Source organism: Melospiza georgiana, chromosome 10, assembly GCF_028018845.1.
Source record: "Melospiza georgiana isolate bMelGeo1 chromosome 10, bMelGeo1.pri, whole genome shotgun sequence".
Lineage (NCBI taxonomy): Eukaryota > Metazoa > Chordata > Aves > Passeriformes > Passerellidae > Melospiza > Melospiza georgiana.
In genome coordinates, this window is record NC_080439.1 from 19,835,206 (window position 1) to 19,976,006 (window position 140,801).

At 51.6% G+C, this 140,801-nt stretch overlaps 1 protein-coding gene across 1 annotated transcript; it reads left to right on the forward strand.

Moving 5' to 3' along the window:
- The first annotated feature begins 30,998 nt into the window (after nt 1-30,998).
- Nucleotides 30,999-111,426, forward strand: EPHB1 (EPH receptor B1). The gene is made up of 17 exons (XM_058030882.1): nt 30,999-31,124; nt 56,106-56,170; nt 59,575-60,256; nt 79,322-79,477; nt 83,436-83,771; nt 86,420-86,601; nt 88,240-88,402; nt 91,055-91,163; nt 91,371-91,435; nt 95,247-95,369; nt 96,449-96,696; nt 97,005-97,220; nt 99,308-99,457; nt 99,977-100,170; nt 100,634-100,789; nt 101,417-102,758; nt 111,088-111,426. The coding sequence occupies exons 1-16, from the start codon at nt 31,067-31,069 to the stop codon at nt 101,523-101,525; spliced, it is 3,012 nt and encodes a 1,003-aa protein (XP_057886865.1). The 5' UTR covers nt 30,999-31,066; the 3' UTR covers nt 101,526-102,758; nt 111,088-111,426.
- Nucleotides 111,427-140,801: the final 29,375 nt, after the last annotated feature.

Below are 140,801 nucleotides of genomic sequence, written 5' to 3' on the forward strand. Positions count from 1 at the left end.
CCCGCGCGGCCCCGGCCCTGCCAGCTGCACCATCGGGCGCTGCCAAAGCCGACCCTAATGAAGAGGTTACAAGTCACCTTTGAAAGGAAATCGCAGGAGGGATCCGTTTCCTAAAGCAGAGGAAGGAGCTGCGTTTCGGGCGGGAGGGGGGTCTGGTTTCAGAGCGTGCCCCCGGCTCCCTCCCCTCTCTCTGCCCTTTTCAGCTGTAAGCACTTGTCTACACTCAAATCCCCCAGCACCACTGTTCGCTGGGGGGGATTCGCTTCCCGGCGCTGGCACAAATCCTTAAAAGGCTTTCTCTTTGGATCCTGTCCCCCGGCAGAACTCAGAGGATGCTTAGGAGCGTAAATAATAACAATAATTGCTGCAGGAGGAGGGCAGCCGTGGGGAGAAGGGGCTGGAAAGGAGACACGAACCTTTGAAGTGGGGAGGATCGGTTTCTGCAGGACTGCCTGTTGTGGAAAGGGACAGTAGGGAAGGGAATTGCAGGCTTCAATCCTGACTGTCCCAAAGGATCCAAAAACCCCACCTCTGTGCCCCATCGGCCTGCGAGCCCGGCTGGCCAGGGTAGCTGGGCACGGCTGATCACAAAGCAAAGCCCTGCAAATCCCTGGCTTTCTAGTAACTGTCCCGGCCCACCAGGCGGGGGACATGAAGGGTTACAGCGCGGGAGAGCCGGGCTCAGCTGGTCCCTGCAGCCCGCAGAAGGGGCTGGCAGGGACACGAGTTCTAATTTTACCCCTGGCCCCTGTCCCGGCCGTGCTGGCAGCCCCTGCCTTGGCCGGGGGTCCCGGGGGAGCGGCAGCACCTGTGGGCTGCAGGGCTCTCCGGCAGCCTGGGGAGAGGTTGTGGGAGGCACCCGCGGGCAGAGAGGGGAGTTCAGGAGCTTGGCATGGGCAGGGGGGCTTTTTGTGGGTGTTGCTGGTGCTTTCCAGGCAGGAGTGTGAGAGCAGTGGGCTCTCCTGCCTGCAGGTGGGGAAATTTGTTGTCCTGGATCCGCGGGCAGGAGCTGGTACTACTACCTGGTGTTAGGTTACTGTGTTTGGAGACGCGGGTTTTCCCGTGGATCTCTATATAAAACCTGTCCCCTCCCAATCTCCTGCCCCTTTTCTGTTCCTGAGCCCCTTCCAGAGCACAGACAGCTGATATGCCCCTGTGCTCGCCTGCAAATCCAGCCCTAAGCAGCTCCTCAGCATGTCCAGAAATAGCTTGTGGCCGCAGGGAACCTGCATCCATCCAGCTCTGCTGGTGCCCCATGGTACAGTGCTGAGCCCCCTGTGCCCCCCGGATGGTGCCACAGCTTTCTTCCCAAGACAGGGGCACCAGGGATGGGATGTGCCTGCAACCCCAGCAATGTGGCCAGGGTCCTGTGCCAGGATGGATGACAATGTTGTTGGGGCCCAGGATTTGCTCTTTATCTCATGCATTAGAGGAATTTTTGATTCAGGGGTGCCCTAAATTTTGTTTCAGGGTCAGCTCTGGCTGTGAGGAGCTGGCTGGAGGTGGTTAAACCTGGTGAGAAGGAGGAGGATGAGGAGGAAGGAGGGCCAGATGCACGCTGAGCCATGCTGGACTCTGCCAAGCAGATTTCCAAGCCATCTGGGGCTTGCCCATCTCCATTTCAGGTCCCTGAGATTTATGGCTGGAGTGACTTTCTAATCACAGTTTCACCATCTGCCTGTTGGCCTTTAGCACCCCCCTGTCACCTGTCACTGAGCCCCACAGCTCCTGCCTGGGCTGGAGCACCCTTTCCTCCCTGGCCACTCACCTGGGGTGTGCCTGGTGGCCCTTCTCCCTCACATGCCAGCTGGGATAGTCTGCTCTCCTGAGCTATTCATTGGCACAGCTGAATCCTAAGCCTGGTGTCATCCAGGTCCTGCACCAAAATCTGCTCCAACCCTCTTCACTCTGCTCCTGCCTCCCATCTGCAGGGATTTCCCTGCGTGTCCTGGCCTCGCTGCTCTTTCAGCTCTGCTCTTGTCCTTGTTCCTCTCCAGCCTGGTGATGTGATGGCTCACATCTGGGGATGTTGGCAAGAGCCAGCTCCAGTTCCCGGGCCATGCTGGGACCTGAGCTGACCTTGCTGTGGACTCTCTGGTGGTACCAGCTGAGGAGCTCAGATGTTCCTTCCCTGGCAGCTCTGAGCTGGAGCCTCCACAGCTGAACATGTGGTGGTGGTTGCTGCTTTGGGGGCTGCTGGCTCTGCCCTTCCTGCCAGGCTGTACAAACCACTCCAGCCTCATTTTTTCCTTTCTCCTGTTTTATCCTCTCTTTTTTCCTGGAGAGGAGAAAGGGAAGGTTTCTGATGGTGATTTCTGAAGGTTTCTGATGGCATGTACCATGAGGAAGGCAGAGGCTGTGCCTGAGGTGGGTGCTGCTGCCTCCCATGCAGCAGTGAGCCCTCCTGCTCCATAAGTTTTCCAAGGAAAACAGTAACCTCCTCATTGGCCCACGATAAAAACCTGACCAGCAACATCTGCCCATGGACCAGGATATTTTTCAAGCTAAAAATATCTACATTTTGAGGAGGGAAATGAGAAAACATTTTGTGCCACGTTGATTTTCAAACAAAGGCAGCTTATTGGATTTGCTGCAGGATTTCAAACGCTCACCGAGGTCCCAGGGAGAAGAATTAATGGCCAGAAAGCAAAAGCTGCTATCAGAGTGCCATGATTACAGTATTTACCTCATGGCTGGTGTTTCTCTGGGGGGGATCTGGAGGAGAGAGGGAATGCATGAATGTAGAGCAAGAATTAGGTTATTTGAATCCCATTGGGTGGAAAGGGAAATTGCAGGCTGTGTTCCTGGGAAAGGGTTGTGACTCTTGTGCAGGTGTTTTGATTTCACAAAGGCCTGTAAAGGCTCTAGCAGAAGGTGTGTTGGGAAGATATTCCACCTCTGCTTGTCAAAGGGAGGCTGCTGGGAATCTTGGTCCTGCCAGGGCCATGGGTGAGGCTCTCTAAATGTTTTTCCAAGTGTTGTAGATGCCTGCATTGGAGTAAGTGCTGGGGCTGCCCTTCTCCTTGGTAGGTGACCTGCTCTGGCTGTCCACCTTGGGGCACCTGTTACACCCTGGTGTTTCAGGGCCTTCTCCACTGTCTGGAGAGAAAGCCTGGGCCTGTAACCCCATTGGAGGCAACACCAAAGTCATCTAAAGGTGAACTCCCCTTCATGTGATTTGGAACTAACATATCCTGATGAGCCCTTTGATTGATGGCTGATACCCATTATTTGAAACTTTTGCCTTTCATTTGGCATTCCTTGTGTCACAGCAAAGTGTCCCTGCTTTTGCCAGCTGTGCTGTCCATGAAGCAGCTCCAGAGCCACCTCTGAGCCTTCCTGCAGGAGTTGTTCCCTGTTGCTGCTCCTCCTCCTCTGAGCCCTGCAAGCTCTGCTGTGTCCCATTTGAGATGGGAGACCAAGGCCAGCCATGCTCCACGTGCAGGTGTGTCTGTGGTTCCTGTCCTGGTCTCTGCCCAAGCCATCCCAGCCTCAGGCTGGCTTTGTTCACCACCCAGGAGCTGGCTGCTTTCACTGCACTTTCCACCCAGACTCCCAAGATCCCTCTCCTCCTCAGAATGGCTCATTCTGAGCTCATTATCGTGTGTGTGTTTGCAGATATATTTGAAGTCTGGGGTTTGTTGGTTTTTTTTTTTAACCAGCCATTACTTTGCATTTGCAGACATTGAATCTCAGCTCCTGTTTCCTTTCCCAACTGCAAATGCACTCTGGAGGGCTGGGCACATCCATGGTGGATAACACATTACAGCTGCACTCTGGTGAGTTGTAATCTGCTCTCCTGGCCTCCCTGTCCTTTCTCCCTCCCTGCCCTTACTCTCCTGCTGGTGTTTTCCAAGCCAGGCTGCTCAGATGCCTCATTCTGCAGTTCTGCTGTGTCAGCAGCTGTGCTTTATGATTTAAGACGGCAGCAGAACTTTCCACTGAGCTGCAAGCCCGTGTATTCAGTTTCCTGGTATCCACACAAGCTAGCTGATGGCAGGGGCAGCCCTGCCAGGGAGGTCAAGGACGTGTTTAGATGTCAGGCAGACAATGAGGGCTGGAGTGGATGCTGTGAGCCCTGGGAGGCTCAGCAGGGGTGATGCTTTGGAGGGGAATTCTGCCTCCTGTGGGGAAATACCTGCCCGCAGGTGGGCGAGCCTCTGGCAGACGGTCTGCATTCTGAGAGGGATTGCTGGGGATAAAAGGCAAGCCTGGCTGCTCCCTGGCTCACAGCACTCCTTCCATGAGGAGCCTGGGGACACCCAGGCTGCAGAGAGCTGTGGGAACAGCTGTGTGAGCAGCGGGCTGTGCTCGGGGTGTGTCGCAGCTCAGTGCTCCAAGGTAGAGCTGCAGATATTTCTGCTGGTAATTTCCACTCTCCCTTCCTTCAGTGACAAAAGACATTGCTGTGACCACTGCTGCTTTGTTCCTCCAAGAACAAGCTGTGGAGGCAGCTGGGGATTCAGCAGGTGTTTTGCTACGGCTTCTTAAAAACCAAAAAATGCCACAAGGATGTCCTGGGGCAGAGACTGCAGGAGGGGCCGGTGCCCCCGGGTGGCACTGGCAGAGGGGAGCTGCTCCTGCCCTGGCTGCTTTGGGCACCAGAGGCTGCCAGGCTCTCCAGAGCTCTCCTGCCCTGCCTGTCCGAGCATGGATCATTGACCTAAGCTGCTGCTTGGCCTGGGTTTGCTGCTGGCATTTCTGCACGAGGAGAGTGGTACTGTCATTAGACATTAATCTTTGTGTAATCTTCAAAAAATTAATCCTTTGAAGGCAATGGGGGCCTGTGGGACCTTGCAGAGGGTTTGGGGTTCTTTTGTTAAGGTGTCCTGATAATTTGCATTATTCATTAGCAGTGCCCTTGGGGATGTTCTTTATTGTTAAACACTCCCCACAAAGTTGCCCCCTGACACCAAATGCATCAAGATGGGCAGAGGAAAACACACAGGAGAAGAAATGAGCAGGGAGAGGAAAATACACTCTGTTTCCTTTTACCAGCATTAAAGGTGAAGGAGGTTTCTCCCCCAGAGCAGATTCCTCCTCCAAAATTCTGGCTCTTATACTGTGCAAGACTGGGGGAGATTGTATAGCTGTTCTTTCAAAGAATCCCCCAGAATACCCAAGCAGGGTTATTTTTTCCCTAGAAGGCTATTTCTGGTTTATTCAGGAGGGAGTTTTGCCCCTTCAAATTAAACAAGCAGCACAGCATATCCTGGGAGATGCAGAAAGTACTTTTCCTGCATTTTATCAACTTCTCTCTGCTGCAGGGATGAGCAGAGCCCTTCTTGGTGACCCAGTGGACAGAGGAGTTATCTCAACTGTCCAGCCAGCCTGGCGTTCTGTAATACAATGGCAAAGGTAAATGGAAGGCAAGATTGGAAGAAATACCTGGAGCTCAGTGTGAGTCATGGTGTTTGAAGGGAAGTGGACACAGTAGGAATCAACTGTTCTGGAGTGACAGGGAGCCTGCTGAGCCTGCAAACCTCCCCTCCTGAGACACCCTGTGAGTGGGGCTGCTGTTCCTTGGGAGGACAGGCTTCCTGTTGGGTTTACCTGGGCTGAAGCTGAAGGATCTGAGTGGTCATTTGGGGCAAGGTCATGGAACAGCCCTCACTGGGGTTATTAACAACCCAAGGTGCCAGGATGCTGTGGAGGGAGCTGGATGCTCTCATGGTCATCTTGGACACCTGAGCTGTTGGATGAGCTGAGGACACAATGCTGGCAACAGAAACAAGTTCACCACTGCCTTGGAGAAGTGTAGAGGTAACTGGCTCTTGTTTTTGAGAAGCTCTATCCAGATTTGCTGCACTGTCAGGAGTAGGAGTTGAACAGTTGGAATTTACTGCAAGGCTTCTGTTGGAAGAAGTGCCCCTGGTGTTTCTTTGGGCAGCCCTCTGAGCTATGGCTACCAAAACACCATCTCAGGTGCTCTTGAGTGGAGACTCTGGTGCTTGTCTGGGTGGGATGAGGGGTGACAATGCCAAAAGGAGACACATATTTAACTCACGGTGAATCAGGCTGGGTTTTGCTGCCTTTAGGCATCCTTGGACCTGGAACCCTGCTGATTCTGTGTGTCCTCAGGACTGGAGTGACATGAAGGAGTCTGTTGTGTCCCTCAAAACATGTGAAGCTGGCTGGCAGGAAGAAGGTGTCCCCAGGGGAAGCTGGACTATTTCTTCTGCACAGAAACTCATTTCTTTTGGCTAAGGCCCTGCAGGTATGGATGAAATCCTCATTTTCTGCATCTCCTGCCTTCCTTGAGGGCCACACCTTCTCTCAGGTTGGCAGTTGCTGCCATTCCCACCCCAAATCCCAACACCACAGTGGTGTCCTGTATTCCTGCTGCCCTGCCATGGGGATGCTGGGGTGTTTGATATGAGCTGGAGTATGAAACACCCACCAGGTTGTGGGAGAAGCCCAAAACACCAAATCATTTTGTACCAGCCAAACCTTCCAAAAATTCTTTTACCAGGTACCTTCCAAAAAAACCTGCCAAAAATACCTTTGCCAGGAATTTTGCCACCAGCTGGGCAGAGTCATTTGGCTCCTTCCACAGGTCAGAGGCCCGGGGTGTGTGATGTGCTGCTCCTCCAGCAGCCTGGGAGTGCATCAAGAGGAATCAGAGCCCCTCTCAGTTCCCTCTGCCCTTCCAAAAGTGCAGGGAAGATGAACCTGGCAGCTTGCTGTTCCAACATGGACATTGCACCCAGCTGGGATCAGCATCCCAGAGTTGCCATGGAGATGCCTGATGGGCATCTCTAACTTTTCAGGAACCTGGCAGGATGCCAGGGCATCCTAAGCAACATCAACAATGCTGAAATGCATTCCTTCTGCTCCAGGAGGCCCAAAGGCAGTCAGGGAAGGCTTCTCCCCTTGAATGAGCTCACCTGTGGAGCTGGGCTGCCTGTCTTCTCCAGCCACTGCTCCCATCTCCATGTGAACTGTTGGAAGACGAGAAAATATTATCGGACTCTTTTCTGGACCAGCTGCCCAGAAACCCCATTATGCTTTTTGCTCTGCATGCACAGTCCCAGGAAGCTGAGTGCTGAAGGGCACAGCAGGTCTGTGCTGTGATGTGCACTGTGCTCTGTGTGGAGAAAGGGAAAGTTGTTTTCGTAAAGAAATGGGAGGGAAAGAGGAGGAAAGCACAGTCAGCAGCACAGCACAATGGCCCGAGTACCAGAGCCACGCCCAAAGGGTTAAAGCAGCCCAGGAAGCCTAAGGGGATCCCTCAGGATGCCTCCTGAGCATCTCCAGTAATGAGTTTTACTCCTGTACTTTCATTATCATCATCCCATTGTTCCCCTCAGCTCCGCAGCACATTATTCCTGTCATTGAGGCGGCTGCAAGGACAGTGCTGTTCCCTCAGCATTCCTCTTGGAAACATGATGGGCTCAGCCTCAGGGCAGGAGTGTGCCTTGGCTGTCACTCCAGGAGTGATGCTCTGCTTTGCCTCCCTCTCCCTGGCCCCTTCAGATTGCCCACAGAAGTCCCAGGTTTGCCACAGTGCCCAGCACAGCCTGGCATTTGGTTCTTTTCTGTCTTTGAAGAAATATTTTATAACTTCATGGAACTGGTTGCCCAGAGAGGCTGTGGCTGTCCCACCCCTGGAAGTGTCCAAAGCCGGGTTGGACAGTGGTCTGGTGGAAGGTGTCCCTGCTCATGGCACCACAAGCCATGCCCTGATTCTGTGAACATTCATTAGTTCCCTGGAAGCTGGGGGGCTGGGCTGGTGCCAGTGGCAATCTGGTATTGCATCCACCATACAGCACCACTTGGAGTTTATTCTTCCTGATTGGTAGAATTGGAGAAAGCTCTTTTTGTTTTTCCCAAGATCCCCCAAAAGTGGAAAAGCAGAAGAGGTAAGGCCATGTCCTCCATGAACCCTAAGGTGTTGTACTTAAGGTCACATTTTTAAGTGCCAGTGTCACCTGGTGTGTCACTCCAGTGCTGGTCTCACCACTGACTTACTGAGGTCGCTGGCTTTGTTGTCATCCTCACTGGCACAGCCTGGGCAGAGCCTGCAAGGAAAGCATGGCTGTCACTTCTCAGGGCTTGAGAGACCGAGCTGCAGACCTGCAAGTGAGTGGTGCTCCCTCAAACCCGTGTTTTGCTTCCTCCACTGGATAACACAAGGGGGGCAAGGGAACATCCCTTGGTGACATGAACATGGCAGCTGCTTCTTCCTCCTCGCTGCCCATGGTCAGGGTCGTGTTTGGAGCTGGTGCCTTTGGGCTGAGGGCATGTCTTGCCTTCCTGATCTGTGTCCCTTTCTGCTCTAGGCTTATTCAAGCTCAGAAGACCCAACCCCAAAGAGCCAAGGAAGTGAGGAGCAGTCTTCATTCAGTGAGGGAATACCCTGGAGAGGCAAAGCATCTTTATCGCTCTAAAGTACTCCTTAAACGAGCAGCCATACAAAAGGTAAGAGAAGATCTCCTGGAAGTTAGGTGTGGAGGTTGTGCTCAGTGTGTTTGGACACCCAGCAGAGCCTGGAGTTGTGTGGATGCTGGTGCCAGCCCAGCTCCTCTCCAAAGAACCCTGCAGCCCTTCCCTTCGGTGATCAAATACCAGAGCATTCCCAGTGCTGGGGGCAAACCCAGGCTCCAGCTCTTCGCTCTTTCCATCGGTGCCGCTGGGTCAGATGACAGCCCCACCCAGCGCCACCCTCGGAGCATTGTTGTTGTTATTTATTTGTGTCGTGGCAGTGCCTGGGAACATCCCCCGGGGCAGGGAGCCTTTCCCGCTAGTGCAGGTCAGGACATGCAGAGCCAAAGCGGTAAATGCTGAGTGTCACTGCAGTGACACCCCTGTCCCCAGCCGTGCCAGCATGGAGACAGCACACAGCCAGCACCCTGCCTGCCTTCTGGTTGGTTTGGTGACCCAAAATGGCAGAATCACAGAATCCTTTAGGTTGGAAAAGACCTTCAGGATCATCCAGTCCAACCTCTGCCTGATCCCCACCTTGCCAACCAGACCAGAGCACTGAGTGCCACCTTCAGTCATCCCTCAAACACCTCCAGGGATGGTGACTCCACCACCATCCCACAGACAGTGGAACTGGCAGTTCCTTGGGACCGTGTTGTGGAGCAACATGGAGCTCTGGTGGCACCATGGTCCTGCTGTCCCTGACTGCAGGGGCCTCTCGGCAAAGCAGGGCTGTAGACACAGGTTTGGTAAAAGCAGCAGGTCTCCAATTTAGCAGGAATTGGCTCCCTCGGTTTTGCTTCTTGACCTCAGCTGTCCTAATTATCTGGCTCCCCTTACAGTGTTTTTCAACTGTACAGAGATGAGCCAAGGACACATGAACGAAACACGATCCAGGAAGATTCCCCGAGTGCCAGGAAGTTGGAGCGCGGCTGCCTCTGCTCTTTATGGCCGTGCTCTGCGCGGGGCTCCTGGAGCAGAGTTTGGAGCTGTTTGGCTCTCACGTGCTCAGGGCCATGTTGGTGCTGCAGTGACTCCCTGGGGCACCCCGATGCACCCCTGAGCCCCCTCTCTGCCCTGCCATGAGGGCTCTCATGCCATTGCCCAGAGTGAGCCCTGCTCTTGGCCAGAACCCTCCCAGGTGGCTGGTGAGGGTGCAAAGCCCCTGATGGGGAGGGCAGGGGAGCACCAAGTGATGCACGCAGCCAATACCTGCACATGGCTTCTCTCCCTGCAGCCCGGCTGCAGCATCTGACTCCAGCCCCCTGTCCCCGTCTGTGGGGTGGTGGCCAGGCACAGGACCTGCTTCCTGCCATTGCCACCCCTTCCCTGCTCTCCCTGCAGCCCAGGACACAGGTCCTGCTGTGCCCCTTCTGCTCCTTGTGCCCTTGTCCGAGGAGCAAACGGGGCAGCAGATCCTTCCTGGGAGCTCTGGGCAGCAGGAGGAACCCGCACACCAACAGCCACTGCAGGTGGGCCATTACTGGGTGATCGTGGCTTTTGAGGATTTGCCTGAATTGCTGTGGTCCCTCTGTCATCCCGCTTTACTTAAGGGCGTTTCGCTCGCCAAATTCTGCCCGCGGCTACCCCAGTCTGCCGCTCACACCGGAGCGGGATCGGGATGCTCCGCAGCAGATGGTGGTGCTGGGAGGGGCGCTGTGATTTTGGCGGCCGTTCCGTGCCGACCCCTGCCACGCCAGCAACTGCTCCGGCTTTGCCCCGGTGTCCTGTGTCCTGCCCGGCCCGCGGGAGGCCCAGGTGGCCTCGGTGAGCACCATGTGAGGCGGTGAGGAGCCGGGGGCTGGCGGCGGCCGCGGGCCAAGCGCCTCTGACCATCTGCTCCGTGCCGTGCCGTGCCGTGCCGTGCCAGGCTGGCGGCTGAGCGGGGAGCGGCAGCGCCGAAACCGGAGCCGCAGGGCTCGCAGGGGAGCTGACTGCGGCTTTTCGGCTCTGCCTCGTGTAGATTTATCTGTACGTGCAAACAGAGCCGCCCGCTGAGCTGAGCCCATGCCCCTTGTCCCCGTGCCCGCGGCTCCATCGGCCCCAGGCTGCAGGCAGGGCAGCGAGGAGGGGAGTGGGGGCTGCTGAACGTGGGCAGCGGATTTGGGGGCGCTCTGTGCCTCCTTGCAGCCCAGAAAGGCGGGGTTGGGGGTCTCTGCCTGCTCGTGGCAGCAGGTGATGCCAAAGGCCAGGAGCAATGAGGTGCCTTGGGATGATGGTATGGATGGGGGAGAGCAGGAGCGAGTGCCTCGGTCAGAAACGGGACTTTTATCTCAGGTACACACCTTGGCAACGCAGAGGAAAAGCAGGAGAGGGCTTTTTTCAGCACTATAGAGCAGCTGACAAACACCTGACTCTACATTTTTCATTTGAGCCAACCAAACGAATGCAGCCCAAAGCATGGCTTTCTCTGAGCTGGAGTTTGGTTTTTCAGGGGAGTGTGTTATCAAAGACAGAAATGTGTTAAGAGGATTGAATGAGGACTGCTGGGGTATTGTGTGCCCACGGACATGGCACAGCATGGGGCTGTGCTTTAGGACCTCAGAATTGGGGAATTTTCTAATATTGTCTTTGAATTTCAGTCCTTGGCTTTCCTTGTAACCCATAAAATGCATAAGGCCACTCCTAACTCCTTTTGAGCCAACCTGGACAAACCTCAGGACTCCTTAATGCTAGTTTAGCTCAGAGCAAACCTCAAAGGGAGACTCATTTAATGTGAGCCTAAAAATGTGTCAAGAATTGCCTTAAATGCAAGAATTATCAAAATTAGGTATCATGAAAAAGAACTGCTTGAAAATAAACCAGCACTTATGAGAACTGAATTTAGGAGACAAGGAATGTAAATGTTGGAAGAAACGGGTGGTGGAGGCTCCCTGTAACGTTCCCTAAATCTAAAAAGGTCTTTTATTTCCATCCCAAAAGCGCAGCAAGAGTCAAAGAAAAAGAAACCTGAATCTAGTTGACTTAAAGGTCATGAGACTTAGCGTTGGGATATTTGAGGTCTCGTGATTTTTTAAATGTTAATACTGCAATGCCTGCGGTGGGAGATTCACTGCCACAGTCACCAGCTCTGACCCAGGGATCTGAGCAGCTTCTGCCCTGCTTTAGTGGGGGTTTGATGGTGGAGTTACCAGGTTACCTGTAGGAAAGGTCTTTTATACCATGCCCATGAGATAATATCAAACAGAGGATTTTTTCCCTAATTCCTATAACTTTCCTGCTGTTTTCTGACCAGCCCCAAAATGTTTAGTTATTTAGAACTTTGGCAGCTGAAGTCACCATTGCACCATTTATTTTTTTTTGTCCTCAGGGATCTCAGCACACCTAATAAGGTCACCTGAGCCCCTGCCCAAGTCTTGGAGAGTGAGGACTGAGGTCAGAGGGTGCAGAGCTGAGGTTAGAGACACATTTCTCTGCAGCATATGACTTTCTGAGGCTGCCTCTCCTTTCCCTAGCCCTGAATTTTACCCACACATCATCTGGAAGCTGTTGGCTGAAATATTTCATGCTCAGTTTATATGTAACGCTCAGCAAGTGTATAGGGCAGCTCTTAAAAGGTCAAACTTAACCAAATCTATAACGCATGTGTATAAAATAGATAATACATTTGGAACCCCTGTAAAACATGGGAAGATTTTTTAGGGTAACCCATATTAATACTAAATTGGGGGAAGTCTGGACCTCACCACCCTCATTGGGAAGAATTCTTTCCCAATACCCCATCTAACCCTGCTCTCTGGCAGTAGGAAGCCATTCCCTGTGTCCTGTCACTCCATCCCTTGTCCAAAGTCCCTCTCCAACTTTTCTGGAGCCCCTTTTAGGCACTGGAAGGGCCTCTAAGGTGTCCCTGGAGCTTTCTCTTCTCCAGGTGAGCACCCCCAGCTCTCCCAGCCTGGCTCCAAAGCACAGAGGCTCCAGCTTCCACTGGACCCTCTCCATGTCCTTTTCATGTTGTGGACACCACAGCTGGACACAGCACTGCAGGTGGGGTCTCACCTGGGCAGAACAGAGTGGCGGAATTGCCCTCCTCAACCTTATCCTCAAGCTCTCCCCCATCTCTCCCTTTCCTGGGAATGGCTCCAGTATGCACCAGTCAGTCACCAACCCCCACCAGCAGAGTGTCCCCTCAGCAGCTCTTCCCCTGGGCTGGATCCCTGCCTGTGGATGGGGGTTTTCCCTCCTGGTGTTCCTCAGTCTACACAAGATAAGGAGCTGAAATACAATTATGGCATGAGCAGAAGGGCTGTGATTCACAGCACCAGTGACATCCCCGGGCCAGTGACACCCTTGGGCTGGATGGTCCCTGATTGACTTCCTTCTGGGAAAAGACATCCCCAGTAACTCAGCTTCTGAGAAACAAGCAGTGATGATTCAGTATTGCTGTACATACCTTAAGTGAGGTGAATTCTTGTTCTGCACTTAAATACAGCAGGGCAGGTGCTCAGCTGCTGGAGCCACGTCTGCTCAGAGCAGGTGAATCCCCGTAGAGCAGCAGAGCTCTGGTATTTGCCCCGTGCTTTACAAACCCACCACCTCCTCCATGCCAGGAAGCCTCTCTGGTGATTGCCCACACTCTGCTCAGTGCCTGCCAGGCCCTTCCCAACACAAACACCTCATTAATTCCCATGCTTTTAAGGAAATGAAGCCATACAGAAATGTGCCACCGGTAACAAATTACGTGGTACTGATGCCACCGATTAATGCTGCAGGAAATAATGCTCTATTTCAGATGCTGAATGGTTTTATTTTCCTCCTAAATTAATTTGCCACTGTACAATAAATCATAGAATGAATCACAGAAGGGTTTGGATTTGAAGGGACCTTAAAGATCATCCAGTTCCAACCCCGCTTCCACAGGCAGGGACAAAAATGCTGTCCTGCCTGGAAGATGCTAAAATAACATGCAGACATTGTCTGAAGGGCTAGAAAGGAACTTCATTTTGCCCCCTCTAGTTTTCACTATCTGAGAGCAAATAAGTGGGCAAGTCTGCAGTATCAGGGATGTCCCAGTGCTTCCAGCCTCCAGCACACCTCCCATCCCAGTGCTCCCATCTCACCTATGGATACTGCAATATTTCTAAAATACAGTGGCTGCCAAGACACCTTCAGTCCCTGCTGGGTTTGTCATTACCTCCTTGCCCAGGTGATGCAGAAGCTGTGGAAGTTTCCCATGCTGGTGAGGATGCAAGCAAGATCTTCTGGTACTCTGTCAAAGTTGTTGCAGCTTTGCTTTCTGTGGAGTAGCTAGGATGAGTTATGGGAAAGGGAGGAACTGAGATGAAATTCGTAGTCCTGACAGGGCTGATCTTTGCACCTGCCAGCCCAAGTGAGTGTCATTATCATTTATAGAAGCCCATAAAGGAGAAGGTCCCTCTACCGTGCCAGGTGTGGTGGTTTTGATGGAATGTCCATGTGTGAATGCACCAAGAAATGCTCAAATGTGCAGGTGCCATGGAGCACAGAGGGACAACGGGGAAATGAGCTGGGGCAGGAAGTGAAAGCAAAAGGCAGAGCAGGATTGGGAAGCAGAGTGCTGGGTGGTGGCACCTGGGAAGGAGGAGGTGTTTACTGGCATGGGCTGTGGCTGCCTGGAAAGATCTCTTGGGTTATCACCGAGGTGCTCTGTGGACTCCAGGAACAGTGATTAGATTAAACACCAAATTATTCTCACTTAAATTAGACCTCGGAGTTGGGAGGCAACATTGGTTTAGCAGGGCTGGCATGCAGGGTGCAGCCCACCTCTGTCTGCAAGGATTAGCTCAGAAATAGCCAAGCTATCATTGTTGGTATTTTTCTTTCTTTATGTATTATTTAGAACCTTTCTAAGCATATGATTAATCAGAACCAGCATCCTGAGACATTTACCTCTCTTGCTAGGTTGCAGTGTGGCTCTGATTGGTGCTGGGTGCTGGGCAGTGTGTGAGGAGCTGAGGAGGTGCTGGCATTGTCTTTGTAAGGCCATCAAAAGTGGTCTCAGGCCATCAGCCAGGGAAGCATCTCAATGCCAGGGACAACGAGGCCAAGAACAGAGACTTCCAGCTAATCAGCAGGAAGGGAGAGCTGGCAGGGTACAGCTACTATTTAGCAGGAGCTGCTGCATCCACAGCTCCAGGTGGTGCAGGCAGTGCTGCAGGGGAGGACAGGTCACATTCCAGGACACTGGGCACATGTGTTGTTAGTCCAAAGGCACAAGAACTCAATTGGGAAAATGTGAAATTAAGACTGTTACTGACCTAAACCGAGCTCTGAGAGCAAAAGCAGCCACTTGTATGATGTGCTTTAAAACTGGTGTCATGCTGCAGCTCTGTAAGTCCTTAAGTAGCACTTTCTCCTCTCCCCAGTGTTAGTGTTCTGTCCTGCCAAGACATAGAATTAGTTAAAAAGAGGTTTTCTTTAAACCCCACAGACTGTTAGCTGGAGAGGACGCCTGTCAGCCAGGGGTGTTCTCAGTGTCTCTTGGCAGCTCTGCTGTCTGGAAGGAGCAATGCAGGGATGTTGGGTTGCTCCACCTGGTTACCCAAACACCACTGTGGGTAATGGGAAATCACTTTGACAGTGTGGAAAATCTGGGCATTATTGAGAAGTTAAACCTGTCTCCAGCTGGATTAATTCACTGCTAGTAGCTGGAGAAATTAATAAAGTGAAGATCTGTATCAATCTCGGTGACTTTCTGTAAAGCTGTAAAGTATGAACATTATCCATGGCAAACTGCTAGAATAGCAGCCCAGGCTCAGACCAGTGAGAGGTTTTGTTTGCTGGGTTTCTGCATCTCTGGAGCCTGCTGGGAAGGGGCTGGGAGGATGTCCTTGCTTCCAGCCCCTTTGCCAAAGCTGGCAGGATGTTCAGCTGGATCCCCCATAGCCAGCCAGGGTGTCCCTGCTCTTGTGCCAGTAAAGTGGAATGACATCATGGGTGTGCCTTGCTCCTGTCATTCCTTATATCTTGTCCTGAGCGTGAAGCTGGACATTTAAATCCCCAACATCCCAAATACCAGCTTCAGGATGAGGCTTTCAGAAAACAAAGCCCGATGAGTTGAGCTCTGATTTCAGGACTGCAGTGAACACAATGGAAATCTATTAGACACCCTGCAAGGGAATAATTTCCCAGCTTGCACTGGAAAGAGTTGAAGAGATGAAGTCTGAATTTGGGCTAGAGGTATAGAAAATGCACAGGTTAAGCTGGCAAGAGATGAGTATCTGAAAGTTAAACTGGCCTTGGCACTAGTGTTGAGTGGGGTTATCTGTGCCAGCCATAAATCGAACCGGGATGGTTCAATTGCTGCTTGGCAGTAAATAAAGCTCTAACTGAGATGTCTGCTCTGTAACATAGAGGGGATCTCCCGGGCTATGGAGGATGATAGATGGCCAGAGAATTCCATTTGGAGGCTCTTTGGGATCGATAAGCAGTTAAGGGAGCACGGGAGGGTGACATTGCCTGTCTTTCTGCATGGGCACCACAGACAGGCCGGGCTGGAAAACACGCGGAGGGCAGGGCTGGGGCTCAGAGCCATGGGCTTTATGGTGGCTCCAGGTGGGATTCTGGACACCTGATGTTTGAGTACAGACAGGTAAGAGCAGCCTTACACTGGAGTAAAAGGTTCCCTGTGCCAGGGTGGTGGGCTGAGCCACCAGGTTTGTTAATACTGAGGGCTCCCAGGGCCAGCCCAGCTGGCAGGGAACCAGCCCTGGGGCTGCCTTGTTCAGGCTGGAGCAAATCCACTGCCACAGTGGAGGGAGCTCAGAGGCTCAGAGCTGGTTTCAGCTGAAGGCTCTGAAGAGGTGCTTTGGTGGGGGAGCAGCTCCATCCAGCTCTGTTGGAAGAATCCCTTCCACTCACTCACTGCTGGTGGAATGGCGTGTGTTCTTGGAGTTTTCCTGTGCTGTTTCCCCCATTCCTAGGGCAGTCCGAATGTGCCATTGACCATGGGAAATATAAATGGCAATGACTAGTTCATCCCTAATAATTTTATTTGGAATGCTGTTGTGCAGAAGGGAGGTGAATTTGCACTTAACTTCCAGCACCTGCCCTCCTGCCTTTTAAAATGGAAATATTGCAGCTGCCTTCAAGACCCAGTATTCCTCACTTGGCCTGTGTTTAATTATTAATTCTCCTGTGCTGGGGGACTGCTACAGGAGCTGGCCTAGGCTGCTGCCCCTCCAGCCCAAATCTGACTGGGATTCAGAACAGACCAGGAAAACCCAAATCCTTCCTGCAGTGGTTCTATTTAGTGACCCACAGGGGTTTCACCCAGCGTTGTTTTCCCTTGGGCACATGCACCTTCCTCACTCCAGGAATGAAAAATGCTGGAATCTGTGGGTGATACCAAACTCCCACTGACCCCAGCAGGAGTCAGAAACCCTTCCATCCTCTGAACTGTCCTTTTGGAAACAGGAAAGTTCTCCCTGATGGTTTTGGATCAGATGCACCCAGTGCCATGGTTTGCCAGCAAATGCTTGGGAGGGTTGGGGATAGGTCATGGTGTGCAAAATGATATATTACATTTTCCCTCATGAGCACATGAGAAAATGGCCTGGCTCACAATAATTTTGGAAGGACATGAGGATGTGAGGCTCTTCAGAGCTGATTTGCTCGGCTTTGTTTAATTTGTTGTCCTTGAGCCAATTTGCTTAAGTGGTACTGAGTGTACCCCCATGCAAAGTCCAGACTCATAAAGATGGAGCTGCATGAGGTGTCCAGTGCATCAAGGCACTGTCATCTTCTGCCTTGATTTTTCCAGCAGAGAGCTGTGTGATCCAATCACAGAAATGCTAATTATAATGATTTTTTGGGAGGGAAGTTGGGGTAAACCCCTGCTAAAAACTTGTAGATCCATGTTATTCGAGCTGGACAAGCCTAATTGGAGAATTTGAAATAGGAGTCCAGACTTGGCTGGGTAAAAACATGCCTAATTTCCTCAGGGAGGCAGGCTGCAAAAACTTCCTTGCAAAAAGAAGGTACCTGTTTTGCTCTTTACCATTGGAAATGTTTTCCCCCTTGTGGTATCTACTAAAATGAAACTTTAACTGTTTGAAGTGATCCTGCCCTTACCTCTGTGGCCTTATTTAGATGTGTCTGTTGCCTTGCATCCCGTCCTTGCTCCCTCCCTGTGCCAGCCCTGTCACACTGGCATGGAGTGTCAGGATGTTGCACATGTACAGGTGGTGCTTCCAAAGGCATCTGTGGGGACAGACACTTGGATCCAGGCTGTCAACATGGACAGCACTGTGTGTCCCATGGGAGCATCAGGCTGCCTTCCCTGGAATAGAACCCTTTCACAGCATCATCCTCCAGCACTCTCCTGCCAAAATCCCTTCTTTGCCCTCATTCCTTCTCTGCTCTGGCCTCAGGATTATGGTTTTTTCCCCCAGAAATAACAAATCCCTGAGCTTGGAAGCATTGTATGGACACATGTGAGCTGGAGGAGGGATAGCTTTGGCCATACCATTAGATGAGCTGTGTGCACTGAAGAGCCTGGGCAGGGGCATTGCTGAGCCTTGCAGCCATGCAGGAACCACTGTCCAAATTCAAGATGTTCTCTGTATTTATTTTTCTGTCTGGCTCCATTTGCTGACAGCAAACGACCCGTGGCTTTGGGCAGCCAGGGTCTGTGCTACATATTTGTGTTCATCCGTGCCTCCCTGCCAAGTGCTGAAGTCAGACAAGTGGCCCCGGCTGGTGCCAGCTCTGGTTGCTCACACTGGGATTAGCACGTAAACTGCTTCACTCCCCCTGTGGAGGCTGAGCAGGGCCTTCTCTCTTACCCTCCTGCTGCAGTGAAAGATGTCTGTGACTTTGCTTTTGACTTTCTGCAAGAGGCTGTTGTAAGAAAAGGCTTCTTGCTGGTTGTTACAGGTGTGTCTGCACCCTGGGTGAACGTGGGAGAGCGTGAATGCCTCGTGGTACTCCCTGTCTCAGCTTGGTCTTGTGCTCGACCCTTAAGCTGGACACCAAGAGGGATTAGGGGAAATGTCAGACATGGGGATCTCCAGGAAATCAACGAGTAATCTCCAAGTGCTGGGAGACCAAAGAAAGCAAATCCTCCCTGAGATGGTGAACACAACTGGACTGCTCACTTACAAGTGTAGCACTTGTAGTTGGTTTCTCTTTGCTTGCAGCCTTTGCCCAGGACTCCACAAGTAAAATTAAAATCAGCTGAAAAAATACAGCTGGACAGGGGGAACTGGGCAGATGATGAAGGAAGACAGTAAAACCAATACAGAGATTCTGGGCCACCTCATCAAATAGCAGGAGCTGGCGTAGGGGTATTGATTTCAGCAGAGCTGTGCCAGTTAATGCAAGTTAGGGCTTTGACCTAACTCACAGTAATAAAGATATCCAAATGCTGGAAAACTTCCAGGGAAACTGTCTCCTTGGAACACATTGGTTATTGATGTATATACATATTGATACACACACATTAACACTGCGTGGGGCTCTAAAATCCCACATTTAAGTCAAGTTACATCTCAATTTCACCATGCCAGGTGGTTACCTGCACAACCTGCCAGGGAGAGGTGTTGTCCTTGGCAGGACCGAACGTCATTGCTGTTCTCTGGTGCTCAGGGAAACTTGATCTTTGCTCTTCCCGTCACTCGGAGCGTGACTGGGAGGTGCCTGGGGGGTGAGATGTGGGATTTCTGCGAACCCGCTGGGGAGCAGGCGTGAGGGGGTAGCCAGGGTGGGAGCGTGGCCATGGGGGGAATGTGCAGACTCAGTCCTTCCTTGGAAAAGCTGGGGCAGTGCTGCTGCCAGGGGGGCTCCTTTTGGGGTCCCTGGGCTGTAACCCTGCCCACCTGCTGCTCAGCAGTGCTGGATCTCATTGCAGGGACAGGGCTGGGCAGGGCCTGCCTGTGGCTGGCTGGGGGATCCCAGTGTGGGGATACTGGTTGTGTTGGTCCTGCATGGGGTGCCTGTGCGTGCTGTGCCCTTCACCCATGCCCCAGCTGCCTCCTCAGGGCATCCCAGGAGGTGCTCTCGTGCATTTAGGACCTGGGAGCCACCTGAATATTCCAGGACTGTCCTCTAAAGCCTACTCAGGTTTGGCTGCCAGAAAAATAAAGTCAGGTCTAAAGCTCTGGGTTTCCCATGCTTCTGACAGGTCCTTGTGGGTGCTGAGCAGCATGCTTGGAAGCCACTCGAGTGAGAATGGCTTGCTTCCACGCACTGTTACACCTGTTTTGAACAGGCTTCTTGTGACTTTTTACACAAAGCCCCCTCACCTTGGAGCAGAGTGTCTGCTTACGTCTAATTTCTCTCAATGGGACTTCAGCATGTGCTCAAGTACTTTGCTGATTTGGTGCCCCAGTCATTAGCTATACAGTTGATTACTCAAGTGGATTTTAGGTGGGGAAATGGGAATGCTAACATCCAGTGGGAAGAGTTGTGCCAGCACTCAGGTTTAAATTGAAACCAGCCTCAAGGTTGCCCCATCAGGAGTGTTGGTCAGCACTGAGTTCCAGTGTTGTTCTCATGTTTCCCTCTGTTGCCCAGGTGTCCTCTAGCCCAAGGGAGCACCTGGCCAGTGGTCCTGGTCCTGGCAGCATCCTCTCCCTGCTCCACTGAACATTTAATGGTGTTTGGCAGCTCTGAAATCACAGTTTGAGCGGCTTCCCCCACACCAGCGAGGAGAATGCTGCAGAGCTGATTGCGTGCACTGGAGGAGCTGATTAACTTCTGGTGTCGGAGATCATCAGAAATGCAAACAACCTGCACTGTAAATATACATTTAGGGCAGATCAGCAGTGTGTGCATGCTCTCAGGCCCTCACCAATTACCCAAATTGGTACGTTCTGCTCGTGGCACCGGTGGATTCGGATGTAATGTATCATAGAAAAATCAGCGGCTCACAGCTAAGGTTGTCTGTTGTGCTGTGCCTCTCAACTTTTGGTTATTTTCTTAGAAAAAAAAGGTAAATAGATTATTTAATATGTACATTTATGAAGTTTGTAAAATTGCAGGTACAGGTAGGGGTGGAGTGTGTCAGCCTCGAGGTGCTGCCTGGCCTTGAGATAGTGGCGTTATCCCCATTCCCAGGCTCTGGCATGTGTTGTCCTGGCTCACTGATGCTGAGGGGGAGAAAAAGATTTTTTCTTTCTTTGATGGATGATTTGCAACTAACTGCAGGGGCTTGGATTCTGGCAAAATGACAACATTCAGTGCAAATGGGGAAAAAGTGCATTTTTGTCCCAGCACCCCCAGTTCAGTCTGGCCTGTGTGCTGCAGCCTCCAGCCACATGGTCTGGAGCAGCAAAACTGAAGCAAACCCTGTGTTTTATCCCTCTGAAGAGGCTTGGCCACACTTTGCAAGATTTTTCCCAATTATTTTGAGAGAAATGAAGAGAATGAGCTCAATGTAACACTGAATAGCCTCAAAAGGGGTCACTATTCTGCTGCAAACATACACATGTAAACTTGTATGGTTGTACTAACCTTCAAAAAACCAAACTCGGATGAAAATCAGCTAATCTGAAATGAAGGCTTGATTTTGTTGTTGCCAAAGAGGCTGAAAAGTGTTGCTCTGCTCAGGTTTATCTCTTCTCCCTCTCCCAGGTCTTGCTCTGGTGTGGCACTGTTTCCACACCCTGCCAGCAGGAGCATCTCACCTGCAATCTGGAGATAACCTTTGTGCCTCCAGCTGTGTCTGCCCATCCAGCCCAGGGGATTTCTTCCCCGTTCCTTCCTTTAGCATTCAGGATCACTGCTGTCTGTGCTGGCATGACCCAAGCATGCCTGGGCGTGTGGAGACTCCCACAGATTAAACACTGTGTTTTGAGCCCGTGTTAAACACACTTCAGTATAAGTCTCCATTTTCTGGGGATGCGCTTGTCTGATAGACAAAGGTGTGCAGCTCATCCCACAGAGCTCTGTTGTAGCTCTGTGGGTTTTGTAGGGAGCTTGTGAGGCTCAGGGGGGCTTTGACACTGTGTTTGCTCCTCCTGGGAGGGCTCCCACCTCCACACTGGGTGCAGAGCCCTTCCCAGCACCGTGGCTCAGCTCTGCGGGCAGCAAGAGGTGAGCAAAACACCCCAGAGCAAGGAGGTGGGAGATGAAAAGAAACTTTGATGAAAGAAATTAAAGGGAAGGGAAGGGGGTGTAGCATGATGTCACCAGGATATGCTTGAAGCTCCTGGGGGGAATGTGGGAGCAATACTGTGGGAAAGTTGCTGGTTTGAAGGAGATGCTGATGGATGGGGACAGTGAAGGTGCTGGTGACAGTCCTGTGGCTGCCTAGCCACAGTGTGCAGCAGTTGGAGTTGGGAGCATGTTATGATACATCAACCCAACCCAGTCAGAGATTCACAGGATGGTTTGGATTGGGAAGGACCTTGAAAATCATCTCAGACCTCCTTGCCATGGGCAGAGACACCTTCCACTACATCAGGTTGCTCCAAGCACTGTCCAACCTAGCCTTCAACACTTCCAGGGATAGCACAGCCATAGCCTTCCCTCCTCTTGACTTTGAAGGATCTTCCTCAGCTTAGAAAGCCCAGGAGCTCCTCCTGATGCAGCAGAAGGAGAGCTTTCCCCTGGTGTCTGGGAGCTGTCCCCTGGTGAGGAAGAGCTGGAGATGGGACAATGAGGAGAGGTGTTCCCCACTGCCTGTAGGTGTTCCCCAGCAGGGCTCTCCAGCTGCAGAGGAGCCCTGCTAGGAGGAAATGAGTCTCAGCTGCCACGTGGCTGTGGGATAAAGAGGGGCCCAGGTGTGCTGGTTCTCAGTAGCTGAAGTGATGCTTCTCATCCCCTCTGGCAAAGTAGGGGCCTTTTGTTCCTTCCCCCAGAGCAGTGGCTGGAGTTGGTTCCACTGTCCTGAGCCTGAGTGATGTGGCTGAGCTGTCAGTGAGCTCTTGGGATGTCATAGCCTACCTCTGATGGGAGATGTCCTCTGCCAGGTGAGCGTTTGTCCTCTTTGACCAGCACAATTCCAGACTTGTTACCTGTCCTCTGTTTCCATCCATTTTGGGGAGTGATCTTATATTGGCACACAATGGACCCATCCACTTGTCTGTGCTTGTGCTGTGAGCCTGGAGCTCTGAGAACACACCTAGAAATGTCATCTAAAAATAATGAGATTAATGATCCTCACTGAAAATCAGACTTTAGCTTTCCTAGAGAGCAGCATGGAAACAGCAATGGGAACCTTTTTCCAGTGGGTAGGAATTCTTGTTTCTAGCTAACCAAGAGTGAGCTGTAACCCAGCCAGAGGACAGCTTGCCACAGCCTTGTTTGTGGGGCAAATCTACCTTTTTGGTCAATATTCAGCTTCTGGCACACAGCAAAGCAGTGTGGGGGGATACTGGCCCATGATATCATGGTGATGCTCAAGGAAGCATGTCCCTGGGAGGAGGTGTCTACCTTGTCCTGACAGACCTGCTGCCTTTCCCTGCCTGGCTGGAAAAAGCAGGGTTTCTGCTGCTTTCCTCTTTTGGTTTTTACTTTTTTGGACCAGGTGAAGGTAAGGACTCCCTCTTCTGCTCTGCACAAGGGGGTCTGGATGTGCTTCCTTCCATACCTCCAGTTCACTTTTCTTAGTTCTTGTTGGTGTCTCACATTGTCTAGAAAACTTTGTTATTTACCATGAACATGGAGATTTATGCAGGACAATGTCAGATTCTGTGTAATAAATTCACCAAGAGTTTTTTTTTACATCACCAGCAACTTGTAACCCCTGTAAAATCAGTAATGATTTAGCTGTAGAGGGTTTGCTGTAGCGTCCTTCAGACATGAAATGAGCAAATGACATTGGAGGCTGGCAAAGTGAAATGGGGATTCATTCCTATTCCCAGAACGGGCCTCACTTGTGGACAAATTGGCACGAGACCTGAGGATATTAAATGGGCAAAGCAGGCTTTGGAAATTAATCATTTCCTATTAATGAGGAAGGTCCTGCACTCCTGCATGTCTGCAGGGAAGGAGAGCAGTGAAGGGAGGATGTGTGCCAGCCCCTGCAAATGTTTGGGGTCATCTATGGTGTGTGGAGAGCATCTTGTGTCCAAGCCACCGCGTCTTTCCCGAGTTCCATTGCTTTCCTGGGCCGGGTTTTGTTTCTCTCCAGCGGCAGCCAGTGCGGAGCCCCAGTGCTGCCGGCTGCTGACCTCCAGAGGTTGGTGGGGGAAAACCTCAGCCGCCTGTGTGGCCCGAGGGGACACGGGGTGCTGGTCCCCAGCCCTGGTTGATGAGTAAGTGGAGGGAGGAGATGGCTGGTCTGGCTGAAGCCTTGAGCAGCTCTCCTTGCTCGGTTTCTCCCCAGATTTGTGCCAGCCAGGAGCCCATTCCCCAGTCTGAGGGATTCATGCAGATCCATGGCCAAATGTGGCCGCTGTTGCTCAGGCTTGGGGATCTCAGGGTGTGCTGAGACTGTGGGAGTGGGGACAGACTGTCCCAGTAACCTGTGCTTGGGTGTGGAGCTGGAGACTCACCTCCAGTGCCACTCTGAGATGGCCCTGCTGAGCTGCTCCTTCCTCTGTCCACGCCCTGAGCCAGGGATGTGCAAAGGGACTGGGATGAGCTGTGGCATTCACGGGAGAAATGCCTGCAGAGAAGCATATGTGTTCAGGCTTCATTAGGACAATTTCCTCTGTAATTGAAGAGCTGCCTTGCTGCTGTATTGCCCATTCCTGGTGAGGGCTGTCACTGTCCCCAGCTGGCTGCAGCCACCCCAAGTGCAAAGCTGGCAGAGAGATGGAGAGCACAGGATGCTGCTCAGGTGGGGATTGTCCTTGTGATCACAATGAAACAATCTGGTCACAAATTATGGTCTTACACAAACTGTTATAACACATGACAGTTCATTTTCAGAATTACCTCTGAATAAGTTTCAAGTTTTGGCTGAAAGATCTCTTTTAGCTTTCTTTTTTAATCCAAATCTGTATTTTCCTGTTGGTTTTCTGTAAACCGGTATTTCTAAAAGGAAATAATTTGATGTCCTTATTGTCTTTATAAAAATAGAAACACAGGTAACAATTAAAAGCTTTTTTTGCAGACCCTGATCAAAAGTCTTTGCAGGCTTTGATCAAAAAGGTCTGATTTTGGTAAAAAAAAAAAAGCTGTTGCTGTGTTTCTTCTTCCCCCACCTGTATCGCCCCCTCTGTTCTCCTCCTGCTTCCACTTAGACAAAAAAAAAAAAAAACAAAACACATTTCCACAGGCTCAGTCAGCATCAAAGAGTCACTTACTTAAAGGGAGGAAGAATATTGTGATGTTTCCCTGCCTGTTTTGGATTCTGTGAAGGAATTTCATCCCCTCCCAGTTGCCACATCTCTGGCATCCCTCCCAGATCCGAACTCTCTGGAGGACGGAGGCAGAATTATCTCTGAGCTTTGCAGCTGCCAGATGTTAACCGATGAAACAGCAGCCTGGCTGCTTCCCTCTTCACTCTGGGTAAACCTCTGCCTGCCTGCCCTGTTTGAAATGCAAAACTCCCTCAAATCCCCTCTTGAAGGGTTCTCGATGTCTCCTGCCAATCAAGCCTGGCGAGGACTCCCTTTATTCCTCTTGCAGCAGCCTGCTTTAAGAATTGCACTTGTGTGTGGCTCTGGGAGTGCCTGGACACCCTGAGCTGTGCTGTGCAGGGCTGGGAGCTGAGGCTGGGGCACTTATCCTGTCCCTGGAAGTTATCTGTCCTCCTTCCTCCCCTCCCTGGATGGAGATTCATGGAACAGAGCTAGCGATGTGCAGGTTACTAGCAGGCTTATCACAGAATCGCTGAGGCTGGAAAACACCTCCAGGATCAGAGTCCAAACTGTGATGTCACCCAGCCCAGAGCTCTGAGAGCCACATCCAGGAGTTCCCTGGACACCTCCAGGCATGGGAACTCCACCACCTCCCTGCATAGCCCTTTCTGATGCCTGACCACCCTTACAGGGAAGAAATTCCTCCTGATGTCCAGCTTGAGCCTTCTCTGATACAGCTTGAGGCTGTTTCCTCTTGTCCTGTCCCTTGTTCCCTGGGAGCAGAGCCTGGCTCCACCCTGCTGAGTTGTAGAGTCTGAGAAGGTGCCCCCTGAGCCTCCTTTTCTCCAAGCTGAGCCTCCTCAGCTGCTCCTCATATGACTGTGAGCCCCTGCCTGAGCAGGAGGGTGTGCATGATGGGAGCCAGGACATGGCATCTCGTGCTCTTGGCAGCTGATCCCTTGGGAGTGGCTGTGGGCAGGGCTGCCTGGATATTGCCAACTGCCCTGTGCTACCTGTGATCCCTGTCCAGAGGGGCCCAGGGGCACTGCTGGGACAGTTCACATTGTCCCTGGGCTATCAAAGCAGTGGCTTGGTAAAGAGCTGGCTGGGAGGCAGGTTTCTCTTGCAAGCAGTGAAATGATCAGGGCAGAACTCCTGTGTGAGGTTTGGGGGGTGCAGTAGGTCCTTCTGGCCTTCACCTCCTGTGTCTGTGAGACTGATGATCAGTACAGGAGGGAGGCTGCAATGCCTGCTGAGACATTCACTGCCTTGTGTGTGTGACTAGTGGGTTTTGAGCCTTGAATATTCTTGGTTTTGCTCCTTTTACCTGGGAAAAACTGCTGTTAGTGCCCTGATGCCAGCAGTACCAGGCACCTGTGTGCTCTGTGCAAGGGTGCAGGACACATGCTCTTGCCCTTGAGTGCAATCAGCCATGTAATTACCCTGTGAGTGATAGGATAGGGGGGAAAAATCATATTATCCTTATGATAGTGTTCATGGGACCATTGATCAAGGTGACAATTGCAAATTCATCACGATAAAGCAGGAAAAAATGGCAAGTTTCCTGTGCATGAGGTGAGCACCTGATCCAAGGCAGCTTTTTGCACTCTAATGTGTGATTTCAGTAGGAAAACATCTGAATGGGACCCTGAAGCAGCAGATATGGAGTGGGCTGGACCATTCTCCCTCTTCCCTCCTTCTTTGGATGGACTTGCACCTTAAAACTTCCCACCCTTTGTGTGCTTCCAGATGTGGGAACACAGCTCAGACTGCAACAAACCAAACGCTGAGATAAAGTGAAACTCTTGTGGCAGGTTCCCCTCCCTGCTATTTTTTTTTTTTTAAGCTTCCAAAGATAAATTGCATTTCGCTTCAAGATAATGAAATTTCCTTGGAGAAGCGACATATTTTTCTGTAGCTTTTGCATTTGGAACATGAGGAGAGTTTTTATTTTAAATCTCCATTGAAAGTGTTTGTCTGTCTATATTTTGCTGTCTTCCTTGTGAATGTTCTGACTTCACAGAGCTAGCAGGGACCCGGAGATGGAGTGTTTCTGTCACTTATTATAGCTTGCCTTGGCATAAAATTTAATCTTTGGATTTTTTTTTCCCCTCCTAAAGAAATGGAAGTTGAAGCTAGATTAGAAACAGATAAAAAGATGTCATCCATCCTCAGACAAAGGAGTTTTTGTTTTTCTCTTTTGCATTTGCCTTTGTTAATCCTCTGCCTTCAAAGGGAACAAAGAGATCCTTCCACCTGGAGATCCTAGGGAGAAAGGGAAAACGAGGAGCAAGTGGCATGGCTGATCTGTGCTTGTGCTGTCCCACAGCTGGCAGGTCTGCTGGGACTTGCAACTGCCCAGAAAAACCCAGATAAGAGGAAAAGTCAGGTAGCAGAAATTGCAGCACCTATGAATCAAAGTGGATTATTTTGCTCCTAAAGGAACTTGTTGATCTTTATCTGTCCTTGCTGTCCATTGCTAGAGGAGCAGGTGCCTTCCCCTGCCTTGTTCCCCATCTCAGTGGCAGCGTGGAGGGGAGGATGTGCTGTGTCCATCCTGTTACATGGTGCCTGGTGTGACACTGCGCTGCCTGAACACTGCTCCCACCAGTGATTAATATGTTCTCAGGCACTGAGAGGCTCGAGGCACTTGGCACTTGACTGTCTCCTATTTTGGAACTTAATAAACAGAATATTCCACCAGCAGAACCTGCAATTTATCTTTCTGTACTGTGCTAGGAGTTACTCTGTGGCCTGGCTCAGGCTGCATCTCTTGCCCAGGGAATTAATAGACTCTTCCATAGCCCAGCTCCCTCTGTTCTCACTCTGGTTTCCAAATTAACCTTCATCTCACCTACTTTTTCTTCACGTCTCACTTCAATTTAGTCCTCAAATTGTTCACATGACAAAAGAGTTGTCCTTCCTACAGCTTCTTCTGCTCTGATAAGACGCCTGAATTTTCTGTGAATGCCTGAAGAGGACAATAACTTCTCTCCCTCCCTCTCTCCCTTCAGCTTCCCGATGGTATTCAAGCCCAGAAGTCTCCCTGAGGTTATTTCCCCTGGGAGAACAGTAAGCAGTTTGGGTTGCACTGTGCCAAGTGGCTGAGCTGTGCCTTGAATACACTGAACGTTTAATGCTGCTAATTAATGTTATTACATCATATTACATTTATTTAGACTCACAGGAAGGGGTTCAGCTGTGCAGGAGGTGCTGCAGGGGCTGGATGCTGCTTGCCAGCATTGCCCTTGTTACCTGTCTCACCTAGCTCTTGTTATGTGGTGCACAACAGACAAGTCTGGAATGCTGGAATATTGAAGGGACCTGCCTCTCTTATCAGGGAGAGGATTTACCAGGCTTTGACTCTTGAGAGGATGCTGTAGGTGCAGGCTTTTCCTCTACAATTAATGCACAGGCAAGCTGCTGGGAGCAGCCTGTGCTGCCTTGGCAGGATTAGGGATGCAGGAGCAGCGCTCCTGCGCTGTGTGAAAAGATTCCTGCCCTCCCTGCAGGCCTGGCCTTGGCTTGGAAAATAAACCGGGAGTGTCATGGCTGCTTTAGCTCTGTGCTTGTCCTGGCTGGGGAGGCTCCTGTGTGCTCTGCCAGCTCTGCTGCTCTGGGAGGCTGATGCAGGGGAGGTTTGTTTGACCTTTATCCTGCTCTGAGCTGCTCCTACATGAGTGTGTGGCTCACAGGGTTCTCCTGCCACCAAGGGCACCGTCCCAGTGAGCTCTCGGTCTGAGCTGGGTGGTGGCTCTGGTGCAGGGCAGGAGCCTTGGTCACCCCCCACCTACTGTCACTGGAGATGTCAGGCTCCCAGAGTGTGGGCTTGCTGCTTCCCAGCCCTAAGAATTTGGGGTGACCCCTCTAGAGCCTCCCTTGTGGCATGGTTGCTGCTACCAGAGCACAAGGATGGCCTGGTGGGATTCATGTTTGTGCTTCAGCTGCTCCTGTCACAGCCGTTGTGGTGGGGATGAACAGAGACTGGCACAGGCTGTGACCCCTCTGCTCTCAAAAGTGGTTACAAGGGTTTTTTGTGAAGGAAATCTGTGCTGTGCCATATGATAAATCTTGATGCTTCCTTTCACTGGGATCCCAGATCTTCATCCTCCACAAAGGCTTTGGCATCTCCTGAAGCAGCATCTGAGAACAAAGGCAAAGCTGTTAATTAAGACAGAGCTAATTCTGGCAGCCGACTGCCGCCATCTCCATGTGCTGCTGCGGGCTGTGAGCGCTGAGGGCCGGGCCGTGCCCCCGGGCACAGCACCACCCAGAGCCCTCCCTCTGCCGGCTGCTCGTGCTCCCAGCAGGTCTGGCCCCGTGTCCTTCCCTCACAGGGGCCTGCTGGGCACAGCTGGAGCTTGCTGGTAGCCCAGAGGCTGGTTTTGCCTTCTATGGGGTGTTTGTCTCCCACACAGAGCTGGCTCAGAGAGCAAAATAGAGCAAAATGTGCCCAAAACCCCATCAGGGTTTAATGCCCTTGATGTGCCCTCCAAGGGGACGCTGGTGGGCATTGTCTCTGGGGCAGGCGGTGGCAATCCCACTGGGTGTGCAAGGAAGCCCTGTGACAGGATGCTGCCACCTTCTCACTCCCACCCCCAGATGGTACACGGCTTTTTTGGAGATGTGTCCTCCAGGAGAAGCAAAGCCTCGCTGTTGGGAGACTCGGAGCAGGGCTGACAGAACAGAAAACGTTTTGAACAAACACAGCTGGCTTTCACCCAGCGCAGCCAACTCTTTGGCCAGCTGAAAAGAAATCAGAAGAATATTGATGTATTATTCTTTTTTTTTACCCTACAGAAATTGTCAGGCTTTTTTTGGTCAAATGTCAGTTTCTGAATGCAAGGTTTTCAGTTGACAACTATTATTTGGGAGGAAACCCCCCCCCCCCCCCCCAAATGAGGCACTTCTCTGGATAATTCACCGGCTCAGCTCTTCGTCTCTTGTATTTTCAAATGATTAACATTTTTTTGCTTTGCACATCATGAATATTCTATACTTGAGCTGTTACTGAGTTGTGCTAGATCAGATAAATAACATGGTGTTGCTTTTATGGCAGACTGGATAAAGATGCAAATAATACTGACATTTACTTCACAGTTTTCTTTCTGTGATCCTCTGAGTGAGTAAACTGGATTGCTGAGATATTCATGGGAAGGAAATGAAGAAGGGTTGTCAAGATGAAAGCAAATTTCCTTAAAACTTAGCCAGAAGCTTCTTGGCAATTTTTTCAGTTATTTGCTCAGCTGAATAGGAGCTGCTTGCAAATATATTTTGCACAACCGCAAAAGGAAAACTCTTGTTCCCGTGGCACCTCTGACTGTTTTTTGCACGCTCTTTCCCTGAAAAGCTGATGATTTTCCAGCGTTCGGTGTCTCTGCAGGGTTTCTGGTCCCAGCGTGGCGTGCGGCCGTGACCAGAATGAGCCCGTACTGCTTTCCCGAACCCGCGTGTGCTGCTGTCCCCAACCCCGATGTGCTGGGATCCCTGACGGGGCGGGCCAGGCTCAGCTTTGCTGTCGGGTGGGCGGCGGAGCAGCGGCGGATGCTGAGCCCTCCAAGGCTGACCGGGGCGGTGAGCGGGACAGGGCGAGCATCCTCCTGGGTGGTTCCTTGTGGAAGCTGCGGGTGTAGATGGCTCCTGGCTGGGCTGGTGCGTACAGGGCACGGCCCTGGGCTGGCAGTGACGGGGCTGCGGCTGAGGGGCTGAGCATCCCGGCGTCCCCCGAGCCAGGCCGCTGCTGCCGGGTGCCCATGTGGCCGCGGCGGCCGGAGCGATGCCCAGCGAAGGGGGAGCGCGGTGCAGGAGAAGGCAGGAGGCCGAGGGGACCCCGCGTTGTGCCCGACCCCTGCGCCTGCGGTGTCTGAGCCTGAAGGGAGCGGCCACGTTGGGGGCGGCTGGGAACAGGGGCTCTGTCTCTGTGGGGCCGTGAGTTCGCTCCAGATTCCTTTTGGGGGTGAGAGAGGGGAGCGGGATTGCGGCGCTGTGATCTCTCCGATGCGTCCCCGCTGCTGTCGCCGCCCGTCCCGGCTCCGCGGGGTCCGGGTCCGCCCCGTCGCGGGTGCCGCTGAGGGGAGGCACGGCGTGAGGGGCGGCCATGGCCGCCAGGGGGCGCCGTCCCCCTTCGCACGGGCGCTCGCGGAGCGCGGGGGCGTGGCCGAGGCGGGGAGCGGCGCGGGGATTGGCGGGGCTGTGGCGGGGGCGTGGCCGAGCGGGCGCGGGGATTGGCGGGGCGGCGGCGGGGGCGGGGCCGGGCGGCGGCGGGGGCCGGCGGCGGCGTGGCCGCGCGCGCCACTCGCGGCGGCGATGTGACCCGGGCGGGCGGGCAGCGGCACCGGCACCGCCACCGGCCCGTCCCGTCCGCGGCCCCGGCCCGCCCTGCCCCGGAGCCACCCGGCCCGCGGACGCACCCCCCATGCCCGCTCACGGCCGCCCGCCGGTAGCGGCTGACGCCTGCGGGGCCCGAGGAGGCGATGGCTGCGGATCTGGTGGTGCTGCTCTGCCTGGCCGCCGCCGCGGCCGCCGTGGAAGGTGAGCGGCGACCGGGACTACCGGGAGCGAGTGGGATGCTGAGCCGAGGGTCTCTGCGCCGCCCACGACGTCTGCGGCTGGGGAGCAGGCAGGGAGCGACTCCCCCGCCGTAAGGCACGGGTACCGGGCTGGATCCTGGCCCCGTGGTCCCGGCCTCTTGTGCCAGCCCGAGTTCCCCGGCCCGCGGGCGGCACTGGCAGCCCGTGCCCTCGGGAGGGGGGCCGGGGATGGAGGAGAAAACCCGGCCGCATCCGCGTGGGGGGAGCTCCGGCTCGGCTCCCCTTCCCTGCGGAGCCCTGCCCGGCGCCGCGCTGGGGTCACCTCCGAGGTCCCTTCTGGTCCCCGGGGCCGCGGTGGGGCCGTCTTCGGAGTCCCGTCTGGGTCTCCCCTGCTCCGTGGGGCTGCCTCCGGGGGCTGTGGCGGTGCGCGGAGCCGCCTCTGCCCACCCTCCTCCTGCTCGCAGCCCCGGCGGGGGATGGATGCGCCGGGAGCCGTGGGCAGGTGGTCTCCGTGGTCTCCGTTTCTGGGGATGAACTGAGCCCGGGGACGCTTTCCCCGGCCATGGAGTCACGGAGCAGGTGCGTGCTCGTTCTGTCAGCACGGTCCGTGCCACTGCGCTGGGATCTTTTCCCCATCTCCCGCTTGGTCGTGGGGTTTGCTGGGCAGCAGGAAGGTGCCTGCAGCCCAGAGCCAGGCTGCGGGCGGTCGGCCTGGTGGGACAGCCAGCCCAGCCCGCTCCAGCCTTGGTGCCGTGTCGCTGCTCCGTGTCCAGCACGGCTCTTGAAGTATCGCTTCGATTTTTTTTTTTTCTCTTTATTTTGCCGCTGCCACCTTTTTTGCTGGTACAGCAGTAGCTCGCGGCAGGGGCTGCCCAGCGGTGGCTGCGGGCAGGGGACGTGGTGCAGCCCCGGGGTTGTGAGCAGCGACAGGCGGGGTGCGGGAGATGATGCTCGGGGTCTCAAACCTGCCGGGGCTGGGCCCTCCTGGGGGGGTTTAATGTGAGTATGGCTGGAAGCCGGTGGCAGGAGAGTCCGGCTCAGCTCCGGCAGCGAGGAGCTGGTTCGGGAGCTGGAATGCTGCTCCGCTGGGGCTCGGCCGCAGCTCCTCTCCGCTCGCCAGCACGGCTGCCGGATCGCGGCGGGCAGGCCCGCTCCATGCAGCATGCATGGAGCGCTGGCTTTTGGCTGGCACACGTGTTTTCCTTTCGTGTTTGACGGCATCTCTGCGGGAATAGCTGGCGGTGGGAGTGCTGGTGCCATGCCGGAGCGTGATGCAGCGAGCGCGGTTTGCTCGCCGCGCGTGAAGAGGCGAGACCTGTTAGCAGCGCCTGGCTGGCAGCGACAGCGGCTTGAGGCACTGCTGGAATTGCGGCTGCACGGGAGACTTGGGCTCCCTCCTGCTTTGGGGACACTCGTGGGTGTCACCCAGGGTGTTCCCCAGCTTGCCCGGCTCTCCCCGGCAGCACTGGCACAGTCAGTGTCCCTGCCCAGGACCCAACCTGTCGAGGAGTGGTGATATTTCTGCTCTGCTCAGGAAGTTGCTTGGATAGTAAAGTAGTATCCTAGGAGAGATCTCAGATTTCAGGGAAAATTTTGTATGGGGGATTTCTGAGGTAGAGCAATCGAATCCGGTTTGGAGTTCAGGCGAGAGGCTAATGATGTGCTTGTATAAAGAAAATGCCTTTTTATGGGGTTTATTTAAATCCTACTGGATCTCTTGATACAGAGGTTGAATTTGCTAGATTGAAACATGGTTTTCTCTAATGGATCTGAAGCGTGTCGTAGGACCTGCCCTGCGCTGGGGTCTGGCTTTCCCCCGGAGCATCGGCGAGGCTGGATTAGACAGGAGCCCTCTCTGACAGCCACGCTGGTGCCCTGCTCTGCCCTGGGCTGCAGAGGCAGCCGAGCCAGGCATGGCTCCCTGCATCCCAATCAGCCAACCAGACAAAAAGTCTTTTTCCTGTGATGGTGGGGGAGGCGTCTGGGGGTCTGGACCCGGCTGGAGGAGGAGGAGGATGCAGCTGGAGTCAGGGCACGGGCTGCCTCCAAGCCACCCTCGTTGTTCTCCGTAAAACCTTGCTAACTCATTGCCTGTGGCATGCGAACCTGGATGTTATAGAGTCATTACCTGACTTTTTTTATGGTTCCTTGATTTTTTACTAAATCCCGTGGCTTAGCTGACCCTTTTCTGCTGGACGCCTGGACGTTTGTAGTAATTAAAATTTTTTTTTTGTGCCTTGCAACAAAGAGGAAGAAGGATGTGAGAAGATGACAGCACCAAATACCCTGTCTCTCCCACAGCCTGCAATCACTCAGGAGCCGCTCTCGTGCTCTCTCTCGTGTTAGCTGAACCAAATATAATCCATTTAGCATATAGAGAGGGTGGTAATGGGCTGACATTACATGTTTTAACTCGGCTTGGAGCTGTCGGTAGGTCAGATGGGGCTGGTGACCATTTCGGTGCAGCTCCTCCACCTGCTCTGTTTCACCCGCCTGGCCTGCTCGCCTCTCCAGGATCTCCCTGCCTCGCGCCTGCTCTTTTAAAACCCAGGTTTTTCTCTCTGTGCTTGCAGCATCACGGTAAGCAGAGCACGGGAGGGAGGTGAAAAGCTCTGCTTTGGGGCTGGTGAATCCAGCTTAGTTTTCTTGCCCTGCTTATCCACCAGCTTCAGAACTGCTGCCTGGGAGAGGAGCAGGGATGGGGTCTGGCTGGAGAGCGACGTCCCTGGTTCGTGCTCTGTGCTCCATGCTCCATGCCTGCCCTGCTCTGCTCTCCTCCCTGTTGGCTCAGCATGCACACATCTGTTGCAGGCATCCTTTGGGCTTCCTGTGCTTCTGCCAGGCGCCCGAGCGGAGCCTGTGCCGAGCAGGAGCTTCCCTGAGCACCCTGTGGGCTCCCACCTCTGCCCAGCTGCTCCACCCCGCGCGGAGCCCTTCTCAAGGAGAAGCCAGAAATAAGTCTGCAGGAGGGAATTTGCAAGTGCAGGTGGTAACCTTCATGGGAATTTGCGAGTGCTACTGTTCAGCTGTCCGGTTACTCTTGCTTTCTTTGCTCAAACTAACTGAGGGGAAAAAGAAAGTCCTAAGGGGGAACCCTTATTCCTGGCATGATGAGTGAGCCCAGATCTTGTCAGCCTGAAGAGAAGGTGTTTTGTCAAGTCATGGAAAAGGGGCTTGATGTTGCAGGTGCTTATGTTGCCTTTTTTTCATTTTTTCTTTTTTTTTTTGTTTTTTTTTTTTTTTTTTTTTTTGGCTAACTTCCAGTATCTCTGCTCATGGACAAGGTGCAGATTGTGTTTTCCTGTTCTTTTGGATATTGGAGTGCTGCATGTTCTCCTGTGTGTTAAGCATCACTGACTGCTGTGCCGTAAACTGCCAGAGGGTTTGCTAGGTCTCCTCTAACCCATCTTGGGTGCAGCTCCTGACACAACAGGATAGGATAAAACCCTCCCATTGGTCTTAGAAATCAGAAGAAAATACAGATATTGGATGATGAAAGAGGCCAAATATGTTTGTCTGGATCCAGGCTGTGGTGCTGAGTAATAGATGTTTCTAGCAGAGGTGGGTTCTGTGAGCTAAAGAAATGCTCAGATTTGATGAAAAGGGGGAAGTGGTACCTTGGGCAGTGGGTAACTTGATGCTGATCTGGTCAGCACAGTCTCAGAGACCCCAGTGCTGGTGCAGTGGGAGTGCTGTGGCATGAGGCTGATGAGGTGATGCTCAGAGCAAGGCTGAGGCTCCTCTGGTGTGTCCAGCCAGCTCCAGGGGGCTTTTTTATCTCTCCCAGCTGGGGGTACCCCAAGATCAGCACACATGGAAAGAGCTTCCTGCAGGAACCCCAAACTGTGGTGCTTTGTTCCCTCCAAACAGACAGTGTTGGTGTGAGGAGCCATTTAACAGCACAGCAAGGCTGGGTAAATACTTGGGGTTGTGTGATGGAATGCTTTCCCCAAATATTCCCTAAGATTTGAAAGCGCATTTCAATTTGACCTTGTTCTGCTGCAGACAGAGCTATTAAGGGTTGATGCACACAATACCTGGGCAAGGCAAATGTTAAGGTTGGATGTTGGCTGGGTGGCAATTTGGGAAGGAATCTCCTTCTGGAATGGTGGAAGGTTGGAGTGAATGTTGCTTACAGAGGTCCCAGGGTGTGGAAAAGGATGGAGTGATGGCAGAGTAGTGTCAGGAAAGAGCTGGGACCTTGGGTGGTTATGGACCCTGAGCTGGTTATTGCATTGTTCAGCTTTTAGGGGTAAACCCACAGACATTCCAAAAATGAGCAGCTTCAGAGGCTGCCTGGGAGTGTGCAGGGAAGGGAACAGACACACAGCAGGTAGAGGCAGCACAGCCTTTTCCTTAGGGATAATGGGAGCAAGCTCTTGCCCAAATCACCTCCATGGCTTTCCAGATAAGTGGTAAGCATGGATGGGCTCCCTCCTTCCCTGTAAATGTTGCTCACAGCCACAGCTGAGTTTTTGGAGCTCTTTTATTTTGGTCACCATCCATTTTCCCACCAAGTCACATCATGAGAAATAGTGAGAAAAACAGGACACGTGTTTTGTAGGCACGAAAGGATCTGTGCTCTATTTATTTATTTCTCACAACTTTTGAATTATTGAAGTGCATTCAGGGGAGATTAACTTTCCCTGCTCAATATTTATTATTGTTTCATTTCCCTGAAAGTTGGAGCTACAAGAGCTTTGATGAATGGGCTGGAAGGTTCTGTAGTTTCTCTATGGCTAATCTAAATACGTCCGTATCCTTTGCTGAAAAGCTAATTTGTAATTTCCTATGGTAATGCTGCTTAGTGAATTATAATGATACACCAGGGCCTGCTTTTCATCCCAGCCCTCTGTCAGGGGAATAACGCTACCGCTGGAAAACGGTGTGAAACCTGGAAACTGGCCATTAGTCCCCTAAATTTCTGCTCTAATAGCAGGAATGCAGAGAGCCTGTGCACCATCTGGTCTGTTTGCTCACGTTTCTGCCCCCAGGTTGGTTCCAGGCACGGGAGGGGTGCCCTGTGCTGATGCCACGAGCCCTGGGTTTGCGTCAGCCACCGGAGCTGGGCGGTGCGCGCAATCCCTGCTTCTGGAAACCTCTCCCACCACCCCAATTATAACCCAAGTGTTATCAGTCTTCTGAATAATTGAAGAGGCTTTCTGCTGAATATTTAATTACAATAATATTTGGTTAGCAGGGGTTGTTGGGCTCAGTTTGTGCAATTGAGAATTGCTGCAAGAAAGGCTGTTAAAGGAAAATGTTGTTGTCTATGATCATTGATTTATCTTTTTTTTCTTTTTAAGCTAATCAGTTACTTAGTTGAAATTGGTTAATTAGCTCAGCTCCATTAAGATTCTTTGGCATTTAAACTTGATGTTTCTAAATAATTATAGTTTTGCCTGCTAAGCCCACAACCCAGGGTGACCTAATTACTATTAAAGCAAGACGTGCTTTGGTCTGGCTTTAATAAGTTCCTGCTGGGAGCCCCGCAGTGAAAAATCACAGAGGCAACAGTTCAAAGGGGAAGGGGCTTGTGCTGAGCCCTGGACAAGGAAGATGAATGTCCTTCAGCCTCACTTCTTCCAACTTAAACCAGGGATGCTCTTGGTTTGGGAGGAAGGGAGTCCCAGAGCATCCCTTGGTGGACATCTCCATATTGTGCACTTAGGTCACAATGGATGGTCATGGAAAGCAGTTGTTTAGAGGAGGTGAGGGTTAAAATTGGTTCTAGTTAATTGATGAGTGTTTATTTCCTTTTTTTCCTCTTCTCAGTCATTCCCCTTAATAAGCAGACTGAGTCCTTCCTAGGCCTTTCTGGATGGGGGGAGAAAAAAAATGGTATTAAGTTAATCTTGGCAATTTTTAACAGTATTAAGGTTATTTAGGTTATTACTAAGATCTAGTGGAAGTTGTCCCTGCCCATAGCAAGGGGTTGGAACGAGATGATCTTTAAGGTTTCTCCCAACACAAACCATTCTGGGATTCTAGGATTTCATTTATTTATTTGTTTATTTAAAATTTTGAAATATCCAGGCCAAGTAATTAGGCATCAGTGGAGCCTCAGGTATGTGCTCATTAGTTGGTGAAGGAAATGTTTATTATCTGGGGATGCATCCAGTCAGGGTTACTGGTGGTTGGAGCTGATGAAGCTTTATTTTGTTATGCAATGAGTAAAAGTGGAGGGTGGGAATAGGCAAGGGGCTGTGGAAATCCTCACTTCCAGGCTGTTTCCTGCCATCCTTGATGGGGGTTTCATCACTACTTCAAAGGATTGTTTTATGATACTCTCTCCTCAAAAGCCCTTCTCTCATCCCACCTGCTTTTCCAATGCACTGGTACCCAATGTGCCACATTCCCAGCAGCAACTGGGAACCAAGCTTTGGATAATTCAAACCCAACCAGCATTTTCCTTGGATTGCTCCAAGCACAGCCAGGTTTTGGTGTCTTTGCCTGACTATGTATTATTTTTATGAGAGGATGAGCAGCTCAGCCCACTGGATGCTCCCTGCTCCTGGCTCTGCTGTCTCTCAGGAAGCCTCTGAAGTCCTGCAAAGCCCAAGACCTGTTGCACACCCACATCTTTCCTGAGCAGAATTGTATTTACAACAGGGCAAACCCAATGTCTGGGAAGAATGATGTGCAGAAATCCATGATATCAGAAGGCTAATTAATTACTTTACCAGACTATATTATACTATAGCTATTTTACACTGTATGACACTAATAAGAACTATACTAAAGAAAGTTGACACAGCTTGGACCTGACAGGCTAATTAACATAAACAATGTCCACCAGAATCCAATCAAGCAATCCCTTCTGGTAAATAATCTTCCAATAAATTCCACATGTTCAAAAACACAGGAGCAGCAAATAAGAATTGTTTTGCTCATTCTTTTCTCTGCTTCTCTCCATCCAGAGGGCATGTGAGTACCACAGAGCAGGGGGACCCCTTTATTTGTGTGTCCTGGGCAAGTCACCTTCAACTCAGGGTGGAGGGTGCTTCTCGAGCCCCAAAACCTGGGCAGACAGGGCTGCTTTGAGCAGCAGGTTGATGCCCCCCTGTGCTCCCTCGCTGCCATAGGTGACCTGGCAGGTGACACCCAAGATGCAGGGGGCTGTGATGAACTTGGGGGTACCCAGAGCTGCTGTTGGTCACTTGTCTCCTGCTGCTAAAACCACACCGAGGGTGGAGGGATGGAGCAGGGAAGGGCCGTGTTTGAAGTTTTATGGAGGTTTTTCATTTCTTTTTCAGCAATCAGAGGCCAGGGATGGGCCTTTGATTACTGGAGGCCTCCGCTGGCTTCAGCCACTTCCGTAGCTGCGGGGTTGGAGCCGCCTCATTATCATCCTCACTAGGGCCCTGTTGATATGAGGATAATTGCATTTTGCTCAAAAGACATTAAATCACTGTGGAACAGGCAGAGGGATGTGAATTACATCTTCCCCAGGAAAACTGGGAACTCAGCAGAAGAGTTGAAAGGGAAACACTGTCCTCAGGGGGCAGGAGGAGAATGGGGCTGGCTGTGGGGGGCTGCTCTGGGCATTCCCTGCCCTCTGAATGGGGGAAACTGAGAGGGAGACAGCCTGATGTGCTGGAGGCACTCTGGGGCTGACCTTGGTGTTTTCACCAGAAATCTGTAGTTTCTGATTTCCAAATGCCCAAGGGACAGGATGGACGTGTAGGGAGAGAGCACGAGTGGGATGCTCTTGCAGTGCTCCGTTTGATGTTGGCTTTGCTTTTCATTTGAAACAAATGTGTTTGGAAGTAACAAAATTGTCACAATTGTACTGTCAGAAGTGCTTCTTGTAATGGTTTTGACTAGTCCAGGACCTTTCCCTCCCATGATGTGCCCATGGAGCTGGAGAGGCTGCTCCATAGGTGTGTGCCCTCACCACGTGGCCACTCCAACCCTGCTCTTCTGCTGTGATTATTTTTAAAGCAATTTTTATTTAGTCCTGGAAATTATAGGCATGACCTGGCTGCAAGTGAACCTGGAGCACAGAGCTCTTCCCCAGCCTGTGGAGTTTGGCTGAAGCTCCACACAAGTGGGTGAATCTCCTGGCCTTTGCTGCCTGTGCTTTGCTTTTTGACCTGAAATTGCTGGTGGGGATCTAAGATGTTTGAGGCCATCAGACTCTAAACAGAGGCACTGGGAAGTCACATACAATGAGGTTATTGTGACCAGAGATGGACTGTACGGTGGTAATTTCTGGTGCAGTGAAATAAAGGGGGATCAGTTCTGTACTGTGTTTCCTGGGGAGGGGTGTGTGGCTCCTTGAGCCGTGTGCATTGTGCCAGGTAACCTCCCTCTTGCTCAGTCAAGCAGAGAAAAGCAGCAGCTGTGCAGGAATTAAAGGCATCAGTGCCTTTTTCTTTGCACCCAGCTCAGGCTGAGCCCTCCCATGCTCTGTCCATGGGCTGGCAGTGCCCCCTGACCCCTGGATGCTGCAACTAACTCAGTGGAGGGGAGGAGGTGGCTGCTGGGAGCTCTCAGGGCACGAGCTCATTGTGTTCAGCATCCCTCTAGAACTCAGCTTTTATTCTCGTGCCGCGCGTGGGTTATTGCCGCGCTGGCGGCGCTGCTGCGTGCCCACGGCAGGGAGGCTGCTCAGAGCTGCTCAGAGCCATGGAAAGCTGCTCCTTAGCTTCACTGGGCTGTGGCTGAGGCAGGAGGAAAGGGGCTGCTTGGAGAAGGACGCTCCCTCCAGCCCTGCTTTGTGTGCCAGCGCTGGGCTCTGCTTGCCAGGGCTGAGGAAATCCCTGCTTTTGTATGGTTGGCTCCTTAGCTTGTGGGAAGATGGTCTGGCTGCCTCCCACCAGTGGGAACCACTTGGCAGCATCCCTAAAAACAGTCCAGCTGCCTCCCACCAGTGGGAACCACTCAGCAGCATCCCCAAAAGTGGTCTGCCTGCCTCCTGTTAGTGGGATGCACTCACATCATCCCCAGGAGAATCTTTTGTTAGTAAGTCCCTCCAGCTCCCTGGTGAGAGGGCTTTGGGAGTGATGGGTGGGTGCCTACCTTAGCCTGTGTTTTGATAACTCTTGTGTTTTCCCACTCTGGACCCCTCCTCACTGACCTATGTGGTCACTCCCATCCCCTGAGCCACCAGCCCAGTAGATTTTTGGGGGTGGTTTGCAGCAAGGCACGTTTTTATTTTGTTCTTTAAAGCTTTGCAGCATTCAGGGGAAACTGGGATGTCTTTGAACCATTTAAAGTATTCCTAATAGGTTACCTTGAAAGCTTTCTGCAGTCTTGAATGAATCAAAGTGCAAATGTTTATAATGCAACACCCACACAGGCTGGGAGAGGAATTTTATTAAGGCAGGAGAGTCAGAAAACAATAATAATAAAACATGTTTTATGAAGTTGGTGAGAAACTTATAAACTAGGTGGAGTTTTACAGCAGATGAATTTGATACAAGTTGTAAATTTGAATTCCCAGGCTGGTCCTCAGGTCCTGCTCTTTATTACCTGAAATAACATTCTCCACTTTTAATAGCTGGCTGCGGCGGAGCGAGCGCGGTTTTATCTTTCTAAATGATCCACCGTGCGTGTCTTATAATCAAACCTCTGCCCATCCTCAGGGTTCCAGCCCTTTCCTTCAGCAGCCAATTAGCAAATTGCTGCTCTTTGCTTTGCTGTTAGGAATCCTTCAATATATCCCTATGTCTGGATTACTGACATTTTTTTTCCAGCAGAAACCACTTTATCTTCTGATAAGAGAATGTTTTGTTAATACATCAGCAAAAAGGGATGGAAAGATGCTCTTGATGGATCAGTGTTTTGCAGTATCAGCCTGCTATGTTTCCCTGCTCCTGGCACTGCTGGGAGGGATGGGGGCATTTGCCAGAGCATCTTTGTGAGGGGACTGGTGGCCTTTTGAGGTGTTTGGTGTCTCTTCCCATTTTTCTTTCCCATTTTGCCCTGAGAATCCCCCCTTTTCCCAACAGATTCCTTGTGGTGCAATGCAGGGACCAGCAAGGTGTCAGGCCACGAGGTGGCTCTGTCCATGTTCCAGGGGTGGCCTCCCAAGGGTGGCATGTGTTGAGTTCCTGACTCCCCTCGGTTCCATCAGCCCCTCCGTGTCACTTGGCTCTTAGCAGCTGTACCTGAGGAAAGGGTATAAAAATGGTTTCTCAGTCCCCTGTCCTGTCTGTGCAAACACCAGCAGATTATTCCTCTTGAAAAATAAGTGATTACTTAAGTAAAGCATTCGAGCTAATGGCCAGATTATTCCCTTTAAAATGGGAAAGTAATTAGGGATGTTTTTTAAATAGGCTTCCCACCCTTGGATCTGCTGGGATTAGCTTATGTGGGTGTGTAAATATTTAGTTTCCAAGGACTGGGGTTTTTTTTTCCCTTTCTTTTTTTCTCCTCCTCCCCTTCCTTGAAGTAACAGCGGTGATAAGCAATAGAAATGAGGCAGCAACTGTTCTTGTATGCTTTCCCTAGCATCCAAAATATAATTGGAATTAAAGATGATCCTAAAAGGAAAACAAAATTGAGGTTCTGCTGGTGTGATGCGCCAGAGGTTTCCTCTGTGTGTGTGTGGAATTGAAGAGAAGTCATTGGGTGCTGGGATGTTTGGGATGATGGAGAACAAGTTCAACCCTGAGTAGGAGCAGTGGGTGAGCATGGTGGGCTTGATTGGATTTTCTTCCCATGGCTGCCTGCTAGCTGGAGGGAATTTTTGATCTTGTTTCCCTTTGTCGAGGTCTGTCTTTGACATCCAAACAATTTAGACTTTGTGCAAGACCAAGGCGCTTTGATGTTTGGCTTCAAAACCGCTTCTTGTTTTGAAACTTGTTGCAGTGCTTGCAATGTGTTGGTGAAGCTGGGAAGGGGAGCAAAAAGAAGCTGAAAGCAGAAGCAAAATATGCAATTAGATGCAAAAGTGGTTTTAAGTGAATGATGTGATGGAGTTGCAGATTAAAGGAACAGTTGGAACCAGTCATTCACACAGCTCTCTTCAAGGTCTGCATCCCTGGAGACTCCTGCAGCTGAGGAGCACCTTGCCAAGCCAGAGGAGGCCAGATATTGCATTCCCCCCATCCATGCAATGGATAAATCCCAAGCCCTAGTGAGCCACCAGAAGAAAACCTGGCTCAGAAGAAAAGCTGCACGGCCCCAAAGTTGGAGCTGTCATTGATGTGCCTTGTGGCTTTGGTCCCGTCCCGCTGCTGGGAGGTGCTTAGCAGATACTTCTGGGCCATCGTGCTTCAAATCTTCATGCACCCGTCATTTTTCTTTCTGGCAGGGATTATTGATTGCAAGCATTAACCTGGAGCTGCTTTCAGGTGCCTCAGTCATTTTTTAAAGGCTGCATTTGTACTGTTCAGCTTTTTTTGGCAATTTGGGACTTTTTGTTTGCTTGCCTGCCTGCTGGAAAGTCTTCAGAGGTTGTTTAGGAGGCGAGGGGAGCCTGTAGATCCAGATTTTTTTTGTTGTTATTATTATTATTATTATATATTATTATAATTAAAACATATTTTTAGCAGCTGAAATTCAAACCCGTCTGGGTATTTATACAGCAAGATGTTTTGGATGAGGAATAGGCCAAGAGAGTCACGTGGTTGGGGCCAATGTGAAACAAAAGAATCCATTTATTATCCAGGCAGGAAATTTGTTCCTCGGGATGTTGTAGCTGCAGACATAATGATTTCATTTCCTCTGGTTCACCCAGATTAATGGCTTGTGCTCTTTTGTTTGTGTGCCTGTGTTATTCCTGCAGCCCGGCTTCCCCTCCCGCTCTGTGCCGGCGTGTGCGAACATGTGTGCGAGTGCCCTGGGCGAGCAGGGGGCACGGGGGTCCCCAGCCTGCAGCAGGATGCCTGGGATGCTGGGGTGGGATGCTGGGAGAGCTGAGCAGAGCCCCAGGGACCACCTGGGGAACCCTTCCTGGCAGTGATGGATGACGTGTCTGGGGGTCTTCTCCTGCTGCATCTGTGGGGTTTTTCTCCTGCTTACATTTCTGGGGATCTTCTCCTGCCCTGGTCACCAGAGCAGTGAGAGGTGTTTTCCTGTGAAGGTGTGATGGGATGAGTGAGATGAAGAATTTTAGAGAAGTACAAATGTTAAACTTGAGGAAGGTGTGAGAGCAGTGTGTCTTCTCCACAGCTGCACTCCAGGATATTTGTAGGTGTTGGGTACTTGGTGGGAAACCCAAACCTTTGCAGGCTCCCAGACATCAGGCTGTGAAACAGCCTCTTTCCCCAGGGAGCTGTGCTGATGCACAGGGATGCAGGAGTTGGCCACATGGCTATGTGTGAGCAGCTTCTTCCTGGCTGTGTGAGTTGGCCTTTCATTCCTGGTCTCAGCCCTCACAGGACCACTGGCCATCTGGGTAGTCCTGTGAGGGCTGAGACCCTTATACTCCGTCCTTGATAAAAACCACGCAGACCCATCTTTGTGGACACTCCCAAGATTAGCAGCAGCCTTAATCACTCCCTTTCTCTCCTTCTGAGTGTTTGCCTTTCAAAAATGATGTGATGGGGAAATGGTGCCTTTGTGTTGCTGTTGTCTGGTGGTCCTTGTGGGGTTTTGGCAAAGAACTTTTAATTTACTGTGTGCAGCATGACCCAGTCTTCTGTTCTGGATTGATCTGGAGCAAACTCGTGGAGTTGTAAGCACTCATTTGTGATGAGGCAGCTCATCACAGGTGAGCCTAGAATCCACCTGGAGAAGGATTGGTGACTGTCTTGCTGCCCCTGTGCCTGGCTCTTCCTCCTTCCCTTCTTTGGATGTTTCTCCTCTAAAGTAGGGGAGGAGAGTTTCTTCCACTTCTTTTGGAGGAGGTTTTCTAGCAGGGACATAACTTGCTGAAGGAAAGCCCTCTTGGCCATCAAGGTGCTTGTGCCACTCCTGCTGCCATCCATCTGGGGCCTTGGTGCACTGATCCCATCTTGGACACGTGTTGCTCCTTCTTGCTTTTGTCCTCCTGAGCTTTTGTGCCATGAGGGCTGCAAGCCCACTATTCAAACACTGCAGATGAGGGGAATGGGAAGCTGGTACCCTGTCAAGCCCAGGGTGCTTTCTTCCCACCTGCCTGCCCTCCCAAATGGCTCCTGTGTCGCCCAGGTGACAGAGTTTGCGAGGATGTGACAGCTCTGTTGCGCAGAAGATGATGAACAGTAATGAGACCCTGAGCACAATGTGCACTTAAAGTGATTTATTTCAGCAAGGAAACCACAATCAGGGAGGATGGGTCACCGTCATCAGGAGAAGAGGTGGGTATGGAGATGAGCTTCAGGGGAACTTTATCATCAACCAGCAATGCTTTAAAAATGAGCAGAGCTGGTGTTGCATGAAATGGAGCTGTTCTGGCTGTGCCAGGACCATCCCTCACCTGCAGCAGGTCGCAGGCACCTCCTGGGCTCTGGTCAGTGACTGGGCTGCCTGACTGGGGGGCTTCTCCTTGGTTACCTCCTGCAGTTGTGCTGAAGTTTTTTGGTGAGGTGTCACCCGTCTGTAAAGTCAGCATTTGGGCAGGAGGCTGTCCTGAGGAGGAGGGGGAGAACTAATCCCTGAACCGGCTTTGGCGCGGCTCCCGGCACGCAGATGGCCGTCCTCATGCTGGAGCCTTTTCCCAGCTTGCGCAGGCGCTGGGCTGGAGGCAGGGGTGTGCCAGGCAGGCTGCCTGCCAAGTGGCACCTCCTGCCAGCATCCTCCTCTTCCTCCTCCCCTTCCTCACCCCCAGGGCCTGTGGGAGCTGTGCCTGTGCAGCTCAGCTGGGCACTGCAGCTTGCAGGATAAGCTTGGCCTAAGAATGGCGCTGAGCAAAATCTTGTGAAAAGCTTGACTTAGAGTAGTGCTTGTGTTTCTTCCCTTCTCACAGAAGAGGCTCCTGGCACGGAGGGATCCCTGGTGCTGTCTCTGTGCTGGCACGAGCTGGGGGGCAGGCAGCTGTTTGCCCACTGCTTCTGGCACCATTTGGATGATGCACCATGAGCTTACAGCAAAGGGTCCTGAACCCTTGTTGATGAATAGAGTCTTCCAAGGTGATTACAGTTGCTCATTGTTGTTGGTGAATTTAGTCAAGGATTTAACCCAGCCCCACTGGCCTGTGGAGCTGGCACCTTGTGTGAATGGGTGTTTGGAAATCTCAGCAAACACTCACCAGACCAGCTGTGTGTGTACATAGCTAAAGGCGGCTCAGACTGATAGGAAAGATTTTTGGATAGGTTGCAGGATGGTTACAGATCCTGGCTGATGCTTGTTTTGTCTAAATCTAAAAGTGGAGAGGAAGAAGAAGAAGAAAAAAAGGCAAAGCTGGGAGAGCCCAGGACGAGTTTCCAGTGCATTTTGAGAATTCCAGGACATTTGTATGTGGAGCCAGAGCAAAGAACCCAGCAGGGTCTGCTGATGGGTGCTCTGCCCTTTCCAATGGACCGATTGGCTTTGCCACGTCCCTTTTTGTTGGTGGGGATTGAGTGGGTGATGGGCTTCTCCACCAAGGCATTCTCAGGGCTGCAGGCAGAGCCTTCCCCCATCCCATCCGCGTCCTGAGGGAGCTTCCCTGCGCTGCCGGCAGCCGCGTGCTGCTGTGGTGGCACAGATTTATTGCTCTTTGCCTCGTTTGCACTCGGAGCTGACTCCATATGGTGCAGAAGTCGGGGAGATGACGCTCGGCACGGCCGGCGCCGGGCTGGGGGGCGGCGCTTTTGCAGCTTGCTCCGTTTGAGGTTCAATATTTCCACCTCCTCTCCTTGAGGGCTCTGCTCCCGCAGCTGCGGATCGCTCGTCATCCCCAGCGCAGCCAGAGCGTCCCGGTGCGATTCCACACTCACCCTGCTGCTTTCCCTCTTCTCCCCCTGAGATCCCCTGTGCGTGGGTGGACCAGAAATGCTGTTTTTTAGTTCTTACTTACTAGTGAAATTTTTGGCTAGCCCCCCAGAAGGCTTTAGTACGCGTCAGAAGCTGCATTAAAAAAATAGAGGATCAGTGTGGCTGCAGCTGGGCTGTGCTGGGGTGAAAAGTGTTGGTGACTGGGGAAGCACCAAACCCTCGGATGCACTGGGAACAGTTGTGCCTGTGCTAAGCTTAAATCCCCTGGCAGTGCTTGCTCTGAGCAGTCTGTCATGTTTGTGGCTCACGCAGAATTCCTGTGACATTTTAAAATAAGATCTAGTAAATAGGAGCTGGACGGTGCCAGGTGCGGCTCTGGGTGCGAGGGCTCTCCGACAGCTGGGCTGGCATTTCACATTTAGGGCTCCATGAGATGCCTGGTTTTGTAGCAAACGTGAAGCTTTTCTGGAGAACGTGGTCCAAGACAGTGACTCATCCTGAATCTCTAAAGATGTGATAAAGGCGTGTAGGGAAACGCAGGATAAATGTTTTGATTTTTAGAGTTTTCCTCACAGGCGGTGCTACCCTTGAGTAAGGCAAAATAAATCCAGCGGGGAAGGAGAGCTGTGGGTAAAGGCAGGGACAGGTCTGGCACAGGAATTCACCAAAGCTCAGTGCACCCACTGTACTCCAGCACTGGAAGTTGGCTTTGGAGTCAAGCATGTGCCCCTGTAAGATATATGTGAGCCTGCTGCTTGGGAGATCCCCTGCAATCCCATGGGTGCCGTGGATCCAGGCATGAAGACTGTGTATCCTTGTAATTCATCCTAGCACGTGTAATTGCAGATGCTATTGATGTTTATGGCAGCTCTATCTTCTCAGATGACTAATTCTGTATTTAGAGGCTCTCATTTCCAGGGGAATCCCAGCTGATAAGGAGCCCACTTCCACAGAACTCATTAGGCTTCAAATGGCCCTTGTCTGCAAAATCTCAAGGCTGCTTGTATTATTTTTTTATCTCTTTTTGGAGTTCCTTGCTTTCTGATAGTGTGATGAAGTTCCCTTTACCCAAGAGGGGAGCTCCTGGCAGAATGTCCTTATTAAGGGTGACCTCCTTGCTTCCATTTCCCCTGGCTGGAGCACACCACATTCAGCCCATGTGGGTAACTGGATGTTGAGCAAGATCTGAGCTATGGAAAAGTAGTAGAAAACAGGAAGTTGTTGGTGTTATTACCCAACAATGTTTGGGTTATTCTCAAGACCATACTCCCCCAGGACGTATGATGGGTGGGGTTTTGGATCCTCCTTGTTCTCTCAGCTAGTGAAATGGGTGTCCGAGCCAGCTGGTCTCCACCCAGAGAGTCCAGTGATGTGAGGCTGGTGTGCCCTGCCTGTGCTGGAACCACCTGACTACCTGGACGAGGGACAGAGTGTCCTCAGGCACCTGACCTTCAGCCTTCATCTGCTTTGCCCTGTGCTGCTGAGGGCTGACCTCACGGATGCTGAAGAGCAGATGAGTGCTCTGTCCAACCTAAGTGATCTCTCCTTCAAACCAGACCTCCTCCACCACTTAGCTGGACCTTCTCTGAGGCAGTCTCACAATGATTTTTGGAGGTTAAGGTTTCTGGGAGAGCCTCTGCCCATCCCTGGCTGGCTGAGTTCCTCTTCCACATCTTGTGGAGGATGAAGTGAGCTGCATGCCAAGCCTGACATATGGTGATTTCTGGGGCAGGCTGCGGCGTTCTGAGAGGTTTGCTGGCAGCCCAGCCTCGAGAAAGCAGGGATGGGGATTTAGATGCATAGTGACATTGTTCTGGAAAATGTTCTCCTGAAAGACAACTGCATCATCTGCCTGCCCTGAATGGGCCCTTGGCATGGCTGGGTCTGTGTTGGGAGGGGGGACAGGGTGTTTGTTAAAGTGCTGTCTCAGCCCTGGTTGCTGCTTGACTTTGAGTTGCCAAACTGTAAATGATGATGTTTGGACAGTGACCTGTGTGTATGGTGTGTGTGGATTTTGGGTATCCAGGGCCTGTGTGCAATTATAAAAAGTATGATATCAGCAACTGATTCTGTCATGACAGGAGCAAATGAGTTCCTGATAGTTGAAAACTTGTTTCCAAATTTTCTAAAATAGGTTTGCAATTTAGAAAACAAAAGGTATTGAAAGCCCTATCTTTTTTCTCTTATCTTTCCATTTGATTTGGTCCCCTTTGTTTGTTTTTTTCCTGTGATGTATGCATTTTTTGGTAATTCTCTGTCATTTCCTTCCCTTTCCCTTATCTCTCCCTCTGCAGTTCTCTCTCTCTTCCTCTCTATCCCTCTCCCCCTCTCCCTCCCCTCAGTAATTTATTTGCAGGCTGGTTGTCTCTTTGATTTACTGTCTCTCTCCTCGGTAGGATTATGATAAATGGATTGTATGGCTTCATCTGAGCTTGTCCAACATCACGTACCCACGCTGGGTCAAGTCCCTTTGGAGCCTGGAAACCGAGGGGAGATGCTGGGGCTGGAGGTGGAGTGAGAGTTGTAAACGGGACTTGGTCCATGTGGTCCTGACTTTGCATCACCCCCTGAACTTTTTTTGGCCGGGGTTTTGCTTTGGGTTTTTCTCTTGCCGTGCACGTGTATGAATGCATGGACTCTTGCAAAAATGGAAGCAGGTATTTGATTGGGTGCTTTCAGGCACATCAAGCAGCATATTTCAATTTAGCGTATCCCGATGTGGGGAGCGTTTGCCACTTGCAATTAGAGCATTTCATCCCACAGCGCAGCAGGCAGTGCTTTATTGATAAAGTTGTTCTGTAGTTGCTGAGCAAACACCCCCAAATCTGAGCTTCATTAAGTTATCGCCTGCCCTGCTGCGATGCATCTTCATTGCTCGCTGAAATCCATGGCATTGACGGGGGACCCAGAGGAGGCCGGGACTGTGCTGTGCAGCCACAAATTGACACAGCACACTCCTTCTCGCCTGATAGACAGAAATTCCTTCCCTTTCCAGCTGGAAGTGAGGGGCTTTTTGGCCACCGCAGATCTCCTCATGCTGGCAATGGCTGGGATGTCTTTGCAGAGCAGGCTCAGCTGCTCCTCTCTCCTGAGAGGTTTGCACAGACCCTTAGAATGCAGGAAGGCAATATTTTGTGTTGACTTGTTGTTGTTTAGCGCCTCCTCCCCCTCCGTGGCGGGGTTTGTTACTCGGTGGGTAATCCTTCATAACGAACCCGCGGGAGATTGATGGGGAGAGCTCGTTATGCACTTCCAGAGCCGTTCCACCGTCGCTGTGTAGCAGCAAAATGCACCATTAAAGGCAGAGAGCCCTGGGAATGATGGGACGTAATTAGTTGTTGCTGTAATATTTTTGATTGAAAGCGCAGAGATGCTGGAAGCGGCTTGGGGAAGGCAGCGCTTTCAGGAAGCTGTGAAGAGCAGCAGCTCTTGTTGGAGGGGAGAGGCTGATCCTGCTCGTACCTTTGCTGCCGCTCCAGTGCTGTAATTAAACCGTCTGGGAGATGCCACAGCATTCCTGATGTGCAGGAGCTGTGCTGGCTCCGGCACGGCAGCGCTCCCCTCACAGTTACAAGCAGGAACCAAATGAGGAGTCCCCCAGCAGAAGAGATATTTGGGGTGGGATGTGCCTCCAGCAGCTCACTGCCTAAATCCTTGTGGCAGAGCTGTATGGATTCTGTATTCCTGCTTTTTCCCAGTTTAGTCTAAATTTAAGGATATATTAAAAACTGGCACAGGTAATTCTGGACTTGTGGTTAGAAGTGTGGTCATAGAGAGGAACCTGGAATTGCTCAGGCAACTTCCTGGTGTGTGCTTGAATGCTTTCATGGAATCACAGAATCCCAGAATGGTTTGGGTAGGACCATTAAAGCTCCTATTGTTCATGACTCCTGTCATGGCCAGGGACACCTTCCATTATCCCAGGTTGCTCCAAGCCCCATCCAACCTGGCCTTGGACACTTCCAGGGTCCAGGGGTAGCCACAGCAGCTCTTGGCAACATGTGCAAGGGCCTCATCTCCCTCACAGGGAAGGATTTCTTCCCAATAGGCAACATAAATGTACTCTTTGTCAGTAGAAAGCCATTCCTCATTGTCCTGTAACTGCATGTCCTTTTCCACAGTTTCTCTTCAGCTCTCTTGAAGCCTCTTTATCTATGAGAGCCTTCTCTTCTCCAGGCTGAGCAATCCCAATTCTCTCAGCCTTAACTTGTAGCAGAGCTGCTCCATCCCTCTAGGTATCTTCTTGGCCTCCTCTGGATTCCCTCCAGCAGCCCCATGTCCTTCCAGAGCTGGACACAGTGCTGCAGGTGAGATCTCACCAGAGTGGAGTGGAGGATAAATTAACCTATGGGAACAGTGAGAATTAAATTCTGATTATTCTGCTGGCACCTGTGGGACTTTCCTTCCATTGGCATCGAGAGGTGTGATGCACACCACGAGTGTCTGGAGTGGTGGTGATGATGGAAGCCATAGTGCCACCTGCACGTGGACATGGCTTGAAGTCACAGCAGCCCTGGGAAGGCAGAGCTTGTGATACCATAGCAGTTAATGTTATTTAGCACCAGGCTCGAGAATAAAGCGTCTTGGCGCTGTTTCCCTGTCATTCCCTTCCCCTGGTAATGTCACCAAACTTGGACAGAAGCTTCCCAAGCTGTGCGTTCGCCTTGGGCTGATTCTGCTGAAGCTCTCGGAAGGGTAGGAAGAGGTAGGAAGCAAGCTTGGCATTTATGAGCGTGAAATAGAGGGGAAAATATAGTGCTTTCCTTATGGAAAAGAAGTCTTGCTATTGTTCCCCTTCAGAAAACCACACTGTGGGTGCCCAGGGATGTGCTCTGGCGCTGGATTTTCTGCTGATCCCATTGACACTTACTGAGGCACCTCAGGATGGGTCTCTGAGGTTCCCACCTGTGGAGCATCCTTTATCCCCCCATACCCGAGCCCTGTGTGCCCTGCCCTCCCATCTCCCCTCCCTCCAAAGGCTCAGCTATCAGCACCCACCTCCCTGCTCCCCACGTATCATGGGGGGCTTATTTCCAGCAGCTGGCATACTTTCCAAATCTCCCTCTCCCCATCTGTTGTTATCAAGCCTCCTCTCTCCTTATTTTGCTTAATTTCTATCTTTTTCCTCTTGGTTGTCTTAGACAAGCCTGTGTCTCTCTACATATGCCCAAGCATTTGCTTTCGAGCGCCTTAGGCTGGTTCCTGCCGTTATCTTCGTGCAGGAGGGAGAGAGCTGCTGTTCCTTGCTTCGGGAGAGGGACCCGAGGCAATTACTGAGGAGTGATGCACTTGTAGAAGTGTCTTTGTGGCCTCCCTGAGCAGAAAATTTGTCGTTGTATCTCTTTCTGCCCAGATAACAGCGTCAAAACGTGGTCAGGTTGGGTTAGTACGGGTTGGCCCTCTCCCTTTGTGTGTCTGCCTGCAGCCAGATCCCGCCCCTTCCAGGGACCAGTGACACCTTGTCCCAGCATGATGGGCAAGAACCTGCCCTTGGGAGCTCTGAAATACGGGTTTGAGGCTGGGAGTTTTGGGCAATAAGTTCTGCTTCATTTTGGCCAGTTCAGGAAGGTTTTTCTGGAAGAGGCTTCAATCCTGCGGGAAGAGTGGTTGGCAAGGCGGCATCAGCTGGTGTGAGATGAAGGCTATTCTCGCCCAAATAAACTTATTTTTTCCCTGCTGTTGGAAGGATGCCAGCCCATCCTTCACTCCTCTGAGGCACAGCTTATCCTGCCGCAGGCATCGTCCCTGCCCAGGTTTGCCCGGGAGGGTGTGGGGAGCCCGGGACAGCAGCGAGCCCTGCCTGCCTGGATCTCAGAGTGCCATCCCAGATGGATGTGCTGCTCCATGCAGGGAAGCTGGTGCATTCTAATTGCTGGCATCTTTACTTGTTACGAGTGTAATTGTGAGTAGACGTTTGTTTTTGTATTGATAATTAGGGACTGGAACAGATGGTGAAGGCTTAGTTTAAAGTAATGTGTCCATTAAAGAAAATCTACTGTATACAACTGAAGATTCTTCACTCCAAGAGAGCTCAGCTCTCAGTAGCAGAGCTCCTCTCTCCCTAATGAGGGGTTGGGCTGTCACAGCCTGGCCAGCAGAGCCTCTGATCCCAGAGACTTCTCCCAGTGAACTTACTGAGCTCCCTCCTGATGGCAGAGCACCCCAGGTACCCGCTGTGCCCAGGTGGGCAGGGGTGGAGGGAGATGCTGGAGGAGCGAGCCTGGGGCAGGGGAGGGGGTGGCACTGCCTTGGGCACGGAGCTGGCATGGTGGGACTGCTGGATCCAGGTGACAGGGTTCACTCGACCTGGGCAGTGATGCTGTGCTGGATGTCAGAGGTGCAGGGAAAGGCTCTTCCCCTGGGGGTTTAATTAATACCCCGTGCCAATTAACGAGGCCTGGTCCTCACGGAAGGGCGAGGCAGGTGGGATGGGAGGTGCAAGGTGTCCATGTGGCTTCTCTACTCATTAGGGCTGCTCAGGCACTGATCTGCACTAATCCCCTCATTAGCAGCATTCCCTGCCTGTCCTCCTTGCCCAATCCCAAGTGATGGATGGCTGGGGGGTGGATCCTGTGTCCCCCAGCCTGTAGGGATATTTTGCAGATGTGGGTGCTGGGATCTCCGTCTCTTCCCCATTTTTCTACAAGGATTTGGGATCTGTTGAAGGAGGGTGCTCAGCAGCCATAGCCCCGAGCAGCCTGGCCATTAGTGCCCCACCAAGGTCACAGTGTCACTTTTTCATTTCAGAAAATGAAGTAAAAGCCAAGGTTTCCTCCAAGAGGAAATAGGAGAGGTCAATAGGAAGTTGCTGAGCCATGTCCTTCTGATGCCAGTGCCTCTGCAGTCACAGGGCTGGGTGAACTCAGCAGGAATTTGAACTCGAAGGGGGATTTAACCATCTTATTGTACTTAACAAAAAACTCCCAAGTTAATAATTTTTCCAGTTTATGGATCTTCTTGCCTATGGCAGTGCCCTTGGGAGATGGGACAGGATCTGTGCAGGAGATGATCTATAGGGGGCCAGGCTCTCAGCCCGCTTTTTCCTTTGCTTTGCAAATTGCTTTGGAAACATGGAGCCATGGAAGTGCAAATGTTGTTCACAAAAATGGAATCCAGTATGCAGCAAGCCAATAATTATACACTTGAGAGAGACATTGACTATTTATTTCAGAGTTGCCCAAGCCTGGGTGCTTGGTGCTGTTCAAGCACTCCAACTATCAAAGCTTTTTACTATTTATACATTTTAGCAATCAGAAGAACTAGCATTTATTGGCTACAATATTCTCTTATTAATTAATATTCTATCTTCTGTTGTTTAAAGACTATCTTGTTTCTCATGCTAATTAGTCCATATGATCAGTCTTTCTCTTCTTTTGGGTTGGTGTTTCTTGGGTCAGTGGTCTGTGACTCATTGGTCATGACCTGCCCCTGCCAGAATTACCTTTCACCCAGCTGGGGCTGATTTCAGTACAAATTGCTGGGTTGGCTTTATCAGTTTTTCCCTTATTTTGGGGTCCTGCCAAATGTCCTTGTGGCCTCTAAGTTCTGCTTTCTGCGTGCCCACTCTCAGTGGCACATCACACACATCCTCCTTCCCGAGCATTGTCAGGGTTCCCCCTAGGACTGAGGTCACTGAAACATGCAGAGCCCTAGATCTTAGCAAGGCAATTCTACCTTAAAAAGAATTTCTCTTTCCAATACCTGGACATCACTTAGAGCTTGTGACCCACTGTTTCATGAGTGAAATCTCCTTTCTTGTTGATTAGGCTTGAAACTTACAAATCAAACATTAATGAACATCTTTTCTTAAGAAAATTTTACATATTCCACATTTTGCATCACTGCTCTGCATCTGTGGTGGAAACTTCTTGGATGTGAGCTCCCTGGTCACAGGCCACAGAATCACTCAGAGACTCCAGAAACATCCAAAGGGAAAGCTTCCCTGCGGTTTCTTTCCATTTATTCATTTATTGTTAATTAATTTCTCTATTATCTTAGTTATTTTGAGGCTTTCCTCAGCATTGCTGCTGTGCCTTCCTGCTTTCCTTGCAGAATGTGGAGTGTCTGGGGAGGACCTCAGGAGGAGGAGGGAAGGGATGAGGCTTTGGGAGGGTCCTGGTGAGAATCATCTCAGGGCAGGGCTGGTCCTCACGTGCTGCTGTCGTGCAGGGCAGCTGTGCTTTATCAAGAGCACATTCCTCTGTCAGAGCTGGGAAGGAAGCTCTGAGTGTGTGGGACAGGAAGGGAGATGATGGAGTGAAAAGCCTTTCTGAATAGACCTTTGGAAGAAGTGCCCTTCCTGTAATGAGCCTGTCCTTATTTATCACAGAGGGTGGATGAGCCAGCTTGGGTCCCAGCCTGGCCGTGGTCCCCGTGTCTCCCTGTTCTGTGCCGCCTCAGTTTCTCCTGGGTGGCACAAGGACATCCTGTTTGCTTTGGGGGAGAACACCAAGTGTTTTAGGGGCTCTCAGATCATCCCTTGCCATGCAGCCCACTGGCAGGGAGATGTTTGCATGGCCTGTGGCTTCCACCTCCACACCCATTTATGCCTGTAGACATCTTCCTGTTCATTTGAAGGGCTGTTGCAAGGATTAATGGCTGTTTAATTAGGGCCTGGGCTGTTTGGAAGGGAAGGAAGGTGTGGTGGTGGTGGGAAGGTGAAGGGTGATGAGAGTAGAAACTTGCTGGAGGTCTGGAGCACAAGCCCCTGGCCCCATTTTGGTAAGGCATGGAGTGCCAGGACAAGGGGGAATGCTTCCCGCTGCCAGAGGTTAGATGGGATGTTGGGAAGAAACCCTTCTCTGTGAGGGTGATGAGGCCCTGGCACAGCTTCCCAGAGGAGCTGTGGCTGTCCCTGGATCCCTGGAAGTGTCCAAGGCCAGGTTGGATGGGGATTGGAGCAACCTGGGATAGTGGATGGTGTCCCTGCCCATGGTAGGGGGTGGAACTGGATGGGCTTTTAAGGTTCTTTCCAACCCAAACCATTCCTGGATTCCATAATTCAAGGCTGGAGAGGAATTGCAGCAGGGGTAGTTCATTTTTAGCTGCCTTCTGCCAAATGGAAAATGACCAAAACTATGAAGTGACATGTGACAGTGTGAAGGTCACCATGCTTTTCTGTTTCCCAAGTGGAGCAGGAATGAACCTTGTCCCCTCTGAGGGCACTGTGAGCAGGAGCAGCCTGGCTCTGTGCCGAGCAGGGAGGCTGTGGGCTTTGAGCACCCCTGGCAGTGCCACTGCAGCATCCTGGGACCTGTGTGAGGTGCAGATGCTTTGCCAGCTTCCAGCCTTTCGCTCCATGCCTGGGGACCGCCTTGCTCTCCCTGCCCCAGGGCCACGCTCACCCTGGGAGGGGTTTTGGGAGCGTTTATCACTCGTGTCAGGGCGGGGAGATCCTGGTCACGCTTCTCCAGCCTCACATCCTGGAGCGGCCGGCGAAGGGAGGGGTTGGAAGATTAATCGGAGCCTTGTTTCCCGCTTGTGATTGCTGCAGCGGCCCAGGAGAGATTAAAAAGCAGCAGCCCGGCGGCAGCACAGATTCCTGGCCTGATTTTTATTTCCTGACCTTTATTTCTCTGGTTGCACCTCTTTTCCTGGCACTGCTGTGAGTACCTGGGACCAGGCAGGAAAGGGGAGGGATTGGAGATGCTCAGCTCTGCCAGTTGCCAGCGGCACATCTCCTCCTGTTTGGTTGGGATGCAGGAATTGAGGCAATTAATCTGCATGTCTGCTTGCTGCAAACAAATAAATAAAACCTGGAGGGTTTTCCCCATCTGTTTCTTTATGGTGTTGCTCTCGCTATTATTCTTGCTGTGTTTTGTTGTTTTGGTTTTTTGTTTTCCATCTAAAAGTAGGGAATGATGTTACTCCGTGAAATACAGCACATTTTGGTTTTTAGGGTTTTTCTTTGTGTTGGTGATAGTATTTTCCTTTCCTGGGCAGGGAAGGGTCAGATCTGGCAGTGTGAGCTGGGTTCAGGCCGTGACTCCTTGCCAAGAGTCTTGTCCTGCACCGTTTGCCCCAGAGCAAAACTGCCTTGAGTCCATTAGGGCACCTTCTGATGATTCCTGAGCTCTCCAAGGGTCAGGTGCATGCTCTGGGAAAGCAACTGAGTGTCTTCCCACATCTCTGTGCTATAAAATAGTGGAAAAACTTATGGAATAACTACTTTCCTTTTCTTTTGTTTCCTCAGAAACTTTGATGGATACGCGGACGGCAACGGCCGAGCTGGGCTGGACTGCCAACCCACCTTCAGGGGTAAGTTCCATTGTCCTGATGTGATCTAGGGGGATCCACGTTTTTAACTTCACTATTTAGAGGGGTGAAATGCTGGTGGGAAACCAGAGGAGTCAGTGGGAACAGCAGTGCCCCATAGGGCTGGTGTGGAGTGCCAGGGCATGGCTGAGCCAGGCTGAGCATCCTTCCCCGAGCAGTTCCTGGGGCTTGGTGAAGATGGAGCTTGTCTCCATCTCCATGCTTTCTCTTTCCCTTCCTGTCCTCCTTCCTCGTGAAGGGTTCAGCCCCATCACTGCTCTCCATCCCCCTGCTCGTGCCTTCCCTCTCCCTGTGCCAAAAGGATTATAATTAGGAAACATTAGCAGGCTCCAAACAGCTTTCATACCTGGAACATCATCCATAATTGCACTCGGCAGTGCTCTTCCTTGGCGATTAATGTCACTTTTATGAAGTAATGAGGAACCAAACACCCCGAGGCACTTAAAACATCTTTTTTATATAATACGAGCCTTTGAGGAATGGAAGCATAAAATAACCTGACTCACATTCTCCTGGCAGGAAAAGTGAGAGATGGAGCTGCGGGTGGGAGGGGATGTGAGCTGATGGATGGGCACCACGGTGGGACAGGCAGGCTGGGAGCAGCAGCAGGGCCCATCCCTGGGGACTCCAGGATGTGGTGGCACCAGAGGGGAGAGGATGCCAGGCTGCATCTTTGATTGGGTGTCACTGGCTTGGCCAAGTCTCCAAAAGAAATTTTGGACACCATCACCAAAGCTGGGCCACACCTGCAGCAGGCATGAAATCCACTCCAGACATCTCAGAGCCCCTTGAATTGGGGTATTTTGCTGCTGAATTGCCTTGGAAAAATTCTGGGCCCAGATAAATTGCCGGAAAAATGCAGGAGGGGCACGTGCAGGTGATGGAGACAGGATATAAATAGCTGCCTGCAGCTGCTGTCACTGAAAGCCTGTGTGAGGCAGGCAGGGAGCTTGTGTTGTAAGGCAGGGGGGGTCTCACCCTCTGCAGAGCTGCTCTGTAAAGCCCCTCCCCAGCACCATCCCTGCATCCCACTGTGTGCATCCCTCCATCCCTCTGTGCCTCCCTGCAGCCACCCAATTCTCGCTCCTCTGAGAGTTCTGGGGAGGCTTCTGCTTTGCAGCAGTGTATATTACATCTTCCACAAAGTATTTAAAATGCCAAGTCTTTTAGCTAAAATCATCGAATCACAGAATCCTTTAGGTTGGAAAAACCCTGTCACACCATCAAGTCCAACCATTAGCCCAGCACTGCCAAGGCCACCACTGACTCATATTTCCAAGTGCCACAAAAGCTGTAGGGACAGCTTTTACATCCCTCTAGAAATGGGGACTCCACCACTGCTCTGGGCAGCTGTGACAGAGCTGGACAGCCCTTTTCTGGGAAGGAATTTTCCCTAATATCAAATCTAAACCTCCCTGGCACAGCTTGAGGCCTTGTTCTGTCTTTTGGTCCCTGAGTCCCCTCCTGTCAGGAGTTGTGCAGAGCCAGAAAGTTCCCCCTGAGCCTCCTTTTCTCCAGGCTGAGCCTCCTTTTCTCCAGCTCCCTCGGCCACTTCTGGGGCTCCAGACCCTTCCCCAGCCAGGGTAAAAAGCTGTGGTGTCCCAGGATGGGCTGTGGCAGGATGTGGGCTCTCCTTCTGCTCTTCCTGATGGACGTGCTTTAAATCATAGTGGAGACAGAGAACAACACTGACTTAATCCCCAGCTCCCTGTGAGTTATTTAGCAGTATCTCATCAAAATGATGCATTTGTTGCTGTTAGAGCATTGGTGGCAGCAGCTGCTGGCACTGTGGATCCTTCCAGCCACAGGGACCCGCTGCTCCCAGTACCTGGAGTGGTCAACCCAAGGGATGCACAAAGCAGTGCCAGGATCTGGCCCTGGACTTTGCTGAGGGTTTTCCAAGGGCATTTCATGTTATTGATGAATGCAGGAAACCTTTGTTGGCAGGTTTAGGCTCTGAGTTTTGAGGCTCTGAGGTTTTTGAGGATGAAGAGGAGGATTCCTGCAGTGAAGACAGTGGAGCCATGGGGCTGGTGCTAATGCTGGAGGAGAGCTCGTTGTCTGGCCTTAATTGGAGGCAGGGCTGTGATGCAAAGCCCAGGTGGGAACAGCAAACAATGGCAACCCCCTTGGTCAGGGAGGATTGTGCAGCTCTGCTCTGAAAAGGTGTCTGGTAATGAAGGGGCACTGAATCCCCATGCCTTGTGCACAGGGGAGAGAGAGGGTTTTGCAGTGCTTTCCTGGCATGGGATGAGAAGGAAGAACACTGGGCTGGATGAGGGAGGCTTTATTGCTGGTTTGGTAACCATAGATTAACAACAATGCACAACCTTGAGTTCTGATCTTGGCTTAAGTGTAGCAGGACTGAGTAGGTGGGCCTGGGAGTGAATGTTCTGCTGCACTTGTTGGCAGCGTGAGGAGGGCCCTGCTTTGAAAACAAAACAGAAACCTGTGTTTTGTTACATCAAGGCTGTGGTTCACAGGAGGGAAGCTTAAGGATGAGTTGAGAGATGTGATTGTTCAATGGAAAAGGGAAGAAGGGAAAAAATCTGTGAGGTTTCAGGGTTGGTTGTGGTGCATCAGCTTGTCAGGACTCAGTGTGACAGGGCAGAGTGGCATCACCCGTTGTGCCCTGTATAAACACAGGCGTGAGCGCTGCTGCAGCATTGCTCCTGGAAATTATCCCTGATACTGAGGGAGCTGCTTAAAGATTGCCATATGAATAATGCTGTTATGAGGAGACTGTAAACATGGATTAGTTAAAATGAATGGATTATGAGGTTATAAATCTGTCTGTAGGACTCTAATGCCATCATAGACTGTTCACAGTTTGCCGCTGTCCCTTAATTGAAATTGTAGCCTGGATTATATTAATGCCCTTCTATAAATCGAATTGCAAATCTATATTCCCTCTCTCCAAGCAGTAATGTTTTATTTAGTCAGTTTTCTTTGCCGGGGGAAATGATCCTGTTGTGCTGGGAGCTTGGGGTCAGGCTCACTCTCCAGCCCATGTGCTGGCTCGACCTTTAATGAAGCTGTAGCCTCATGGGCTGCCTTCCCTCCTGCCTCCAGATGCCCGGGTCATCTTTCTTCCCATTTTTACATCCTCTCAGGGCAGATAAGGCAGTTGCCCATGTGGGAAAGACATTTTAACATCAACCGGGAGCAATGGGGAGAGGCATGGAGGGGTAAGAGGGTGGGGATTTCTTCTGGTCCTGGCCTGGTTGGTGTTTCTGCATGTGCATCGCATTGTGTGTCCATAACCACATTCCTCATCCCCTCTGGACCTTTGGGATTGTCCTCCCAGCCCTGCCCTGTGCGGAGCGAGTGGCCATCGCTGGTCCCTCTTCCTCCTCCTCACCACCTCTCCCCATTCCTTTCTGCAGTGGGAAGAAGTCAGTGGCTACGACGAGAACCTCAACACCATCCGTACGTACCAGGTGTGCAACGTCTTCGAGCCCAACCAGAACAACTGGCTCCTCACCACCTTCATCAACCGGCGCGGGGCTCACCGCATCTACACCGAGATGCGCTTCACTGTGCGCGACTGCAGCAGCCTCCCCAACGTCCCCGGCTCCTGCAAGGAGACCTTCAACCTCTACTACTACGAGACAGACTCTGTCATTGCCACCAAGAAGTCAGCCTTCTGGACGGAGGCACCCTACCTCAAAGTGGACACCATCGCTGCTGACGAGAGCTTCTCCCAGGTGGACTTTGGGGGCCGGCTGATGAAGGTGAACACGGAAGTGAGAAGTTTCGGGCCCCTGACCCGCAATGGCTTTTACCTGGCTTTCCAGGACTATGGGGCTTGCATGTCTCTGCTGTCTGTCAGGGTCTTCTTCAAGAAGTGCCCCAGCGTGGTGCAGAACTTCGCCATCTTCCCAGAGACGATGACGGGTGCGGAGAGCACGTCCCTGGTGACGGCGCGCGGCACCTGCATCCCCAACGCCGAGGAGGTGGACGTGCCCATCAAGCTGTACTGCAACGGCGACGGCGAGTGGATGGTGCCCATCGGCCGCTGCACCTGCAAGGCCGGCTACGAGCCCGAGAACAACGTGGCTTGCAAAGGTAAGGGTGGCTTTGGGCAGCAGGCCCTTTGTGCTTGTCCCCAAGCAAACCGTTTAGTGTGGTGGGCAGTACTTCCCCTGAGGTGGTTTTGCTCCAGGGAGCAGGCAGGAATTTGGGAGGAAATTACAGTAGGAATTTGGGAGCAGTGGTCAGCCTGTGGTTTCTTGGTGTGCTCTGGTCAGTGGCCAGCGCTGGTGAGCAGTGTGGCAGTGCTGGTGCCACTGCCACCCTGCTGGAAGTCACCTCTGTGGTGTGGTGCCTTCAAAGTGCTGCACTCACCGGGCAGGCTCTGTCATCTGCCTGATTATTTCCCTGGCAGAGCCGGGCAGCTGCCATCAGGCCTGGCTGCCATGGGGGTGCTCTGATTCTCTGTGTTAATTGGAATTGTTTGCTGGTTTTTGGGTTCCCCACCACGTGTGCTGCTGCCTGCTGGAGTCCTTCAGTGTGAGATGATGCAAATGGAAACAGTGCTCACTGCTTTTCGTCTCCTTTTGCCCTTGTGGTGAATATTTCCCAAATACCATCGGAGTGTTGGGTTTTTTTTTCTATAGGCCCCTCTTTCCTTCTTCTCTCCCTAATTCAGGTGTTGGTTTTGCATGCTGCTTGGAAGCAGGGGAGACAAGAGGGCTCTAGAATAGCTTCTAGAAGATTAACACCATCCTGACAAGGAAGGGTTGGGAAGAAGAAGGTTGAAGTGCTTAAGGGCTGGTTTGGCAGGTTGTGATGGGAAGAGGTCCAGCTTGGATCTCTTTTGATGCAGCTGGGGGAATGTGTGTGCCACCAGGCTTGGCTGTGATGCTCCCTGGGGAGTCCCTCAAGGTGTTTCCTCTCCACCTGTAACTCTGGATATGTGGAAATAGCAAAGCTGGGATTCTGGCTGTGGAGAAGCTTGTTTGATGGTTTGCTCTGAACCTGGGAACTTGTGTAGGTTTTCACCACGCAAAGCCTCATTCCCACCTGGCGAAGGTGGGGGTGGTGACACCTTCCTGTGCCAGATCTCTGACAACCAGGAAACCCTGAGAATCCTTTCTCAAACAGCATGGCTGGGGGATTCCTGTGAGTTCTGTGGCTGAGCTTTAGGGTGGTTTTGTTCCCACCAGGAGATTCCTGCGAGGAGCTGAAGCTCTCAGTCAGAGGGAGGGCTCTCTGCAAACGGAGCGTTTCTGGCGAGACGTTCCTCTGCTATTGAACCAACACACAGAAAGCACACATGGTTGTATGGCAAAATGACATTTCTCATCATGGGAAAACAAATACTAATTTTAGCTAAACACTGGAATTGGGAAGTAATGTCACTTTGCCAGAAATGTAGGAAAACAGTGACAATGTAAAACCGCGGGTTTTGGTGGTGTTGACCTTTCTGCCAGCTGGAGGAAAGTGGGGTCTTGAGTGCTCCTGACCCCTGGGAGGACTGTGATGCACCTTCTCAGTGCTTGGGGACAGGCAGAGGATTGACAACAGCAGGATGAAAAGTGTGGGAGCAAACCTGCTGAGAGTGGGTGTCAGACACATCTCCATGGCTTTTATAATTTCCTTTCCTTGTGCAAACTCCAGCAGGGTTGTCAAGTGTTCATGCCATCAAAGCTCCACCAAGCAGACCCCAGGAAATTGGGGGTTTGTTGGGTTTTCTGTGCCCTGGTGCCTGTCTCCAGCTGTGCTCCCACTCCTCAGCACTGATCCCCAAGGAGAAACTGCTGAGCTCCTGGTGAGCATTCTGCCTTTGCTTTGTATTCAGACTCCTTGAGGGGGAGATTAAGGGATCCTCGCAGCTCCAAGGAGTAGGAATATCCTTTATAGATTGACTGGCAGCCTGTAGGATCCTGAAAGGCACCAGAGTACGCTGTGGGTGGAGGGCAAGCAGGTGTTCAATGGCACCAAGCACGTCTGTGATGACAGGAATGTGCTGTTTGATGATTCCATGGGTGCTGGTAAGATGCTGTCTGTGGAGGAGAGCTCCAAGTATTTTCCAGTTCCCATGTCAGCAGGACAGAGAAGAGGCTGGGATTGAATGAGAGCTGTGTGTCTGAAAGCCCTGCTCAATGCTGCTGAGGAACCCGAGCCCTGTATATCCCTCATCCCCTGGAAGTTCACTAAAACCCCTCCTAAAAACTTGATCTAGGGTTAACATCTTGAATTTGGGAAAATTAACTACATTTGAATAAAAATCTGACCTTGGGCTGGACTCTGGCTCTGTAGTAGTTCATTGGCCATTACGCTCCTCCTGGTATCCCCATGGGCCTTGGAGCTGGCAAGGGAAGACCTAAGCCCACTGCTGCCCTTCATGAAGGTTGGTGGGCAGGAGGTGTTACACGGCAAAGTTTAGAAATAAAAATGCCTTGGTTTTCTGTTTGACTTTGTTTTCTAGGCAGGGGTTTTAGTCCTCTGCCTGGTGTGCCTGGCAGGGAAGCTGCCAGGATTGCACCCTGGCTCCTGGAAGCACATACTCCTGACATCTGCTCCAAGCCTTCATCAGCCTGGGATGAGACACTTAGCAAGCCCGTGGGAATTGTCACCAAGGAAAAAAAAAAACCCAAAAAAAGAAAATCCCTCAGTATCTGAAGGCTGAAAAAATAGGCTTAATTTCTGTGTGGTGGGGAAAAAGATAGGGTTGGATTGTTTGGCTCCCCCAGCTCTGTCTCATCCTCGCTCCCCTGGGAATGTGCTGTGCCCATCAAGGGGCCATTAGACTGGAATGGGTTCGTGCTGACAGTGGAGCTTGGGCACTCAGGGATTCATTAATCCTGGCTTTTAGTGGCGCTTAGGGCTTGGGGGAGGCACAGGCACAACGTCATCTTCATTGGGGGTACTCAGAGCCCTGAGGAGATAGATGATCCTCGTGTTTTGGGGTCAGAGGGATGGGGGGCTGCTCCCACCACGGTGCCAGGGTGGGCGTGGGAGAGAGGGGAATTCTCTGTGTGGATCAGCCCCGTTGTTTGTTCCCATCCCGGGCTGGTTTGGCACAGGCTCCCTGGCACAGCTCTCAGCTGCGTGCCAATTCCCAGTGCACTGCCCAGCCCATCCTGTTGGACACCCTGTGCCCGTGGGGGGGTGGGTCAGTGTGAGATGCAGGCTCTGCCTCAATCCCAAATGAATAATTCATTTGGTGTGCGAGAGAGCCCACGCTCTCCTCGGGCTGATATTAAATCCATTTGTCTTGCTCTGGCCCGTCCCTCAGCCCTGCTTTATGGCTTCCTTGTGTGGTCAAGGGGCAATGCATCATGGTGCTGGGGAGGACTTGGGAGGGAAGGTGGCAGCAGGGATCATTGGGAGGCGGGTGAAACCTTGGATGAGCAGGCTGGGTGGATTTCGCCTTTTCTCCCCAAGGAAAATTGTTTAAACCCTTTCTCTCCTGGTGTTTGAAACCTGATGATGGCAAAGGAACCCCTCACTAGAATGTTGGCTGTGTCTCTTGGTTTTATCGCTTTTGAGTCTGAGGACTGGGCACTGTTTCTGTCTGCTGGAATCACGCTGGGTTTCTCCCTGACCTTCCCAGTGCCGGGCACTAACTCGGGTGCACAAAGAAGGAAAAAGTCTGGGACTGAACTACCTTTGTGCTGAATTTCTATGTTGTATTTATAAACTCAGGAAGAAGGGGTGAGAGAGCAGTCCTGCTGCCTCCCGGCCTTGTCTCACTTTCTAAGTTTTGCCCTCCTGGTGAATTCCTGTGCTGGCAGGTTCGGGAGCCTCCAATCTGCCGCTGCTGCCTGTCTGCTCCAGCAGCTGCAAATCTGACCTGGCCGGGGGGAAAAATCAAAATAAACCCCACAAAACAAGAGCAAAGCTGGGCTGCACTGCCTGCAATGCAAAGGCTGCTCATCCAGCAGCCTTGCTTCCAGGCGTCCCTGGCTCTCCACACAGCAGCCGCTCCCCTGTCCCATCTCCAGCCAGGTCCCCCATCCTCCCTCACCTGCTGCCCGATGTGCTGGGCTCTGCCCGGCCTCTGCCAAAGCTCTCTGTGGGTTTGTCCTCATCTCCTTCACCCCTTTGAGTGCTCTGTCTCCTTTCCCTGTTTGTCCTTTTGTGTGGAGGAATGGATGGGGAAAGGAGCAGCGGGAGGGGCAGCTCCGACCTTGAATGTTGAGGGTGAGCAGCTCCACGCTGGTTCCCCTGTTATCCTCCCCTCCTGCCGAGCAGCCCTGGTGATAATTATTGATTCCCTCTCCTTATCCATCACAGAAGATTGGAAACAATGTGATTTATAAAGTGATTTTTAAATAACTGCAAACACTTTGCAATTATTAGTAGAACAATTTGCTATCGCTTAAAACAAGGGAATTGTCAGATTTTCCCAATGCAACTGTTTTTGTATTGAGAACTGGGAATTTTTGGGCTCTGGCTGTGCCCTTGCCTGCCTTTTCCCTGCTCCGTGGTCCAGCCTGGTGCTCCTGCACCATTTTGGGGTACCTGGGAGAGGTTTTCCTTGGTGATGAAGGTGATGTTGGTTTTGTCCCATGGGTGAATGGCAGCAAGGGAGGTCATGGGGACACAGGACCCTGCTCCCCGTGCCTTTGTCTGTATCTATCCCATCCCAGTGTGCTGCAGCTCCATGCCCAGCTGCCTGGATGCCTGGGGCAGGGTGAAGCACACCAGGCATTGGCAGGGGCTGCAGAAAAGCCGATTTTTTTGCTTTTAAGGATGGCTTAATTTTTTATTTTTTCCTCCAATCTGCTGGTCCGTGCAATTGCCCGTGGCTGGAAATCATCTTTCCAGCCTCTGTGCTGACCTCTCTCCTCCCCACCACTCCAGCATCTCATTCCAGCTCCTTCCAGGCCTCTAAGTGATCATTTTTTTTGAGATTTTATCCTCTAAAGCAGGAGGGGAAAAACAAAGAGGTAAAAAGAAATTGCTTCCCCTGCCCTTGTTTCCTTCCATCTCCCCTTGGATTTGGTTTAGCAGGGCACGGGATGGGGCCAGCAGCATCCCAGAGTGGGCCAGGTAGAACAAGGGCTGGGGACAGAAAAATAAATATTTGGGCTTAAAACCCATCAGCACTTCCTGAAGCTCTTTACTGGGGACCAGGTTTAGGTCGCCCAGTTTGTTTCCAAACCTTTCCAAACCTGTGGACAAACAGCTGATGCACACTGTGGTCTCTGCCTGGCAGCTGGATAGAAAGGAGTGATGCTCAGGATGATTTTAAGTGTTTTTCTAGGAAAATGTTTCCCTGAGGGTTGGAATTGGGATTCCAAGCTCTCCTCCTGCCCAGCATCCCACGGCTGGGCGCAGTCAGCACGCTGGGGCTGTGGATCTCCTCCTCCCTGTGCACTGCTGTGCCTCTGCTCCCTGGGGCTTGGGCACCTGTGACACACTACCCCACTAACCATCCCAAAAGCTGCTTTTAGAACGGCAGCAAACACGTCCTGGGAGTGTTTTATTTCAGGCTTAACTGAGCCACAAACCTCTGACTGCTCACAATGGGCCTTTTTTTTTTTTTTTTTTTTTTTTAATTTCTGCCTTTTTTTTTTTTCTCTTCCCTTTTGTTTTTGATTTTTGGCACAATATCAAGTTTCCTGCCCCTCTCCCATCCTGCATCAGCCCAAGCCGCTCTCCCTGCTCGGGCTGTGCTGGGAAGTGGCAGCTCTGGCAGATCCTGCTGAATCCTGCCGGGGGAGGGATGGAGGGATGGACGGAGGGATGCTCCCCTTTGTTGGAGGGGCTTTGCCTTTGCCTGGAAGCGATCTCCCGCCTTCCACCACTGGGTGGAACAGGCAGCCCAGTTTTACCACGGCCACACTGAGGAGGAGAAACAGTGGAATCACAAAGACAAAAAAAAAAAAAAAAAAAAAGGAGAGAGAGAAAAAGAAAAAAAGTGTGATTTTTTTTTTTCCTAAATTATGCCTTAGTGAAGGCATCCATTAACCTCCGTAATAATTTTGCAAGGAAAATGTCCAGAAAACCTTGTTAACTTTTTTTTCTAATGAGTGTGATGGGTTTTAATGAAACTCTTAATTAGACATTATTAGCCCAAATGTGTCTCTGATGGATTCAGGCCCTTTTCCTTCCCCCAGCACAGGGATGGGGAGGGTCCATGGGGCCTGGCTGCTGTTGGGGAGGAGGCTTGGGCACCACTGCCACCACTCCCTCTCCCTGTCCCCAAACCATCCCTGTGATCCAGACCCGTGTGAAGGAGAAAAAAGGGAGAAACACAGAAAATACCCCAGGCAAGGTGTGAGTGGGGGCCAAGTGAGCATTGCAGGATTGGGACTCCCAAACTGTGGCAGTGACCTTAGAGGGATTAGGGATTAGCTTCCATGTATGGCTTTGTTTTCCAGTTTATCAATTTTTTCCTCCTTAAATTGTTCCATGGGCCATTTATGTATTTTTCTTCCCTACCATGAGAATTCTGAATGTTAATAACATTGATTCCAGCCTTAAAACAGGAAGAAAAATCCTCCTTTGATTTTCTCACTCACCCAAGGGTCTTTCCTTGTGACTATTTGCAAATGGAGGCATAAAACTGCTTCCAAACCCTTGTTCTGTTAATGATCCAGTTAGGAAATTTCCTATAGTAGCTGAAGACCCCGGGGAAATTAACTTTTTGGGGAATTTTGGGGTGCAGAGCTCCATGTGTGCTCCATGAACATCCCTGCAGCAGTGGGCTGTGAAACCCACCCATCTTGGCCAGCCTTCTCCAGTGAGCCAGCCCAGGAGCCCTGTGTCTCACCCTGCTGCCTTTGCTGTCCAGCAGGAGCAGGGATTGTTCTCCTGGACAATGGGAGAGCCGCAAGGAAGCGCCGGATCCGGCCCACGTCCGGCACCCGCATTGTTTCACCCTTGTTTGCAAATAGCCAGCACCTGGCAAACCCTGTGACTCAGCCAGGCACTTTTAAAGCCTTTCTATAACTTTTTCCTTTTTTTTTTTTTTTTTTTTTTTTTGTTAGGTTGTTGGTTGTTTTTTTTTTTTTTTTTTTTTTTCAGTCACGAGAGAGCTCCTTTGGGAATGGCTCTTCTTGCTGCGGGTTGCTTGCCAAGGGATGGGGATCTCGCCCGTGTTTGGGGCTGTGCTGCACCCTACAGCCCATGGGGCCAGTGTCTCTCCCAGCAGGGTGACAATAATAATTTAAAACATTAAAAAAAAGAGTTTTTTACCCTGGTTTGGGAAGGGGCTGGAGCATCAGGAGAGGCTGAGGGAGCTGGGAAGGGGCTCAGCCTGGAGAAAAGGAGGCTCAGGGGGGACCTTGTGGCTCTGCACAGCTCCTGACAGGAGGGGACAGCCAGGGGGGTCAGGGTCTGCTTGCAAGGTACAGGGACAGGACAAGGGAGATGGCTTCAAGAGGTTTAGATTATAAATTAGGGAAAATTTCTTCACCAAAAGGGATGCCAAGCCCTGAAACAGGCTGCCCAGGGAAGTGATGGAAAACTGTCCCTGGAAGTGTTTGAAAGCTGTGTGGATGTGGCCCTTGGGGACACGGTTCAGTGTTGGCCTTGGCAGTGTTGGGTTAATGTTTGGAGTCAGTGACTTTGGAGGGCTTTTCCAGCCTAATGATTCCGTGATTCTGTAATAATAATAATAATAATAATAAAATGGATTTTCCCCCCTCAAGCCGTGAGATAACTCATCGCCACTCCTCTGTGCAAGGCATCATTTGGAAGCTGAGTTGGGCAGCAGTTGGACTGTAGTTGAGCTCATTTGGGCAGCAGTTGGGCTTTGTGGGTCTCCTGCAACTCCTGCTTGGGGAAACAGCCCTTCACTGATGATGTTTTAGTAAGTGAGAGACCCAGAGTGGTGAAAACTCCATGGCCCAGTGGAAGGAGCTGCCCTGCTTTCCCCTGGCTGTCTAAGGAGGTTTGTGTGGGCTGGATGTGCCAGCTGGGACCCTGCTGGGGAAGGATGGGGCCCGCTAGGATGAGGGAGAAGTAATCAGTGCAGAATGGGAGGGTTTAATCTGCTCCCCTCCCGAGCCCCGCCGCGCGCTCGGATGGTGACAAATGGAGCGGTGCCGTGGTGTCAGCCCTGAGTGTGGCACAAGGGGCCATTTGTCACGCCTGGTGCCTCGGATGGCAGGGGATGTGTGCAGAGGGGAGCGGGGAGATTAAATCACAGCGTGGCTCGTGCTCTCCAAGAGGCCCTTCCTTGGAGGAGCCATGGGAAAACCCATCCATCTTCAGCCAGAGCTGCACTCACGGCCAAGGAGCCGCCCTGCCTTCGTGTGGGAGCATCAAACCAGAGCTGTGCATAACCCAAATTCAGTTCTGCACCCACCCCAGGGGGAAATTGCTGTTCTCCCACCCCAGACTCCAGCCACAAAAATTTCATTAATGGCATTGGAAGGAGCTTCACTTTGTGTTCAGAGCAGGATCATCTGCTTGTGTCACATTTGTGGTATGAAATGAATTTGAGGCAGGAGAGCTGTGAGCTGGGGTGGGGGCTGGTCACCTTGGTGCTCTCAGTGGGGCTGCATCCTGCCTGGGCATGGCTGGGCTCCCAGCAGCACCCCCCCTGTGAGCAGGGAGCAATTCCTGTGACAATGCTGTCCTTGTCTTGTCTCATCCCTTCCCTCCCTGGGGCCTCTCAGGGATGATGCTCTGGCAGGGGGTGTAGGCACAGAGTTTGTGGTGATTGGGATGGGGCTGGACTCGGTCTGACCCCTAATGGGCACAGCTGTGAGCAGCAGGTGAGCAGCACTGACAGCAATGAGCCATGGAGTGCCCAGGGGCACTGACCAACCACCAAAGGGAACAGAGGGCACACAGGGGCAGGGCATCAACAGGAGGGGATAAAAGGCTGGGCTCAAGAACAAGAGGAGCAGACTCTTGCAGCCTTCTGAAGTGGTGTGGTGTTACTCTGTATGGGTTGAAGCCTTCTGCAATGGTATGGTGATATTCTGTGTGTTGTGGCCATCTCCTTGCTGTGCTGGGGGACAGTTGTGGGGCACAGAGCTGTGTGCCAAGCTGAAGATGGAGAGCTCCAGCCTCAGCTCTGGTCTCTGGACTTTGCTGCCTAAAACTTGGCTGTAAAAGCAGGGGCATCCTGGAAAATGATATACAGGGGGAATTATGAGTTGAATTTCTCTCCTGGGTCTGCAGCCCAGAGAGGAAATTGCCCTTGAGGAGAGACACGATATTGACTTACGCTTTTATTTTTTATTTTGTCCTTTATTATAGTACATATCCGGGCTCAACAGATCTGCCCTGGCCCTGGACATAGCTTTGGTAAGGGTTGGTGCTCACTGGCATTTGTCCTGTCCATGGTGCAGAGGGACCTGGTCACCCTCCTCACAAGCAGGGATTACTTTGATATTTATGGTTTTTGCACTGATAAAAACCAGGAATTTGAAATGGTTCTGGGTATGGCAGAAAGGTTCTCTCTGGTCATTCTCTGGCTAAACCCAAATCTCCTGGCTCTGCCATGGCCTTCTGTTTCAGCCCACCAGACAAGCAAGGGTGGCAGTGCTGCAGAGGGGTGACAGGAGAGACCTGGGATTATCACAGATCTCCTGCTTCACATAGGATCTGCTCCTGAGCTCTTAATCGTGTGTTATTATTGAAGACAACTTATTCTTAGAGAGCCCAAGGTGCAAATTATGTTTCACAGCTAAGAAAATCTTCCAGAGCTGCCTATGTACAGTAAATCCCTGCAATCTCAGGTGGTTTTGACTTATGTGCAGCAGATGTTGAGGATGGAGGAGACCACTCCTTTGTGCCTGCTTGTTGCTATCATCAGCGTAGACACAGCTGGAAATTTAGGCAGGGAGAAGCTGTCTGGGCTCAGAGGTGGGGTCAGTGAGTGTTCTTCCACCCTGCAGCTCTGAACATCTGTCCTGTCCCCAGTGGTGGCACCAAAATGGGCAGTGCCAGGGTGTTCACACTGCTGCAGGAGGTCCTTTCCTGCCCAGGAGCTCTAGAGCAGGTTGTCTGCCCTCCCCACTGTGCCATAGGGGTGACCCAATGTGGGAATGGTTTGGCTGGAAGAGCTTTTCAGAGGTGCCACCCTTGTTGGTGCTGTGTGTCCTCTCTGCAGCTGGGTGGGAGGGCGCCTTTCCTCCCAGGAATAGTAATTATGGCTTGCTCTGCTATAAATATTCATTGGAAAGCTCTCTTAATTGTTTTTCTAATTAATTCCTTGCGTGGCACTCTTGGGGTGGGTAAGGAATGTGCCTTGGTAGGGATGTCCTCCCAAGGCAGATCTATTCCTGGATGTAATCCTTGAGCAGTCAGCCAAACCAGAGTCCCCAGGGCTCACCTCCAGCAGGATGGCAATGGCAATGTCCTGCTCCATGCTGGGACATCTGCCCACGCCAGTGTGACCCAACAGGTGTCCTGCAGTGCTGTGGCAGGGACACAGGGAAGCTGTGTGTCCCCATGTCCCTGCCTGTGCCAGCCTGGCCCTGTGGCTGAAACTCTCCCCAGCCCCATCCTGGGGTGCCTCTTCCTTCACTAATGTGTCAGCACTAACGAGGAACCACTTCAGATGTAATTAATGAGCACTTGATGCTCTCTAGATGGAGGGGACACTGCGTGGCATGAGCTGGAGAAGGAGGAAGAGGTGCTTAATTGGTTTCTCTTAGGGATGGGAGATGTTTGCTTCCCAGCCAGGAGGGGACTGTGCTTTGGGGGGCCCAGTGGCAATGCCACCCCAATTTCCCAGTCAGAAGAGGGGCTGGAATTTTGGAGTGACATTGGTGGTTTCCAAGATCCCTAGCTGCAAAGGAAAGTTGAATCTTTTTTCAGGGGGCTTCTAACCACAGCAGCTCTGGACCGAGGGAGGAGCTTCTTCTGGGGATCCTCCAGGAATTTTTGTGGCCTTTCACTTCCCTGTTGATGAGGTGGCTCAATGGCTCATGCAGGCATTGAGGGGTGAACATGATGTCCTGGGTTAGGTGGCACATGGAAGTATTGGCTCTTCCAGTCTGTGTCTAGCAACTCTGGAGTTTCACATTGCTGTCGTTCATGAGGAAAAAAAATATTTCTCCGTGGAGCCTGATGCCTGGAGTGGGGGTAGAGCATCTCTGGGGGTTGTGATTTTGGGACAGAAGTCCTACCTGAATCTCAGTCCCCCATATTTTTACTCCAAAGTCGTTGTGAGGTTCATTGTGGATGACAGATGGTGGTGAGGCACTGGCCTTGGGCACTTCCAGGGACCCAGGGGCAGCCACAGCTTCTCTGGGCACCCTGTGCCAGGGCCTCCCCACCCAAGAATTTCTTTCCAATATCCAGTGTAACCTTGCCCTCTGTCCATGTAAACCCTTTCCCCCTTGTCCTGTCACTCCAGGCCCTTGGAGCCCCTTTAGGCCCTGGAAGCTCCTGCTTGCAGGGATGGCAGAGGGAAGAGCCTGTGCCAGGCTGCAGCTGCTAAATCTGTTTTTAAAGAAGGGTATGAGCAGGTTAAATAGCATCAAATCCTCGATGACAGCTTCATCCCCTTTCCTTTGTTGACTCAGACTAATGAGCTGGGGCAGTGAGGATGGTGAGGAGCTGCCTGTGCCTGGTACTGCCATGGCCACGTGTCTGCTGCTCTCTCTGCCGTGACCCTCCCTGTGTATGTGTGTGAATTGCCTGGAGTTTGATTAATTTATTCACTTTGATCACTCAGAGTGGCTGGTTTATGGCAAGGAAATGGAACTGTGGTCAGGGAACTGTGGCGTGGGACTGGGCAGTGAGCCTGGAGCCAAGTGGAAACTAAAACAGAGCAAAACCTGAGTGGGAGAACAGTGATTTGGAGAAGTGGCCATGACAAGTGTTGGGTTTTTTCCCCCCTCTGGCTGTTCTGGAGAGCAGAATGAGTTCCCTGCTCCGTGGCAAGCTGGCAGCCCTGGGGCACCGTCTGCCCAGGGCGTGCCTGCTCTTCTCTTCTGTTCTCTTCCCATCCATCTGGGACAGATTTTCCCTTCAGACCTTCACAATCCTCCCAGCCGTGAAAAGCAGAGAGAGTGGAGCCCAGAGTGGTGATTAAATGGGTGAGCATGGAGCTGTTGGGCTGCTGCAGGCAGTGAGCAGCCAGGCACGTGGGAGCCTGCACCAGCTGCTTCCCTGCCCTGCTCGAGGCTTCAGCTCCTTCTTTAGGGCCATGGTGTCACCTGAACACTTGGTGTTGGAGCTCCCTTGCATCCAGAGACCCCTAATTTTCCCAAGTAAGCCTTTTCTGGGGGAAAACTGCTTCTGAGAGAGCGTGGACTGTGTTTTGCTTCCAGCAAGGCACGTGGGGCTCACTCTGGTGAGCATTTCAGTCTGTGAGCACCTTGCTCTATCAGCCAGGTATTTGCTTCTCTGGGGAGAGGGGTGGGTTTTTGGGAGAGGTGAACAGGGATGCATCCACTCCTGTTGCCTCTAATATGCCTCGCACAGCTCCCTACCCTGCAAGCACCTTTGAAATCCTGCCCTGCTCCAATTCATTTCCATCTGTGAGAAGAAAAGCAGAGAAAAAAAACCCAGAGAAAGGTAAAACCACATTGAATTTTACTTCCCTCCATGAATAAACCATGGCAGGCTGGCTCTGACTTTAATTTACATGTGTCCCAAGGCGGATCTAAGCCTATTCCTCCCGAGGTGGAGGGCTGGTTTAATTAAGCAGCTGCATCATGTGGAGCAGGGAGAGATGGAGCCCGTGCCTGCAGGATGCCAGCCCCGGTGCTGGGAAGCTCATGTTTATCTCATGAGTTTATCTCATGAGTTTCTGCCTAGACAGTGCTGAAAGAAGGGAACACAATGGGGCAGGTGCTGTTTGTGATTCAGATGGCCCCAAGGCAGGAGCATCTCTGGGGAATCCAAAATTTGGTGTGTTTGGCTACAAAATGGTGAAGTTTGCACCAAAATGAGGTTTTGGGACAAGGATCTGGGGACAAGGCTCTGCTGGGCTGTCCTGTCTGTGGTATTTTTTGGGGTCCCCTCTGGCAGGAAGGAAATGATGAATCTAACTCCATGTTCTTAGAAGGCTAATTTATTATTTTATGGTATTATATTATATTAAAGAATGCTATACCAAAACTATACTAAAGAATAGAGAAAGGATACTCACAGAAGGCTTAACAAGATACTAATGAAAAACCTGTGACTCCTTCCAGAGTCCTGACACCAAGGGCTGGACCAAGATTGGTCATTAAGTTAAAACAATTCACATATTGGATAAACAATCTCCAACCACATTCCAAAGCAGCAAAACACAGGAGAAGCAAGTCAGATAATTATGTTTTAACTTTTCTCTGAGGCTTCTCAGCTTCCCAGGAGAAGAAATCCTGGTGAAGGGATTTTTCTGAAAATATGGCAGTGACATCCTGTCCCCTTGTGCTGTGGTTTCTGGCATGGCTTGGTGTCCTGTGCTGAGCTCCCCCCTTGGGAGCAGCAGGATACTTCAGGGCTGGAATGCTTGGAGTTCCCTGTTCCTCCACCCGGGTCACACTCTGCTCCCTGCACTGAGGGTGGATGCTGGGATTTGGTGGCTGATGGGGTGTTTAAGGGCTGAGTCTCTTGGCATGGTCAGGATGCAGGTGCCCTCCCAGCTCTCCTGGCTTGGCATTGCTCCCAGTATGGAAAGCTCTCGGGGTGAATTTGTGGGTGCCTGGTGGAGGGTGGCATGGCAGAGCACCCCTGGCACTGCTGGCTGCCTGCTGGGCTCCCCGTGCCAGGCTGGGATGTTCCTGGAGAAACGCTTGGCTTAATAGAAAAGGCAATCAGATCATTAAAAAGCAGGGATGGGGGCAAAATCCTCACAAAACAACCTGCCAGCCCCCTCCCCAGCAGAGAGGCATGAGGGAAGGGATGACAGGAGAGCACCATGCAGGGATGCAATCAGACCTCTGGCACCAGGGATGTGTGCAGGGGGATAACGAGGGAGATGAAAGCAGGGTGGGAGAGCAGTGCCCTTGTCACCCTTTGAAGGTGGGAGCTGACAGCTTCTGCCTGTGGCTGACAACCTGCCCAATTCTGCTGCTTTTCCCCCCAACCTGCTGCCTGTGTCAGCCTCATATCAAAGCGCTGAAGCCCTAATGCAGGACTGGGTGGCAGCCTGGGGTCTGTGTGTCCCCCCAGGGAACAGGGTGGGGAGCTGTGCCAAGTGCCTGCCCTGCAGTCACAGCACCCTCTCAGTGACACTCTGCTGCAGCACACAATTTCATGTGGGTGCTTATTTGCCTGGATGGTGTCTCTCAGCTGGGAGGGTGTCCTAGCTGCCACCTCGGCCACTCAGGGTGACAGCAGGGTGGCAAGGAGAGCATTTTAAAGCACCCTTCTCTGGGCTAACCAGTTTGAAGGCTAAAAAATTTATTTTTGTTTTTCATTATTTTATTTTTTATGTATTTAAAGATAAATTCTGTATTGGTGGTGTCTACAAAATGCACAAGGGGTTTCTAGCAAGCATCTCCTCCCTTTTTTTGGGGAGTTTCATCAAAAAATTATTAGCCTTGTGCACAAGGTGTTGGGTTGAGATGCCACTGTTTTTTCTTAAACATAAAATATTGTTTGCAGAAAGTGGGGCCTTGAATCTCTTTTCTGGCAGGCTGCAAATGCAATGAGCCACAGCTTCTCCTTTTTTCCTGGCCTGTGCTGTCCTCAAACCCTGCTGCCCATCTCCCAGGGGTGCTGCTGGTGCTTCCACAGGTCTTTTTGGAGCAAGGCTGGATCATCCAGGCTCTTTAGTGCCTTGGCACCTGACAGTGCTCTCCACACCTCCAGCTTGCTTGAGGGCATCATCTCGTGCAGTGCTGCTGCTTCTAACACAGCTTTTCATCACCTGCTGTGCCAGAGTGCCACAGGTGTGCTGAAAGACACTGGGATTGCCCTGGACCCAAAAGGGAACCCAAAACAAATGTGGATTTTGGGATACCTGGAAAATGGGGTTAGCTCTGCCCCAGCAGGGACAGAGGGGCATGGGATGGATGAGGCACTGCTGACTTGGTTTGCTGGGTGCTGGTGAGGGTTGGGGCACGTCAGGGCTCTCTGAATCGCTGCTGGATCTGTAATTCCTTGGGGAAGCTCCTGTTTTAAAATCTGAGAAGGAAAAATGCCAATCTGCCTCCCCAGGGAGCTTTAGAGCAAGTTAATGTAGAGGCAATGTCTCCTTTCTTTCTTCCTTTCTTCTTTTTTTTCCTCTTTTGACTTAAGCTTCCCTGAGAGAGTAATTAAAAAGTGCAAGTTCCAGGTGCTAACTGAGAGGATTTAGTTTGAGAGTGAAACGCTTGGATACCCCCATGCTGGAATATCCCCACATTTGCACCCTTTCCACAGAGGCTGTGATGGTGGCTTGCCTCGGGCAGGAGCAGGGATGGATAGGCCAGAGATCCTTCTTATCTCTGGCTCTTTTTAGGACTCCTGGCACCTGGAATACAATGATGCAGGATACAGGAGAGTGTGAGCAGTGAAAAGCCCTCAGAGTGCTGCTGTGTGCCATGAGTGCTTCCATAATCCATCCTGCTGCTGGGCACTGCCCAGGCTCCCCAGGGGATGGGCACGGCCCCAGGGCTGCCAGAGCTCCAGGAGCCTTTGCACAATGCTCTCAGGGATGCCCAGGGTGGGATTGTTGGGGTGTCTGTGCAGGGCCAGGAGCTGGATTGATGATCCTTGGGGATCCCTTCCAACTCAGCATATTTATGGTTCTGTGATTCTGTGGTTTGGCATTCTTAGATTCCCCAGTTCTGTGATTCCATAACTCTCTGATTCCCTGATTCTGTTATCCTCAGATTCTGAAGTTCTGTGATTCCTAGAGTCCGTGGTTCTGTGATTCTGTTATTCTCAGATTCTGAGGTTCTGTGATTCTGTTATTCTGAGATTCTGTGATTCCTAGAGTCTGTGGTTCTGTCATTCTCTGGTTCTGGGATTGTTATTCTCAGATTCTGTGGTTCTGTGATTGTTATTCTCAGATTCTGAGGTTCTGTCATTCCCACATTCTGTGATTTGGTTATTCTCAGATTCTGAGGTTCTGTCATTGCCACATTCTGTGATTCCCGGAGCTGCAGAGGGAGGTGGCAGTGGGGACACAGCTTTGTGGTGCCTTCACTGGGTGTTTGCTTGTATGAGAGATGTGACACATCTCTCCTCTGAGCCTTTGAGGGGGAATAGGAGAGGTTCAGCTCTGGCTGGGAGTCCCCAGTTGTATCCAGCCCTGTGGCCACGTCCTTACAATCACCCCTTGACGTGACAGCAACCTGCAGCTATTTTCCCCCCAAACTTCCACTGATGACATTTCACTGCAAGAAGCCTGAGTTTCAGTGATGTTCTCTGCCACCCCCAGACATGTCAGCCCTGGAAAAGGAGTCCTGCTGGCAAACTGACACCTGGGATGTGCAGCACTCCTGGTGTGCAGGCAGGATGATGGATCCGTGGGCAGCTCTGGATTGTGGGGGGGTTAAGTGCTGAGCATCCTCCCTGCTGAGCAGCACGGAGGAGTTCTGTGCCTCAGCATTTACAAACACATCCCTGGTGCCTAAATGTGAGGAAATGGATAGTTAAGCACATCATTAATCTTATCCAGCCCCCATAATCAGCAATCAATTAATTCTCCTCCGGGCTGAAGAGATGCAGGTTGTGCCACAGCCTGGGCACTGGCAGAAGAAGCCTGTTCCCAGAGGGAAGGCTGAGGCAGAGCCTCATCCTGCCCTTGTGTGACACTCTGTCATGGATGCAGACCTTGCCAGCTCTGGGAAGCTCTTGGAGCAGCCCTTAAATTAGGGCAGATGTTGCACTGGCCATTAGTGGGGTGATTTATTGCTCCCTCCTGGGCTCGAGTGCTCCATCTGAGCCTTGCACTTGGACTGTGAGTTTGCCATGTGAGGGATTATGGATCCCACCATGGCATTGCAGGGCCCTGGGGGTTTGTGCTGTGTTTTTGGTATTGGGTTCATGGTTCAGCTCCCCCAGAAAGAGAGGACACAGGGACGGCAGCCAGAGGGGAGTGCTGCACCCACGGTGTATTTGGGAGGGAGGAGAAGGCATCCACCTCCCTGAAACTGTGGGAGGCTTTAGGCAAGCACAGTGTAATTATAGGAGAGAAAAGCTAATTGGTAATAATAGCAATTAAGAGCCACGTGCCTGCAGATTACAGGAATTTGTGGATAAGGGAAGTGATAACTGAAACCTGTGGACACTGGGGTGCAGGGTGCCATGTTCAGGTGTTTTGACAAAGCATCACTAGGATTAATTGTAATTAAACATCAACAAACCTCTCCAGCCAACCCACCACCATGCCCTCAAGCTTTAAACTGAGGCTTGTTCATAGCACTGCAATCCTCTCATCATCCTCCTTCCCTCCTCCATCCTCTTCCATTAAAACTCAGGTGGCTCTTCCCTGGTTCCCCTGCCCTCCCTTTCCTGCTCCTCCAGAGAATTTGGCCTGTTTCAGGTGTGCTCTGACACATCATCCAGCTCCAGAGCCCACAGGTCCCCCTTTGCCTGTCTCATGGGTGCTTCCTCTTCCTGTGGGAGCACAAGGCTGCTGGGATGTGGTGAGGAAGGAGATACACTCAAAGCCTTGGTGTGCACTTGTGGTTTTGTCTCCTGCCCTGTGTGTCTGTGTAACTCTGTGCCTCCTTGTGCTGTTATGGGAATAGGGCTGTGTGTGTGTATTGGGGAAGGGTCTGAATCGCTTTGCTTTCTGCTGTGGAGCATCCTGAAGGTCCCCTCAGACCCTCTGGGCTGCATGGTGGCCCTGTGTGTCTCACTGCCCACTGCATGAGGTGGTGGGTTACGGCCCTGAGTGCTTCCTTAAGGTGCCACATGCGTGGGGTGGCTGTGGTGGGATGTGGAGGACTCAGCATGGAGAAGAGCAAGGGCAGTGGGAGATGGTGGCTGGCTCCTCTGGAATGTCACATCCCCACCCAGCTGTCAGGGCCACTGCAAAGAGACAGTTCATTGCAGCCAGTTGTGTGCCTCAGGCTGGGGGGAGGAATCTTCTGAATAATAAAATTGTAAAATATTGTTTTGATTTATTCTTTTCTATCATCTGTTAATATCTGGGAAGGCTGTGTGAGCAGGAGGCCTTCATGAGTTTTGAATGACAGGTTAAAGGGCTCCAATAAAGATTAGATGGTCCACTATCTCCCAAGGAAATTGCATCAAAGTGGTTACTCCTGCTTGCTCCTATTAATTTCCTCTTCATGGCTGCTAGGAGATGCCTCATATCCTGATGCAGCAGACAGGGGCTAAGAGGCACTTTCCATTATCTCAATCATCGCCGTGTTTATGAGACACGTCGGGTGTTTCTCTGCAGAGCTGTGCCCTGGGGGACGGCATCACAGGGGCAGGGCTGGCACCACCCTGCTGTGAGGCCAGGAACAGTCTCTCCTGGGCTGGATGGAAGTCTGACCCCTTGGGTACGTGTGCCAAAATACAGATATTCCCTTCTGCAGCCTTTGGTTCCGTCAGATTTTGTTGGATGTCAGGGATGGATGAGCATCATTCATCAGTGCCCATCGCTGTGGATGGGTGGGGTGGGGTGGAGATGAGGGACCCCATCCCTGTCACTCCATCCTTGCCCTCTCTCCACAGAACAGCGAGATGGTTGATTAATGAAACCTCCCCTGTGGCTGATTAAACCCTCACTGTAACTGGAACATCTTCTCTGTTATGAATTAGATGCCATTTCCTGCTTGAATGAACTCAGAGGCTGGGAAGCTCCAGCCCCAGGCTGCGAGGGATGAACAGGATGGACCCATAACACACTGTCATGGGTGTCACACCGACTTTTTAATTAAATATTTAAATTTTGTGTGGAAAAAGAGCTGTGGGTCCTGAGCCAGGCTGTTTGGGGATGATGTAAGGGACTGATCAGGAGAAGAGGAGCTGTACTGCCTCTGCTTGTCCATGTCCCCATGGGTGCTGCTAGGGGTGAGGGTCCCACAGCCCCCTGCCATATCCCTGCCTGGGTGCAAGCAGCCAGGAGCAAAGCAGATACTGCAGCCCCCTTGCTCTGCTTGGCTAAAGATTATTGCCATGTGGTGCTAGCGGCTTCAGGAATAATCCACAGCCAACATGGAAAATTCTGGCCATTAATCCACAGGAAGGTGCTACCCCGTTTATAAGAGTGAAGCTTTTCTGTGTCTCCTCTCCTCTCCTTCCTTTCCACCCCATTCCAAGGACAGGACCTGCTCTCCCCTGTGTCCAGGAACAGCTCAGACCCAGCTGCTGTGCTCTCTCTTGCAGCCTGCCCCGCGGGGACGTTCAAGGCCAGCCAGGGCGCGGGGCTGTGCGTGCCGTGCCCCCCGAACAGCCGCTCCAGCGCCGAGGCCTCGCCGCTCTGCGCCTGCCGCAACGGCTACTACCGGGCAGACTGGGACCCGCCCGCCGCCGCCTGCACCAGTGAGTATGGCCGGGAGAGCGCAAACGGGGCACGTGGGACTCCAGGGGCTCTCCAAAATGCAGCGTATTGCGTACAAAATGCAGTTTATTCCATCCAAGAGGTTATTACAGCAGTCCAGGGTCATGGGTGACAGAGCTGTGCCCACAGCTGTCAGCTCCAGCTGCAGGCAGGCCTGGAGTCCCAAATCCCTAGATCGGGCTCTTACTAATGGTGCCCCACGTTGGGCGCCACTGTAAGAGCCTAAATGAGAGAGGTGGGACTCCAGGCAGCTCTTCAAAATGCAGTTTATTGTATACAAAATGTTACAGCAGCCCAGGGTGGACAGAGCCTGTGCCCACAGCTGTCAGCTCCAGCTGCAGGCAGGTCTGGAGACCCTTTGGTTTTGGTTACATTGCATTATATACTTTTCTTTTGGTTACAATGCATTATATACTTTTCTTTGCTTAGCATCTTAATACAGTAGAACCAATCTATACTTTAACTATTATCTATAGCCTATCATAACTATTATAATTACCATATTCATGTTACCATAATCACTAAAAGTTAGTACATTACAGTTTAAGGTAGAAGTTGTGTTTCAGTTTTCTTGCAGTGGAAAATTCTGAGAACTTTTTTGTACTTGCGACTTTGCTGACTTGTTTTGCTTGTGCTCTCTTTCCGCTTGGTAAAAACATCTTGTTTGAGATGGGTTTATCCTTTGCTCTAAGCCATAAAACCCCTTCTAACTAACACACCCTTTGCCTCCTTGGTTAGCCAGTAAGACTGGCTCAGCAATTCTTTTCTTATATATCAAAACTTGCTTCCATCTCTATTCTTTCATCAGACTCTACCTTTAAAGATCTTTCTGCTAAGCATACATATCTGTGAGACTTTCTTGTCAAACTTTCATCCTTCCCAACACTCCCCTCCCTCCTGGGGCAGCAGCAGGGATCAAATCTCAATCCATGTAGAGTTTGTTTTATTTTCTCCCCCCTGTCCTGCTGTGGATGGGATGAAGAGCACAGCTGGGTGGGCAAGGCGGAGGGATGGGGCGGCTCCACATCCCACCTTACAGGCAGCCTCTGGGATTTATACATCAGCCAGGCAGCGGTGGTGTGGCAGGGAGATAGTCCCCAGGATAAATGAGGATTTAAAGTTATCTGCTCTGGCTGTCTTGTTCATAGTCTTGCAGATGGAGTATTTTTTAATAGGGGGAAGGCTGCATTAAGCATTGGTATTCAGCGATGAGTTGCTGCTCGGCTGCCTGCCCGAGCTGCCTGGCACAGCAGCAGTGTCCTCAGGCCTGTTTTTTGGTGGGAAAAAAGCCCAGGAGAGAGGAAGGAGCTGCTGTGCTCTTCAGCCTGCTGGAAACTCAGGCCTCAATTCCCCCCAGATACACTCCAGGCCCTAGAACCAGCCTATTGTGGAGCTTGAGCACATGGATGCTCCAGACCCTCCATGCTGGGAAGTGCTCAGAGCACACATCAAGGAAACAAGGAAAGGATTTGTGTGTTTTGCTGGATCACCTGAGCTCTCCTACAGGTATTCAGCAGGTTGCACAACTACAGATAATCTACAGATCTTTATTATGCCTTGTTGCATAACTGATTTACAACAGTGCTGTGCTATAGGAATACAGGAAAAAAAGTCTCTTTGCTGATTTTTATTTCTTCTCGTCAGTGCTTGATTTTGTAGTGCTCCAATCTGAGGTGCCATCTGTTCACCCACAAAGTTTCTCTGTGTCAGAGGAGTGCATAACATTGTGGAGCTGCTGGCTGTGCCCTGGACTGGAACCCTTCCAAAGGGTGATCCCTGCAGTTCCTGGGCCCCTGCAGAGGAGGGGAGGGGCTGCAATTAAAGTGGGAGGAATCTGGGGAACCAGCAGTTTGCTGCTGGGAAGGGGAAGAAATACGGCTTTTTTTCCTTTTTCTTGAAAAGATATTGACAGCTTAAGGTATGGAGAGAGGATTTGGATTAAGGCTCCTGAGGCAGGTTGCAGATTTCTGGGGGTAAATCCCGTTGAGCCTTTGTGAGTCCTGCAGTCTTGTTCCCCTGGGGAATCAAGGTCCTTTTCTCTGCTCTGCCCCTGCTGTGGCCCCTACAACCCTCCTGTAACTCTCTGTGACATCTCCACCATGGGGCAGCCTGGCAGTGCTGTGGTGCCTCAAGTACAGGAAAACCTTTTCCAATGAGGATGCTGCACTGCTGGCTGCTCCATGACAGACACTTTAACTCCTAAAGAGGAAATGGGTTAAAGGGAATGGAATATTATTATCTTACTTTATTTTTAAAGCTGTCATTTCTCTGGACGGAACAAAATCTTTCATCTGTATTATCCACGGGAGTGGCTTAGAGGGGCTCCCAGTGTCTCCATGCAGAATGACCTCTCCATCCCACCAGCCATGTCACCATGGTGCTGATGAATCTGTCCCTGTCCTGCCCATCCCTGGCCACTCAACAGGGCTGATTTATCCACAGCCCTAACGATGTTCCCTGGCACACACACACACAAGGAGGGCTCCCATGGGATGGGTTTCCCCAAGACAGAGTGTGCTTCTCTCTCTTAACCCTTCCTTGCAGGTCAAGTCCTCCATCATTTTTATTGCTCCCTGTATCATGGCAAAGTCCTTTTTCTTTCTTGGAAGTGCAGCCCCCAGCCCAGCCAGCATCAGGAATTCCTTGCTTCCCTTATTTAATATAACCAAGCAGCTGAGTTTTGTGGTTTTGGCTGCGGAGCCGTCCTGGCTGACCCCAGATCCTTCCCTGGGTCTGTGCAGTTGTGTGTTTGTACCTCAGTGCTGCTCTCCTGGGCTCCTCCTGAAGGGACTGCAGCCCCCATCCAGCAGTGCTTGCAATCCGAGCCACATTCAATTCCCATCCTCTGGAGCATTTACAATGGCTCCTGGCAGCTTTGATCAATGCAATTTTCTTCTCTTGTCCAACATGGGAGCTGCTTGCAAACCATGGAGTGGTGCTGACTTTCCTCCATGCTGGGACATTCCTAGGTTTCCAACTTGAGATATTCCAACTTGAGATATTGAACCCTTAATAACCACTTTCCATTTTTGACTCTCTCTTCTCCTGCTGCTTCTCTGGTTCTCCATGGTGCTGGCTAAGTGATTTTTCTCTTGCTGGGATAATCTGCTCGAGGTGCTTCTCCATGTGAGCACTGCAGTTATCTCAGCATCTCCTGGTGGGATTAAAATGGATCCAACTTCATGGATGGATCTGTGTGCATTCCACATGGAGTTTTTTTGGACGCTTAAGTGGGTTTGTGGCACTGGAGTTTGTTGCCATCATATTTTCTGAAAAATCCCTTTGCCAGGATTTCTTCTCCTGGGAAGCTGAGAAGCCTCAGAGAGAAATGAAAACAATAATTATCTGATTTGCTTCTCCTGTGTTTTGCTGCTTTGGAATGTGTTTGGACATTGTTTATCATTTAATAGGGAGTTGGTTTATTGGTTTCATGTGAATTGTTTTGACTTAATGACCAATCATGGTCAGGCTGTGTCGGGGCTCTGGAGAGAGTCACGAGTTTTTCATTAGTCTCTTGTTAAGCCTTCTTAACTTCTTGTGGAAGTATCCTTTCTCTATTCTTTAGTGTAGTTTTAGTATAACATAATATAATATAATATAATATAATATAATATAATATAATATAATATAATATAATATAATATAATATAATATAAATTAGCCTTCTAAGAACATGGAGTCAGATTCATCTTTCCTCCCCATGATGAGGGACCCCGAAAATACCAGAGGAGTTGTCATCTCCATCTGGGGAATTTGTTTGCAGTGCAGGTGGTTGGCGTTGCCAGTGTGGGAAGTTGATCCCGAGCTAAGCCAAGCTGTGGACACAAATTCCTCCTGAGGGAGGAGGTGTGGATCCTGCAGAGCCTTGGGGTGTCCTTCCTGTGCTGGAGCCTCTGTGGGAGTCCAAGGACCTGTCTCAGTGCCTCTCCTTCCCCACAGGTGTCCCATCCGGCCCCCGCAACGTCATCTCCATCGTCAACGAGACGTCCATCATCCTGGAGTGGCACCCGCCGCGGGAGACGGGCGGCCGGGACGACGTCACCTACAACATCGTGTGCAAGAAGTGCCGCTCGGACCGGCGCGCCTGCTCCCGCTGCGACGACAACGTGGACTTCGTGCCGCGCCAGCTGGGCCTCACCGACACCCGCGTCTTCATCAGCAACCTCTGGGCTCACACCCCCTACACCTTCGAGATCCAGGCTGTCAACGGCGTGTCCAGCAAGAGCCCCTTCCCCCAGCAGCACGTCTCTGTCAACATCACCACCAACCAGGCCGGTGAGTCCCGCTGCTGCCGGGGCGTCACAGACATCTTGTATGAAAAATCTTTTCTTTAGGATTTTTCCTTTTGAGAAGCTGAGAGGCTTCAAGAGCAAAATGTAAACCATGGTTATCTGGTACATCTGTAGAATGCAACAAGTAGATCTTTGATTGGCCCTCGTTAGTTGTTTCTAATTAATGGCCAGTCAAAGTGAGCTGGCTCAGAGAGTCTGAGCCACAAGCCTTTGTTATTATTCCTTCTTTTTCTATTCTTAGCTAGCTTTCTGATGAAATACTTTCTTCTATTCTTTTAGTATAGTTTTAATATATATCATAAAATAATAAATGAAGCCTTCTAAAACATAAAGTCAGATCCTCGTCTCTTCCCTCATCCTAAGACCCCTTGAACACAGTCACACCAGGGAGTTTGGCTGTCCCTGTGCTGGCTGCCAGCTCTGTGTCCAAAAGGAAAAGCTCCTGGGTGTGAGGGTGTGTGATGGCTGTGGTAACCCCAGCCCCCAGTGGGGAGAATGGCCAGGAGAAAAAGGGAGGAAGATGAATGGGAATAGGGAAGGGTTGCCTGTGCCCTGGGCAGGGTGGGAGGGTTATCTGATACCTGCTTTTATCTCCCTCTAGATGGCTTGGGGATGAAATGGCATCACCGTTTTTCCAGTTGGGAGAAGGGAGATGGGGTGAATCCAGCCTTGAAATGCTGTCTGACTGCGTTACAGCACAGAGGGAGCAGCATCCTGGGGCTGAGTCCAGGCTCTGTCTCCTCTGGCACGTCCCTCTCCCATCATTTTCCCCTTGTCTCCTTTTCCAGGCTCCCCTGCTCCCTTTCCTGTCCCCAGTCAGGCATCAGGAGCTGAATGAGCAGCTCTGGCTCAAACAGGGATGCTGGGGGAGTAGGTGTGCAGATGGCAAGGGGGCAATTGGTCCTGGGCTGCCCTGAGGATCAGAGGGGATGGAAACCCATGTGCTCTGGGTTTAAAAAGGGAATGAGAATTCCTGCTTTGTGCCAGGGCAGGCAGCCTTCACCATCCTGCTCCCTCTGGATAGCACAATGGAGAAACCTGGTGTAAATATTTCAGTGTAAATATTTCAGTGTAAACCAGTGTAAATATTTCAGTCTCCTAGCTCCAGGGAATACAAATCTACACTTGTGCCTGGCTGGCATCGCTGTCTGTTGAACCACGTGCAGCCAAACCTGCCTCTTGTTTCCAGGCCTTTTTTTTTCCTGAGGTGGATTTTTGGGGTGTTTTTTAGCCCTTCTCCCACCATGGGGAGCTGGGAACAGCCAGATCACCTTCATCTGTCTGTCTGTACCCCAGTGGTCCCTGTTTGTCTTGCAAAGGCTGATTGCAAACATTAAAATGCTGGGCTGTGGGGTAACCTGATGGAAATTCACCAGGGATATCCACGGCATTGGTGCTCTTCCTCTAAAATCAATTTGGCTTTGCAGAGGGTTTTTCCAACCATTTCCCCAGCCCCATCCAAAGTAATGGGAGTTAATAAAACAGCAATCAATCAGAGTGCCTAATTTCATCCCATGAGCATATTCCTGGAGCAGATGTGGAGAGATTAAAAAAATAATATAGGATTATTAAGTATTCTGGGTAAACAAAGGCAGTGCTGAACTATCCACATCATCCATTGGCACCATGAGAAGCAGGGCTCCTGCCAGCCCCAGATTCCCTCCATGGCATGATCCTGTGCCCCAGGCTGGTTGTGCTGGGTTCAGGTATTCCTGGGATTCATGGAGGGGAGGCATTTTCCCTGCCCAGCACTGTAGGCATGGTGGGGGGGAGCAGGAGGGCAGAGATGTCTGGACTGGGAGCTGACTCTGTGGACAGGACATGCCAGTGCCCCTGTGGGTGTGGACAGATTTGGATACTTTTCTTCTGATAGGATTAAGTGCAGGATTAGGGCTGTATTGGCTGACTCTGCCCCTTATAAGTATAGCTTGCAGGGCACAAAGCATTTGGAAAAGGGTCTCCTGACTGATTTAGTGGCTCATTGTCCCTAATGGTGGAAGGACAGTGTTGCTGTTTTCCCAGGGGAGGCAAATTTGGGTGCTGAGGATGAGCATCCCCTGAGAGCCCCTAACAGCAGCCGCAGCAGCTTCTCTGGAGCCAGAGCTGGGCTGGGGTGTCCGTGCCCCGGTTCCCTGTCACTGTCCTCAGGGTGGGCAGATTTTTGCTCCCCCATCCCATTTCTGAGAGTGTGTGGGGTGGCAGTTGTGGCTCCCTGGGTGCTGAGTGCTGGCTCCCCACAGAGGCTGTTACAGCAAAAGATGTCACACACAGCTGGACCCTGTCACCAAACCTTTGTTTGCCCCACTGGGGAGAGCTTTGCTGTGTCTCTCCCACCTTGGGAGACATCCTTGGAGCAAGCAGTCCCAGGGAGAAGGAACACCAAGGATTTCCAAGCCCCTAATTAAAAGGAGCAGTTGGTTTAAATAGCAGAATTCCCTCAGTGATTTGCTGCTCTGCTTCCATGTAAAGCTGCTGAGATGCAGTCTTCCCACTGCTAATGAGTGAGCTGGTCCCATGGGGAAGCCAGCCAGAGGCATGGGAGATCTGGGTGGCCGTGGGGATTTCCTCCCTCTCAAGGCCACTTTTCCTACTCTTTTCCATTAATTTTCCCACTCTCCTCTTCCTTTGCAGCCCCCTCCACCGTGCCCATCATGCACCAGGTGAGTGCCACCATGAGGAGCATCACTCTGTCGTGGCCCCAGCCCGAGCAGCCCAACGGGATCATCCTGGACTACGAGATCCGCTACTACGAGAAGCTGAGCCGCATCTGCACGCCCGACGTGGGCAGCACCGTGGGCTCCAGGCCGGCCCCGGTGAGCTGGGGAGCCCTGCTGGGGGCTGGGCTGGGGCAGGGGGGCAGGGGCAGCAGCAGTGGGCTCTGAGACTGGCTCTGCTGGGAATGGGCAGGCAGGACAGGCACCAGGTCACCCGAGCTGCCTGCAGAAGGTGGGAGTGAGTTGTGACTGTAGATGCTAAATCACAGAGCAGCTTGAGTTGGAAGGGACCTTAAAGCTCATCTAGTTCCACCCCCCTGCCATAGGACACCTCTCACTAGGTTGGATTGCTCAGAGCCCTGTCCAACCTGAGCCATTCCTTCCCTGTGGCAGCATTTGTCCAGCACATCAGTGCCCGTGGCTGCCTTGGCTCTGGTGTTTGCTAGGATGAACCTGAATCATGGGGATGGCATCAGGAGGAGAGGAGGGGGTTGGAGATGACCAGGGAAGGTTATGGAGGCTGTCCCTGCCCTGGGTCACTGCCTGCCACTGGTCCTGTCCCTGGCAGCTGTCCTGTCCTGCAGGGGACATGCTTCCAAGCCCTGTGATGAACCGTGCCCGGCCCAAGCTGTTCCATCTCTCCTGTGTCTCGCCAGCTCTAATGAATTCCTCTAAGTATGAATAATTAGATGATATCACCAGCAGCCTCTTACCAGCAAAGCACTGGGGAATGTGGTAAAAAATGACAGTGGAGACTGTCATTGCATGAGGTTTCCAGCAAGGTTTAGGCCAAGGACCTGTGCCAGCAGAGCAGGACTGCAGGGGCTGGGGATCCCAGCAGAGAGTTGCCCTTGAACCTGCTTGAGCAGGGTGTCATAGGGCACATTACAGTGTTTAGTGGAATCAGAGAATGGTTTGGATTGGAAGAGACCTTAAAGATCCTTCAGTTCCATCCCCCGTGCTGTGGGCAGGGACATGAGGTTTCCATAACTGTGGGATGTTTCTGAAATGCACAAGGACGTCAGTCATTTGAGGAGGAGGAATCTGTTGTTCATAAATTATTTTTGCTCTGGATGATCTTATTGTTTCCCTCTGCTATTCCATTCTCCCTGCTCTGGTGGGGCCGGGGTCTGCCTGGGAGGCACGTGTTGCAGGGGCCTCCCCAGTTCCTCATGGGTCCTGTTTCATAAAATCATAGAATGTCCTGGGTTGAAGGGTCTTTGAACCTCATCTTGTTCCACCCTCTGACACAGGCAGGAACACTTTCCACTAGCCCAGGTTGCTCCAAGCCCAATACAACCTGGCCTTGGACACTCCCAGGGGTGGGGCAGCCACAGCTTCTCTGGGCAGCCTGTGCCAGGGCCTCACTGCCCTCACAGGGAGAATCTCTTCTAAATATCCGACCTAAATGTACCCTCTGTCAGTGGGAAGCCATTCCCCCTTGTCCTGTCACTCTAGGTTCTTATAAATAGTCCATCCCTATCCTTCTTGCAGCTCCCTTCAGGTACTGGAAGGCCACAATTAGGTCACCCCAAAGCCTTCTCTGGGCTGAACAATCCCAATTCTCCCAGCCTTTCCTGTGGGATCCTCTGGATCAGGGACTCTTCTGACACAGAACCAGAACCTCTTCCTTATCCCCCTGCAGCAGAACCCCATCCCTGCCCTCAACAGGGACAGCTGGGCTGCCCTCCCGCTGTCCCTGTCCCACTGAGGGTGGCTCTCTCTGGGTGCCCGCAGGACCACAACGAGTACAACTCGTCCATGGCGCGCAGCCAGACCAACACGGCGCGCCTGGAGGGGCTGCGGCCCGGCATGGTCTACGTGGTGCAGGTGCGCGCCCGCACCGTGGCCGGCTACGGCAAGTACAGCGGCAAGATGTGCTTCCAGACCCTCACCGACGGTGAGTGCGGCTCGGCGGGTGGGGTGGGGTGCTCCAGCACTGTGCTCTGGTGGGATTCAGAGAGCTTGTGTGCACACAGCTCGGTCCCAGTGTCGTGGTGGTGTCTCCAGCCTCATGCTCTGATGGGACTCAAGGAGCTTGTGTGCACAAAGCTCTGTCCCAGAGCCGTGGCAGTGCTCCAGCCTTGTGCTCTGATGGGATTCAAGGAGCTTGTGTGCACAAAGCTGTGTCCCAGCAGCATGGCAGTGTCTCCATGTGCTCTGGTGGGATTGAAGGAGTTTGTGTGCACAAATCTCTGTCCCAGCGCCATGGCAGTGTCTCCATGTGCTCTGGTGGGATTCAAGGAGCTTGTGTGCACAAATCTCTGTCCCAGTGCCATGGCAGTGTCTCCATGTGCTCTGGTGGGATTGAAGGAGTTTGTGTGCACAAAGCTCTGTCCCAGCAGCATGGCAGTGTCTCCATGTGCTCTGGTGGGATTCAAGGAGTTTGTGTGCACAAATCTCTGTCCCAGTGCCATGGCAGTGTCTCCATGTGCTCTGGTGGGATTCAAGGAGCTTGTTGCACCGAGCTCTGTGCCAGCAGGCAGAGGGCAGGAGCCGGGTGATTTACGGCGGTGTCTCATTGACCGCCGGCGGGAGGAGGGATCCGCTCTCAATCTCCCAGCTCCAGATTTTCCACCACTATTTATTTCTGTCTCTGCTGCCTTGAGCTGTGGGGACAGAAGCCCCATCACACCAGCTGTGAGTCTGGCACGGTGTGATGGGCTGGGAGGACAGTTGTAGACCCTTGGAGGAAGGGTCTGGGATACTTGGAGTCCATCTGAGCCATCAGGGCAAAGCTGGGATGGTCAGACCCATCTGAAAGCTGATTTCCCATGCCAAAGGGGTGTGCTGGGCCAGCTCATGACCTTCATGGCTTGTTCTGGCCCCAGCCTTTCCCTGCACCCACAAACACTGGCTTCCTTTAGAAACTACTAACCCATGAGAGTGTTTTCCATTAATCCCAGCTTCAGGGCTTATCCAGAAGTTGGTGAGTGAAGCAAGTCCTGTGTCATGGTTTGGAATAGGAGGAAATTTAGGGAGGTGAAAATAGTGAATTTAGGGGAAATTTTAAAATTGGGGAGATCTTGAATTGGTGAACCAAAACAACTACATTCTCCTACCCCTAGGGCAGCTGAGAGCCTGTTCCCTGTAGCTGCTGGTGTGGTTCCTTCTCTGCTTAGGTGACATCCATGGCTCCCAGCCTCACTGCCTGTCTTCCCTCAAGCTTTTCTTCTTCCCTAAAATGGGTCACCCCAAGCATGCATTCGTGTCGAGTGCCAGCTGGGGTGGGAAGAGGAAAACCATGCTGGGTGACCAAAGGGAAGGAAATGGTAATAAACCCCCCTCCAGTGCCTCAAATATTCAGGATTAGAGAAGCGAGAAGAAAAATCCTGCCTCAAATAAGCAATTAATTGAAATTTAATAAGAATGGATTGTGTAGCTTATTAAATAATAATTGATTGTTAGATGAGAATTTCTCAGGATTTAAGCAGCAGCATGCAAGAGATAAATCTAGTTGCCAGTAATTAACTGCAGAGTAGAAAATACAGATAAAAGGGTGCTAAATGCTTTCTTTTGGATGACTTTTATTTTAACCCTTGCATGTGGCTGGTGGCACAGCCTGGTAGACCTTGATGGGGCATTGGAGAGAGGGGTATTTCTAGAATGCTACAGAAGCCCAAGCAATGTGGGATCTGCTGGATACTGCCTGTTGAGAATACCCATACCAGTGATGGGGCAGGGAAAAATGGAGGAGACACATGGAGGGTGCCTGTAGCTTTTTGGGGGTTCCCCCAGGCATATCCTGTCCTCCTTGTGCCACCTTGGCTTTCACCCCAACCTGCTGCTGAAGGATGCAGGGGTGGCTGAGCAGACAAAGGAAGTTCCAAGGGATGCTTGATGGGGAAGGGAGGCTGAGGGTGCCATGGCTCTGCAAATTTTGACATATTAAAACCTACAAGCAGGGTAGGTGGTAAGGGTTCCCAGGTTCCCCTGAGCCTCACTCCCAAAGTTCACCATTGTATGAGTTTAGATATAATTTATGTGAACTCTCTGAGGTCTGATCTGAGTGAAGTCCTGGCACAGCATTCTCTGGCTGGCTTGGTTATTCATGGTGTTCTCCTCCTTTCCTACAACTTGTAGGAATTTTGTGTCTGTGAGACCCCATGTTAAAATTGGTCTAAGTGGCCAACAGGTTTAAATCATAGAGTCTCAGAAATGTTTGGGTTGGAAGGGACCCTAAAGCTCATCTTGTTCCAGCCCCCTGCCTTGTGCAGAGGCACCTTCTGGTAGATCAGGTTGCTCAATAAATGAATTTATTGAGAAAAGAGAAATGCCAAAGCCAAGGACAAAGCCATCTTTGGGAAACTGGGCCCGTGCACAGTGGTCTGATGTTATTTCCAGAATGTTCTCTCCCCTGTCTTTAAGCCAAAGGTGTATGAACCGAGCATACACCAGTGCAACATGGCACTGGCTCATCCCCTGCCTGGATCCCCCTGGTCCCACTGCCTTGGGAGCAGCACCCTTGGGATCAGAGGGGATCCCTTCCCAAGGGCTGCTCTCACTCTGTGAGGTGCCAGGGAGGACTGACCCTGTCCCTCTTCCCTCACAGACGATTACAAGTCAGAGCTGAGAGAGCAGCTGCCCCTGATCGCGGGCTCTGCAGCGGCTGGCGTGGTCTTCATCGTCTCCCTGGTGGCCATTTCCATCGTCTGCAGCAGGTGGGTCCCTGTGGGATCAGTGTGGGATCAGTGTCCCTGCAAGGGGAGGTGCTAAGGTGCACATTAGGGGTGGGAGGGGTGGATGTGTGACCAGGGGGAGCAGCACAATACCACTGCTCATGGAGTGTTGGTGGCAGGGGAGTGGTTTGGGGCCACCAGCAGCTGCTGCTGCCTGAATCCTGGCTGTTGTCTCCCCTGTTCTCCCAGGAAGCGTGCCTACAGCAAGGAGGCTGTGTACAGTGACAAACTGCAGCACTACAGCACCGGCAGAGGTGAGCAGGGAAAGTGGGAAACGCAGATTGGAGATGCTCCCAAACATGCTCCCAGCATTGCCCCACTCCTCCCCTTCCAAGGGGGACTGTGGAGTGGTGGGAGCCCCATGGCAGATGGACAGGACCTTAGGGTGGGAGTGGAGATGTCCACGTGTCTGTCAGGGTGTGAGGAGGGTGGGCTGCAGTGGTGCAGCACTGTGGGTGGAAGAGTACCAGGAGGGATCTGGGGAATGCTGATGGATTTGGGGAATGATGATGGATTTGGGGTATGTCAGGGGACAAGGGATGGGGAGATGATGCTGTGAAGACTCCCAGAGGAGAAAAGAAGGGAGAAAGGTGGTGTTCAGAGGGAAGGTGAGCCCCTGATCTCCTGCCACGGGTTCTGCCTGGGTCTGGATTGATGCTGAGCGTTTAGAGGGATTCTGGATTTTGGGAGCATGAGGTTGCTGGCATTGCTGCTGTCCTGGCTGTGTGGCTGGTGCTTGCTCTATTCCTTGCTCTGGGAAGGATGTGCAGCCAGTGACTGGGAATGTTTAACTGGCTTTGGGCTGCTGATTCCCTTGGCAAACAATTAGGAGAGCCTGAGCTTTTCCTAGGAGACCTCTGTGGCTGGTGGAGCTGTGCAGCAGAATTAATTCCTGATGTGTTTGTGTGTAATGTCTGCTCTGGTGCCCCTCCAGCAGCCAGCACTGCACATGAAAATAAAACAGCAGAGCAGCAGCTTTGGGGGCCAGGATTTTCCTGGTGTCTGCTGGTTCCATGCCCCATCCCTGTGGGATGTAAATCCCATTTTTGCTCTCCTAGAGTTGCTTCCCAGGTGCAGTTTGCTTGTGGGAAGAGCCATCTTGGTCCTGGGTGCCTCCTTGGGAGAAAGAGGAGTGGGATGCAGGGATGGAGGAAGGGTGGGTGGGAAAGCAGGGAGCAGTATGGGTGAGCAAAGGGGAGGAATGGGGATGGAGCAATTGGCCTGGCTGAGAAGAACAGGAGGGCTGGAGAGAGCTAAAGAGGGAGTGGAGACAAGCAGGAGAGCCCAGCCAAGAGAGCAAAGCACTCTGGATCTCCTTAGACCCTCTTGGCATCACACTGAACCCTCCCAACAAGGTGGCAGCACTTTGGGGGGCCCTGAACCTCCTGGGAAACAATAAACTGTGTTCCAAACATCACTGGGTGATGACAGACCTGTGCTTTTCCTCCCTCTTTTCTGCACATTGCTGCACTGTGGGGGGCAGGGCAAGGTCAATTTGATGCCTGATGGATAAACTCACATTAGGCTGCAGACAGACTGATTTTTCACATTTTTCCCCTGTTTTGAAGCATTCCCTACTACACATGCATCCCTAGCTGGCTCCAAGCCCCCCAAAATCCAGGATGCTCAGCCTGGGTAGGAAAGCGATTGCAGCATGTGCCTGTCCTGTGTTTCTAAACCTGGGGGCTGTGATGGCTGGTGTCAGAAATCCAGGGTGCCAGCAGTACCCTGTCAAGGTTAGTGAGCCTCTGGGCACTCTGTCAGTGCAGAGCAAAACAGGTGGGAAATTTGTGGTGAGCAACTAATGGAGTAATGAGAGCATCCTCTGGAACAAATCACCATGTGTTCAGTGGCACAGCAATTACAGCCTCCCAGCACAGCTCTGCCATCCCTCCAGCAGCCCCCTGGGATCACCTGCTGCTGGCAGAGTGCTCCAAGTGGATTTTGGGGTGAGATGGGGTCTCTCAGGGTATAATTTTTTGTGGTTTATCCTTTCCATTGCTTCACTGGGAGCTTTGAGACTGGGGAAGGAGGAAAAAAACTCCCTGTTGAAGCACCAGCAGTTCAACAGGAAGGGATTTTCTCTGTCACCATGATATTTATTGCCAAGGAAGTGTGATGCCAGAAGGAATTGGCTGCTGGAGTCAGGGTTGTGGTGCAGAGCACTTCAACTTTTAAAGAATGATAAAAAATTTGCCCTTGTCTGCAGTAGTGAAAAATTATCTAATCCAGTTTTCAGGATTCTTGGGATGATTTTAAGAGCACAAAGGTCTTTGCAGGTGGGCTCACCATGGTTGCTTTTGGTGATGTGCTCCAGTACCTGAAATTTCACCCAGTTTTTGCTGGTGTGGGAATGATGAGCTGGGGGGCTGATGTTGGCAGAGATGAGGAGTGGGTTTAGGTGCCCAATCCCTCATTTTGGATGGGATGAGGATGAGGAGCGAGCTCTTCCTGGTGATTACTGAGCCCATGGACACATCAGAGCGTATTTGAAAACCAGCCTGTGTTGACGGGGAAGAGGAAACTTGGGCATTGTTTTCCCCTCTGTTCTTTCAATATTTTGATCCGTGAGCTAGTCTCCGTTACGATCCTGTAAATCCCTTTGTAATCCTGGCTGGAGCATCAGCTGCTCTTGTAAAAGAATTTATGGGGCAGTTAAAGTGTATGAGACAGAGCCATAAAGGGATTTATGAAGTGGGAGATGCACAGATGGCTTCATTGCAGCCTCCCCTGCCTCTGAGGTGCAGAACTTCTGCCCCAAAGGGCCCTCTTGGGGGTGAGGATGCTCCTGCCTGGTCCTTCCTGAGTCCTTGATGCCCCACAGCTCTCCCCTGGTGACTGTTTGGCACCAGCAGTGCCCACTGTGAGGCTTTCATGCTTCCTCCTGAAATATTTCACAGCTGGGAGCTGATTTAGATTCCTGGTGCAGAGGTGATGCTGTGGTCCATGCATCCATCTGTATGCCAGCTCTGGAGGGATTCTGGAAAGCACTGGTGTGATGGGATCATGGCCTTGGAAAGGTCCTGAGCAGTGTAACTGAGGGCTGTTAATCCCTATAAGGGTGAAATACCTTGGGGAGGGGACCGGGCAGTGATGTCCCTCCTGGTCTCCTCCAGAGATGACCTTGAGGGGCTGCTATGCCATCCCCAGTCCCCTTTTTGGGTGAGAAATGGCACAGGAAGCTGACCTCCCCAGGGGGACGCCACAGCCCATTGCAGGTCCTTTTTGGATGGCACCACAACACTGGTGTCCAGCTGAGCCCTGTGTCCTCACCGTGCCCTTGGCAGCTCCGTAAGCCCCTGCCATCCAAATGTGACATCTGCAAACCCATATGGGAAATATGGGGACCTGGTTTTGTTTTTTTCCCCCTTGGAAAGGGGCAAGATCCCACTCTGTGCATGTCCCTGCAGCATGCCCAGATCCTGTGACCACACATTGCCCTGGGCTCAGGACACGCGTGTCCCAGCATCCAGCCAAGCCGTATTTCACGGATCCACACCGCTTGTTGGTCATAATTGCTGCACTCTGTCAATTTAGTAGCAGCCACAAAGCCATCAGAGGCCTTTTTGGGTAAATAAATATTTCTTCACTAACACGTGGAGCCTCGTAAAGCCTTCACTGTAAAGCCAGCGTGCTGTAGTTCAGGTCTGTAACTGCTCCTGTTGCCGGGAGGAGAAGGAGGAAGGATAATGGGAGAGGAGTGGAGGGCAGAGTTGGGTGAATTGGTGGCCTGGAGGATCTGATAAAGGATCTGGGTAGGTGAGTGCAGTGATAGCAACCACTTAGTGGAGAGTGTGGGGACAGAAGGGTCTCCAGTTCTTGGCCATGGTACAACTGCTGTTGGTTTTCCAGGCTGCCCAGAGACTGTGGGGATCCACTGAACCTGGTATTGTTCAAGGTCAGGTTGGATGGGGCTTGGGGCAAAGTGGTTTAGTGGAAGATGTCCCTGCTCATGAGGGATGGTATGGAGTAAACTTTGAGCTTCTTCCAAGCCAAACAATTCTATTAACTCTGTTTCTGTAATTCTCTCCCTTTTGCTGCTGTTCCTGTCTTCCTTGTGACAAGGCTCTCCAGGGATGAAGATCTACATCGACCCCTTCACCTACGAGGACCCCAACGAAGCCGTCCGAGAGTTCGCCAAGGAGATCGACGTGTCCTTTGTGAAGATTGAAGAGGTCATTGGGGCAGGTGGGTCTCTCTGTGTCCTGCTGCCCATCCTTCCCTGCCCTCTCTGCTGCTCCTGTGTGGCTGTGCACCCACCTGGAGCAACTTTTTGGGGAAGCACACACGGTCCTTCACCTGGAGGGCCTCAATGATGCTTTAAACATCAGGCTTTGCTGGATTTGTGGTGGGTTAGGGTGGATATGAGGTTGTGTCATGCTTTCAAAGTTCCTCTGAGGTGGGAAAGGCTCCAGGAATGTATTCACTGGTTGACCATGGGGCCCCTTGGGATTTTCCATGTGGCTTTTCCATGAGATAACAAGAAAAGCTCGACCTCACTGTAGTCTGTGCCATACTCCCCTGCATATGTATATATACACACACATGCGTATGTGTGTGTGATCTGTGCTGTTTTATTGCCATTTTTAAATAACTGTGTCATACTCTTAGAGGAGAAAGTGAGAAGCCAGGGAGGGGAAGCTGTGAGGAAGCAATGAGTCAGTTTGTTTGGGATCAAGTTCAGCAATGTATCACCTGGCCTTTGCTGCTCATCCAGGCAAAGTGGCAGCAAACATGGCTTAAATATAATCCCTCCACAGGCAAATTGTGCTTTGGTGAAGTGAAAGCCCTCCTGCGTTCTCTGTATTTTAAATCAGAGAGCAGCAATGTAAACAGCCCAATTATTTCCCACCCCAAGATAAGTGATGTGCAGAAAGGCAGCTGAGATTAACAACACTGACACCTGATATTTGAGGTAGTCCTTAAATGTGGAGGCACTTGCTCTGCAAATCCTCCTTGTGGGGGTTTGTACAAGTGAATGCCTGTGTCGATGTTGGGCTCTGTCACCTTGAAGAAGGTTGCAAACCCAAACAAGTCCCCAGCAGCAGACATGGGCCCTTTTAAAGAGGACAGGCGGGCAGATTTGTAGAGGAGAGTGTTGTTGAAGTGTGAATTGGCTGCCATTTCTCAGCTGGGCAAAGACTCCTTGCTCTTTGCAATGTTTAGTGTGGAGGAGGAGGTGGTACTCTGGGGTTGATTGATCAAAGGTTGGACTCAGTGATTTGGAGGTCATTTCCAACCTAAAAACTTCCACCTTGTGCTCTCAGGGGAGTTTGGAGAGGTGTACAAAGGGCGCCTGAAGCTGCCCGGCAAGCGGGAGATCTACGTGGCCATCAAGACTCTCAAGGCTGGGTACTCGGAGAAGCAGCGCCGCGATTTCCTGAGCGAGGCCAGCATCATGGGCCAGTTCGACCACCCCAACATCATCCGCCTCGAGGGGGTGGTCACCAAGAGCCGGCCGGTCATGATCATCACAGAGTTCATGGAGAACGGCGCCTTGGACTCCTTCCTGCGGGTAATTTAGGCCACAGTGGATCTCCCTGGAAGCTGTGGGAGGTGGGGCCACGTGGGCTATGGCATGTGGGAATGAGATGTTGGTGTCCCATTTGTAAATCTCAGCCTGTTTTCTTAGTTTGGAAGCTGGCTGGAGTGTGCCATACATCTCCAAAATGTGTCTTTTGGGGTGCTTACCTCTGCTGGAATCAGGCAGGGCAGCTGGAGTCCTCTGGGGAGGTGCAGCATCCTCCTGAGGTCAGGGTGAGTGGCCCTGGTCCCACTGTGGGGTCTGATGTTCATCCCAGTTCCTGCTCTTTCTGCTTGCAGCAAAACGATGGGCAGTTCACAGTGATACAGCTGGTGGGAATGCTCAGAGGGATTGCTGCTGGGATGAAGTACCTGGCAGAGATGAATTATGTGCATCGAGATCTGGCTGCCAGGAACATCCTGGTCAACAGCAACCTGGTGTGCAAAGTGTCCGACTTTGGCCTCTCGCGCTACCTGCAGGACGACACGTCTGACCCCACCTACACCAGCTCCCTGGTAGGTACCTCCTGCAGGATGCTCTCCTGCCCAGCATTCCCTGTGGCCTGCACCTAGGAGAAGAGTGCTGAGTGTACAGTCTGCCACGGGTGGGAGTACCTCATGAGTGTTCCCATCACAGAGGCTCATGGTCCACATAGGCTCATGGTCCTGGCTGTAGTTTCCACAAATTATCCTCTTTTCCCTCCTTTCTCTTCCTCCTTTTTAGAAGTTTCCACCTCCCTCCTCCCTAAGCACCGTTCTGCCTTCTGCAGCTTGCAGATAAGCCTCTTCCCTCTCCTCTGTGGAGGAAAGGTGCACAGAGGAGTCCCTGGAGAGACGGGAAGGGGAGGCAGGGAGATCACAGCAACTCCTGGCAGCACAGCGATGGTGTTTTAACCCCCCTTCCCCCAGTGCTCCAGGTCTGGTCTGCTTTTTCCTGCTGGAAACTTGTTCCAAGCATAAATTAAAGAGCCAAGCCTAACGGGAGTTCTGCCATTCCCCAGACATCCTTCTCCTCCTTAATTAACTCATTTGTAGGTAACAGCAGCTCTCTTCTCCCCCTGCTCCTGGCTACCCCAGGGGACCCCCAGCTCCCCACTGTGGCCATTGTCCTGCTTGTGAGCCCCTGAGGGGTGTTAAGGATGACCAGAGGGGACAGGGATGAGCAGCAGGCTGGCCTCCTTTAATGGATTAATAGAAGAGTGTGAGGTGGGTGCCGGCACGAGGCTGCACCAGCTCCTGCCAAAGCAGTTCCTTGGGCTGCTGAGCTGTGCCCAAGTGCCAGGGCTGGCTCCAGCTGCCAAAATGGGAAAGCCAGGGACATGCCTTTAAGGCTGACTCAATGTTTTGGCCTAGTTACAGCCCCTCACTGTCCCTGCCCTGCTCAATGGGATGTTCCTGTTCCCCCCAGACCTGCCCCGCTCACTGCCCAGACCCTTCCTGCAGACAGCAGCCTTTGAGCAACCATCCAGCTTTTATTTTTCCTTCAAAGACCCCAGCAGTAGCTGCTGAGATGAGGCATGAATTAGTCTTTTCCCCACCTTCAGAGATAAAAAGAGATTATCTCATCTGTGTTTTTATTTAATTTGGGCCATAATAGATCTCCCCGGCAGCTGGGAAGTGATGCTGTGCCTGCGATTGCATCACTCTGCCTCCCACAGCAGGCTTTTCGCTCTGGGGAAAAGGCAGGAAAAACAACCTAGCAGTTAATTTCTCCATTTGTAGTTATTCAAATCAAATTTTTTGCCATTCATCCTTCAAGAGCGGCTGACGCGTCCTCGGAAAGGCTGTGGAAAATGATTGTGCTAAACGATTCACAGTGCAGTCCTGCCCCCAGAAAATTCCCGTGTGTCTGTGGTTTTCCTTATCCCTTGGCTTTTTTTGTGGTTGTTTTATGGAGCTTTCCCAGGGAGCAGTCCCTCTGTGTGTGCTGCCCCTCCTCACATCCCTGCACCCTTGGCATGGCCTTTGGCCCTGGGACCTGCTCTGGCTTGGTGAGGTGGCTTGAGGTGCTGAGCCTGATTTTGAGCCTTTGGGAGACATGAAGAGCTCTCTGCCAAAAGCACTTTCCATTGGCTTTTAAAGGTATTTTGCTTTTTGCCTTCCACTCCAAAAGTAGGGCTGGAAGGACCTTCAAGCAGTTATGGGAGCCCAGATGAATCTGTGGAGGATGCTTTTAGTTCAGCCTTGTTTTCATTGAAGGCCAAGGGATGGGGATGCCTGTGGCTCCTCACCTGTGACAAGCACTAGCCCAGTTGTGCTTAGTCTTGTCACCTGGTGACTCCCTGGGAATGGACCTGGGAATGGGCCACTGGTGTGCTGGGTCCTGCAGGGCAGCTGGAGTGGGGTGGTGTCAGTCAGTGGGGTAGATCCTTGGATAAACCCATTTGTTTTGTTCAGCTAAGCTATTTAGGCAGGTACAAGATACATTCATGCAGTTGTTTTTGGCTCCTGCCCCCTCATCCCATCAGGTGCCACATGCCCACTCCTTGGTGGGGTCCCCAGGAACCCATGGTTTGGGGTGTGTGTGGGATGGCCCAACTCATGGGCATCCAGCCTCCTCTGCCTAGGGAGACATTTCTCAGCTCAAGTTCCTTTTTCTACAGGGGGGCAAGATCCCTGTCAGGTGGACAGCACCAGAGGCCATCGCCTACCGCAAGTTCACCTCGGCCAGCGACGTCTGGAGCTACGGCATCGTCATGTGGGAGGTGATGTCGTTCGGGGAGAGGCCCTACTGGGACATGTCCAACCAAGATGTAAGCACTGGGGGTCATCCACACTGCTCTGGGGGCTGGGGTCTGGCTCATTCCCAAGAAATCCCTGCCTGAAGGGCTCTCTGCTCCTTCCTGGAGCCTCAGCAGCACTCGGTTTGGAGATGAAACAGGCTGGTGAGTGAGAGGATGCAAGGAGGGAAATTGGAAAGAAAAGCCAGTGGGCTGGTAATTGGACTTCAGCAAGCTGCGGGGCCTTTGAAAATGTTCAGAGGGTTTACAAGCGGGGAAGGAGCTTTGGAAGTGTGACTGCTGCACTCTGGCGAGATCTGCCGAGATAATGAGTGGCAGCTCTCCGCTGGGAGGAACTGCAGCCGCGGAGCATCAGAGCGCAGATTAACCTCGGAGAGCACCCAGCTCCTCCCGCTGCCTCGGCTGCTGATCAGCCAGGCTGGCCGTCCCTTGCCGGCTGCCTGCAGCCCCTCTGCCTGCATGAGCAGCTCAGGGAGCCCCCCGAGTCCTTCATCCCTTCATCCGCTTTCCCCCTCCCTCATCCATGCTCAGGTCATCAACGCCATTGAGCAGGACTACCGGCTCCCGCCGCCCATGGACTGCCCGGCCGCCCTGCACCAGCTGATGCTGGACTGCTGGCAGAAGGACCGCAACACCCGCCCGCGCTTCACCGAGATCGTCAACACCCTCGACAAAATGATCCGCAACCCGGCAAGCCTCAAAACTGTGGCGACCATCACCGCTGTGTGAGTACTGGGTGTGGGGCTGCTCCCTGCCGCCCTCCCACGCCGTGGGGAAAGGCTGTCTGAGCACCTCAAGAATCCATAAATCCTTAGATGGGGGCAGGGGAGTTCTGTCTTCACTCTGCCTGACAGTCAGACAAAGAACATGCGGTTTTCAGCCAAGCAACAGCAATAGTTCTTTGCTATTGATTCTTTATGGTCTGTGACCGTTTGGGTGTGGTGGCTGCTCTGCCGACGCCTCATCCCTGTGGCTCCCACAGCTGGAATACAATGTGTGAGCTTGCAAAGCACTGCTCGGCACGACAGTGTTCCCATGGGACAGGCCTTCCTCATGGCCTTCCATGGGTGTGTGTGCTGGGGGGAGCACAGGGGTAGCAGGGGTGGAACGGGGAGTGTATCCCTGTGCTAGGCAGGGCAGCCCCTTGGTGCCAGCCAGGCGTGTCCTCAGTGGTGTGTCCTGTTTCAGGCCTTCTCAGCCCCTCCTCGACCGCTCCATCCCCGACTTCACTGCCTTTACCTCAGTAGACGACTGGCTGAGCGCTGTGAAGATGAGCCAGTACCGGGACAGCTTCCTGACTGCTGGCTTCACCTCCCTGCAGCTGGTGGCCCAGATGACATCCGAGTGAGTTGGCCATGCCAGGGCTGCCTGAAAGCAGGGTGCTGCCCAGCTGGGGAGGTGGGAGGTCAGTTCAGGGCAAAGGACAGGTGTGAGCATCCCTTACATTGGTCACCCAGAGTCTGGAGGTGGCCATATTCACTATTTGGGGGTCAATGTGTGGGTGTCTCCCTGCTCTCAGTGATGCTCATGGGGCCATGCTTGGGCTCTGTAGAACTGAGCTGAACTTACCTCCATAGAATTCACAGAATGACTGGATTGGAAGAGACCTTAAAGATCATTGAGTCCAATTCACATCCTAACACCTCAACTAAACCATGGCACTGAGTGCCACAAATCTTTTCTTAAACACATCCAGGGATGGTGACTCCACCACCTCCCTGGGCAGACAATTCCAGAACTTCATCACCCTTTCTGTAAATAACTTCTTCCTGATATCCAAGCTATATTTCCCTTGACGCAGCTTGAGACTGTCCTCTGGTTCTGCCTGGTGAAAGAGACCAACCCCCTCGCGACTACAACCACCCTTCAGGAAGTTGTAGAGAGTGATAAGGTCCCTTAGCAACAGCAAACCAGGTTCACTACCCTTGGATTGACTTTCCTCTGACTTTCCTCTGTCTGCTTGTCTTCCAGAGACCTCCTGAGAATAGGGGTGACTTTGGCTGGGCACCAGAAGAAGATCCTGAACAGCGTGCAGTCCATGCGAGTACAGATGAGCCAGTCTCCGACCTCGATGGCATGACATCCCTTGTCCCACGGGGAGGGGCCGGGGAGGGCAGAGGTGGGAGGGGAGGAACTGACATGGGGCAGCGCTGCCAGAGGAGCCACTGCTGCCTGGGGACTGCCACTGCAGCCCGAGGGTGTTCCTGGGACTCACCTCTGACTGGTGACTTCCGTTCCTCACCAACAGAAGCACACTTACCAATGTCATGGGGGACAGCGTATAAATACGTATAAATATGTACAAATCATATATTTAAAAAGCAAAGCAAACCACAAAAAAAAATCATAAAAAACAATGAAGACAAACCAATGTGCGTTGGGGAAGCAAACCCAAACCCTAGAGACCAGACTCCAATCCTGCCACCAGTGAGCAGTGGTCAAAACTGAGAAGGAGGAAGGGGCTGTTGGGGAAGGGAGAAGCACGAGATGGAGCATCCTATCCGGAGGAACCACCTTCCTTTTTCTTCTTTTGCCCTTCCTCCCTGTCCCAGCCCTCCTGGTTCACCCCGCTCCCCTCTCTGCTCACGGACTGGGTGGAAGTGTCCTCAGATGTCTCTGCAGCTCCCTGCCATCCCACCCGGGTGCCGCTCCGGCAACTACCAAAGGACTTCACTGACCACTGCATGGGGGATCCGACTCAATCCAGTTAATGTCTTCATATTGAAGAAGAGATGTACCTTCAATAGAAAACCTTGGGTTTTGGTTTTTTTTTTCTCTTTTGCTTGCATTTTTTTTGCAAAAAGGAAAAAAAGGATTTAAAAAAAAAAAAACTCTCCATCCTGGAAAATGGAAAGAGGTGTTCCCGTGTGTGTGTGTGCGCGCTCGTGCGCCTGTGTATGTTGTCAACCCTCCGTGGACTCGCTGCTCGTCCATGACCGAAGACCAGCGCTGACCCTGCAGCCAGCAGCCGGCCAGGCCCGGGGGCCAGGGGTTGTACCCACAGCCCCCAGGGGCAGGAGGCAGCCTGGAAGCACCTGGTGATGGAGGAAGGGCTCAGCATCCTGCACATGGGGAGGAGGATGCCAAGGGCCAGCCGGCATGGTGGGGATGGGACGGGACTGGAGGAGCCACCGCGTGGCTGTGACTGGGTTGGTGGCTGCTGGAGGAGGAGAGATGCTCTGGGAAATGGACTGCTCAGGCCTCCAGGGCCTTGGTGATGTCTGGAAGATGGCTATGGAGGACTTTTTCCCCCATCTTGTGGACCTAAGGATTTTGATATTGATTTATGGACTTAGGTTTCATGGCTTCAGAGGTAGGTCCAAGTGTCTTGTGTATCTCTGTCCATCCATCCGTCCTGCTCTGTATTTTTCTGCTCTTTCTTTATAGCCTCTTTCAGTGGATGTTTCCCCATATTTTAATTTAATCTTTATTATTCTTTTTTTTTTTTTTTTGGTTCCTCCATTGGTCTCCTAGGCAAATTGATCTGGTTAAAATTGCCCAACACGTGTTCAGTGTTTACCCAGAATATTGCAAGGCTGGGCCATCTGACTTCCCCTGTGGATCGCGCCAGGAGTTTATAAAACAAATGAACTCTTAATAAGGCTTTTACTTAGAGGGCTGTGTGCGAGTTGCAATGATCCATCACCGTGCTCTCGCTGGCGCTGTGCCGCGTGGTGGCAGAGCAGTGGCAAGGGCTGGCTGTGCCTCAGGGGCTGCAGGTCCCAGCTGGGATTTGGTGGTGTGGTGGCTCATATGCACATGGAGATCCTCTGTCATCTTCACTCACCCTCATCCCTCTCACTCTTCCATCCCCACCGTGGCAGTACTCCACATCTGCCTGTGCCATGGGGATGTCCTGCATCCATCCATGTCCTGGAGGTGTTCCTGAGCCACAGGGATGCCCCATGTTCAGCTGTGTTATAGGGGCTGCTTTACTTCTCAGCCCATGTCTGTCTGTGCTGAGGTGATGTCCTGTGTCCATCAGTGCTGTGAGGATGACTCACACCCACCTGGGCTGTGGTTTTTCCCATTCTGCCATGGGGCTGCCCATATCCAACTACACCATGGGATTACTCCATGTCCATCTGCCCTATTGTATTCCCATCTATGCCAGGAGATGCCTCACCAGATTTGCTTGCTGCCTCTGAACACAAGGAGAGAAGTCTGTGCTCTGTTTGCTCCCAGCACCTGTCCACATCTCCTGAGTGGGGACACTCCCTCCTGTGTTGGGGCTGTAGGGTTCTCTGTGGCTGGGTGGACCCCTGTGTATCCCTGAGGAGCACATGCTCAGTTCATGGTGATTCATGAGGAACACGTTTGTGCTCATGGTTCATCACCACCAGCAGGTGAAGGACCCTTTGGGGTGCTCTCTACACCTCCAGTTTTTTTTCTTCCATTGCCCAAGGCAGGTAACCCGTGCTCTGCTGAAGAACAGGAACTAACAAGATGCAGGAATGAGCTTGTTTGAATTCACTGAACTCCCCCCAGAGAAAGAGGCAGAGAAAAACCCCCTTGTTTACAACAGCAGGGACTGCTCCTCTTCCTGTCTGATAGGCGATTGCTAATACCTCTCGGGATGCTGGCGGCCCAAATCTGTATTCTGGGATGTTGTCACACGGAACACAACATGCAGATGGAGCGGGTGCCACGCATGCTAATGCGCCGCCCCGCCACATTGGTATTCGCTGGCACTGAAGGGTCCTTTGTGGGTTTTTTTATGATTTCTCTTTTATTAGAAGGAAGCTAAAGGCGTTTAAAGGAACAAGTGACAGCCACATAGGATAAATATCAATACTGCACCTTTATGGCTCCCCTGCCGCTGTTGCCTGCCCTGTGAGCACCTGCAAGGCAGCTGCTGCAGCCTGCTCAGTGCTGTCCCTGCCCCAGCACGCCTCAGCAACCCTGCTTTCATGTAAACCCTTTAATGCAGAACCACAGTGCCACAGGGTGAGAATGGATCTCTGAGACCATTGAGTCCAGCCTGTGACTGATCCCCACCCTGTCAGCCAGTCCTGAGAACTGAGTGCCACAGTTCTCTGTTCCTTCACAGCCACTGTTCCTTCAACACCTCAAAGGATGGGCATTCCACCACTTCCCATTCCAGTGTTTAATCACTCCTTCAGTGAAAGAATTCTTCCTGGTGTCCAGCTCGAACCTCCCCTGGCACAGCTTGAGGCCATTTTGTGGTGAATATGAAATGTGAATCATTCAGTCCTGCCCATCCCACTCAGCAGATCAAGTACCCTTGAGGGGTCAAACTGGGTGCTCAGGTGCTATCAGAGATGCCAAGACCCTCTTGGTTCAGTTTCCCAGGGATGATGCTCCTTGGTTCTGGGCCACCAGCAGTGCTCCTGGGCATTGCCAGGGCTGGTGGCCCTTCCATTCTGTTGCCCTTTCCCAGCTGTCCAACATCTGATGTCTCCTGAGCTGTGTCAGAGCAGATGATTCCCATATGCCACCACTTCTCACCAGCTGTCCCTACGTCTTGGCCTTGTGCTGGGATCTGTATGTGTCCCCTCCAGGGTCATGCAAGAGCCCAGCAGCAGACTGGTGATGCTTTGGGGTGAACAAAGAGGATGTAGGTGGGCTCAAATAAGTCCCTGCAGTGAAGAGCCATCATGGGTCAGGGGAGTTGCTGGGGAGGGTCACCACAGGCCACCTGTTCTGTTGCCTTTTAATTAAAGTTGTTTTATCTCAACCAGAAGATTTCATGAAAGGCCATCAGTCCGTTAGTGGAAAACAAAGAGCAAAGTCCAAAATAGCTATGTTTGGTTTTTGCTTTTTCTTGAAAAAAAACCAGCATAAAAATTTCAGATGATTTCTGACAGATCATTCTGTTACTTTAGAGGCCTTTCTTCCGCAAAAATCAGTTTTCCAAACTAAAGCCTTTTTGACTGAAAGTGACAGTGCTATCCCTGCCTGGCCATGGCAGCACTGTTGTGTTTGACCTGCTCCTCCTTTTCCTTTGTCAGATGCCAGGGAAGAGGCTCTCACCTTGACTTGGGTGGCACCTCTTTGATGCTGCTCAGTTGCTCCTACTCCGGCGAGAGCCTCTTCCTTGGTGTAAAGATGAACACTCCAGTTTCACATCTTTTGATTCACACTGGTTGGTGTTGGACTTCCTTTCTTTGATCGCAGAAGAGAAGGGATGGCTCAGAAGCTATTTTCTGCCTGCAGGGTTATGGTTTAAAGGGAAGAAAAAGGAATTTTGGATCAAAGAGGACCCCAACTGCACAGGCCTTTCCTCTGGGCTGGGTTCCATCCATCACACAGGGTCCTGATAGGTTCTTGTGCCATGTGGAAGGGCTGGGAGGGGCCCATTGCTGGTGAGCCCCACTGGGTTGGATCCTGATCCCTGCCACTGCTCCTGAGTGAATCTCAGTCACAGTGCCTTGCTCTTTTGCTGCATCCCACGTGAATATCCATGCATGGATGTGGCTGTGTGCCCAGGTGAGCCCACCTCACCCTCACCCCTGATCCTGGCGTTTCACTTTGTGCTCTGCAGTCATCAGCTCCTTCTCTCCATTTCTATGGCAACTGTAAAAACCTCAACCCTTTTGTGTCTTTTTAGGGGATTTTTTGTGTGTGTGTGTGTGTCTGGGTTGGCTTTGTCCTTTTTGCATAGAGTGTTAAATCAAAAAAGGGACTTTTGGCTACCAAACCCCTGCTTTGAGCTTGGCTCAAGGTCTCATGTGAGAAGCAGTGGGCAAGATCCTTACAACTGGACTGGGTGTTGCCAAGTGGCTCCACATTTCCAGCCCTGCTGTTATTTCCCTCATCCCCCAAAAATCCCCATTTGCAATTCAGCTGCATTGTTCTCCCCTGGGGCTTTTCCATGCTTTTTCCACTGCCCATCCCTGGGTGTGATGGAGGAGCAGCAGGCTTCTCCACAGCAGTAATTAAAAGGAGATGTGGTGCCTCTGCCAGGGAAGGTGAACCCAAGCCCCTCGCATCTCTGAGGCTTGAATGTGGAAGAAGAGCGTGTATTAATGGCATAATTATGTGCCTCTTCCCAGATAAAAAAAAAGGAATGTATTTTATGCCATTTAATGACCTTCAAATTAACAGTTCTTTGAAAGCACTTATGTATATTTAATTTTAAATATTTCTGCAAGTCAGAGCAGGGGTTGCGATGAAAACAGCAGGCAGCCGGTTTTTAAATAAGAGTGATCTCAAACCATTATTTCTGAGCCTGTCAGCTCTTGATTGCCTCTAATGCTCCTTTGCCAAGGAGAAAACAGGGCCATCCCTCCCCCTAGCCTGAGTCCCATAGGATCTCTTCTGCTTTCTGCTTTTCCAGGTGTTAGATTCAGAGAGAAGGAAGGGCTGGGTTGGGATTGGGGTTGGGTTGCAGAATCTCAGCAATAAGTTTGCCTGCATCCCAAGGACATCTCAGCAATAAGTTTGCCTGCATCCCAAGGACATCTCTGTGGGAACATCCCAGTTGGCCCATGGTCTGGGATAAATCGTTGGGCATCACTTAGGAAAGGTTTTTTGCACTGCCATCAGCCCCTGCCGTTGTCCTCTGAGATGAGGACAGACATGTTTCCCTTTGTTAAGGTCTGAATTAAGGCTTTTGCCTCTGATCCATAAAAACTGCCGATATATCTGAGCCACTCTGTGTTCACTTGGAAATCATTACTCTTAAACATTGAATCTGAGTTAAAAAAAAAAAAGGATCAATCAGCTTCTGAGACGAGGAATGGATTTACAGACCCAGAAATGTTCTGTAGCTCCAAGGCCACCTGTCCTCCTTTCCTGCTGGAAAGGGTGGGGCCCAAGGAGTCACATCCAGCTCCAACACTCATCCAGGTGCTGCTTGTCCTTGCTGCCCCAGTGTCCCCACTGTATGAGGAGCTGCAGGGGATTTAGTGGTCAGGTTGTTGTCTGCTGTGGTGCCTCTTATGTGAAGGATCCTGCCAGGGTGGATAGTGATCCAGTACTTGGATCATTCCCAGTGAGTCTCCTCAAAATTTTGGAAGTTCCAGAAACTTCTTGACTGATGATGGGGGAGAAGCCAGCTCCACACTGACAGGATTCTGTGCAAGTTGTTTCACACCATCAGTGATTTCTTTGCTGCTCCTGTTTTGGCTTTTTCATATTTTTGGGGTGTTCTTTGGGATCATCTTGGATCATCAACCCTCCTGCCATGGGGGAATGGCTCTGCCTCTCCCAGCTGAGCTCAATCTCCTCCAAAGCCTGTCTGGGAGGTGTGAGAGCTGCTGTTGGGTTGTGCTGTCCCATTTTTGATGTCCTCAGGGTTTGGCTCTGTGTCTCAGGGGAGATCTGCTGGCTCCTGTCCATCACTGGGCCCTGATGGGCTGTGTTGCCTTCCCAGAGTTTGACATGGAAAGGGGAGCTGCTCCAGTCAGGAGAGGACCTCCTCTGCTTTGCCTGGCAGGAAGAGATGTGAGGTGGGAGCCGTAGCAATCAGTGTGGTGTCTTGGTTCCTGTCAGAGCAGCAGATTGGTGCTGGGGAGGGAAGTGCACCTGTCCTGGTGACCATGGTGCCCTTCACCTGTGTCTTTTGGGGTTGTCAGAGCTGCTGGCACTTGGGTGGCGTCCCAGGGCTGTCACTTTTGGCTGGCTGTCCTCCATGGACCAGCACTGTGAGCACCCCTCCAGCCTGGGCACAATTGCCCCCTTCTCCCCATCTGTGTCCGAGCATCTTCTGCTCTCCTTCCTCTGGCCATTGGAATTCAAACAGCCCCAAAGCCCCTGGCTGTCTCACCCTGCTGCATTGTGCTGCTGTAGTGGCTGTTTTGGGGACATCTCCGTGTCCTTGTGGACCCCAACACGTGATGAGCTGCATTGCAGGTAACACAGCCGTGGAGGGGTGGCCCTGTCAGTGGCAGAGGCAGGATGGTATTGAGGTCTCCTGGCCTGTCTCTGGAGGATTAGTGCTGGAGGAGGTTAATCTGAACAAACCAGCCCTGTGAATTTTAAGTGGATTAGCTGAACTCTGCTCCTTCCCAAAGCAGACAGTGCCCTTTTGGGGCGCACGTGGAAGTGGATTAGGCAAAAATCTCCTTAAGGCTGCGTTAATTCTAGATAAGTGTAAGGAGATTAATGCCCTTCCACTTAAAAAAATTAATTGGAGTGAACTTTTCTCTGTGTCCCCAAGTAAACAAGACTCAGCGCTTTCCCCATCCAGCAGCTGGGCTGTGCCTTTCCCTTCTCTGCCCCCCCATCCCCTCAGTTGCGCAGGAGCTGCCATTGTGGTGGGGGAACCTGCTCCTCTCTGATTATCCTCAGGGGCCTCATTAGGCCATTGAACCCTTGTGTGAAGGTAGGGAGAGAGGACAGGAAAATTATGGTCACCATCAGTGCAATTATCAATGCTAATTAGTGCCAAGCAGGACTGACAGCAGGAGGTGCAGCCCATGGCAAGTGTTGTCTGAGGAGCCAGGTGAGCCTCACATCACATCCTTGTGGGGCTTCCATGGACAGGCAGATGTGGAACATGCACATATTGCTTGGTTTACTTATTTTTCCCCACCATGCTTTGGCTGAACTCTTCAGATTCCACAGCCTAAATATCTGGGAGCCAGCCAGAGGCTGCTGTGGCACTCAGGCTGGGGTTAGTGCCTGGGTGGCAGTGCCATGTCATGTCCCTGATGGGGATGGAGTTTCGGGAGGCCCCGGGGAAAAGGGGGTGAGGTGAGACTCCTTTGGCAGAGGGTCTGGAAATGGACTGGTGCTCAGGGACAGCTTTGGGTCACTCCCAGAGTTGCCTCCATCCTTCCCCATTCCCACCATTTTCCATGGCATCACACGGGCACAGCGGCTGCGTTTGCAGAGCCACCCATCCTTGATTATTTTGCGTATTTGCAATTCTGCCCATTCCCAGGAGTGTGGAAAGGGAGAGGCCCGGCGGGTGACACGCTGCCTGCATCCCAGCCACTCTGTTCGACAGCTCCTTCCCTCTTGGAACGCCTTCTCACCGCACAGACGCGGCCCTTTCATTGCTATTTGTGTCACGCCGGCTCTCGGAGGCTGAGATCAAAGCCCTGCCCGCCTCGCAGGGGTTCCCACGCCGGGAGGAGGAGGAGGAGGTGGGATGAAGGATGAGGAGGTGGCTGCATAGCTGGGGATGAGCTGTGCTGCCCCCAGCCCCCCCACCCCAATCCTCATCCAGCTGTTCATGGCCTGTCCCTCGGGTCTTTTGAGATCCATCCTTTGGGATCAGCCCAAATCATCCTTGCTTGTCCCTGGCTCATTTTTGCCCGACAAAGAGAAGGGCTGCAGCTGCTGTGGGAGAGCCGAGCCTGCAGCCACCACCACCCCCGGCAGGGCGCGGGTTCCCCAGGGCAAACAAGCCCCAAAGCCTTGGGCAGCCGTGCTCTGCCGGGTGGTGGGGAAGGAGGGCTGAGAGCCGGGAATGCCGCGGGGGAAGGCGCTGGCGGGGCCGGGAGCAGCGCCCGGGGCCGGAGCCGTGCTCGAGTCCGGCTTTAATGTGGCAGAATCCAGAGCCGATAGAAATCACCGCGACTCGCACCCATCCCCCGGACCCGCCCGGCTCTGGTATCCTTACATCAGTCGTGTTTCTCTTACAGCTTTTTTCCCAGGTGTTTTGCTGTTCTAATCGCACTAACGTTAATGAGAGCTGTGAGACCAAACCTCCAAGCATGGCACCAAAAGTTGGCCCCCTGCGCCCAAGAAATAGCCAGCAATATCTTTTCCCCCAGCTCAAGTTCCCTTTTTAAAAAGATAATCTCAATTTCTCTTCCCTTTTCTCTGCCCCTTTTCCCACGAAACACTACATTACTAAATAAAACTTTCATTACTACCTGGGTTTGCTAAAGAAAAAAATTATTTCCATTCAGGAGAATGATGAATTTTAATAGGAGTGAAATGTCAGGCACAGCTGGGGTGGGTTTCTGAAAGCATTGGTATGTTTGGAGAGGCACAGAGATGCCCAGCAATAATTAGCCAGTGAGCCCCCTTTTTTTGTGACCCAGCAAAGGGACCCAGCAGTCAATTGCTTTGTTATTTAATGTGCTGCCTTTATGTTTCCAAGGTGCAATTGTATATTAAAAGCATCTTTGCCTCTCCAAAGTGGCTAAATAATGGGATTTTGCTGCTGTGTGGTACTTGTTGGTTATAGGGTGTGGAGAAGGTGCTCCTAGGGCTGCTCCTCTGGTTCCCAGACCTTTTGGTTTCCCCCTGGCAGCAGAGAAAATGGGAATTTTTTCTTTTTGTGTTACATTGGAAAAAGCAATTTGATGGTGCCTGGTGGTTTGCTCCTGCTTTACACCCGTGGGGGCTCATTTTGCAGTGGGAGGGGGTGGAAAGGCATCTTGGCTGCGGGGGGACACAGATACCCTCCCACCCCCAAAATCGCGTCCCAGCCTCCGCTCCCTAAAGCAACTCAGCTTCACAAAGAATTCCATCTCTTTTCCCCCTGAAGAGAAATGGAGAGCTTTCAGTGAAATCATCACTTTTCTGACAGCATATTAATTAATCCCTGCTCTTTTCTTTTTTCTTTTTTTTTTTTTCTTTTTCTTTTTTTTTTTTTTTTTGAGAGGCTGGATGTGCTGTAAGAATCCTTTGGGTTTCTCTGGGCGCGGGGAAGGACGCGTGGCTCTCTGAGCTCTGGACCTGCCTATTCTCACCCTCTCCTCCTTCCTCTTGCCTTGCAGGGCGTCGAGTGCAGCATTGCAGCGGGGCAGCAGCGTCGGAGAGGGGGTCCCAGGGGCTGTTCCCAGCCCAGGATGCTCCGGGAGGTCCCGCAGCGCCCCGGTCCCCGTCCCCCCGAGCCGCGGCGTGTCCCGGGCCAGCCCTACCCTGTCCTGTACATAACCAGTGAGATGTCTGTAAAAGATTTCAACCCTTGGAATTTTTTTTTTTTTGCTCCCCTGTCACCCTCCCCTTCTTCCCCAATTTGTTGATTGTGTTGAAATTGTCGGAGTTTGTAACAGTATCTTTCAGAGAATATTGTACTAAAGAGAAAATTGCACTCAATAAAAAGGATGAAATAAGCCTGGTCCCTCGCCTTCCCCTTCCCAGGGGCAGCCTTCTTGCTGCCGGCTTCTCTTCAGCTCGGAGCTGGGGGAGTGTTTCCATGAATATTCATTCGGGGAGCTGGCAGCGCTCCACCGCTCCTTGACTTTACCTCGAATGTTGATGTCTATCAGATTTGGCTCCCCGGTTTGTAAATGAAGTGACTTGATTCTCGGCGATCCCTATCGGAGCTTGCTCGCAAAGCAAAAAAGCCGGGAGAAGTTTTCCTGGCGCGGCTGTTTGTGTGGAGGGAGCGCCTTTCAGAGCCCTGCTGGGCCATGGCTCAGGGAAGCGGCGCTGGAAGCGCTGCCTGGGATCAAAGTGCTGTCCCTGCTGGCTCCGAGCTTCCCGAGTCCTGCTGGAGCCTGTCCGTGCACCTCGTCCTGAACCTGCTTTCCTTAAGGATTATTGTAAATGATGGCTGGAAAATGGATTCTTCCTCGTGCATGGCTGCACTTGGGCATTTTATCCTGCTGGGATCAATCACACAACACAGCCAGCTCTGTCACACTCTTGGGGTGGTCCTGTGCAGGCTCAGGAGTTGGACTCCATGATCCTTGTGGGTCTCTTCCACCTCAGGATATTGTGATTTTCTGATCCAGGTGATGCTGAGAGCAGCTGGTCCTGCTGGCACTGGGAACATCCTCCAGCTGACAACAGGGGCTAAAACAGGGGCTAAAGGTTTTGTAAATTAGAAATATGCAGCCACCAATGAGCTGGGATTTGGGGATTCAGAAATGGGAGCTGCCACTGAGAGCTCTGGAGGTGGGGTTAGGGGTTCCCATGGCTGGGGTTTTGGGGTGAACCCTGGGGAGGGAGGCAAGCAGTGCTTCAGCTGTAGGTGGGGCTGGCAGAGCCCTGTGGTCCCTGGCATCCTATAATTGTCCCACCAGTGGTGGTGATGATATGAGGTGTTCTCCTGGCTCCTGTCAGGAGATTTCCAAGTCCTTTCTGCTTCTCCAAGGCCATTATAGCTGGGATGTCTTTATTACAGGGATTTGTGAGTGAGTTCTGTGTGCTGGTGGGGATTACTCCAGGTCCCTGTGGGCAGGACTCCACTGCCCCAGACTCACATACCACAGTGAGGTTTGCCTCACACTTTGCACAGGGATAGAACTGTAGTTTTGGGTGTTTTGCATGTCTTTTTGCCAAGCCCATCCCGACAAATGAAAGCAGACTCTCTGCCATCTTTGGATATTCAAGATGCAAATAGGCAGCAGCTGATGGAGGGTAGAGTGAAGTTGTTTGTGTCCTTAATTGAGTAGGCACTTGATTTAATGGGCTTCTGGTGTGGTTTAAATGAGTGTTCATGTTTTGTTGATTCCTCTGGGATTTGTGATGCTGGGAGGATGTATCCCTCACACAGGTCAGTCTGAGGTTTTCCCCTTTAGTAACCAATAGACATTTACACCCAGTGCTTGATGTTCCCGAAGTAGTTTGCCTTGGGAGAGCCTTTTAACAGGGTCTGGGAGAGCCCTGCTGTCAGTGTGGTGGTTAATGGGGCTCTGAAGGAGCTCCCTGGGGAGCTGAAAGCCCCCTGGCAGAGCCTGGATTTGGCCAGGCAGTCCCTGACAGGCCCTCACTCCCCGATTCAGGTTTATGCAGCTGCAGGCTCTGGAAGCTGTGTTGGATTTCCCCCAGGGGATTACCAGTCACCATCTCCGCCTGCGTCCCAGCTGGAGCAAGATGTCATTTATGGGGCCACACAGCCTCCAAAGAAACTTTCCCTGAGCTTTCAATACAGACACAGGCAACTGTCACTGCCAGAACAGAGCCTAACCCTCAGAATGAAAAATCTTTCCTTCATGGCTCTCAGGTTTGAAAAATGGGAGCAGCGTGTTGGCTCCGATTGCCCCGCGGCAGCTCCCAGAAATCCCAATGCACCCGGCGCTCCAGCACAGCAGAGTGATGCCAGCCTAACTCCTGCACTGGAATAAATCCTTATTTACCCCCCTGCAAGGAGAAAACTGAGCCAGGACTGTGCTCAGCTCCAGGGGGTGCAATGAGGGGCTTCCCTGGGCACTCTGGTGAGAGACTCTTGCTCTTATTGCAATGCCCAGCTCTGGCCCAAGGACAGCCCTTCCCATGGGAAGAGAGTGGCTGGGAATGTATTGGCTGTGCAGAGATGTGGCAGGGAAGGAGGGAGAGGTCAGACACACATCCCCTGGCCTCTCCCACCTCCCCTCCCTCCCACACTTGGCAGTGAAAGACAAATAAAAGATGAGCCCAAGAGGACCATAGGCTAAATTGTAATTGGAGCAATATGGGCCGATGATAAAGTTCTGTGCCAACCCACATTAACTGGCAGCATCTGCTGGAATTATTGGAGATGCCTCATGGCCTATTAAGAGTGCTGGGATTTTCCTGGAGGACAAGCCAGGGAGGCTCAGCAGTGCTGGAGAGCCGGGAGGGCTCGGATGGAGCCGGTCTGAGGCTGCTGCAGTGTTGAAATCTCCTCCAGGCCCTCGGGAGAGGTTTTAAGGGATGCTCTCAAGCAAGTTGTCTCCTGTTGCCAGCCAAGGGGCTCATTCCTGTTTCTGTGGTCGCCCCACATACCCCTCCTAAGTGACACCACATCCTCCCTCTGCTCCAGGGTGATGGGCACAGAGCAGGATTTACTCCAGGCAGTTCTTTTAGCTGGATTTCAGGTACTACCCTGATCCAACCTGCACAGCAGCCCCCTTTGCTGCCCCAAAGCCAGCAGCAGCACCCAGGGAGGAGATTCTGCCCCTTTGCTCTGAGGCCTCCAGCATAAGAAGGATGTGGAGCTGTTGGAATAAGTCCAGAGGAGGCCATGGAGATACTCTCAAGTCACCCCAGCTTTGGGGACTATCTCTGCTGCTTGTGGACCCAGCTGGAGATGCTGCTGCCCCTCTAAGGAACAGGGGAACTGTTCAGGGGAACTCCCCAAAACTCCACATATCCAGGCTCAAGACCAGGCAGGCTCAGCAGTTGTGTACCCCTGCCCACACGCCCTTGTTCAAGTCTCAGGCAGGGCTGGGAAGGGCATTCCCCACCCCTGCCGAGGGATGTGCTCCCTGCCTGGCCCTTTGCCACCCCCGGAGCTGCTCCCCAGCCCTTCCTCCCCCGGTGCCACGGCAGCCCATGCATTATTTACCACCCTCTTCCTGCACGCCAAATTATTCATTTCCCTCGTGGGCCCTTTCCCTGGCTCTCTAATCAGAGTTTCTTAGCTCCTTATAAACACTAATGAATTTATTTCTCCGTGCCCTTATGAGGGAGATGGGGTATTTTATCTTCTTTATACACAGCGAGCTCAAGTGTGGCTTTGGGGACTTCAAAGCATGTTGGCAGCCTGGGAGGCCTGCAGAGCTGGTGTTGCACAGCCAGGGGAGCCCTGGGAGGCCTGCAGAGCTGGGGTTCCATTGCCAGGGGAGCCCTGCAGAGCTGGGGTTCCACAGCCAGGGGAGCTCTGGGAGGCCTGCAGAGCTGGGGTTCCACATCCAGGAGTGTTTGGGACCCAGCAGTGGCCACAGGCATCAGCTGGCTCTGGGTGTCCCAGCACGGAGGGTGGGGGGATGTCCAGCCTTGTGCTGGCCCCATGCTGGTGGTCCCTGCTCAGCCTTCATCCCAGCAGCTCCATCCTCCCAGGGAAGCCACCTTCCCTTCCCTCTTCAGTGTCTGTTTGGTCACTTGGCTCTGCAAACACTGGCTGGGTCCAATGTCACAGGTGGGTGGCCCTCCAGGAGACTGCGGCGTGTGTGCTCTGGGAAGGCAAACAGGCCCCAGATTGGAGTCCATCTGGAGATTGTGCAGGGCTGGTTCTCGATGTTGCTCCTGGTTCGATCAGTGAGGCTCACCAGGCAGTGCCTTAAAACAAGAGTAACCAAGGGCAGCACAAAATCACTTCAGCAGCTTCATCACCACTGGGGGCTTTCCCCCAGGACAACTCAGGGGATGTTCAGGCTGGATATCAGGGAAAGGTTCTTCCCCCAGAGGGTGCTAGCACTGCCCAGGCTCCCCAGGGAATGGGCACAGCCCCAGGGCTGCCAGAGCTCCAGGAGAGTTTGGACAATGCTCTCAGGGATGCACAGGGTGGGATTGTTGGGGTGTCTGTGCAGGGGCAGGTGTTGCACTCTGATCCTTGTGGGTCCTTTCCAACTCAGCCTATTCCATGATTCTGTGATTATAAGTCAAGGAGAAACTGGTGGATTTTGTGGAGCCTGCTGTCCCCAGTGTGAAGCTCAGGTGTGTCTGTAGCTGTAACAGCATCCCTGGGATTACCTGTGGGCCCACCAGGAGCTGCCCAAGGAGCAGGAGCACCCTGTCCTTGCCTGATCCCCGTTCCCATTTGCTGCTGCAGACATTCCTTGACAAGCTTTGCTCCCCTGCAGTTGCACCAGGGACTCCAGGCATTTCCTTGCTGCTCTCTTGGACCTCTCTGCCCTGCAGAGTCCCTGGGACCTCCAGGCTCCCTGCCACCTGCCCAGCCATCCCTCGCTCTTCAGGTGGCCTTACTGTGCTGAGTCAGCAACTTTTTTCCATGTTCTGTCCCCGTTTCCTTCCTTTGCGTGTCCCCACAGCCTCTTCTGGACCCCTTTCCTTTAGGTTTGTTCCCCTGCCGAGCCCGGGCGGCCCTGCCGGGGCTGTGGGGGCAGCAGGGGAGGTGTCGGGCCTGCTCTGCCCTCAGGGAGGATTGGCAGCTCTGCCCTCAGGGGGAATTGGCTCGGTAATTTCGGTGGGATGTGAGGCACAGCCGGGATGGGATGGGTTGGGCTGGCAGTGCCGAGTACTGCTCTGCTCCTTGAGCTGTGCTAATTACCCCCCAGCCTTAATTAATGAGCCCAGCCGGGCTGGCTGTGCCGTGTCACCCTTGGGGTGCCCAGAGGGACCGGTGCTCTCCCCGGACTATAGCATTCAGTGTGACCCCCCTGGCAGGGAGAAATTATGAGGAGGATTCCATTGATATCAGAAGACTAACAAATTACTTTATTATACTGTATTATTCCATACTGTATTACATTACATCTAAACGGAATGTGCACAAGCACCCAACTCAACTCCGCTGCACTGAATCTCGTGGCTGTCACCCAACACACACACACACACACACACACACACACACTTAGTCCTGACAGGCCAAAGAAACAAAACACCACCACTTTGGGTAAAGAATCTCCATGTAGCATTCTACTTTGGCACAACACAGGAGCAGAGAATGAGATAAGAATTGTTTTGATCATTCTTTTCTCTGCTTCTCTCACTGCTTCTCTCAGGTTCAGAGAATGTGAATCCCACACCAGACCAGTGCCCGGGACTCCTGGCTGCTGGCAGAGGTGGCCACTGCTCCATCCCTGGGACACAGGGAGCCTCCCGAGGAGCAGAAACAGCCATTCCCTGTCCCTGTCAGCCTCATGAGGAGCAGAAAGAGCCATTCCCTGTCCCTGTCAGGGGAATGGACACACCTCTGCTACTGCACCCAGGTGTGGGTGCTGTCACTCCACACAGGTGCAGCTCCTCTGCAGGAGCACCAAATGCAGGGACGGAATAAATAGGGTTGGGAGAGCTGGGCAAGAGAGCTGGAGAGGGACTTTGGATAAGAGGGAGTGGGTGAGGTGAGATTTTGGGAAGAGATTCTTGGCTGTGAGGGTGGGGAGGCCCTGGCACAGGGTGCCCAGAGCAGCTGTGGCTGCCCCTGGATCCCTGGAAGTGTCCAAGGCCAGGTTGGACAGGGCTTGGAGCAACCTGGGATAGTGGAAGGTGTCCCTGCTTGTGGTGTGGGGTGGGGCTGGATGAGCTTTAAGCTCACTTCCAACCCAAACCATCCTGGATTTCTGTTTCTGTGCTGAGCCTTCAGTGTGCCAAACCAATCCAGATTCATCCAGCAGTGTGTGGAGATTTGTCCCTGTGGGTCTCCACAACCTGATGGGTGGGAAACCTCGCACTGCTCAGGCCAGGAGCCTGAACATCCTTCCTCCAGCCTCCTGGCTCTCCACAAAACTCAAACAAACATCCTTCTCCTTTCCAGGAGCTGTTCCCTGGGTGAGCTCAGTGCTGGCTCCGTGGCAGGGTGTGCACAGCTGTTCTGCCAGCAGATCTCCTGGGATGCTCTGCAGCTCCACACTCCTCCCTCTCCCAGCAAGGCTGCCTGTGAGATGCTGCTCCTGTTTGAGCAGATGCTGGCACCGATAGCCCTGACAAGCAGCAATTATTGCACTGACAAAATAAAAGTTTTGAGTTGTTTTGCAAATATTTTTGAAGCCCTGATACAGCAGCAGAAGTAGGCGTAATTACACATAAAAGTGTATCTCCTTTAATTATCTACTCAGGTGAACCATAATTTGAGAGGAAATGCTTTAAATCTGTTCATTTCTAATAATAAAAAATGAGGTGGGAGAGTGTTATTTTAATGTAATTAAGAGCAGACATGGCTGGATGGATGGCTGAGAGAGCAGGATCTGTGCTGTGCCCTGGGGACCTTGGGCTCTGTCCCCTCCCCTGCCACCACACAAGCCCTGTCTCTGTGCTGGACAGTCCATTAACACCAGACTGGAATTAAGTGTTCACACATGGTGAAAGCACTGTTTTGTGTCAATACTGAGTAGTTTTGTCACCAGCCTTCCTGAGCCCAGCTTTGCCAGGCCCTGCTCTGTAAAACCTGGGACTGCTGGGGTGGGGACAGCCTGAGACTGATCTGCTCTTGCAGGCCACTCTCCAGCCATGCCTGGAGAACCTCTGGAGGCCAATGTGGGACAAGAGCTGTCCTGGGGAGGGAAATCATGGAATGGTTTGGGCTGGAAGGGGCCTCAGAGCTCATCCAGTCCCACCTTCCACTATCCCTGACTTGCTCCAAGCCCTGTCCAGGCAATCTGGGCACTTCCAGGACTCGGGCACCTCTTGCTGAGGACCCAGCTGCCCACACCAGTGGTGGCACCTCTAGGCTGAGCCCTGCACTAAAACTGGTTCCAAGACTCCCGTTCCTGCCGAGCATTAGCTGTAACTCTGATTTCCCCTCTTCCCTCCCTGAACTGCTGTCAGGAGAGGCACCTTAAAGTAAGTTATTTCCATCTCCAGTCTGCAGCTTTCCAAGAGAAGACTGAGTGTTGAACTTTATTTCTCTTCTAATGGCTCCTCAGAGCCCCAGATAAGATCAAAGCCTGGCTGCTTTGGGTGTGTGCTCCACACGTGTGGCACATCTCCTGTGGATGTGGTGAGAGGGATGGATCATCCATCTGCTGGGGAGGGGAGCTCGGGCACCAGGGGATGAGGTGACTTTTCCAGGAGTCTGCAGGCAGCCCATCCCAGGGGTGCTGCAGGTGTTTGTGTGAGGCACACAGCTCCCTGCCTTTGTGTCTGTCTCTCAGGGATGTTCCCAGCCAGTGGAGAGGGAAAGCCAGGCTGTTTTTCACTCCCTTTCCCGGGAATGCAGAGCCCTCCCCGCCTGCCTGTGCCGCTCCTGTTATCGTGAATGTCAAGCACTTTGCAAACAGAGGCATTAAATGTCAGATCCTGTCCCTTACAAGCCCTGCTTGTAATTTGAATGCTCAGACATGCTCCGTGCTCACCTCAATCCCCTTCCCTTCCCCTGATAAGTGGCACGCCTGGTGCCACAGCCTTGGGAGGTGAGGCCACCAAGCAGTGCTCTCTGCACCACTCTGGACCCTCATGCCAATGTCTTCATCCTTCCTACCTCATATTTAAAAACCCTTAGGATCAGATTTCCACCCGGCCCTCTCTTTGGGAATGGTAATGGGCATTTTGGGGGATTTTAGAGAGTTAGGGAATCCCCTGACTCTATCTCCCCATGCTGACCCCTTTAACAGAGCCAATCTTCCCTTGCAGCTGTGCCCAGGTGCTCCTCTCCTCAAAAGCTCCTGGTTCCAGCTGAGGCAGACCTGCTCCAGGGTTTCTTACCTGGATTTGCCATTGCTCTCCTCTTGGACAAACGAGGTGAGGCATCCTCCATTCCTCTGGTGAAGTTCAACAAGGCCAAGTGCAAGGTCCTGCACGTGGGCTGGGGCGCTCCCAGGCACAAACACAGGCTGGGTGGGGACAGGATGGAGGGCAGCCCTGAGGAAAAGGGCTCAGGGGTGTTGCTGGACAAGAGGGAAAGGCTTTAAACTGCCAGAGGAAGATTTAGATGGGACATTAGGAAGACATTTTACCCTGTGAGGGTGGTGAGGTCCTGGTACAGATTGCCCAGAGCAGCTGTGGCTGCCCCATCCCTGGAAGTGTCTAAGGCCAGGCTGGACAGGATTTGGAGCAACCTGGGATAGTGGAAGGTGTCCCTGCCCATGGCATGGGGTGGAAGTGGGTGAGTTTTAAGGTCCCTTCTGACCCAAACCATTTTGTTATCTCTCACATCTCATGCTGCAAGGTATCTTAAGTCTTCTCTCCCTATTTTTCTGCTGTAATTTTGGATAGCAGGGTGGCCCAGCAGCACACTGCTGTGAGTCCTTGGGGTGATACCCAGTCTTTCCCTTCCCTACATTACTGCCTTCCCCCTGGTGTGCACCCAGGCACTAAGCTGGTCCCTTTCCCACCCGTGGCAGTGGAACAGCCACGGTGGCTGCCAGCTCTCTGGCTGTTTGTCCTTGATGAAAAGCTTTCCCCAGGAACAAAGGACGTGCCAGCTCCAAGTCACCAGAAACAGGGAGCGCTCAGCTCTCTTCCCTTTGGAGCCTTTGAGATGAAGTTTCTCATTTGCACTGTGGCATTGACACAGTAAAATAATGCAGAAATTGCACAGAATAAATTAAAGCAAACACTGCATGTGCCGCTGCCCAGAAATTTGGGACTTGCTGCATGGCTAACAAGGTGCATTTTAATAATTACAAATGAACCTGTGGCCAAGAGAGCCTTCACTGAGCACACCTGGAATGAATGCTGATGCTGCTGCTCCCTGCAGAATGCTGATAATCACATTTGCCAGTGCATTAGAGCTGATTTAGGGGTAAGCAATAGCTTCCATCTGAATTTGTTTTACAACCTATTGACTGTAGCAGGTACCTTTTTTTCCCATTGAAATAATTGTGAATATTTTACCGGGCCTTCACGCTGCATTTGTTCTTAGTGTTTGTTTGTTTGTTTCGTGTTTTGGTGGCTTTAAAAAAAATAATTATTTATTTATTGTGAATTGACAACAATTGTGTTCACCCTCCATCTAATCCAAGGAGCTCATGGTTATTTCCTCCCCTCTCCATCCTTTGTTGGAATAATTGTTCTTCCCACAGTGCTACTGCATGGTTTGTAAGCTTATTTCAGGCTCAGCTGTGGGGATTAGTGATAACACTGCCTATTGTAGGAAGGTTCATATTATTTAAAATTGGAACTAGAACAAAGGCAATTCAATCCCAGTTCCTTGCTGCCATTTACTGACTGAAACTGCATTTACTGACGCTGTCCAGGAAGTGCCAGGTAGGAGCTGAGCCTCTGCCTGGGTGTAGGCTGGGGAAGGGAGGTGAATCTGGCTGGGCAGGCTGGGCAGGCTGCTCCTGGCCAGGAGTAGGGAATGGCTCATCCTTGGGTGCCCCTTCCCTGAGGTTGGTGTTAGTGCCTCCTTGAGCACTGCCTGGAGATCTCCAAGCCGCTGCTGCAGCAGGGATGGCATCTGGTGTTGGGGTGGAAATGCTCAGGTTTTAATTTTTTCCCAGTACAGCAGAGTCTTGGGGGCATTCCAGTAGGTCCACACAGGCAGCAGGGACTGGGGCAGGGCCTGCTCCCAGCTCTGGTGGTCAGGTCACACACACAGCACTGGGCTGTGGCTGGCCTTTGGTCAAGTGACAGCAAAGAGCTTGAGCTGGCAGCTCCTTCCCTCTCTGCATGGCCAGCAGTGTGAGACCAGATCTCCAGCAGACAGCCTAGATCATCCATCCATCCATCCATCCATCCATCCATCCATCCATCCATCCATCCATCCATCCATCCATCCATCCATCCATCCATCCCTCCCTATCTCTGTATGTACCTGCTTTAAGCCAGGTTAATGCCTGCAATGTTGTCTCAGCTGGAGTTTGTGTCCCCATTTTGGCACACACAGAGTTGGTGTCCACGAGCACCACGCACCTCTTGAGAAGATTCTCCTGGGCTGGTGAGAGCAGAGGAGCTTGTGGCAGGGTGGAGAAAGCTGAGAGTGCAAGGAGGTCCCAGTGCTGGCACCATTGGACCTCTCCCTTGGGATTCTGCAGGCATCTGCCACTGGAAATTGATGCCTTGGCTCTTTAGAGTTCACCTGGGGATTCCAGGGATGAAGGAAAGGCATTGCTGCCTCCCCTTCCATGGAGCTTTTGCAGCCATTGAGGTTCAATAGAACATTCTGAGTTGGAAGGGACCCACAGGGTTCATCAATCCAGCTCCTGGCCCTGCACAGACCCCCCAACAATCCCACTCTGGGCATCCCTGAGAGCATTGTCCAAACTCTCCTGGAGCTCTGGCAGCCTTGGGGCTGTGCCCATCCCCTGGGGAGCCTGGGCAGTGCCCAGCACCCTGTGGAAGAAGAACCTTTTCCTGATATCCAAGCTAAACCTCCCTCCTCCCTCACTGACAAGACCCAAGGGAATGGCTGGAGGGATTTACTGCAATATTTTTGTCAGCAACATTGAACTCCCTGCTCAACTCTACCCCATCCCTGACCCCAAACCCCTGCACTGGGTACACCCTGAAGGGAATGCTGGCTTTCCTTCAGGCTGGGAGTGCTGGTGTGACCTGCTTTGGCCACTCCTTGAGCTTCCCATCCATCCATCCATCCATCCATCCATCCATCCATCCATCCATCCATCCATCCATCCATCCATCCATCCCCCTCCCCTGCTTCCCCAGAGGAGGGGAGTGCGTGGGGTGTGGGAGTGCACGGGGGGCGGTGAGAAGCCCCAGACACACAAAAGCTGGAGGAACCACCAGCAGCTGTAACCCTGGCAACTGTGTCTCAGCATTTGAATGTAATTATACCTCGAACGTGATAAACACTCCCAAGGACTCCTTATGTGGAGATCATACTAAACAAGTCTTTGAAATTACCCTCATCAAATATTGATAGAGGGAGAGTTTTGAAAAAAAAAAATAAAAAAAGGGAAAAGGGAAAGAGAGAGAAAAGGCAAATTCTTGCTCTTGCCCACGGGTTAATGAGGATCTGTTGGTTTATCACCACGGTGCAAACCCCGCCGAGAGCTCCAGAGCAAAGTTAAAAGTGGGGGCGGGAGGAGAAGAGAAATAAAACCATCAGGTGAGGCAGCTCTATTGATTGGCATTTTGTTTTATGTTTGGCACACAGGAAAGCCATCCCAATAAACACCATTTATCTTGCCCAGCTCTGGCAGACAGGGTTTAATTGCTCAGAAGCAGGAGTGGGTGGTGGAGAAGGGGCGTTTCTGAGGTCCCTCAGCATGGAGGGTTGTGCTGGCCAGCAGAGCACTGAGCATGGGCATCTCCTCCCACCTGCAGGGCTGGAGACAGCAGGCAGAGTGTTTTCCATAAGGAGAGCAGGTGGAAGTGCCAGGTGGTTTCCAGCAGCTGTGGATCAGGTGTGTAGGAACATCCCTGGAAGTGCTGGCCCAGTGTGGGATGCTCCTTGATGGCGCTCGTGTCCTACCAGCTCTGTCCTTGGAAAAATCCACCAGGGCCTTCCCTGGCTCTGGTGCTCTGCAAAGGGAGGGAGCTGGGCTGCAATTGTCCCCTCTCCTCAAGCCAGGTCGGGGCAAGAAATGCACTAAAAAATGAGCACGAGTGGAGCTGGGAGGGACTGCTGTGCTCAGCAGATGCCCTGTGCAGTCCTTGGAGGAGATTTGGTGAACAGAGCAGCTTCTTGTCTCCTGAGTGATCTGCCAGCAACGTGTGGGGCTGGGGAGAACACGGGTGAAGAAACACCAGTGCTGCCCAGAAAAAGGGAGCAGCTCAAACTTCTTGGAGCAGAGGCTCTGGAGGTGTTTAGGAGGAGGAGGAGGAGAGATAGACAGCTCTTCATCGGGCTCTGCAGGCAATGAATGTCAAGGGGAACCAAGCTGCAGGGGGCCAATTTTGTGAATTGCTGGTTGTGAGGTACTTGGTGACTTTCTGAGTTAGCTTTTAACAGGGAGAAGAGGCAAACGGGGGCCCTGGCTGCAGTTTGGTTGTTGTGAGTGTTGGTTGATTTGCCATAACCAAATCTCACCTGGACTCAGGGAGATCTGGAAGCAAAGGTGTGTCTTTCCCTGTGTGCTGGGGGTGGGGATGGTGGTGGTACTGATGTGCTTTCACCTGACTGAGGGTTTTATCACTTGGGAGAGGTTTGAGGAGAAAACCTGACCTCCAGAAACAGAGGCAGCTGCTGACATCCCCGTGGGATCCCTGTGGGAACAGTGGCCAGTGCTGTGGCCAGGGGGCACTGGGAGTGCGGCCAGAGGACAAACAGCATTTAACAGGAATGAGGGAGGCACGATGGGATCTCCAGCTTGGTGGAGAGCCACACACCCCTGCTGGAAAACCTCCCTTCCCCGCTAAGCATCTCTGTTCCTGGCAGACCTGCACCTAAAACAGTCTCTCAGCACTCTCTGAAAGAACCTGGAAACATCTCCAGAGCAAGAAAACTCCAACTTTCATCTCCAGCCACCCAGATCTGCAAAGTCAGCCTGATGCCAAGAGATGTGCCAGGATAGGTGCCAGCCTGTGACCGAGCAGGACTGGCACATTGTTGAGATCCACCCAGTGTGTCCCCAGCCCTGTGCCAGCTTGCTCCTTGTGCTGGGAACAGTGGGCATGGCTGTGACACACAGACACAGAGCTCTCTCAAGCACTGCCAGCTGTTTTATGGGCTGCTTGGAAACAGCTGGACAGCCCTGTAATGCCAGTGCTCAGTATTAGTTACTGCTGATGCAGCTGGGAGAGGAAATAAGGGGAATTGCAGCTCTGAAAGATGTTTTGGGCATCTCTGGTCCAACATCAGGGGTGGGATTGTGGAGCACAAGGCAGCTGTGGCTCAGCAGTGGGAAGCAGGTCTGCTGGACTCCTCCATGCTGGGGGATGATTGTGAACAACGTGGAGCATGTTGGAGGGAAAGAAGAGCTAGGATTCTAGGTTGTGATCTGAAATGTATTTCACAAACGAGTCAAAGAAAGCTGCACTAACCCCATGGCTGCTCTGCCTCCTGCTGAGCTGCTGGCTGGAGCTGTTTCCCACCCAAGATTGGGGTGGATCCTATCCAGTATGTGCTGGTTAGCTGGAACAGGGAACAGGGGTCTGGACAGCATGTTGGATCTGAAGCCTTTGAGGGGGTTTCCAGATGGTGTCTGCATCCCTTGTTTATCAGGCTAAAAATAAAAACTTTAGAAAAATCTCAATCTTCCTTTCCCGCTGAAAATTCCCTGTTCTGGAGCCTTTGGAAGGGATGGAGGTGGTTTTGTTCCTGCACAGCCCCCGGGAGATGCTCCTGCCATCAGCAGAAGGTGCCAAGGGCGGTGCAGATGCTTTGAGAGGGAGCTGCTGTGTGAGGGAGCTGTGAGAGGTGCAGATGTGGTCACACATCACCCGCGGTGTGTGCAGGGAGGAAATATCAGCTGAGGGCAAAAAAGGCACTCTGACCTTTTGGAAGAGCTGTCTGTGCGAGGTGGCTGGGGTGCAGTGAGCCATTTAACAGAGCAGCTGAATCCCTGGGCTGAGCCACGCAAGGACTACCCCAGCAGAGGAGCTGCTGCTCCCAAAAAGGCTCCCAGGGCTCATGCTCAGATGGTTCCTTTAAAGGTTAATTCTCACCGGCAGCATCTGGAAGAAAACTGGGAGTACTCAGAGGGAACTCAACCCACTCCAAAGGGTCTTCACGTTTGTGGTTCTTTTTGTCTTTGGTTTTTAAATGTTAAAATCGGTTCTTATTCACGTCTCAAGTTAAAAATAGAGAGAAAGCAAACGGAGAGAAAGGCGGCCCTCCCAGCTCGGCTCCCGGCGCAGCGGCACAAAGCCACAGCCGTGCCGGTGCCGGAGCGGCAGCGCGGTGGGCTGCGCTTCCCCCTGCTCCGAGGTGGCAGAATAAAGAGCTCCTGCAGTCACCTTTCTTTCCAAGAGTTGCATTGTTAAACCCTTCCGTGGGGAAATCCAGGCAGTGTAATTGCTCTGGTCTGACTCTGCCCGCTGAGCCGCCTGAATTAAGTGGGTGTTTTGGCATCCCGAGCCGAGCCTTGTGGGAAGTGACCTTCGCCTTCCGCCGCTGCTCCCTGCAACCTGCCGCTAATTAGGATGGAGAGAGCCCTCCTTTGTTTCCAAACAGTGGTTTACCTCTGTCTCGGCGTTCTGCCGGGAGCTGCCCGGTGTGACTCGGCGCATAATGAGCGCGGCGCAGCGCACGGCCGGCTCCGAGCGAGCGGCTCCCGGCCCATTCACCGCACAGCCTCTCATTAAACTGCGTCCCAATTAACATCTCAAACGACGCTTTGTATTAAAAAAAAAAAAAAAAAAAAAAAAGGAAAAAAATAACCCCCACCATTTCCATGGCGCCTTTCATCCAGTATTTGCAAACTTGGGAGCGGCATCAATGCCCGCGGAGTCACGCGAGGGTCATGGCTGGAGATGTGCGGGGTTTGGAGAGGTGTCAGGGGTCCACACAAAGAATCACAGGGTGGTTTGGGTAGGAAGGACCTGAGAGATCATCCAGTTCCAGCCCCTGAGCCGTGGGCAGGGAGGTCTCGCACTAAGGATGAGCTTTGCCTGCTCTTGGGACAATTTTCCCAGTTCTGTAATGGTCTGAGAACTGCCTTGGCTCCAGGCCCTGCTAAAAGAGAAATGAGGAATTTCTGCCTTTTGGAAAGACTCTTTTTTTCCAATCTAATACAACAAGGACAAAGATGATGAAGTTTTCAATGGTAAAACTCAGCAACTCCCCTGCAGGAGAAACTGTAATATGGGACACTTAGAGGGTTTAAGGGAAATTTACTCGGAAAGAGGATTAGCTAAAATATGTTGAAGTTCTGTGTGAACACCCCCACTGAAATGTAATCCGGTTTATCGGCATTTGTGTTGGAAATGAGCTTGGTAAACCCAATTAGTGTCACTTCAGTTCTGAGTGAGAACAGTCTGCCGGGATTTCCTAACTTGAAAGCAATGTGCTTTAAATTCACACCTTTAACTTTACCCAGTGCTCCCCTTGAGCAGTTTGCCACGTCTGCTGACAAGGGGACAAGGAACCAAACAGATTTATGGGCATGTGTGGAAAACCTCTGCAATACTCAGACCCCAATTCTCCTGAGACATCTTGGATCAAGGGGATCCAACCCAAAAACCATTGGCTTGGGTGAGCAGTGGAGATGTGTGTGCAGACAGCTTGGCTCCTGCACACAGGAGGCCACTGATGCTGTCAAAAAGCCATCTTCAAGCAGGGTCTGCTGCTGCTGCAGATCCCACAGACCCCGTGGCAGGCTCCTGGAATGAGCAGCTCGCCCTCAGACACTTGTGGAACCTGCTGGGCAGAGGGAAATGAACTGAACAGGGCAGGTGTTGCTCTAGGACTGCCCAGGGGCTGAGACCATCCTTTGGTGGCAGGACCTGACCCCTCTGGGACACTTGTGTGGCAGGAACAGGAGGAATGTCCTTACACCAGAAGCAATGGGAAGAGCTGGGATGTGCCAGGCAGTGAGCAAGTGCAGAGACAGAGAGATCCACCCTGCAGGGCTTTGGGGTGAAAAATCCACATCAGCTCACCTCACACCGTCCTGCCCAGGCTCAGGGATGGGGTCCTGCAGGGCTGCCTGGCTGCTCTGCACGGAACAGGATCTGCACAGAGCAGGGTCCAGATCCCATCTGGCTCTGGCTGGGAGCTGGCTGTGCAGGACCAGACCTCAGGCACCCCTTGGGCAGCCCCAGCTGAGTCCCCTCCTGGCTGTTCCAGGTTCCCTCAGTCTCACCAGGGAGCCAGGGCGATGCCTCATCCTCCGAGGGTGCTCCCTGAGGATTACCTGGTGTGAGCTTTCTGGGAATTGCCACCCAGCAGGGGAAGAGCCTGGCAGGGCAGGGCTCAGGCTGCCCTCCTGCCATGTCCCTCGCTCCTCACCAGCTCTCCCTGTGTCCTCAGTGCTGCTCAGAGATGTCGGAGCTTGGATGGTAGCGCTGAGTTGGCAACTTTTAATATTGCTGAAACATAATCAGCTTTTGCTTCTACAGCAATTAGCATGTTATTACCCATAATGTTTTGCATGGCAATTTTGTTGTAAACATTTGTACTAATTCACCATAACCTAATTATTTTTATGACACATAATTATGAAATATTTTTGGAGGAGGAATGGCTTAATTTTCTATTTATACCATTATTTCCTGGAAGTGTCAGTTATTTTTACATCAGGAAACAGCATCTCCCCCCTTCCCCAATTAGCCCTTTCTATTTACTGCCTCAGCTTGCCTGTAGAGGCAGTTGCTGGGACCACATTCTCCTGGAGCTGTGTGATGGATTCTAGGAGAGCCTAATTGAGCTGTAATTTGTGGGAGCGGGATGTGTAAGTGGAGGAAGGTAACAAGTGGATTTCTTTGCTGCTCGGTGGGTGGATGTGATGATTCCCAGCTACAGCACCTGCCAGAATGGCCCTTCCCAAAGTGTTTAAGGAAAGAGTGACGTGAAGGTGAAGCTGTTGCCTTAGGACCAGGTTTTTCAGGAATGCCAGCGGAGGCAGGACCTCTTGAGGGAGATGCTCTTGAGTTTCATAGAACCATGGAATATCCTGAGCTGGAAGGGACCCACAAGGATCAAAGTCCAACTCCTGGCCCTGCCCAGGACACCCCAACAGTCCCACCCTGGGCATCCCTGAGAGCATTGTCCAAATGCTGCTGGAGCTCTTCAGCCTTGTGGCTGTGCCAGTTCCCTGTGGAGCCCATCCAAACCCTGACCACCCTCTGGGGGAAGAACCTTTCCCTGCTATCCAGCCTAACCCTTCCCTGGCACAGGTTTGGACGTCAGTGACCTGCTGCTCAGATCTTGGCATCCATGGTCCAGAACAACTGAGATGCTCCCCAGCCCACTCTGTCTTCTGCCTGTTGTGATTGTGCCAGTGTGGTGAGCAAGGGCATGGGGGTACCAGATGTGGTGGGGACGCCTGAAGGGCCAGGAGAAACATCTGGGCTGTGCTGCAGGCTCCAGGGAAGCATCCCAGGCCTGAGTTGGAGAGGGAAACACAACATGAATGTCTGGATGAGCCCAGCCTTTGGGAACACTGCAGGATGGTGGGAGACAGGGAGCTGGATCCCTGCAGCCAACATTTAGTGGCAAGAGGCCTTCCTTAATCACATTCATGGAGGCACTGTGTAGAAAATTCTGAATTCAGGCTTCTCCTAACAAGTATGAATCTTGGCAGGCTGAAAGGCTTGTATATCTTGTCTGATCTCCAGTCTGGAGAGGTCTCAAAACGGAGCCATGTGTAGTGCATTGACATCTTAAAAGAATTTCTTAAAAAAAAAAAAAGAAAGGCATTTCTAGATGACTGTATGTCATATAAATGAGATTTATTTCAATGCCTGTCATGATAGTTGAGGCAGTAACAAATCCAGTAATTGCTGGTGCTCTGGTCGTGTATGCTCTGAATGTTTAACTCAGAGATACATTTTTGCAGCAAGTCTCAGGTTATTGAGTCAATCCCTTTCCCATTTTTCCTGTCTCCTGGCTGGTGAAGGTGGAGCTGCACGGTGTGTTAGGCACGTTGGGCAGGGGGAGTGTTGCACACAGGCTGCTGTCTCAGAACCTGCCCGTAATTACCTGTTAATTGTGTGTAACTGATGGGGACCGTGGAAATTGGGTTAAGAAAAACTCACTGGCATTTTAAAATCCTTCTCAGTGCTGGGTATTAGTGCACAGTCACACTTCAGGAAAAGCTTTGAGTAATCAGAGGTGCAGAGCTCAAATGATACAGTGGATTTTGGTACTGCAAGACCTGGGAACTGAAGGGGGTGGTTATGTGAGGAATTTTAGCAGCTCTTTGCTCTCCCTAAGTACCAACAGACTCCCTCAAAAGTGACTTGTCCAACAACCCTTCTTAAACGAGGTGTCTTTGTTCTTTGGTTATTCACTGCCTGTGAGAAAAGAGAAGGTGACTTGCCAAGTCCTTTCATCTCCAAACCCCAGTGTTATCCTTGATCTTTCCACAGAGGTAATGAACTGAGATAGTGTAAAGACTGTCTCATGAAATGTCTTGAAAATTAAGTGAACCCTGCTCTGGGTTATGATCCAGCTGATATTGCCTGATCCTTAGCAGAACTTGAATTTTTTGAGCCCAGCTGTCACTGTGACTTTTTTTTTTTCTTGGGGATTATGCATCAACAAGGTTGTTCTGGGCATCAACAAGGTTGTTTTGGGCATCAACAAGAGTTAAAAATGTGTCATAACTTGATATGGTGTTTGATGTCTATCAGCTGAACTCCCTTAAAGGCACCACCTTTAAGCATCCTGGGCAGGGATTTTGGGGTTGAGTCAAGGATATCTAGAAGGTCCCAAGGGACACTGGTAATGCAGGGAGGTCACTTTTGCATGGGATGACATTTTTGCAGGGGACCTGTAAGAGGTGAGCAGGACAAATGCAGCTGTAGTGGATGGAAATGGAAATTTAAATTTTATTTCAATACTCTGGGAAATTGTGTCCTGGGTGGGAGCAAGCAGAGGACATTTCTGTATTTTCAAGGTATCTGGTAAAGATCAGACTGGTCTAATCTAATGCTGTGGAGGTCAGGAAATTGGAAGTAGGGGCTCATTGCAGTGGAGAAGTTTCCCAGCTCATGACTGGAAATGACACAGTCAAGCGTCTCTGATATACTCCAGGAAATATCTGTTGGGTCATGGCACTGCTTTGTTTTTTGCAGGAACAGGTGAAATAAAAGCAATAAAAGGAGGCAAAGACAAAGGACACCTCTTCTGTGTCAGGAATCTTATGAGAAATCCATCCCTTATCGCTGCCTGAGGTGTTATGAAGACTGAGTTAAATGTGTGTATGACCACATGAGCCAGATCATATTTGTAAGAGTAGACAGATTGATATCTAATCATAAAAAACACCCCAAAATATTCCACCTGCCTCACTGGAGAGCTCATTCACCTCTGCCTCTGCGACCTGCTGAATATCTGTGAAATTAATCCTTTATTAACATACATTGGTGAGTGCCTTGGCAGGGGTGAGATGGGCAGCCTGCCCCAGGAGATGTTCTGGAAGCATCTGCCTGGGAGTGCTCATCAAAACAGGTTTTAAAATGGCTTTTAGTGGTCGTGCAAGTGTCAGAGGGTTTGTCCATGGAGCATCCAGCTGTGTCAGCCCAGCAGTGAGGGAAACCACGTGCAGAGCTGACAGGTGCCTGCTCACCCCAAAGCCCAATCTGTGTGATCTCATAGCAGCCCTGAGCTGCTTTGGCTTTCCCAGAAATGGGATTTGTAGTGCTGGGATCTGGAGGGAGCCTTGCAGGAACTGACAGATGGGCTTGGAGAGACACGGGGAGGTGGCTGAGGCCTAAGTGTTCCAAATTTATGGTGGCCATAAAAACCTGTGGAAATGATGGATTCTGCTCATTGCTCACGCACACAGTGACAGGTTTTCGAATAAAGCAGTAACTGATAGCCCCTGGGCTGGGAATTGAATTTCTCCTTCCATGATGTCATCATGATGTCATACTTTATTGCCTGTAACTCTAAACCCCACGGCTGCTGTCAGCATGCTGGGTTCACGTGTGTGACATCACATGGGGTTTCAGCTCTGGGCTCTGATGACGGCGCTCTTCTCACCGTGATTTAAAGAGCTTTCCTGTCCTGATGGAAAAGTTATGGCTTTCCTGGGGCATATCGTGTTCCAGGCCAAATGCTGTCCAGGCTGAGGAGGGAATGTCATTTGGAAAGGTCTTTGGAGGGCAGTGAGTGCAATTCTCAAGTGCTGTGTATTCAGAAAAATATGGATTTTGTGGCCTGGAGGACACTGTCACAGTGAGAATGATTGTTTGGGAATGAAAGGGTGACTGACACATGCAATCCTTGTGTCCTTTGCCTCCTCTCTCCCAAAGGAATATTGAACAGCCTTCCTCTAAGGACAAAGAAGAGGAAATATGGTCTCATGCATGGCCAGGGTGGTTAATGGATCCTCATGTTCTCCTTCAAACACACCTTGTGCTCAGAAGAGGAATTTGTGAATAACCCTCCCCAGGTGATAAGTGGTGCACCCCTTAGTTCTGATGACAGATGCATTTTCCTCCTGTCCCAGGAGCCTCTTCCAACCCTTGGCTCTGGGACCCAGGGAAAGGTGCTCCCAAAGGCAGGAGGAGCACAGCAGCAAAGCCAGGCCTGGGTGTTGGCTACTTGGATTTAGGGAATGGTTCAGGCATGGCTACCATGGTGACACACGTGGGTTTTTGGAGGCACACAGTTTGTGGGGCTGAGCCTCATCCCCAATGAGCTGTAGCTGTGAGCAGCAGGTGAGCAGCACTGACAGCAATGAGCCATGGAGTGCCCAGGGGCACTGACCAACCACCAAAGGGAACAGAGGGCGCACAGGGGCAGGGCATCAACAGGAGGGGATAAAAGGCTGGGCTGAAGAGCAAGGAGGGCCAGTGCTTGCAGCCTTCTGAGGTGACGTTACTGTGTATGGGTAGATGTCTGAAGCCTTCTGATGAGGTAAGGTGTTACTCTGTATGGGAGAATGCTTAAAGCTTTCTGAAGTTGTATGGTAATACATTGTGTATGTAGTCATCTCAATTATGATATGTGCTGTGACAGGTTTTAACCATGGTGGAGGGAGAGGGTGTGGGAGGGAGCTGTAACTTTGTGTTCCCAATGGCTGTGCTTCACAGGAGAGCTCACCAGACCCTGTTGTGGTCTGCCCATGGTGGAGAGCCCAGAGCATGTGTTCTACCAATATTCCTTCTATGCAATACCTATTTTCTCTCTTTGTTTTGGAGAGAACAGGCTCCAGGAGCAGGTCCCTTGTTTGAGCACACCCTTGTCCCCTCCAACCCTTTGAATTTGTATCGATAACCCCACTGTGCTTGTTGTTTTGTAGTGAAAGGTTTATTTTGATGCTCCTGTTATGTCCCATCCTCCCTTCAGCCTCCTCCCCAGCTGGCTGAACTGAGCCTGGATTCCCTGGAACAGAAGGGTAGGCACAGGAGCAAAGTCTGTCTTTCTTTTGCAAAGCTTGTGGCAGCAGATTGCAGCGTTTGCTGTCAGTTCATTAATTACGAGGGCATTAACTTCCAAGGCTAGAAAACACTGGAAACACCAAGGTTGCTGCTTGGATGTTATAAATAACATGTTGGATAGTTTTGAATTGGTAGAGAGCTCAAAAGCTGCCAGGTTTTCCTGGGAATACCTGGAGTTCCTCTGTGATGGGGCTCAGAGTTACTGGAAGAGCCTGTGCTTAGCTGGCCAACACAACTTGTCCAGTATGGAAATATGAAGAGTCAGTGTGGGATCCATGGTGTGGGGATGACAGGTTAAGCTTGGTGTAATTCCTGCTGCCAGCTTACAGGAACAACCCTCCAGGAGTAAAGGGATATTTTGTTGGATTGTGTTGGATATGCTGCCCCAAAACTGCATCAGGACACCTTAGGAAGTTGACATCAAAGATCTCACTGATATTCAGAGTCTCTGCTGAGTGCCAGCTAATGCAGAAGGAGAAAACCAAAGCAAAGACATAGCAGTGATACTGATTTTTGTTTCTTTTTTTTTAGTATTTAAATTTTTTTTTATTAGAAGTGCACTCCTGTGGCGCAGCTGGCTACTTGCTCAGTGCAACAGCACCAGAGAGGAAATTCCTTCTCAGCGCTCACAGGTGATCAACTTACACATTGAAGCATGAAGTTTGATTACCCTTGTAACATTTTATTAGCTTGCATAGCTGCAAATGTTATTAATGCTCATAAAATTATCCAGTCCTTTAAAATGTCTGTTCCACTGGTGTGCGTCTCCATGACTTCCTGGGGTAGTGGATTCCAGGAGTGACTGTGCTGGGTCAAGTAATATTTTTCTTTTATTTATCTGCAATCTACAGCCCTTTTGTTTCATCAAGTGCCCCCAGTTTGCTTTTAAATTATGGGGAAGGCTAATGTGAGGCAGCAAACTGGTTTTGATGGCAAACTTGGCTCTTTTATGGACTTTATTTTTTTTTTTTAGCATACTGATATTTTCATGTATAGAATGTATTAATAAGTAATACATTTGTGTATATCTGTATGTGCATGAATATACCTGGAAGTGTATGCAGCTATTTATGTATACACACATAAACTCATGTATTTATTATGTCACTTTAACATTTTTTGGGTGTCTTGGGTGCCAGTGGTTTGTTGCAGGGATCTCACCCCACTCTCTGTGTCTCTGAGGGATGTTCTTGGGAGGCAGAGTAATAACAGGGAAGAAAAATGTGGCTCTGAGCCGTGTGTCAGCAGACTTCAGACACAATGGGGCCCGTGTTTCCAGACAAGCCTTTTTAGCTAATTAGCTGAGTAAAAAATCTATTTCTCTTCTTAAATTCCCTGCCATCCATCCACCTAATAGAGTCAAGCAGCTCCATATTGTGGGGGTTATGCAATAAATCATCCATCTCCAGAATTTATCTCATCGCTCCCAGCCTGGGCTCTCCATCTCTCTGTCCACAGGAGCTGCCTGGTAGCCCATTCTGGCTGCTCCCTTCTGCCAGTGACAGTAATGGAAAAGTGCTGGAGTTCTGCTCTGGGTGTCCCTTGGCTGTCCAGGGTGTCCCAGCAGCTCAGCCATGGCCACATCCCTGCTTGTCCATGGGATATCCTACAACAAATTCCCAGACAGCAGAGGCTCCTGGCGCTGTGTGGTCTGGGTGGCCTCCTCACCCTGGGCTTTGCAGCCCATGGAGGCTCTGAGCTGCTCTCCAGCATCACCTCTGGAGCCCGAATGGGTGAGGGATGGGATTTTGGGGAAATCAGGAAGAGCTGTCTTGGCTTCAGCATCACACAGGCAGGACAATACATCTTCAAATTTTGGTTGTGTGGTCAATTGAGTAGGAACCTTTCTTCTGGAAAGGCATCTGAGTCTCATGAACCCATATGGCAGCAATTTTCACCTCAGGTCTGGATTTGGACATTGCAACTCCAGCCTGCGGCTGTTGGATTGTAGTGAGCAAGAGCAAAGAGCCACTAGCATTGTTTTGGGTAGCAATGCCTGGACTGGAGTCAAGTTGCTTTTTAACCTTCTTAGCAAACTGAATGGACTGAACTCTTTCAGGTTCTCACCTCAAGGCTGGTTTTTCACACCCAAAATTTATTATTGTAGCTATTGTCTGAACTTGCTGTTTCTGACAATACTTTTTTTTGGTAGGTGTGAATACAAAAGCTGGACACAATGTTCCTGCCAGCCCCAGCTAGTGATGTGAAACATGATTCCCTTTGTGCTCCACTGGGCAGGGGCTGTGGGTGGCTCAGCTTGGTGCTGGAAGCTCAAGTTCAGCAGGGTGTCCACCCTGACCTTCCTTCGCTGAGCCCCCTCACATCCCACTGGAATGAGCTGCCCTGGCAGGGACATCGCCTGTGGGTGGGCTGCCAGCTCCTTAGGGATGACAGACTTTGGGGTGGATAAAGGGTGAGCTGGTCATGGCTTTGCTGGGCTCTGCTTTTGTTTGCAAGCTCTTGAGATGTTTGAGGAATGTGGAGTTGGCTCCTCTGGCTGGAGGAACAGTGCTGCCGCATTTTGTTTCATCTGTTTACAGCCCCATGTTGTATGAAGTGGTTGAGCCCTCATTAGTTTACCAAGCAAACACATTTCCTACAGCCTGACCTGTCCTTGGTTGGAGTTACTGTGCTGTTATCCTTTGCATTTCCTACAGATGCTCTCAGCCATTTGTCAGCACATCACTGAAAACACTGGAATGTGAGCCAGGAGTTGCCATGATCCTTCCCCTGCTTTGTGCATCCTTTTTCTGTCTTGCTTGTTTTAGTAAGAGAAATTAAATTGTTGAGCAATGATTTCTGAAACTGTTAAAAAACAGAACAAAACCCCAAGAAAATTCTGGAACAGAATGCTTTTGTTGGCGAGAGTGAAGGTTTGTAAATATTTATTCTTCATGAGGAAAAAATATCAGGCTGTTGTGATGGAAAATACCCAGGCAATTCAAATTTAAAGTGACAGCCCCCATGCAGGAATCGGGAGCCTGCAGAAATGTCAGTAGGTCAGGCCCAGTTGTTGTGTTGGCATCTAGCTCCTCCACCATCCAAATCCAGGAGAGTGCTTTCCACCCTGTGTTGTTGTTTGGAAAACAGTCACAAGTGTGTTTGTGTCTCTGTGCCCCTCTCGGTGGATTATCCTGCCAGCACCCAACCTGTGCTGCAGACAGCTGCCATCCCAAAACCTGCCTTGGGATCATAGTTATGCTGAATATTCTGGAAAATTTATTCACTGAAAGGGTTGTCAGGCATTAGAAAAGGCTGCCCAGGGCAGTGGTGGAATTTCTGTTTCTGGAGGGATTTAACAGGCATGTGGATGTGGCACTTGGGGACATGGGTCAGTGCTGGCCTTGGCAGTGCTAGGGGAATAATCAGACTCAATGGTCTTAAAGGGCTTTTCCAACCTAAAGCATCCTGTGATTCTGTGTTGTTTGGATGCAAGGGGAAGATCTTGAGAACCTTCTTCTGAGAGGAGAGCCTCTATAGCAACTGCATTCAGAGTATTCTGTAAGTAAAGTAAGGCATGGAGGAGGTTGCCCTGAGAAGGGCAAAATAAGCATGGATGTGGGACATGGGTCATTGGTGGACCTGGCAGTGTTGGGGTAATGATGATCTTAGAGGGCTTTTCCAACCTCAATGACTCAGTGATTCTGACTGTCTCCTTCTGCTAAGGTGTGATGTGAAGCCCCACGCTCAGCTGTGCTCTCCCTCTTGCTCTTGGCTCTGCTTTGCCATGCTTTGAAGCCAGGTGGAAGAGTGATCCCAAAATACCTTCCCTGGCCCCTGCCAAGGGTCCAAGAATTTAATGGGTTTTGCTGAATGACCAGGTGCTCTCTAGACCTCCCTGGTGCAGATCACTGGCATTAAAAGGTAGATTTCTCTGGACAGACCCCCTGGAAGCAGCATGAGGCTTCCAGAATGTGCTGACTGCCTAAAAAGTCTGCTGAGGACTTGGCTTTCCAGGAGATTTGCTTCCTGCAAAGGAAGGAGGCTCCTATTGCACACTGGAGTTTTGCAAAGCCAGGGCTGTAAGCTGAAGTTGTGCTCAGGAAGTTTTTTTCCAAAGTGAATGAAATAAATAAATGAAACCGTGGGGAAGAAACTGAAGGCATGACAAGGCCTTTGTTCTGCTTTGTATTCTTGCCTAGGAATGCTCTGCTCAGCTGTGCATTAATCTCTGGTTTACTGTGCAGCCTTGGTGCTCACACTCCAAATCCTCAAAGGGGGTGTGTGCACAGGTATTCATGGAGGTCACTGCACCCTGGAGCTGCAGGGCACTAGGCCCTTTGTGTGAGCAATAATTCATGGCTGCTGCGGCACCTTGATTTCCCTGCCAGAGAGGGATGCGCCGTGCCTGGACAGAGGGAAGGAAAACTGGGAGCTGAACCCAGCAACAGCCCCTGCAACCAGAGCAGCTGGGATGAAACAGCTTCAGTGAGGAGCAGTGACAGCCACGAGGAGCCCAGAGCCTCCTTAACTGTGACCTTGTGATCCTGAGCCAAAGGTTGGGCAGGGGCAGAGCCTTTCAAACATCAGATCCTCTGCAGCAGCTGAGAATTGGGTGTGGGGCTGGTGGAGAGCTCTGCTGCTGATTTGGGCTGGGGATGTGATGAGCATTAGCAAGCTGCCTTCTTTCCTCTGTGCCTTGCCTCAGAGCTGCAGTGTTTGGCAGGAATTAATGGGTCTGGAAAGGGATGCTGTGCTTGCAGGCTCGGGTCAGGTAGCAGCAGGCCTGGAGGTGACAGGGTGGCTGTGCCAGCTGTTTGACAGTCCTGCCCAACATCCTGCAATTAGAGTTTCACAGAGCACATCCCTGTGCCCTGAGCTGTGATGTCTCCAAATTTCAGGCCCTGCTGTTTGGCCCTGTGTGTGTGCTCCATCTCATGGAAATGGACACCTAATGTAGGTGATTAAGCTGGAGTTTCCATGCTGATGGGTACATGTTATGCCACAGCCACTCCATCTCTGCTGCTCTGGTGTCTTTGCTCACATCCCTGACTTTTAGATGGGTTGGGAAGAGCAGGGAATTTTTATCCTCTCCCATGCAGTTAATTAGGAAGCATTCCAGTTTGTGCCGTGTGGTGGGGAGCATATCCAGGCTGTTCAGCAATGCTAGGAGAGAACAGACCCTGCAGGGAAAGCAGGAATTCCTGACACCACTCCCTGATTTGGGATGAGCTCAAATTCACCATACTCTAACCTTTCAGTCTCGATTGCAGGCCCTCCTGTGATCATTGGCACTAGGGAACAGAAAAGAGAATAATCTGAGAGTGGAGGTGTTGGTCTGTCCTTGGCTGGGCATTCCTGGCTGTGTGTTCCATGAAGGACTCAGAGCAGGATGGAGGATGCTGGGTTCAGGGGGAAAAAAATTCCCAAATTCCTCACCAGCTCTGAGCGGTCTCCACACAACAGGGCAGCAGCAGCTGTTGCTGGGAGCCATGGGGAAACAGGTCAGTTGGGTATGGCAGAGAGCAAACCTGTCCTTTGGGGTCAGGGGAGCTCTGTGGTGGGACTGGGCTGTGCCCTGGAGCTCTGGGAGAAGCTCCCACACTGAGAAGGTGCCCCTGCCCTGAGCATGCTGTGAGGGCAGCAGGTGTAGCACCACACATGGCCCAACGGGGATCCTTAGAGAATCACAGAATCCTTTAGGCTGGAAAAGCTCTCTCAGGCCATTGAGTCCAACCATTAACCCAGCAGTGCCAAGGCCACCCATGTCCTCAGGTGTCACACCCATGTGTCTGAAATCCCTCCAGGGATGGGAACTCCCCTGCTGCCTTGGCTGCCTGTGCCAGCGCTCAGCCTCCCTTTCTGTGAAGAAATTTTCCGGAATATCCAACCTAAACCTCCACTAGCACAGCTTGAGGCCATTTCTTCTTATCCTATTGGTTGTTGTTTGGGAGAAAAGATCAACCCTCAGCTGGCTACAACCTCCTTTATGTGGTTCTGGAGAGCAATTATTCTGTGTTTTCTCACCAGCAGCTCTGGGGCTTCACAAATAGGAAAGGGAGGTGGTCCCTGCACTTCAGGCTGGGCAGGATAATCTGTTTATGCTTGATTGACACTGGGAAAGCATCACTGAACCCCAGTGGAGTGGTGGCAGCTCATTAGGATTCAGGCTCAGTTGCTCTTCATACTCTGGAAAATGCAGCACCTGGCAGGATCACTCACCTTGACCCTTGGTGACAGGAAGAGATGGCCACCAGCTCTTGGTCACCAGTGGGGCATGTCACTGGGAATGACAAACTGGGGGGAAGGAGCACGGGGTGGGGAGAGGGGGATGGCACAGAGAGAAGAAACATCTGACTTGGCTGAGCTCAGGGAAAGCTGAAAGAGCAGCTGCTGTTGCATGAATAATTACTGTTGTCCATCCTCTTCTGGACAGGCAGACAAGAGACCCCTGCCCACCACAGCACTGGGGATGTGCTGCCTGGGGGCCAGGAGCTGTGGACATGGGGTGGTGTGGGGAGGAGAAGCCTGCAAGCTGGGCCATTTGGGACACAAATGCCTGCTTGGGACAGCAGTGGGTTTCTAGCCCAGCAGCAGCGGGGGCTCTCTGAGGAGAACACACAGGAATGGTCTCTCTTACCATCCATTCCAGTTGTGCCAGAATCCCCAGTCACTGTAAGGGCTAGTAGAAAGTACCTCTGTCTTGTCCCTGTAATCTCTTGTTTTTGTAATTTTATTTTTTTTTAATCTCCAGTCCATGAATCTGTATAATCCCATTTGTTGCCTGCTGGCTCCATGCTTTGATGATGATTTCCCATTCCCCACATCCCAGCTGAGTTTGATGTCATGCCATCACCTTTGCACAAGGGTTTAGGAGCCTCCCTCTCCCAGCCTTCCCTGGTGAAGGAGATTGAGAAGGTTGGAAGTGTTGCAGGGTGGTCCCCACCATTTCATCATCACCTGCATATTTGTGACAGGTCACAAACTACAGCTTCCTCCAGTTCAAACTGGGATGGCCATAACCTGGCACCTGGAGGGAGCAGCTCAATGTGGTGCTCTGCCACATCCCTGTGTGTGGGAACATCTCCTCTCTGTTCCCATCTCTTGGCAAGCTGAAACTCCTTGGCTGAGGCAAGGGCTGAGCTCCTGGAAATGAGAGTTTGTTCTTGCTGACATGACTTGTGATCTTTGCTCCTGCCTGAATTAAGGGTGACCCCCTGACTCTGGGTGTCCTGCTCCCACCCAGGACTCAGTGGCTCTTCCAAGCTGGAGCTCCAGGCAGAGGGATGAGAGATGGTGTCTGCTGTTAATCTGTGTTGATAGGTAGGCTCTGAGTGGGTCACTCTCCTCTGGGTAGCCACTTCTTCACAGTCATTGACCTTTATTTGGTTTGCCTTATTTACTCAGGTGGTGAATTAGGTCACATTGAAGTGGCTCCTGCTAAACTGAGCAATGACCACTTAAATCTGGGGTGACCATGTCCACACAGAGGTTAATGCAGTTTAATCCAATCACTTTAAACCTGCCCTTGCTTTTGTGAGGAGGGATTTCCATCAACATCCCTGCTCAGGTCTGTCCCTTGGTGAGGCACAGGAGGAGCAGGCAGCTCCCAGTGGGCAGTGCTTGGAGAAGGGAGCTCAGCCCTGCTGCTCCTCTTTCCTCAGAGCAGGAGTTCTGGTTCTTGGCAGGGTGGATCTCTGCCTGTATGTTGATTTAGAATTCCAGCTGAGGGAAAATGAGTAATGCTTATTGCTGTCCTTAGGCTCCCTTTAGTCTCTGTTTGTTTTTACAGCTCTTGACATGCACAGGACAGAAGAGCAAGGTTCCCAAGAGGAACAGAGTTAGCTAATGAAGTAAGAAACTTCCTGATCATTGGCAGGTGCTGGAGGGTTGTGCTAACACTGTAACTTCATCAGAGTTGGGCTGAGTAATATGAAATTATCAAAACAGGAATGGCAGAACATGCTCCTCTGGGACCTGGAGATGGTCCAGCTGCAGCAGCTCTGGCCATGACGATTTGGTACAGTTGAAGCAGAGATTTTTCTGGATTGTTCTCTTGCTTGGGATGGCTGGAGCTTCTGTCTAGGGCCACTCCCCTTCTGCACCATCAGGACCTTTGCAATTGATGGGGAATGTATTAACCAGCAGGAAAAAATTAACTCTATCCTAGTGAAAGCAGGACACCAGGGCTCCTTCTGTGTTTCAGTCCAGAGGATACCCCTCCCTCCCTGCTATCTCCCAGGGCTTTGGATGTCTAAAGACTGCAAAGTGTTTACATACTCCAGCATGGCTGGATGGAGAACTGCTCTCCATGTAGATCCCATCAGAGACCCTTCCTAAGCCT

Bases quoted from the DNA above. Each gene is read 5' to 3' on its own strand.
- EPHB1 (XM_058030882.1), top strand. From the start codon at position 31,067: ATGGCTGCGGATCTGGTGGTGCTGCTCTGCCTGGCCGCCGCCGCGGCC. The intron at 83,772-86,419 runs GTGAGTCCCGCT...CTTCCTTTGCAG, and splicing joins CATCACCACCAACCAGGCCG to CCCCCTCCACCGTGCCCATC. The intron at 99,458-99,976 runs GTAAGCACTGGG...ATCCATGCTCAG, and splicing joins GGGACATGTCCAACCAAGAT to GTCATCAACGCCATTGAGCA.